Source organism: Pelmatolapia mariae, linkage group LG16_19 (genome assembly GCF_036321145.2).
Source record: "Pelmatolapia mariae isolate MD_Pm_ZW linkage group LG16_19, Pm_UMD_F_2, whole genome shotgun sequence".
In the NCBI taxonomy this organism is placed as follows: Eukaryota; Metazoa; Chordata; class Actinopteri; order Cichliformes; family Cichlidae; genus Pelmatolapia; species Pelmatolapia mariae.
The window spans coordinates 25603215-25742806 of NC_086241.1; the positions used below are offsets into that span (position 1 = coordinate 25603215).

Genomic DNA, 139592 nt, shown 5'->3' on the forward strand with positions numbered 1-139592 from the left:
GAGTAAACAACCACAGATATATTCAGATAGATGCTGCATTCCAACTTTTGAGACGTGTCTCTTTTCCTGCCATCTTGCTCTTGAGTTACGACTAGAGTTGGGACCTGTTCCTGTATGAAATGTCAAACTTCTGCGCTGTTTTTTGAAGTTCCAACTAAGTAAAAGCCCCAAATAAGCAACAACGAATAACGTTCCACAGATAATAAATCATTTTACTGCATTTTACTCTTAAAAACTGTATAATATGATAATAGCTGGTTGTTTATGAATTATTTAATTAATATTTAGACAACTTTACCAATACCACAGCTCATCATCTGTATATTAACAGGATATGGGCTTCTTTTTACTGTGGATGTGGTCTCATATAAACAATACGGGAAATCCCTTTGCCTTCAGAACTGCACTCATTCTTTGTGACACAGATTCAACAAGGTGCTGCAAACATTCCTCAGATGTTTTTGATCCATATCAAGATGATAGCATCACACAGTTGCAGATGCGACAGCTGCACAACCATGATTCAAAATCTTGGTCCACAGCATCCCAAAGGTGCTCTACTGGAATGAAATCTAGGAACAGCTGAACAGGTGTACCTAACAAAGTGACGGGTGAGAGCACACACACACACACACACACACACACACACACACACACACACACACACACACACACACACACACAGAGGTTTACTATAATACTTACCAGTCTGCAGTGTTGCTCTATGTTTAGTTACTTAGTACAGAAAGCAAGAGCAGAAACGGAGACAGTACACCTACATTTAAACCCCAGTAAGTGCAGTTCTTCATTTGTAAAACCAACCAAACAACCAGACCACTTTGTCCTGTACACAAAAACACATGTTATGCTGCTATGCTCATTTTTTTCCGTCTGATACTGATTCCTCTGTGTAATTTCTCACTTGCACTCAAATCTACAAAGACTTGCAATATGTATATTTATTCATAATGCTTTGTAGACAATATAACCCTCACATCTTTATACAAAGTAATGATTGTACACAGGCTTATCTGTGGGAAATCTTAAGCAGGATCTGGATCTTAGCTAAGAACATAATATATAATATAAAAATATAATATGTTTAATGTTGTCTTATAGCTCTGATTGTTTTTATTTTATTTATTATATTTATTTATTATTGACATGTCAATCCTGTATATGTACTGTATATATAACAGAAGTGACAATAAAGTTGGCTTTGGCCAATATGGGGATGTGCATCACTGCAATGAACAGCAACAACAGCTTTAACCACCAGAGAAGTGCAGACTTTATGAAACTTTTACCTCAATACAACATTTAGTCTCATTAAATGTGCCTGTGCAATAGCACACTTCTTATTATTCATTTCTGTTTCCCCACATCCTTTTCCTAAACTGATCCTTATATTTTTTTAAGTTCCTGCCCCCTCAAACATCTTCATCCACCTCCTCGGTTTAATCTCCATTCTCATCACCACCCTACGTCCTTTCCTTATCCGTACTTCTATTTCGCCCCGTATTGTTTTTCAAAATGCAAAGCTGAAACTCTTGTACAAGCCAACACAAAGTTACATAATGCATGAACTAAGCTGCTCTTCCTCCTCGTCTTCCTCCTTCACACCTAATCAAACACAAAACGGAAACTGTCGAACAAGCAACATTGTTAGCTTTCAAAGTTGTACGCTCGTTTGGTTACATATTACATGAAAGCGCCTCCTCCCAAAATGTTTGAATATGGAAACAACAGCTTTGTGTTGTCTTTGGAGTAATGAGCTCCCCGTGTGCCACCGCCACATCTGGGCCATTAATAAAGAATGGGGGAGAAGGAGGAGGAGGAGGTTGGAAGAGGAAGGAGGGTGGAAAAATAGAGGACACATGAAACACAAAGCAATAGAGCCGACAGCGATGCCACGCTTTGAAGCATCTCCCACTGGGTGTGTGTATGAGTCTCCTGGTGTGCCAGTGTGTCGATAAGCTAAGGGAGAGCAAACACACACACAAGTACACACACACACGTAGACACACAAAAATGCAGAGTAAACAACAGTTTGTCACTGTCAGCTGCAAAATTCACAGAGGCAACTGGCTCCTTGCAAGTAAGAGTTCCCAAAAAAGATCACACACAAACACACACGCATATAAATGTTGCCATTTTGAAGGATTCGTGACTGGTTTGAACTTGTTTTTTTTTCGTAACCTTTTCAAAGTAACACTTATTTTCTTTTCAGAAAACTGCTTGTTTGGCATCTTCTCCATGCAGCCAAAATGGTTTGTCCAAACAGTTGTTAAATCCGGCGCCAGATTGATCAACGGCTTGTCGACATCAGCCAGCAGTGGCCTGAGAGTTTCCAACTAGAGCTGGCTTTAGCCCAAATTAGTGCAATTGTGTATCTCCCAGGCCAGTTTGGCAGTCGTTTGACAGCCATATCACAACCCCCACGCAACACCCACAGTGGACTCTGATCTGGTTCCGCCTTCAGCCTTAGTTCTATTTGATTGAGACTTTTTGACTGAAAGAAACAAGCACGAAAGTGGTGCACAAACGATTTATCAGTCTTTATTCAGAGATAAAGTGAAATCATGCTGTAGTTCAGCCTTTTTCCTGGTTTCAGGTCAGTTTTACAATTGATTTTAGAGTTTTACTGATCACCCAGGCTCAAAGGTGTATTACTGACCTGCTGCTGCTCCAGGTGAATAGGCAGTCCTGTGACGCTGCTTTAATACTCGAGTAAATAGGTTTTCACAGTCAGGGTGCCTTAACCAAGTAGCTCTGGCTGAAGAATATATGTTTACATTGTTCTCGAATGCTATCTCTTGTTGAGCGAGTCCACTTGAGTTTCCTTCTTAAGAGCATAATGTCGTTCTTTAACTCGCCTGGCAACTGTGTTAAACAGTGAACTTTTATCAGCTTTGAGCAGATAAGGAGTCTCTGCAGCACACAATGTGGGCATTCCACAATTAAAGTTGGAATTTCACAGCTGTTGGACACGGATGAATGGAATCACTTATGTAGCCTCCAACCCTTACCCTCGCCCAACCACATCTAACAGCTGTGGAATACCCACTTTGGCCAAGAGATGCCTGCTAGTACTCTACTGAGAGTTCAGCTGCGGTCAAATGGTCAAAAAAAGCTTCTTTTTTTCTTATCATTTTTCCTCAGCAGTCATGAAAAACATTCACACGCAAGTAAAGGTGTGAAGGGAAATTCAAGAGAATCTGAACTTAAACTTAGCAACATAATCACATAGTGCAGCAGTGGCTGCTGCTGACTTTGTTCTTCGAGGAGGGGCATAAACCAGTGTACTCCCAGCGCTCGTCCCAAGGCTGAATTAATGTGGAGGTCTACATCAGGAAGAGCATCCAGCTTAAAATAGCTTCCAATGGAAACATGCAGAACATCAAGAATGACATTTCCATAACGAATTGGTATAGGGCCGGGTTAGCAATGGCGCCAGTTGAAACTATGCTGCTCTTGACCAAAGACAAAGGAAGAAGAGAGAGGGAAGTCGTGTTTGGAAGCAGCAAAGGTGAAGGAATTCTGAACAAAGGATGCTGAAGATGTAGCTGCCAGGCAGGAGTAAAAGACCACAGAGAAGATTTATAGATGTAGTGAAGCTGGGCGTGTAGAGGGTTGGTGTGACAAAAACAACGCTGAGGACGGGGTGAGATTTTTATTTTTATTTTTTTCCACAACACTTTAATTCAGTTTTACTTATATAGTGCCAAAGAGTTTCCCCAAGTCTTTGTGAGTTTTTTCCTGGTACTCCAGCTTCCTTCCACAGTCCAAAGACATGCAGGTACATGAAAGTACCTGTTTTTAGTTTGAAATACAAGACAGCTGACAATAAATGAATGATGAACAGATCCAACCAATAGCCATCATTCCAACTAGCACACCATGAAATCAAAGTTGTTGTTTTTTTTGCTATTTCTACTTACAGAAGATCAACTGAAACTACTTTATTTTTTAATGCAGTTTGACCATTCTTTGAGAATCTCCAGGCAGTGCACTGTTTCTGGAAGAACTCAACTCAGCTTACACTGAAGCATCAGTACCAACTCACTTAGCTTGGCAGAGCCGCACTTGTCCAGGCCTATTCTGTCAATATCCTTCAGCTCAACCTTTCACTGTGAGACAGCAGGTGTGTGTGTGTGTGTGTGTGTGTGTGTGTGTGCGTGTGTGCGTGTGTGTGTGTGTGTGTGTGTGTGTGTGTGTGTGTGTGTGTGCGTGTGTGTGTGTGTGTGTGTGTGTGTGTGTGTGTGTGTGTGTGGGTCCTTCCCAGCATGTACAGTGTCCAATTAAAGCCCAGAACCCAATTTACATTCTGCTGCTGCCTTGGCCAGGTGGCTGAGGGGAACAGAGCGAGGGAGAGAAGGGCTGAGAGGGAGATAAAGTTCTCCCCTCTAATTAAAAGTGAAACATGGTTTCAGTCTGAAGGTGCAGGCCACTATTTCTCCAAGGCTTTATCTAGGTCAGCATGGTTGTAAAGTGGCATTCAGCAATACAACTAATGAGCATGTAAGGGAGTATTTGATCTCCATTTTAAATTAAAGGTTTCTTGATGAGTATAGTGCTCATCAGTAGTCAGAGCCAAAACTCTAGTTTAGGCACAAGCATGACTGCCATAACTTCAGATCCATACAGCCATTAGTTCTGCATTTGACAGAATAGCTTCTTTACAAAAGCAGTGAATCCAGCCTGTTCTCATTTCCAGGTTACACAAGGTGTCCTTTGGCTCCGGAGCTGTGACGCTGCTTTGTGACAGCACCTAGGCATGGATCAGTACCAACTTTTCGCCCACTGTATGAGCACTGTGTATCATATTTACTGTATATGTACTGTACCCTGAAGCATCAGCATTGTGCAAGGGGTATTACAACCCAAACAGTAGACTGTTCTTACATTTAAGTGATAAACATCTAATCAGCGAGATCAAAGCGGATTAAAAGAAAACCAATCAGCGACTAAAAACAAAGGAAAACAAAGTGGAAAACATAAAGCTTCCAAACAACACATGCATCATGTTCTTGGCATTCAAATATTGTCGAGGGCAGGGCGCGAAGGCACTGACACGAAAGGACAGCTCGTGCATATTTTCTTCAAGCCAACAGCTTCTCACATGGCGCCACTATATGACACCCTGGAAGAAAGTGTCATATGTGATGGTGAAGCTTTTTTCTGGCAGGAAACAAAGAAGCAGCTGATATTGCATGTTGGTTAAACACATGCCAAGAAGCCAACAGAAGTGTGAGCCACTGGATTGCTGACTATATTTTCTTTGCTATTTGCCAGGAACTGCGATTTACTTTGTTTGGGTTGAACTTGTCTGTTGACATCATGGTTAATTTTATTCTGTTGTCTTCCTGTGGGAAAGGTATTCATTCCTGGCTAGAGAACTTGCCCCAGTACTTTTGTCCACATACTCTAGTGTAATGACGCTGTCATAAACTATTTGGTCCCATACCAACAAATAAACAGTGTTATAGCGATACTTGCTGTTCTTACTCCTCAGCTTTGTCTTTAGAAGGAATAGCCTCATCTTGGCCAGATTGATACTTGGTATTTGTGACGTGAACCAACAAACATGGCAGGTTTTGGCCGTACTTCATCCACAAACACAAATTACCCATGGCTACCTTGTGCAAAAATCCTTGGATCGAGAGCTGTGGTTGGACCTGAGATGGCCATGAATAAACCCCCTCTGTCTGACACCAGCCAGGTTCACAAGTATAAAAAATACCATTAGAAACGGACCATTTAGAGCAGGATGAAGACTTAGCTTTTAGTTTACATGGCTAAACATGATGAGCATACATCATTGCCACAATATAACAATAAATAAGCAGAACAGACCAAAGATATATATGTGTAATTTTGACCGGATGCTGGCTCTAAATGAGGATCACTATTCATCTTCCACATCCCGTGGAAGATGTTAGCCTCACTCCCGAGGCTAACATCCTGACGATTTGTCACGTCCCTGCTTTCCTGAGGAACGTGAAAGGCGACCTTCGCCGTTGTTATGGTACGCGTCGGGTTATGGGTGAAATAAAGTGGAATGACAGTACCACGGTAAAACACATTCCAGCCATGTATTCCAGTCCTAACTCTAACCTTATCCTTAATCTTAACCAGCACTTTAATGACGTTAAATAGTGCTTTCCAAAGCAATTTGAGGAAGTGTAACATGTTGACGATTTGTCACCTGGCATAAAATATTACACCTCGGGAGTGAGAACGTGTTGTCGACATTCAGCAGAAGTTTAATGTTAGAAATGAGGGATCAGAAAAATGACCAAAGCTGACTCATCCTCTTAGAACTGTCTGTCTTAATGTACATGCAGTGTACAGTCCACTAGTAGAGTAGAGTATGTAGAGATACTATACAAACTGGGGCCGAACACCAAAATGTGTGAAATCTGTCTTGGAGACCAAACCAAAGAAAGCCAGGTTTGACTTGATGACAGAAAGTCATCACTGATGGCCATTGAAAATATTTCATTCTGAACGGCTGATTCTTTAATTCAAAACTTGTAATCTTAGATCCAACTTTTCCATTGTCTATGATTTAAAAAACAATATAAGAGAGGTATAAACTATTTATCTAAGTAATTTAGGACTGTTGTGTTGTGCAGCCGAACATTTCTTCAACCTCTACATAGTTACTTACAAACTAATTGTATAACCTGAAGGATGTTATTCCTTAAATAATGAAAACGTATTTAATTTTTACTTGAGATATATGAAGAGAATCGCGTCTGACGATCCATGTCAATCTGAAACAAAAACATCACTTCCTTCAGTACTGTTGAAACATTTGAGAGCATGGCAGGATTCTTCTGGCTGTGTACCTTCCCTTTAAATGATCACACAGCGGTGATTAAACTTTTCCATGTCTGTCAAGTTGCGTGGCGTGAATCAACACGCAGCGCAGTCTCCCATCAGAAAGCCTGCTGTTAGCGAACGTTGTGTTTTGAGGCTGACTTCCTGTGTCATCACTGTTTTAACATAATGAACAAATATCTGTCAGGAGCTCAGCTGGCTTTCAACCTGTGATCAAGTCTGTTTTGCTCTGTGTGTGTGTGCGTGTCAGAGCTGCAATGCAGTCTATTTAAAAAGCCACTGTGCTGTATTATTTATCAGCCTGGGGAGAGGTGCTGTTCACGTCTCATCTCTCACTCCTCATGTGTTCTGATTGTCTCTGCTAATTCCTGTTTGTTTGGGCAGGTGACATGCAAATTCGCTTGCTGATTTGCATGTTCGCTAAAAAAAAAGGCGGGGGGAGGTGAATAAAATTCATTATGTGTCAGCTGTGGTAATGCAGGTTGCATATCCTCTTTTGCTGATGCTCTTTGTTTTAACATATCTTACATTGTCTTGGCAGTGGTCCATAACAAATTGCAGCAACAGCCAGGTCTTCCACTGGAATTTCAGCTAATCACATGTAATCAATTCTAAGCATAATTTCAGCCTCGCTCTTTGTCTTCCACAATATGAGCTGATATGTGATTGTTTCGCACTGATTGTGAGGATATTTAGCATATCTTAAGACACCCATTATTTCCAGTCAGGGATATGTGTGTTATAGAGAGTAGGCTAATTCTGATTTGATTAGAAATACGCCAATTAACTGTTTGTGTCTCGGAGAAAAAGTAAACACACAACTAAGAGCACGGATCGATTTGAGGCTCATCTATAAAATAGTGTAACAGGCAACAATACGGCGCCAGTTATGAGAAGTTTACTGCAAAGGATATGTCTCCCGACTGTACTTTAACACCACGTGATGTGAGCAAGTGTGAAAGGAAGTAAAGCTGATATTTATAAAGGTAAAGGACAACAGAAGGAGTAGCTTCTGCCACTCCGACTGACCGTTTATTGTGAGACTTGCTGCTTTCACAGCCTGACAGTTAAAAGATACAAAGAGGCTAAACAGTGGGAGGAAAAACAGGGACTTTTTGAGGAGGACAAATCAGAGGGAAGTCACTGAGTATATTGAACCTGCCAGAGCATTTCTTAGCAGCTGAATTGTCCTTGATGCCCTCGGGATGTTGCAGCTCTTAAGCTGCCTATAAAACTGACAGCTATTCTAACCCGATTGTCCTGCCTGCTGTGCACCTTCTCAACCTGACCGTCCTTTTAGATTATGTATCTTTTTAGTTTTTTACAGGTTACTTAAAATTAACTTACTTTTAAATGTATTTATCAGTGTATCACCAGAATATGTGCTTCTTTCTAATTCACAGAGTATATACCCTCATCAGCCACTTTGCTAGTCAGGGGATGGACCACGTTTTGCCTTCAGAATAATCTTAATTGTTTGTGGCACAGGTTCAACAAGGTGCTGGAAACATTCCTCAGAGATTACGTTCCACAGTTGCTGCAGGTTTGTCAGCTGTACATCCACGATGTGAATCTTCTTGAACATGACAATGTTCAAGAAATCAGAGATGATAATGAGCTTTGTCACATGGCGTGTTACCCTGTTGGAAGCAGCCATTAGAAGATCCAGTAAGTACACTGTGGTCATAAAGGGATGGACATGGTCAGCAACAATACTCAGACAGGCTGCTCAGCTGGTACTAAGAGGCCCAGCATGTGCCAAGGAAATATCCCCCACACTATTACACTACCAGCAGCCTGAAGCACTCATATGAAGAATAATGAAGCCATTTTATGTTGTGCACATCAAATCGTGACCTTACCATCTGAACGTAACAGCAGAAAAGGAGACTTGTGAGACCAGGCAGTATTTTTCTAATCTTAAACTGTCTAATTTTGGTGAGGTTAAGTGAACTGTTGCCTCAGTTTCCTGAGACAGGAACGGAGCCATGTGGTCTTCTGCTGGTGTAGCCCATCTACTTCAATGTTTGAGCTTCAAAGATGCTCTTCTGTGTACTTTGGTTGGAACTAGGGGTTATTTAAGTTATTGTTGCCTTCTTACTGACTCAAAGCAGGCAAGACATCACCCGTCTGATACCAACAACCATGCAAAGTCACTTAAATCAGCAGGTTGCTTTGAGCATGTCTCCATGCCTAAATGCATTGAGATGCTCCTGTATGATTGGCTGAAAACTGTTTGTGTTATTAGCCACTTGAACAGGTGTACCTAATAAAGTGGACAGTAAGTGTGGCAAGCTGGTGCATTGTCCTTATATGGTATCAATATAATATATATAAATATATATATATATATATATATATATATATATATATATATATATATATATATATATATATATATATATGTGGTTGCAGTATGTCTTTCTGTTTATGTTTTAAACGTGTCTGTTAAAGCGAGCACATCCTGGTCGGATTAGGTGTATTCAAGCTCATTTGAATGAGCAGTGGGGGAACAGGGATAAGCAATCATGTGTGCTAGAGGGCTAACAGGCAAACACCGCAGCTGGTGATTTCACTCCTGTGTCCCTGCCCTTTACGTGAAGGAGCGCTAATCAGAGAAATCAGCTGCCTTCTAGACTTCTTGCCTTCTAGCCAGCCGCTCCCCATAGGCAAGCTGATCTGCACCAGCACACACTGTTCTCCGAGAGGAAACTAATCAGCAGAACGCCCAAAAAGTTGAAAATAAGAAAACGTTCACTTTTAGAAGGGAGGTTTTTAGGTTTTAGTTTCTATGAAAATGACTTAAATTATTATTGTTAACTGTTCCTGATTCATTTTCTTTCACCCAGTTAAAGTCTGTGCAAGTTTGTAGCAGCTAATCTGTATTTATGCATTTTTAAATTTTCTGTTTTAATACGATTTTTTTTTTTTAAATCAAAGCAATTATAGTTAAAATGACAGTTATGTCATTTATAAATCTTTTTGCCACAATGCTGGACATGTGGTTTAACACACTTCGTGTTTACAAGGGGCAGGAGATTTTATGTCCATTATCAAAGATGGGAAACCTTTCTTCACTATTTACAACAGTTTTACAGATCTGTTACTAGCATGAACTAAGTCTACGCATTGTGTGTGTGTGTGTTTATGTTCATATGTGTTTGCAGATTGACAACATGCTACCAAATCAAATGTTTTTACAACACACACTGGTCACCACTTTAAAATCTCTTTATGCGTCGATACACGCTGATGTATTTTCACCAGGTTCTCACATCTCACTTTTTCTCTCACTGGCTGAGTTATGATCACACCTATAACCTGTGAACACAACTACACACAGACACCCGTAGACACACCTCAGCCTTGGTCAAAATGCCCCAGATGGCTGTAAATCGTTTTTTATGAGCAGGACTTGATGAAAGCGTTTCCCTGGACACTTTTTTTTGTTGTTTTTTGTTTTTTTCTTGGCCTTCTGGCAGGATGTTGGTTTATTTCTGCACACACCATCTCCTTTATTTACTATAGCTATCAGTCTGTGCTGACAAGGACCAGATACAAGCAACGGTAAACATCAAAAAAGGAATTTTTCAGATTTATTAAAGAGCAGGTGCAAAGCCTAATGCAAAATTTAAACATTTTGGCATTTGAAACCATCACAGAATACAAATACAACCATCTGTTACACTGATCTTCATAAGACTGCAAAAGAAAATGATGAAGGGATATCATATGTGCCCTTGGTGATAATGCTGGGCACTTCTGTGAACAAACAGAAGAAGAAGAAGAATGACTTCGTCCTCCTGCCAAGTTTTGTGTCTTCAAGTCTCAAAGATTGCACTCCGTTGTGCCTAAATATTACCAAAACGCATCAGTGAGCCTCCATTGCTCATGTTTTTCAGTGTAATGAACAAATAATTTAATCAGCAACATTAGGCAATTGTGCAATGTACTATCATTGCAAATCTAATACTAATACATTTTTTCCCCATTAACTCTCAGTTTATTACATTTTTTTTCAACCTGAACAACAAATCTGAAAAGCAATTTGTGGATTAATCAGCTCCAGTTGAAGTAAAATAATTACCGTATTTTCAAGTCTTTGCACAGTCCTTGTGTTTGAACCCGTTCAAACAAATTGAATTTCTGCCCAAGCTAAAGTTTGGAAGTGCTATGCGAGGAAAGTCTTTGGTCGCAAGGAGTGTTGCTGTGACAGTTTTTTGTTTACACTGGTGTGGGCATGTGACTTTGAGAAGAAAGACAGGAACGGGCACTTTGCAGAGGAATCGTCCCCATTTTCAGCTGCTGCTCTCAGACGAGCGATCAGAGGTCTTGTGGTATTTTTATTAGGCTCATTCTTTAAGATGGGTACTCTCCAGCACAAAGGAAACCTTAAGTGACCCATGTGAATATAAGCTAAATATAAGCATTCATAAATTCATGCAGCATCACCAACAGGAGGAAATATGAGCTGAATTTGACTTGTCAAAGCAAAATCTAAAAATCTTCCCTAGCTCTTCCTCTCGGATACCCGGGGCTTCCACACACAGCAAAGCAAGTAGAGAAACAAAGAATGAAGCAAAAAAAATACGGCTGCAAAGGGAGTCAAAGATCACAAAAACCCAAACAGGCCTCAGACGGTAGGGATTTCTCAGTGTCCTCATCGGTGGATGCAGTCTGCGAGTGGTTAGTTACAGATTTAACTATAACAACTTATATCTGCACTTCACTTGTTGCTTTACTTGTAGCCAAGTTGGGACTACGACAAGCGGCAGCATGCTAATCCATCATGTTAGCGTGCAAATCGGCAGTGCAAATGTAAATAACAACAACAACAAAAAAGACGGAAAACTTCTAAAGGAACTTGTGGAATCTCCTGGATCTGTGACCAGTAGGTGGATTATTATTTTTGCTAGATCAAACTGATGATGGTTTGACACAATCTAGGTCTTTGGATACTAGTTTTCTAGTTGTCAAAACAACACATCAAATAAGAGTTTATGTCCCGTCTTCTGTTTTTGCTGCTTTTGTGATTTGTGACATCAAAACTTGGTAAAATTAGTCCGAATCTTCAAAAGGAAACTGTTGTTAGGGTGAAACTTTAAGCAATCCTCCACATGACAAAATTGAGGATTTCTTTTTACAGTATTGATATCTCTGCAACATGCAGCAGTCTTGGATGACTAAGATGACTGGAGTAAACTTAATCTCTTGAGGTTTTAACAACAAAATAAACTGGATCAGTGTTACGAGGATTAGCCAATCACACGTGTGATCGTTCCACTGTTAATCGACAGGGACAACGGTCCCCTAAACTCTTTAATCTGAAAATGCCTGACGAGGAGAACGCAGGAAGCAAGAGGCTGTTGGAAACAGAGAAGTCTGTAGTCTTCTGAGACTTATCTGTGCTTCAGACAAGCTTTCAGAGCAGAGAAAGAGATTAGGAGGAGGGAGAAAGATCGAGATAAACGGAGAGTTTGAGGGTACGAGGAGAGGAGTTGATTAAAAGAGAAGGAAACAAAGTAGTGGGAAAGAGATAAATTTAGGGGAAAGGAAAGAAAAGCGCCTCTAAAACACTTTAAGGACGCTCCTCTTTCTTCTCCTTTAATATGCCAGCAGTTCTCTTTGACATTGACCCAGGGGTGTAAAATAATTGTGCTTTGTCTCTTTCTCTCCCTTCTCTGCTGCTCTTAACAGACAGCTGAACAGACTTTGACTCTCAGTGTAATAGATGGCCAGCAATGCTGTTATTGACAGATAACAGAGAATTAAATAAAGGAACACTACACCTTAAAAAAAATAATGTAATATGCACATTTTAGATAAACAGTGTACTTTTTTTCAATTAACATCAAACCAAGTGCAATCAGAGGAAACACACATAAATCACAGTTGCGTGGAAACAATTTGCTCTTAAACAACTCCAGCATGGAGAACATAGATGTAATCTATATCTTATGAGGTCTGTTATAGAACTGCTCTTTCTTGGTGCAGCTGAAAGTAATTGTCTCTTGGATAGTTGGGCTCTCTGTCTAGCCAATCAAACACCCCCTTAATGATATTTCATGATAGATGGGAATCTAAACATTTAGTCTTTCACGCCTGCACAGAGTACTTATCATCAGATGATGAAAAAAGGGTCTGATCTTTTGTGATATCTTATATCAGTGTCTTTGAATAATGTGTGTTGAACACTGCACTGCATGAAGTTTAACACATTCATCCATTATCCTGTAAATATATCTGCTTGAAGCAGTTTCCTTTATTTTGTCATTTGAGTCAGAGTGAATGAAGCAATTTCAAATTTTCCTTTTTTTTCTTCTTTTTTTTAAATGATTCAAACAGGCTGGGTACTAATTAGATTACATGTTGATGGATTTGGTCAGTTTCGTACTCCATCCAGCATACAGCATGCAAAAATGCTGTATGCTGCTGTATGCTACATGAAAAGCAGCTATATTTGTGTTTTCTGCAGTGAGAGCAGTCCGCTGGAGAAATGAAATGTCCATTCAGCGCTTCAGTGCAAGATTAAAAATGTTACATTGTTATAACTCTGGATGAGGTATCTTAAAAAATATATGAGCGCATCCCGACATGTGGACGGTTTTTGCAAAAAAACATAAAACGCTCCTTAAAATGAACTCTATGGCAACAAAAATGGCATTGGTTACAACATAGAAGTAATTATTAGACTTTCATGTGTCAACGGAAAAAATGGCAGCACCAGGCAAGGTCTGTCTGGACCCCTGTTTGGTGTCTTCATGTGTTTTTATGTGCACAAGGCATCCACGCTAGAGCAGAGCTATTAATTTCCTGTGATGCGCACCCTGTCAGAGTATGAGGCAAACAGAAAAGCCTTGGGCTAAAGTTGCAATCCATCTCTTTTTCTCCCATTCTCTGCCCCCTCTAGTCTTTAATTTCAGCAAAATGAGTTCATGATGCTTATAAATTCTATATGTAATAACTTTGAGGTGAAAGCAGGGCCTTTCAGCATTATCCAGAGACACTGAGGGGAGACCTGGTGCTCACTGTGCCCTCTGGCTCCTGTTATTTACATCCTGTTGTGGCTGTGTTTTCTATGACTCAGTTCTTATATGTTTAGAAGGACATGACACCAAACAGAAACACCTGGAAAATACAGTGTAGTTATAGAAAAGGGCGTTTGTGACATAAGGCGGAAGTTGAGCAGTATTTTGGAGAACTTTTATAGAAGTTATGGAAGTGTATCTTTAAAGCAAATCTTAAACATGGACAGAATTATGAAAGGTATCGATGTCATTGTTATCGGTTACACACCTGTACATCTGTACCATTATTAATTAAAAACACTGTCATAATTTATGTTGTCATTTTTACTGGAATACAAAATGTTTCATTACTTTCTTCATTTTATTCTTTGCTTCTTTATGTGTTTGTGCGTTTTTACCAAATTGAATTTTCCAGTGGAACCTGCATAAAACAGAAATCACGACCATTAAAAGATTTGTTGATGCTGACACTCACAGCAAGCCAGCTGTACATGCGCACACTTACACACTCGTACACAAAACCCCATATTAGCTTTCCAAGCAGTGTCTCCTTCTGGGCTAAAAGCATAGACCGAGCTAACAAACATAAATAAAATAATAAAATAAACTCCACCCTATGACAAAGTGCACTAATGACATCAGTTTGAAAGCTATGTGCATACAGTACACATGCTGCTGAAACACACTGAACAGCTTAAAATGTGACTGAAAATGTCTGGAAAGATTAAAAGCTGAATCTGTCTTTGACAAAAACCTTTCATTTATATTGTCTCCCTACCCCATACTGGAGAGGCTGTCAGAAAAAGACAATTATGACACAGCCTGGAAGTCCAGCTCTCATGTATTTCAGTTCAGAATTGAACGTGATTTATTGACACAGAGAAATTAATGTATTTGGCGATTAAACTCGAATTACCCATTCATGGCAGAGTGGAATCCCAGCGGTGACGGGATTTAGGACAGGACCCCCCGGAGTCTAGATGCTGGGGGTGGCGAACATGAAGACTGGGGCTTGGATGGAGCTCTGACTGAGGTGTCTGTGAGGTGGAGATGGGGAGGAGGTGGGTTGCATGAATGAAAGGGAGAATGACAGATTTAAACCACGTTGGTTGACTGGAGGCTGGTTGGTTGGCTTAAAGAAGGTGGGCAAGAAGGTGATTGGATTACAGTGATGATGACAGTATTGATTTTGACAGCATGGGAAACAGGTAGACATGTGAAGAATAGACTAGCAACCAAACACCCGGGAGGTGTTGGTCCAGCTCATTTCCTAAATTGAGACTTTACTGTGGGTGAGTTTATGACTCTATTTCAATACTTGGTTTAGTTTCAGGCACAAGTGAGGTGCTGGGTTTGACGACAGAGAGGGTTAAAAAATAATGTGTTTGTCTGGGTGAAAACAGAAGGAATTTTCTGTAATCCAGCAAAACACAATATATTTTAAAGTCAAATCTCAATGTAAATTAATTTGATTGCGTTGCTCGAAGAATTGTGTGTGTTAGTCGAATGGCTCTGAAATTAATGAAACCTCTTGTCAGGGAAATGAGGGAAATGAAAGAATGGAAAACAAGCACAGTATCAGCTTACACGAACCATCAACCAGTGAACAAAGCCTCGATTTGTTCATGGGCTGCCTCTGCCACCCATCTCTTTAAAGACATGCAAAGCACAATATAGTAATTAAGTTCATCATTTAAAAAATACATTGATTCATGAATGGATAATGTAATTTCATAATGTATTTGTAGTCTGAAAGCAAAGGGAAAAAACTGAATTATGCATATGGATTTTAATCAGGCATTTTTAAAGTTCTCTTTTGCATTAGCATCTATTTACCCACCACAATATTTCCATTTCCTTTTTAGCTCAGTTATTTAGCTTCTCCTTCGAGACTTTGCATTCAGCTGGTTAAACCATGTGAAACAATACAATTTAGGCATGCTATGTATCTCTGATTGGGTTTAACGTATACAGAAGCCCTGCCACCACAGTTTGTCTGACATATTTAAATGACAGATGGTTCTAACTTCACCTTAAAACACTGGAACCTCAGTGTCAGCATAGTAAAAAGAAATGATGGTATTTGCTGTGCTGTTTCACGTGTTGTTTTAAGGTATTTTCCCTTAGTGCACACACTGCATGTGCAAGAATCCAAGTTGTTGCTCTCTTTTGGCGTTCACACCACAAAGCACTATCCGTAGACTATAGCAGCTTTTTCTGTATAAATAAGTGTACAAACAGTTAGGATGCACTATAAAGCCATGAACTCTAAACACTGTGTATGTTTCAGTCAATCTGATATGGATGAAATAAAGTCTTTCATGGAGGAGAACAAATCACTGCAGGAGCATCCACTAGAAGACAGACAGAGGTGAGGCCAAAAGCAGAGCTTCACAAAACCATCACAGCAAAACAGAGGGCTGCCTGAGATGATTATTTTATTTCACCATAATGACTTTTCCATCCTAACAGTGTGTTTCAAAGAGTTTAGTAGAGCTGATTGAATAAGAATTTTTTTTCCTGCCGTGGTTCTTGTATTTCAAACAAGGTAGGAGCAGAAGATGGAGGAGGAAAGAACGACAGGACAAAAAATGCAGTGAAAGAGGTGCAAAGGAAGAGAAAAGATGGATGGAAATGAGGGAAAAGTATAGATGGAAAATGATGTTCCTCCTTCTAGCCTTTACCCTTTACCCACTACCTAATGCCCGCTACACCCTCATCCCTATCTATTTACACCCACACACTCAAATAAAAATATTCTTTACCCTCAAAAACATGAAGCGATAATCACTCAATCTATAAAATCTTTATTTATAACATATAAGTAACAAGTGTTAATACACATAAAACAAATAAATTCAAAATCACTGAAAGTCATCATATTCACATGGAAACAAAACTAAAACTGTTGAGCATTTTCTGTTGAAAACTGAGTAGGAGGAAACAAATGCTTAATAGTTTTGATTATACAATCCAAAATAGACCTATATTACTTATACAGACAAAAATATATGTATGATGTATGTGTGTGTGTGTGTGTGTGTGTGTGTGTGTGTGTGTGTGTGTGTGTGTGTGTGTGTGTATTTGGAAGAAAATCCAACTAAAATCCATAAAATCAATGGTGTATTTATCCAAACAACTAATGATTAAGAAAAGTGTGCTCAGTAAAAACTGAATGTATATCAATCAAGTAAATTTCATTTGATCAAATTTAACATTTGATCCTTCCTTAGTTATGCTGCAGTAGGTGGAGGCTGCCGGGGGATTCCCATGATGCTTTGAGTATTTCTTCTTCAGTCACCTTTCTCACTCACTATGTGTTAATAGACTCTGCACTGAATCATACTTGTTATTAACCTCTGTCTCTCTTCCACAGCATGTCTTTATCCTGTCTTCCTTCTCTCACCCCAACCGGTCGCAGCAGATGGCCGCCCCTCCCTGAGCCTGGTTCTGCCAGAGGTTTCTTCCTGTTAAAAGGGAGTTTTTCCTTCCCACTGTCGCCAAAGTGCTTGCTCATAGGAGGTCATATGATTGTTGGGTTTTTCTGTTTATGTATTATTATAGGGTCTACCTTACAATATAAAGCGCCTTGAGGTGACTGTAGTTGTGATTTGGTGCTGTATAAATAAAACTGAATTGAACTGAACATTTTTGCACTGTACAAAATAAGACTAGAAGCAGATTACATGTAAATTAGAAAATTTACATGTAATCAAATTGTTTGAAGTCAGCATAAACATTTTTGAGTGCACCCACATATTGTAAGAAGTTGTAAATAATTCAGGTCTTTTTTAAAAATAAACATACAAATTTGATTAAATGATCCTTATCAAGCTCTCAGTACGGCACATCTGGTTATTTGTGGAACATAAAAGCTGTAGCAAGATCCCATTTCCATCTTTAAGTGGTGCTTGTCTGTGATTTCAGTTGCACAACAGGAGTTAAGAAAGTGTGAATCTTAATCGGGATGACAATAAACCACAGTCACAGTTTCTTTCAGGTGTGTTTATCATTCACTCGGTTATTTTAATGAGTCTCAGCACCCCGTAGGCTGTTTGGTTTACTCTGAAAGCAGAGGATCCTTAATAAAAACCCCTTAATGAGGTATGAGGACTAAGAAAAACCTTCATGTGTGAGCCGTAGCTCTTCACTTAAAACAAAGGCAAGTCATTATGCTGAAGCATGCAATATAATTTAGACAATAATCACGGGCTGCTTCAAGTTAAGGGGAAAGACTGGAGAAACTTCTCAAGACAGCACGCCGAGTTCTCTCAAAGCCAGCCGTACAGCTCAGTCTTTCCACAGTTAGAAGTAGTCCTCAAAAAACTTCACTAATCTCAGCATTAATAATAATTTTTAAATATCTTATAGATCTGTTTTAGCTTCTTGTTTCTCTCTTTTTCCCATCTTCCTCCTCTGTGAAGCAACGGGTCAACAAATGTAATACAGTAAAGAAACCGTTCCTCTGTGTCTCCCTTTCGCCTCTCTTTGTTATTGTAAAGGCTAATTGGGCCTCTCATTAACAGTATAGCAACCTTCAGTCGTTAATGATGTGGAACTTTTTGATTAGGCTACAGGCTGAACAGAGAAGTTGGGATGTCGGGCACAAATTAGAGAGGTGTGGACGCATTGCTGTGGGGGAAATGGCTTTTCCCTCCTCATTTGTTGTGTCTGCTGTGTGTTCCCATTAAACCACGCATCATGAGATGCATTACGCAGGTTGTCCTTTAATAGAGAGGGTATTTTTTTACAATACTATACAACCTAAACTGCTTTTAAAAACGAAGCCTAAATAGGCCATATTTGAATGAAAACTAACTTTTATCATCAGTACAGGAGTGTATAGAAAGGTGCAGGGCAGCCTATTATGTGACCAGTTTGTTATATCTGGACTTTTGATGTCTACTCTGCTCTCACGTTATGATCTCTGTGTTAAGAACGCAGCAGTAATAATGAAAAATTCAGCCGTTCTCATTCCCGGAGCATGCGACACTACGTTTTCTTGTCAAAGCTGCTGACTTCTCACAGTTACGCACAAGATGGCTTTTGGCAGCGATGTGATGCACCAGCATATGACATTAATGAGACTGAGTTGTCTCGCTGAACTCCAACTTGTCATTTTTCAAATCAAACTGTGAAGGAGCCTATATTAACTGAAACCTCAATTCAGTTCAGTTTCATTTAGATGCGAAATCACAACAACAATCGTGGCAGGGCTCTTTACCAGATGCAACTCCAACAATCGGACGCAAGCAGCTGGTGACAGTGGAAAGGAAAAACTCCCTTTTAACAGGAAGAAACCTCCAGCAGGACCAGGCTCAGGGAGAGGCAGCCATCTGCTGTGACTGGCTGGGGGTGATGGGAGGGAGGCAAGACAAAAGACATCAATTTCCTCCTAAAACCTCATTTGAAGTCATTTTTAGTACCTATAAAACAAACCAGTGGCCAAAAGTGTGAATAAAATGCATGCTGTCCATTATTTATCAAAAACACATCAGCAAGTAGAAATACCCTCAGAACACAGAGTAGGACTCCTCTGGTGGCTAAAAAAAAACTTGGGTTTTATTTTTTTGTTGCATCAGACTTTGTAGATCTGTAGTTTAGAATATTTAGAACAACATGGTGTCACTGACTCGATGTTTTATGCCTCTGAAATTATTTCCTGCATGTAACTGTGAATAGGTGGGAGTCACGGACTGGACTAAACGCAGGGACAATTAATGCATTTTTAAATTCTCTCAAGAGCCATTCATGGACTCCAGGGTTCTTCTTTTTTGACTTTATAGTCACAGATGTGTGTGACTTTATCATTTCAGACAGAAATTTTAAACACTATCCTGGTGCTCAAAGAGTTAACTTGATTAATGCTTTGATAGTCAAAATAAAAAGAAAGAAAAAGAAAAAGGTTTTACTGCACGTGTCAGTGTTTAATGTATCGTAGTTGTCTTTAAAATTGTATTTCACTAATACTAACACGCACACTGATGGCGAAAACAAAAGGGATGTGTAAATTCAAGCTCGTGTGCAGCAGTTTAATTGATACTTAACAGCCCCTGAATTCTCCAGAACTGCTTTGGGTGCAGCTACCCTGCATTATCATGATTACTCTGATCAACTCCAGCTGCTCTGTATTTGCCACAAGCCATTTTCACAGCAGACATTTTGGCTTTTCCTCGGAAGATAAGCCCCAGTGCTGCTACTAACGCTGTTCTGTCGCAGTGTCAGTGCTAGTAATGCGGTGTGCAGTTAAATGGAAATCAGCAATTACTCTTTTTTTTGTTATTTACACTTCCGTATTGCCTGCTGTGACATCCCGAGAGATCTCCCATGGAAAAAAGTATATTTAAGGAAGTTTTTTTTTTTCCCTTGTGTTAATTGTTAAGTTCATTTGTCATTCTGGCTGACTGTTACTTTGTTTCTTCTCCCCATGTTATATGAAGTGATCTAGTTATCCATGTGCTGCCTGCTTGCCTATAAAGCCTGCCTCGTGTCTTTTTTCCAGCTTAACCTTTGTCTTCATGACCAGATTCAGTTGCAGTTAAGGTGGCAAATTGACCATTAAGGTTTTTAATAATGCTGTTGCTGTATAGCAACCCTGTGTTTGACCACATATGTTCTTTGTCTCACTGAAAAACACAAAACATTTCCCCTCACTCCTTCATAACATGAAAACCTAGAGTCCACTCAGGTTATGCTCATGTTATGCTCAGACTTCCATGTGCTCGAATAGCTGGACTGCGGGCGGTGTGAAGTCTGTTAACAGCCATCATGCACTTCACTGTGAGCACCCTTCAGTAAATGATTGGCTGCCCTTCTGCCCACTCAGACTGTCAGCTATATTGACATTTCACTATCCAGCTGAATTGGGCTGAAATCTCAGTGCGGGTATGTGTGCAGCACCGCATTGTGGGTTGGGTGTATGTTCAAATATTTATGCATCCCATGTAAGTCTATTCTGACATCTGGGAACATATATTAAGTGGGTTTTGACCTTTCAGTGCTGCTTTGAGAAGAAAGTCCATTCATGTCCCTTTTTGTTGTGTGAGGCATATTGTATCTTTTTCTCTTTATTGTTACTTGACATTTAGATGTTTTAGTCTTGAGAGGTCAGGTCATTCGTGCTCTCAGATGTTTAGTGTGAATGTCTGAGGGTTTTTATTCCTATTCAACACTTTAAAAAAAATCTAAGCTGATTCGGTTACACTAAAATAGAGTTAAAGCTCTTAGTATCTGCTGTAAAGAGGTCAGCCTGGACTATAGAACTGAAATTTGTGAAGAAACACACTGTTTAAGCTAATAAATCATATTTTCTTCTAATAGATAATTTTCTAATTTCATATGAATTCTTTTAGGTATTTCTCTTTGTCTTTCTACCACTGTCAGTGCTCTATAATAGTAAAATGTAATGCTTAACTTCAAATTTGTATTACTTTAAAACTAGTGTTGACAAACTGCAGGGGATGAATACTGACAGTTTTTACAGCTTAATGTAGTTAAAATTAACTAAACAACACAATTTCTTGAGAAATGCAGTGGTGGGATTGTAGCTACTGCTGGACTGTTTGGTGTAACAGTATAACAGAAAATTACAACAACAAGAAATATGTTTTAAGAAAACATATTGATTTTTCCATTAAGAATCCGAAAATGATAATTAAAAAATAATTAAACCAATAATGTCAGTCCATTTGGAGGGGGAACGTTGTCTCTAAGTCAAATACAACAAATAGTGCGGGACTATATATATATATATATAAGAAATAAAAATAATAATAATGAAGAAGAATTTGTCTGAGGATAACCTTTAATTGGATTTTTTTTTTTTTTTTTTGCTTTGTACCAGTCCCACAAATAAAGCAAGGACAAGGATTAAACAGTTCATGACTGAAGATGAGTGGTCAGGAGGGATTTGAGGATAAGTGAAGTGCACTTTTGCACTGGTTTTAAAGCGGTGTAGAATAAGGAATTCTACTTTTAAAAAAAATTAATTTTTAAAACTAATTGTCTTCACTTGCAAAGGGAGGCCGTAATCTCAAAATTCTTAATGCCTCCATGCCCAGATTCATTGTCTGTGCCCGACCTTTCACAGATCACACACTACAAGTTCTGAAGACACATCGATGATGATGGAGATTATTGAAGTAGCTCCGGATGAACACCTGCAGAGCAAGACTCCTTTATGACACTATTAACATAATGCTGGTCATTAATATGGAAGACCTGAGATGCATGTGCCAGGCGTGAATCAAAAAACAACCTTGAGTGTTGAGACATGGAGACTCTTTCCCTTGATGCACTTCACAGGCTCTGAGCTGCTACCTGCAGCTTTTTAAAGTTTTGGGATTTTATCCACATCTTGTTGTCCAACATCAAAAAGTTCCTCTCTGGGAACTGCTTTTCAATTAGTCCTTACTAATTATTTCTGCTGTGAAGCTTGATGTTTTCTGTTTGGTGGCTAGCAAAGGAAGTCTCGAAGTTTTTGAAAACGCAACAAATTCTTTGATTAGTGTCTCAGCTCAATAAACAGCTTTCTAAACACAAGATATTAAACTAAAGACCAAAGCAGGAGCTTTAATCTGTGATCTTTTAACAGCATCTGAAGATCAAACGATTTGGAAACTGTGGGATTTTACACACAGATCTTACAGAATTAGATTTAACTTAGTTACTCGCTTGCATGGATGTTCAGTAACCCCAATTTGTATTTGCTGTTCATTGAGTCAAATAGTTGGACTACATTCGCCTGCAAAACACATCATGACAGCAGGATCTGTCTCCTTTAACATACTGAAATTTGCTTAAGAAATTTCTGTATGCATCCACATGTTCTTTGAAATGACTCATTACCTTGGAAAATAGTTTAAGATCACACATCAAGGGCCAGCAGTAAAACAGGAGAGCTAAGTGATCTGTCATAAAAACATGTTTCCAAATTCAGGGTTTTATTTTTTTTTCTACCACTGCCATTTATAGTTTCTCATTCCCTGGAGGTTTGTAGCATTTTTGCCTGACCTTTACAAAATGACCAGCAAATGGGAAGTGCATTCATTTCCCTTCTTATTGTTGCAGCTTCCTCCAAATTATCATTTGACCTTCACCGCCGTCCGATATCCTCGCCACAGCTCAGTGAGGATGCTTGAGTGCAGTTGACACCCGGGAAGTTGTATTAAAGTCTTACTTTAAAAAAAACAAAAACAAAACATATATAAATATATATAGGAAGTTGGAAAACTGATCAAATCAAATAATTTCAGGTGATTTGCTACAAATGCAGGTAACAAATGTGAAAACACATGCAAGTTTGGCAGTTACTTTATCTATATTTGCAAAGTCACATTTGTTGGACTTGCTTCACATGCACAGCAAACAAGATAATCTGTGACATCAAGTTCAACCAGTATGATGTACATACAGTAAAATTAGCTGTGCTACCGTTGGGGCAGTTATCAAAAAAAAAAAAAGACACATTAAGCAGATGACAGTTGCACTCTGTTCCTGTGGGACTGTGTGAACATAAGCTGACCTTTGTTGTCCTTGCCTCAAATGAGAACTCCCACACATGGGTGTGGTTAGGTGTGGTCACTTTACTTAGAACCACATTAATCTGTAATGCTACTACCAGCGCTTTGGTGGGAAGGTACGTTCTATAGTGTACAGGGTGTGGACTGAGCAAGCAGAAACTAAAAACTTGCAGACCAAGCAGGGTTACCAGCCTGGGTGTGCTCACTGTTCAAATCCTCAACAATCAACACAACAATGAAGTTTTTGATTTATTTCATTTAGTTTTTTCAGCATATTTTATGACACTGTGCTGTAATCTAAATGGTGACATGCACGTTTGGCTCACGTTGTCTCTCTGAACAAAAGAGCAGTCTGAGGCTGGAGCTGATTAAAGCGGTGGTTAGTGGGCCAAACAGACACTTTAGGGAGGGGTTCAGTTTGATCTCATTTGGTTAGCTCAGTTTGTTAAGTTCCTCCTTTGTTAAGCAGTATTTTTGAATGGAGGTCCTTTTCATTTGTCTTCTTTTCAGGGCACAATTTTTGCCTTTTGGGGGCGGGGGATAAACAGCAATGGCAATTATATTTATATAGCATATTTCATCACATGCAAACTCGATGAGCATAGTGTCCAAGGCGATAACAAAACAGCATAATATAAATAAAGTAAAGCAAGACATAATAGAAAAAGCACCTGAGTGTAGGTCTGTGGAAACAAAAAGATTTTAGTCTGTTTTTAACTGTAAGCTCAGAAGTAACTGATCTCAGGTCAGCAGGTAGCTTGTTCCAAAGACTGGGACCACAATAACCACCATCAGCACACTTCTAGGAACAGTTAAAAGATCTCCATCTGATGACCTGAGAGACTGTACAATAAACACCAAAGTAAAATAAAGGCCACTGTTTGAACTGTACACCTGTACCTGTGTGTCCTTTGCTTTATATTTATTTGTTTTACAAATACAGAGACTATTACATGCATTGCTTGCAACTGCTGGTGCATCTGAAAATGTTCTTTTAAATTGCATTATTTTAATTGAATTCAAAAAGGTAAACTTTTATTTCAACTTTTTTTTTCATTTCATTTTCTTTTCATTTTGAACTTATGAAAATTAAAAATCCAGCATCTCAAGGTTTATTTGAATAATAGTGGATTGAACACTAAAGATTTACAATACTAAATTAACCAAATTCTGAAAAAAATCTTCATTTATAAACTCAGTACTTGACTTGGACTCTTTCTGTGGTGGGTGTGGCTTCAGGAGACCTGTATGTTTGGACTTACCTGTCCAACTCCTCATTTCTCTTAGGAAACCATCTGGAGTGCCTGCTGGAGTGTGTTCGCTGCAGCCTGACTAACCCATGCTCGCCCTGCCTGCCTTCAACGCTCAGCAGCTGAAAATCCTGGAACACTCAGTTTCTGTTTTTCAAATGAAACGGGAAGAAAAAGACTGCTCCAGTCACAGAACTAAATAAGACTAAGAAAGAGATCCTTCATAGTCACTCACCTGTGTTTGAGACCAGCCTGTGGACAGTCTCCTGCCTTTTCTAAAGTTGTCTGTGTGCGATGGCTCTTGATGCACTGGCACTGGCCTCAGTCCACTCCTTGTCAAGTTTTCCCAAGCTCGTCAGTTAATTTATTTAAATTTCTGTTTTGTTTTTTGTTTTTTGACAATTCTCGACACTGCATCATCCCTGTTGTTTGTGCAACTTCCAGTCAACTTTTCATTAATAAGTTTCATTGTAGGGCTGAATAGTCATTTATTATTATTTATTATTATTCATCCAAACTCAAAATGAAATCCTTTAATCTTCTAATAATTTGAGAGACTGGATTTCTTGGATATACTGGAGTTTCTTGAGTTATTTGAGATGCACTAGTATAAACCTTTATCGAAGAAGGTAGTCAGGTTGCACAATTTGGTGGAAAAAAATTCAATTTTTGTAGTTTTCTCTCTGTAACAACATGCTGGGAATTACAGCCGTGTTTATTCTTAATACCCCATTTTCAGAGGATTGAAATTAATTGGACAGGATTACAGAATTTTGAAGCATTGTTTTTAATAATTAGAGTAAATTGTTATGTATCCTCCCCTGAGATGCCCTGCTAAGCCTTCACTGCAGCCACCTTGAGTTACTGCTTGTTTGTGTGTCTCTACATTGCGTTTTGTCTTCAGAAACTTAAACCTATCCTCTGCTGAGCTGAGATCAGGTGACTGACTTGGTCATTGAAGAATATCCCATTTCTCCCAGCTGGGTTGCTTGAGGCAAAGAAATTGGATATTGGGTTGCTTTTGCAGTATGCTTTGGGTCATTATCCATTTGCACTGTGAAGGAGTATCTGATCATTTTTGCAGCATTTGGCTGAATCTGAACAGAGAGTGAAGCCCTGTACTTTTCATCAGGAGTCGCATCATCATTAAACACTCGTGGCCCAGGTCCACCGTGTGTTGCCTCCACCATGTTAGGCAGATAATGTGGTGTGCTTAGGCTCATGAGCTCTTTCTCCATTGTTTTCTCTTCCCATCGTGCTGGTACGAGTTAATCTTGGTTTCATCTTTCCAAAGAATTTATTCCAGAGCTGTGCATGCTCTTTTAGATGCTTTCTGGCAAAGTCTAATCTGGCCTTCCTGAGCTTGAATGTTATCAGGGGCGTACACCTTGTTGTAAACCCTTTTGTATTTCCATGAAGGCATCTCTTGATTGTAGATGTTGATGATGATACGAGTAGCTTCTCAAGAGCGTTCTTGACTCGGTGAAATGTTGTGAAGTTGTAACCATGGAAATAATTCTATCATCAGGCACACCAAAGTGCCTGATGATAGATGATGATTCTATTATCAGGCATTTTGGTGTTGCTGAGCTGGCTGACCTGATTAGTCTATTCCTTCTTTTACTAATGCAGCAGATTGTTGATTCTACCACTCCTAAAAATTTTTGCTGTTTCTCTGATAAGTTTATTTTGGTTCTCCAGTCTAATGATAGCCTATCAGGGGTAGGCAACTCCAGGCCTCGAGTGCCGGTGTCCTGCAGGTTTTAGATGAGTCCATGATCCAATACAGCTGATTCAAATTGCTAAATGACCTCCTCAACATGTCTTGGAAGTTTGCCAGAGGCCTGGTAATGAACTAATCATTTGATTCAGGTGTGTTGACCCAGGGTGAGATCTAAAACCTGCAGGAAATTGCAAGGCACGGGCTTCACAAGGCCATAAAACTACCTCTAAAAGTGGTGGACTATGCATGAAAATGTCTCTAAACAGTTAATGCAAAATTTGGTAATAAACCCTTCAAATTAAAGCTGTCTTTTAAAGTCCACAGGGCTGGATAACAGAGTCAAAACTATGAAAATTGTGTCTTTGTCCAACAACTGGATTTAACTGTATGATCATGGTCAGTGAAGTCTTTTGCTTGTGGCTGCATAAAAATTGCATTGCTGTGCATGCCTTCACAGTGGTTAGAAAAAGGAGTTAGGGCTTGTCAAAGAAGGTTCGACTATGAGAGAAGATTCTGAAAGGATAATTGCAAATTACTTATTTATTTATAAGTTCATTTCTGTGGTTAATGTCAAAAGGGTAATTAAACTCCCATAGCCGAATATGTATACAGTTAAAACATGCAAGCCACTGCAAAATGTAGCTAAACATATTAAACATAAGCTCACTGCTCTCCAACATCAACAACACACAGTCTGAGAGTCATGGTGGCCTGCTGCTTTTTCCTCAGTTGTGATCAGGGTTTACTTCCTTGAATGCTTTGTTGCCCTCTTTGACCAACCCCATCATAATCAGTATGACCCGGCACATCTCAGATTCTAAGCCCAAAACACAAACACCACCCAAGGCATTATTATATTCCTCTGTGAATACACACACACACACACACACACACACACACACACACACACACACACACACAAGCACCCTCAAATCGATGCACGCGGCAAATGTGCACACATTTCCCCAGCAACTGTCAAGGGCTACTCTCTTCTCTCTTGTTCTGCCTCCTCTAATATCTTTTCAGCCTGTTGTATCTGCACCCACTGGAATCACGTAATAACAGCTTGTCAAGGCTTTTTGTGCTGAGGAACATTTGCATATTCAAATGCGTTGAGGAGTGAAGCTTGCCATGGCTGATTCGCTAATGTGCATATTCACACAGTGGATTTGTGTACATGCTCTGCACTGCTAATGGTCACATCAGACTCATTGTTTCTTGCTTTGTGTTCCTTGGATTTTCACAATAAAATGAAATGCAGAGCACTTGCTTGCATTTGTGTGCCCCCACCTGCATATTTATTGTGTTTGTGCATGCGTGAATTCCCTCATAGCCATGCACAAACACATTTCTGATTTACAGCATGTTTACTCCCTACCAAGAGACACTATCGGCCTACAAATAAAAGATAATGGAGGCCAAGTAAACACTGAGTGCTCTGAGACCATTCCAGCTCTGCAACTTTATCACATCCACACACACAGATGTAGAGATTTCCTTTAAGGGCGTCTCGAATCACAGCAGTCTTGCAGACTTAAACTGCAAATAAAACTGGAAGTTTTATTTGCAGTTTAAGGTTTTCAGATAATCGTCTCTGAGTTTCTGCTGCTTTTCGACACAGCGGCGCTAAGTGGAATTTCATTTGCAGCAATAGAATTATTCAAAAATCACATTTAAAAACTCATCAGTAACAATGCTCAAAACAGCTCAGTCATCACTAGACAATTTTCTCTAAAAGTGCCATTTTGGTCCAGAATGACAAGCTGCTGTTGAGTTTTATAAATTTATCTGATATGTAAATATAACATTGCTCAAACATTCCTTTTATTTCTTTTCATTGTGGGGAAACAGAAACTTTCTACATGCCTACTAGGTAATTAGGAATGTTGCCAATATATGTGTCTGAAATAACAGATACGCCTATTCAAAATAAAACATTCAACATTGTTTTTTTAGTTTGGACTTGAGGTCATCCAAGAGGGGAAATTTGGTGATTTACAAGGCAAAATCTACTGTTCCAGGCTATAGAATCATTATAACTTGCTTATGGTTATGTTGGTTGTCTCATGCAGCAAATGTGACATCACCACAGCCTCACCACTTTTTATAACTAGTGCTTGAGGGTACACCAGACCTGCCACAGTAACTTCCTGGTGAACAGCAAAGCAAAACTTACCATTGTGTTGTTACAGTCAAGTTAAAGGAAACCTATATTGTGAGAGACCTGTTACCAGTGGCCAGTTGTAATAAACATAACATGTATCGCACCTAACAGGCTGACTCATATGGCTTACTGGAAAAAGAACTCACACTTAGCATTTCTGCCGACTTCATAACAAAGTGTAGCCTGTAGAGTTTCTTTCCAAAAGGTGAAACGGGTTATTTAAAAAAAAAAACAAAGGAAAAAAGTGCATGACCCGGCAGCTTGTGTGGTTGTTTTGGCCTGCTCTCTATGTATCTGTGCAATTTTGACATTGTTTGACAGGGTCATATTTATCTAGTGAAGGAAAAAGGAAAATCTTGTGACTCTTGCATATGGTCATATAGCATGAAATCCATAACACGTAGTTGTAATCTTTGCCTCTTTATATATTCCTGGCATAAATCTCCATATTCTTTGGCCCTGTAGTGTATAAAAGGCGTGTGATTCAAACTGGACTATTGTGTTGCAAAAGTCCAGTGTGTTGCTGTAACCCTCACGGTCCAGCAGCTAGCGTATTAGTAATGGTCTGTCATGTCTTTGGAAGCTGCTTTAAATGGACTTGTCAATGTGAAAACACATAAACATCTATATTGCTTAGGGCTGAGCTATGGAAAGCAATGAGCCTTTCATAAACCCAATTGCTCTCCTAGCGTTGGGTCGTCTCACACACACACACACGTTAATGACAATTTCAATACCTTCATTAGCAAGGCCACACATATACGCACACAGAGTCATGTCTCCTCACTGTATTAACCGTTAATTTCTGAGATACTAACTAACCCAAAACTGAACTTCAACATGTCTACTTGAAAATATAATGATTTATATCATATGTACACAGGACCCTGCTTTTTGTCCTGGGAATGGAGGCAAGTCCCCACAAAGCACCTGCTGTTAATCATGTCCCCACAACGTGGTGAATACAAGCAGAAACACACACACACATTGAGAGTGTGTACAATAGAACCTGTTCTAATATTTCCACCCTAATTGTAATGGGTGGTGTGACTTGTGGCTGTTTAGAGCTATTGACTTGAGCTAAAGACACACTGTTTGTTTAAGTCATCATTAACACAGCCTTCAATAAGAGTCACTGGCAGCAAGCGTAACACTGATTAGTGTGTGGGTGTGTGTAGAGAGTGTTTAAGTAACAGGATGAAAGAGAACACAATGACCATGTTCCTGTATGCACTTAAAGCACACATGGGCATGTCTGTCTGTGGATGTATCTAAGAGCTGCAAAATGTAAAAAATGCAACAACAAAAAAAAATGAAACGTAATTTTATGTCATTTTATGTCAAACAAGTTTCTGAATTTCCTTTTCAATCTAAGATAACAGAGAGCAGGAAAAGGTTAAACTCAGATTCTGCTTCCTTTATCCTTTGTGCACAAGTGTGCATTAGTGCCAATTTCTGATAAAAGGGAGGATAAAAGATAAAGAGGGGGTATTTAAAAAACACATCTTCAAGAATAAAAGAGCCCCTTCGACAGCAGCCCACCCAGACGCTGTTGCTAGACAGACTGTAGAATTGCAAGGTCAATGTCAGTGCCGCATACTTGTCTTATGATTAGAACAGTACATGCATTTCACATATGTACACTGAATTTAAAATGAGATAATACCATTTTGGTGCATTTGGTGGATGGGAAGTGGTGTATTGGATTACATGAACAAGCTCCTCCGAAACTGATCAATATCAAAGTGGTTTTACAAGGAAGACCTTGACCTACATTGATCCAGTGACATTTTTATCAGGTTCCACTAACAATGGATTAATGTTTTAGCATTATTAAATTCTCTGTGTAAAGTACCAAGCCAACACTTGACACTATCTGTGTGTAATGATGTTCATCATAAAAAGATCAACAACCCCATTAAAATACAAATAATGCCCATTACTTTGTAGCTTTACACACAATGACTCATTCACAAGTCTCAAGCTGTCCAGCTAGCGAGATGCAGATAGCAAATCAGCCACAACTTCTCCTCCCTTCTATCTAGTTAGCTAGAACATTTGATTGGTGCTGACTGATATTGCTAACACCACTGATATTGATTGTAATGTACACTGCTTTGAACAAATCTGGAGCCACATCTCATTTCTTTATACTTCACAAGGAGCATGAGCAATAGGTGGAGCAACTTTTTGAAATGTGTGAACATTCGTGGAAATTCAATAGAGGAGAGAATAGCAGAGTTTGTGCTATTCTACTGAGCTTGAAAGTTGGTACGACCGCCTTTATTCTTCAACACAAGCCGAACTCTCAGTCTGTGAAGCTGGATTTAAGACCATGTTTTTTTTGTGATGTACTGATGTATGTCAGGATTCCTGATTTTGCTTTGGTAAGAAACTTAGTTATGTATGTGATGTGATGCACATGTAGTAACCTGTTATGTTGGAAACTGGTTGGATGAGCTTGGAGGAAAAAATTGCATAAAATAGAGCTGATTGCATCTTAGGGACATCTGCTTTGCCAGCTGATTGCACTGCTTGTTCTTTACACCTGGAAGGAAAAATCGCCATGTCAACACAGACTTTAGCTTGTGCAGCTAGCAAACAATGAAGAACCACTTACTGCATAAGAGAGACAGTAAAAGTAAAAAGTTTCCTTCTTTTCCACCGAGTTTGTTGTTGTTTCTGTCACTAGCTAGCTAACATAACTTGATCTAAGACTATTATCAGCACCCAACAACCAACCAAATGACGTCACATTCTGTAGTGGAACAAAATAGTTTTTAGAGCATGTTTAGCGCTGACTTTAAAGACTTATTTTTTAACTTTTGTAGTATTTATTACACACTGTATTTTAACTGCATTGATCTGAGTGTTGCATTTGATATGGTGGATCATGGTGTTCTAGTGTCAAGACTGGAGACCTGTGTGGGTATTAAAGGAACTGTCCTTGAATGGTTTAGATCTTATTTAACTGACAGAAGTTTTTCTGTCATGTTCAGTGGCTCTTCATCCACATCCACGCCCCTTACATGTGGGGTCCCTCAGGGATCTATCCTTGGCCCAGTAATTTTTTCCCTTTACATGCTCCCATTATGCTTTTCAGAAAAAATGGAATCTCATGTCACTGTTATGCCGATGATTCTCAAATTTACTTTCCTCTTAAAAAGAATTCTACAGAGTCTCTAAAAGTTTTGCTAGACTGCCTTGATGAAATGAAATCATCGTTTGCACTAAATTATTTGAATGTAAATGATCAAAAACTGAGATTGTACTATTTGGACCTTCTGACCCTGGTTTTTCTCTTAAGTGTGACCTCGTCCCTCTGGAAAGTCCAGAACACCTGTTGCAAAAAATCTGAGCTGGTGCAAGAGAGCAGTTTTTCATTAGAGAAACAAATAAATTTTGTTGTAAAACCCAGCTTCTTCCAGCTCTGTGCCCTTGCAAAAACTAAGATCATTTTGTCATCTGCTGACTTTGTGATTCATGCATTCATTTCATCCAGGCTTGATTACTGTAATAGTCTTTATTTTGGTATGAGCCAGGCTCTGTTCTCTCATCTTAGGCTTGTTCAGAATGCTGCAGTCCGACTCTAGACAGGCACACGTAGACACGACCATATTTCCCCAGTCTTGGCTCATTTACACTGGCTTCCAGTACGTTCTAGAACTGATTTTAAGATTTCATTGATTGTTTTTAAGTCTCTAAATGGATTAGCTCCATCATACCTCTCTGATATTTTAATTAAAAATACTCCAATTGGAACTCTCAGGTCAGCTGATAAGTTGTTTCTGACTCTCCCTAGAAGCAGACTTAAATGCAGAGTAGACCGGGCCTTTGTGATTGCTGCGCCCGAACTTTGGAACAGTCTGCCTCTTCATATTAGTATCTCTCCAACGCTTGAGATCTTTAAAACCCATCTGAAAACTCATCTTTACCCAATAGCTTTTAATGGTAAATGAGTTTTTGTTTTGTTCTTTGTGTGTGTTTGTTCTACTTTTCACTTTTTTTGGTCAACCTGTGTCATTTGTAAATGTGCTTATAAATAAATTGATTGATTGATTAACAGTTTTTAATATACATCAACACTTAGGTGGCTCAATTGATGGGCCAGATGCATCTTTGAGGTCCTGTGTCAGGTCTTTGCAGGATTTTTCCTATTTCCTAAGATCATACACAGAACACAAGACTTTCTGACATTTCATTCACTGTAGATAGTTGCAGGGATGTGCCAGGTGTTCAGATAATAACTTGTCTTGTTAGTGCAAAAATACTATTTTATGACTGTGAAACTGTAATATCTTTGGTATTTTTGCAGATTCAGCTGGAGAAATGGGAACAAATGATGTACTTTTGTTTTCTGTTATGTACACACACAACACTGGTTCATCACTAGAGTTTGGTGCCTTTTTAATGCCTATATGATTTGTATGTCAATGCAAGCTGGCAAAACTACATTTCAAAGCCATTCAAGTCTGTTTTGTAGCAGTGTTGTTGTACAAAAACCTTTTGTAATTTAAAAAAATTGGTGTAAAACTGGTATTAGTTACTGTGTAATCCAGCATCCACCCAAAATTTTAAATTGTCAAGTCAATTAAATTTGTATAAATTTGGATCAAGGTAAATAGCAAACAACAAAAACAATCCCATCTCACATTTGATGGAGCAGAAATGCAAAGAAACCTCTGGAAAAGCAACACAGGGAGGGTCCTGTCCTAGCACACGCAATGCAACAGATGATTTCAAATTTATAATAAAAAAATAGTTCTGACTATATCCATGCGATATGCTCATACCTTTGACTGTAAAACCAAATGACCAGACCTACCTATCACCTAATTTTTTTTCCAACATTTCTTACTTCTGGATCTCTCATAGCCTGAAATAACTTCTACCATCCCAGCCTACGTTGCATCATCTCCAATGCTTTCCTGTTCTCTGTGTCCTCGCTGGCTGTTTTCTGCCCCACGAAACTCCAACACCCTGATCTTTCTTTCAGCCTCTTTGCTTCCTCCATAATTATTCTTTTCCCTCTCCATGTCCCAGTTCCTTCTCCATTGCTCTGCTTTCCTTTCCCTCCATCGCTCTCCCTCCCTCTCTCTCTACCCCCCTCTCTGTCGCCTCAGGAAGAATTCAGCACCAACTGACAGTCTGATTTAGTTCCAATACCAACCTCCCATCTCTCTTTCTCTCTCTGTCTCTCCCTCTCTATTTCTCTCTAGAGAGAGGGTGCTGCACATAAATCTCTGCTGTATCCATCTATTACCTTCTACAGTCGAGCCCTGACCTAATTCCTCCCCATCTCCAATGTGTCAGTAGGTCCACAATATAGTGGCCGTACGATAGTCTCTCGCTCTCCCTGCCTAATCCAGGCTAGGTCTCTTCTGTGTTTTATGGTTAATAATTTTACTAACACTATCTCATATTACCTCATACCACTAATGTAATAAGACAAATTGCCCATATATATTTCACTTTATTCCCTAATCACCATTTCTTTCTCTGGTGGTATTCAAAAGCACTGTGTGTGTGAATGTGTGTGTGTGTGTCTAAGATGATGGCTGTTTCAAGAATCTATCTCTGTCATCCTTACTGAAAATTATTACATCAGTGCTATAGTCTAGCAGCATGATAAAAGGGACAACTTCAGCCATTTTTAAAAGGCTATTATCATTCCTAGCAAGATCGAGATTTATTAAACTTGCCTGCCGTCCTTCGGGTCTAAAGCCAAATTTACCTCCAGCGTTAGCCACCGGTACAAATCTATTTCCACCACAGAATCACCAGCACAGTCATATTTTATTATATTGAGACAGGGGGCATTGTTGGAACCTTGAGTCCCCCCAAAACAGCTCACTCTCTGCCCCAGCATAGTAAATATTGTCTGCCCTGGAGGTCCAGTGCTGGAGTCAGGCCTTTTACTTGCCCATTTTCCCCTTCTGTATAAAGGTGCTGATGAAGTGCAACTGATGATAGCTGTGCTCTCTTGTGAGGACTTTTATTGTACTTTTGAGACCTGCAGATTCATGTCTAGTTAATTGGACTACTTAGTTAATTAACAAGTAGCCAACAATTAATAAAAGGAGCCTGGTGGCTTGTTAGCAATGTTTCAATAACAGGATAAACACACGCAGGTCAGGTGAAGATTGTTCAGTTGTCTGCAGGATATCACTGACAAAAGGGCTGAAAAGGGGCCTCTCGCTGACGACGCTTACAAGGCCATGCAACCTTAAAATCACAGCTTCCTATTTTTATGCACAGAAGAGCTAACATGTTCATTATTGAGCTTTATTGCTGCTGTTATTTTTGTACAGAGCTGTTTCGTGTCTTGTGTTACAATTCATGCTAAGCTAACTGGCTACTGCGTCTAATGGACAGATATAACACTGGATACAATATGCTCAGCTAGCACAGCAAGACTATGAAGAAATTTGTTTCTCTGAATTTTGACTGTCTTTTCATTTTGATTCCTAGAAAACTGTCTGCATGCTGCATGTCATCAAAAAAAAGGAAACGAAAAAGATACTCCACGCTGAGATACAATTTGACAGCTAAAATGTCAGACTTACATTTACACACTTTTGTCTTCAGGCTTTTGTGTGTGCTTCTAGGTGGAGGAAACAGGCGTGGTGAAAATGGAAGCGGAGGCAAGCTCAACATCATGCTTTAGCATATGATAGCAATCTCTTATATTTTATAATGCTAATATAGCAAAGACAAATGGAGGAAGAAGATCTAAAGTATCTAACTGTCTTGGTTTGCTGATACAGTCTGTAACATTAAGTCCTTCCAGTGTGTCCATCGTCTGTATATAAAGTTTGGTTAAACCCACGTTTATCCAGCCAGTCTGATACCCACCTTCAGAGGTGGGCAGGACTCCATTTATCATCTCCTTTCAGATGGGTTCATACTTCCAAAGTGCCCCTTAAAAAATACTCCATCAGAAGCAAAAGCCAGAAGGGAATAGAAAGAAATGAAACGATCTGTCTCGAGCTGCAGTCACACTATGGATGTGGCAAATGGCAGATTGGGCTTTCAGTCCGGTCAGCAATAAAAGGTTGCCCACCAGGTGATTTGAAACATGTAGGCCAATAAAGTTGACTGAAGAGATCGCGCCACTGCTGTGAAAGGTTTTTCTTGAATTCCAACGACGCCCGAGAATGAAAGTTTAGAAACGCGCGTCTTGAAATTTAAACGCAAACCTTTTCTGGTGTTACTCTAAGGTAGTAAGGGGAGTCTCAGCGGTGAGAGGTGATATTTCAGGGTATTTTTGGACTTTGGAGGAAGGTGTAGAGGTGGCTTCAAGGTTGGCTGGATTAGAGGAGAAGGAAAAAGGTTGATGGGGACAGAAAGACAGCTGGATGGGGAAAGAGGAAGGGCAAAGAAGAAAAATGTAGTTTAGGGTGAGAAACGCAGATGGAACCGTGAGTAGTGGAGGATTTGAGATGAAATGGGCAGGAGAATCAGCTCAGCATGGAAGGTAATGAAGAGAAGGGCAAAAAGCTGATATGTACCTTTTGTCTCCTTATTTTATATTCCTGTGTGAGTGCATGCGTGTCTGCATGTGACCACTTCTAGCCCTCAGCTGGAAGGATGTTGATGTTGACTTTATAACTTCTTTATAAAAAGCCTCTGATTGCTTTTTGTTTAAAAAAAATCATAAAGTGCTGGGTATTTTATTAATGTGAAGCTTGTTTATCATTCAAACAAACTGTGCACCCTGTCAGTGCACCAGGAGGGCTGCAGAAAGGCATTAAGGTAATATGGGACTATTTTCAGTTGGAGTTACCTCCAGTGGCACTTTCTCCACTCCTCTCTGCTCCTCTTGTTTCCTGTCTGCACTTCTCTCTTTCCTCTTTGCTTCCCCTCTCCTATTAGTTCTTCCTCCCCCGTTCCCCTTTCTTCTCGCTTTCCTATTTCCACTTGATATTTCCCCGTTTCCTCTCTCCTCTCAGCAGGATTATTGATGGCCTCGTATTCTCAGTGGCCAGGCGGACACGAAACAGAGACCCCTGCAAAGAGTGAAACAGCATCACAACCCCTCGGGCAGGTGACCAGGTGAGTGACTCGTTGTGTATGTGTGTGTGTGCATATGTGTGTGCGTGCATGTTTGTGTGTGAGAGATGGGATTTGTGTTCAGGTTGAAGTTATGGTAGTTGCGCTGACAGAGGCAAAAAGGTAAAGGGGGGGAAAAGAGGAAAAAGAGGAAGAGAATTCATTTTCTCCAGAGGGATGAGAGGTTTTGTGTGTGCGCGTGTGTGTGTGCATGCGTTGTGCAGTAACAGTGGACTCCTGCTACCTCCAGCCCTGCAGGCCTCTCAGAATAAATGGATTTTCTTTTTCTATTCTAGGACACACTGGACCTTATTTCCTTCTCATTCCCCTCTCTCTTTCAATCTCTGTCTCCATCTCTGTTCTCCCCGAGCAACAAGAACATGCTCACAGATGTTTCAGCCCACACTCCCAGCTCTATTATCTCATAGAGTGCCATTAATAGATTATAATTTAATTTAATAGTACTTTATTACAGTAGACTCTAATAAGGCACTGAACCAGTAAAAAAAAAAAAATCTAAGCAAATATCACCACTCGTGTGATCTAATATAAGAAGAATATGAAGGATAGTCAAAATGATTGTAATGATAGTGATGCACTGTTGCTAGGGTTACCGGGCGTTTGATATCATGTGCACTGATTCTGAAGAGTAGTGAAGAGTAAGTGTTAACTGCATATCCTGTAACTTAAGATGTGTTAGGACATACATAGGAACTAATGAGAAACAAATATTTTGTGTCAAGTTAAGTAATAGTTTGTTCTAGAATTGAAGAAACACTTGTTTTGTTTCAGTTTCAAAGGTAGGCAGATCCTTAACACTTCAGTTATAAGTGATATATAATGAATGGCCTGTGCATGCACAGATAGATCAAGGATTTATCAGGGTAAAGCCAGGGTTAGGAAAAATAGCTGTGTGCTTTTGTGCTTTTGCATTTCTTGCATCAAACATTAAACAGACATCTACTCCTTTTCTTCCAATGGGATAGGCTCCACACACACACACACACACACACACACACACACACACACACACACACACACACACACACACACACACACACACACACACCTTCCGCACACAACCCTGAAAAAACAAAACAAATTAAAATGAAAAGGTGAAGTCAGTTAGCGCAGTGACCTCACAGCAAGGTGGTCTCGGGTTCAAATCCACCAGCTGGTGGAGGTCTTTCTCTGTGGAGTATGTTCTCCCGGTGCTTGTGTAGGTTCTCTCCAGGTACTCCAGCTTCCCCACACAATTCAAAGACATGTGCGTTAGCTTAACCGGTGTTTCTAAATTGCCCAGAGACGTGAGTGTGAGCATGGATGCTTGTCTCTCTCTCTCTGTAGCCCTGTGGGGCAACCTTTCTAGGGTGCACTCAGCTGGGATAGGCAATAGTCAATAAATATTCTGATCTATAAGCAGAACCAAAACTGGCACTGTTATTAATTAAATCTCATCCATCCATTACCAAATATATAATATTGTGCTGTCGGTGCAGTAAATGCATTCCAATGCTAAGCTTTGGAGCCCAGTCCACAGACTGCACTGTCTACTTTTCTTTCTACTGTAAACAAACATTTTACACTGGTTACACCACCGGACATGGAAATTATACCAGTCCCCTGTTTGAAGTAAGGTATTCATATCCATAAAGACCCCATGTGGCCTTCTGCATGATGAAATGTATTTTTGACTATTATCTTTTAACTGCTTTGAATTTACTGTCATTATCACTTAAACACAATTTTAAATAGTTTCAATAATCTTCCTTTACATGGGCGGCCATGGCACCTGACACATTTGGGGTTTTGATACCAAAATATGGAAAAATGTATATAATCTGAACGCACCTAAAAATTAATTAAACTAGTTGTTTTATAGGTTAAATCCCCAGGTGTCATGTTTTAAATACTAACAAAAGGATGCATATCGATGACCAGTCTGCCAGGTACCATGTCCATCCTGTCAGCCATTATTACTCATGTGATCCACAACAGGCTAGCATAGAGACCACATGGTAAAGAGGGGTTAATAGTGTTAAGTACAAAATACACTCGTCTCTGTAACGGGGACTCAAATGGCCCTGAAAACTAGGACTGACACAACTGCCTCATGAATTTGTGGAGTCTTGATACACACTGTAGGTTAGAACAACTGAAACAGGATGATGCAAGCTAGCTACATGTCTGCCACTTTTTTCAGATATCAACTTGATTTTAATGGTAATTGTTTGTTATTTAATGTTGAAAAAAAGTCTTAAATAGTCTGAATTAACCCACTAAATGGCATGTCCAGTTTGTCCAAAGACATCCCAAAGGGACTGAAAAGATAAATATGCTGTATCTTGGAAATATCTCTGAAGCACACGATTTCATCATGTATGCATTTGTGGCAGTCAAAGTTCAGGGGAACTCGTCACAAAATGTGGGGAACAGTGTAAGGTTCAACACATCTGATGCTTTTGAAATGAAATAAAACACTTGTGTAGTCGCAACACCGGTGTAATATTATAAGGCTAGTGACATTTTTAATCTGTGCAACACAAAGTACCAAACAAAGATGTTAAAAACCAAAAAACCCTGTTTCAGCTGTGTCAACTGTTGCCATGGGTTTGATAATGTTAGCTGTCCTGCAGGTGCATGTTTTGTCCTCCTAGAAGCAAGGCTTGCAACTCAGCAGCAATTTTGGCAACACAACACAATGCATCAAAATTCAATGAAATATAGGCAGTGGAGTTAGAGACAGAGCAGCAGGGACCTCTTCAGCCAACCCCAGATCTCAGCTTAGCTCAACAATTTGTCATCTCATAAAAGTGCCACTGCTGAATATGACAGCTTAGTATCAAGCAATGCTCCTTTTTATTTAAGTCACCAAAGCAGAATAAAAAGCTGCTCTTGACTTTTTTTTTTCAGTTCTAGTGTAGGTGTTTAAGACATGTCCTTGTTTTTTTTATTCTAAGCAGCCCTCAAGCTTCGATTGCACTCCACAGTGAGAGCATCTCAGATTCTTGACATTGTCCAGAGAGGGTCAATCTCTAAGCAGTCTCCATGGTGATAACAGCATTACGTTAAATTTTACAACAGCAAATGGAGGAGGCAGGGCGTAGGAAGGCAGAGGGAGAGATTCAAGTTTCATCACAGTCTGCGCATTAAGAGATGCAACTACTCCCACTGGTGAAAAGCTCTAATAAATGTTCCATGCAAATAAAACCATTATAGACACAGTGACAAGTCCATTCTGCAACCTTTAGAGCTGTTTGTGTTTGGTCGGCAGGTGCTGTTAAAGTATCATGCATCTTAAACTGGTTCTGGTCCATAGTTCATTTGAAGTGCTGAATAAGTCAGAGATATTACTCAACAATACCCGGTATACATCCATAAAACAGAAGCGCTGCCTACAGTGATACATTATTAATAGATTTGCCAACACTGACTTCTTATTCCCAAAAAAGAAATTTACTTTCAGCAAAGTAAAGGCAAAAATACCTTTACTTTGTCTCGGGTGATTCTTATCCCCCCATGCCATCAATTATGGTAAAAGTCTATAAGTGCAAAAGACCTAAAGTCATTACATCAGCTCTCTGATGGCCTTTTTCCAGAAAAGTCTTTAACACAGTGCAGTAGCTCATTGACCAGGATCTGAAACATCAAGCATTACCTTTAACAATCAGCTCATAGTCCAATACTCATTATGTATGGCGCTATGTGTAGGTCAAATGCTGAGTGGTTGGAAAATTGGGTCTAAACAGCTAAAGAAAGTGACGGGGAAGTTTAGCACCTAGATGGAAAAATGCAAAAAGACATCAAATACAATATTTTTAAAAAGTATCAGGAAAAAATGGGCTGGTTTTGTTTTTTATATACTTTGTTTCACTTCACTTGTTTGGTTGTTGTAACTTTAGTCTTCTCCACAGCTCCAGCAGAAGCAAGGGGAGCCCACAGGCCTGTTGTTCCACATATTTTTGACAGTATCCCCTACTGACAGTAAACAGCTACAACATGTAGACAAAGGTCTGCAAAGTAGCTCTGCATTGCACCAATGCACAGCTATGTTGGTCCGTAGATGGGCTTAATTTAGCCTGAGGTTACAGCGCTGGTGTTTTTGTGACTTTGTTTGCCCTGCAGACAACTCTAATGACTCCTGAAGTTGACTTAATTTTTTCAGCCCTCAAAATTGCCACTTGGATTTTCATTTAAAACAATGAAAGATGAAAGAGTTTTTAAAAATGTAAGGATGTCAGTATATTAGACATTTAAGCACCTAGCCTTGTACTAACCTTTGTATCACATTTAGAAATGATGCAAAAAAGTGTTTAGGGGAATGAATATTTTTTCATTTGTTCCCTGTACTCAGGAAAAAATGTGATATAAACCAAAATTAAAAATCTGATTAAATATCTAATTGTGCAGGGTTGGTTTTAGGGTTGCTGTCATGACTAATGATGACTCAAATCGTGTTAAACTTGCCATTTGACCTGTTAAATGTAGCATAACATAAGTCAGTGGTCCCCAACCCCTGGGCCGGTCCGTGAGTCGTTTGGTGCCGGGCCGCGAGAGTTGAGGATCAGGTGTGAAATTTATGGTTTTCAGGGTTTTTTATCGTTAACTCGGTTTCCTTGGGTCTTTTCCCGTGTTGTAGTTGTGTGTCTTATTTTGAAAGAAATATTTATGCATTACCATAGCGACCAGAGAGCATTAAGGGGCAGAGAGGAGGATGTTACTCTCAATGTTGTTGGCGCATTTCAGGAGGACGCTGCTAATAAAGTTGCATAATTACACAGTGAATTCAGGTTTTTGCTATTATTTTAAAGCCTAATACATATTTTATTATTATATTTACAAAATACCACAGTTTTTGTCTTAGTCGTATCATTTTACTTTGTTGTATTTATCCGCGACACTTTAAAGGCCGGTCCATGAAAATATTGTCTGACATTAAAGCGGTCTGGGGGGCAAAAAAGGTTGGGGACCGTTGCTATAAGTATCATGCTCGTTATATAGAATCCATTGACATGACACTGACTGACACACGTGACAATTTAGGAGCACAAAAACATCAATGTGATATCTTACAATTTTCTATATATCAAAAATCACTTCAAAAGCATTTTTATTGACATGTCATCAAAAAAACTTTTCCGTGTGCCATTTTAAGGCTTTACAAATGGTCAGCATTGTAGTTAAGATGCTCATAACAAGAAAAGCAGGGTAGCATGTAGCTCTCCATGGCTCATGATTTCCCAGGATTCACGAACAATCAGTGTGTTTATTTTAAGCCAGACAGGTGTACCAGATGAGCGGGGTTTTTTCATAAAGTGATTGAGCTTTCATGTAGTCTCGGAAATTATAAGAAAAGCAGTCTAGAAAATGAGCAACTGAATGAAACACTCCAATGCATGATATCATCCTTTTTTAAGAAACAGACACACGCAGACAATGTCAGAAATGAGACAGACGGAAGCCACATATGCTGGAAGAAAGATCCTGCAGAACACTGACGTTACACTTGCTTTAGGTGATTGATCAGATGTTTTAGTCATGCTTTTGTCAGGGTTAGTGAAAAAGAGTTGGAGTAAGGGCCCATATGTGCACATGACAAGACAAGTAGAAACACTTGAGGTGGTTTAATTTCAAGACAGAAAATCAGCATCAGCCGTAAATACACGGGGGATACGTGAGGCAGGTGAGGTCGACCTTCTGGTCAAGTGACTCAGACCAGAGGGAAAGCTGAGTGTATCTGCTGTGTGGATTGGGTGGGGCAGAAGTGAAACAATCGAAGCAAAACAGGGTTGGGATAGGTAATGCAACAGTCTCACAATCACGCTGTTTCTGAAATAATGTCATCATTCAGCCACTTACTAACCATGAACCAACTGCAGAGTCGCATTACACTGTGGCACTGAGATCATGAACACTACTTTTCTGTTAGTAGTGTAAGGTCTGTGTGTAGTAGATAATTCCAGGCAGTCAGAATTGAGATACTCAAATACAACGATGAGTACTAAACACAGTGCACTGTGTATATGTATATCTTTGTAGCTCAACCACTTAAAGAGTTCGGAATATATACATTAGCTAAACTACTTATGATCAGATATACAGGCTTATTTGACTCCTCAAACATGCATGCAGCTGTAACGATACATTAAACCAAAATGGTAAATTATTGTCAGCCTTTCTCTCACAGGAGAACTTACTGAATAAAGTAAAGAGGGCAAAGGACATCAACAGTACTAACAGGCTGGGGAGCTCTTTGTTTTTCTGCTTAATTACGCATCTTTCCACAAATCAGTCAAGTGGAAAGTTTTCTAATTGCTGGCAAAAGGAAAGTCAGGTCATCTCTCAGTGTGAACACTAAACTGTTTTTGTATTTGTGAGTGCAGTTATGTATTTGTTGTGTTTAGGCATCCTAGCATTAGTAGAAGCCCAGCCAGCCTTCTGCATAAATATGCTGCAGGTTCCTTCTGTGTCAGCTTTGTCAATATTTCCTGGGCAAATTACAAAGAAAGAAAACATTTACTTCCCCGGGGAGTGGAAGGATGATCATCGCCTGCTGCCATGTTTTAGCAACCAACAAACAAGATGGATCTTATGGTCTTAAAAACTTTAATTCTTATCGAGTTCACTGTATTTCTCTAAGAAAAAATATCTTCTTACTTTTTCAGCACTTCTTGGCATAAACACCTTCTGTATGCTTGTGTGTAATGTATTTGTCTGTATTCTGGATGAGTTGTGCGATAAATGCTAATTAAATTAATGCGCAGCAGTTAACTGTATACTGCTAAGTTGTGCCCATCTGAGAGTGCTTTGTGTTCACTAGCGTGCACACACACAGACACACACACACACACAGAAATGTCATGTTAACAGAAACATAAGGAACCAAAATATTAACTATAAAAAGTATCGTTAAATTGATTTTGAATGTATAATTAAGTATAAATGATTATAAATATGCACATAAGGACAGTATTATTTAAAATCTAGGAGTGGAGAACTAAGTTCATCAGCTAATGCTAGCTGTCTTAGCTGTCCAGGTAGCCAACCTGCTAATTAGCGCAGGTTGGCTTTTCCTTTTAAAATCATCAACGTTTCAGCAACAAAGCAACACTTACGGACGTGTCGAGTTACACGTGTAATACTGCCCAGCAGAAACAGCTCGAACAAAGCTAACAGTGCGGCCAGTCCAGAGATGTTGGGCTAACTAGCTAGCTAGTTGCAAAGCTTTTTTTTTTTTCTTTTTCTTTTTTTTTTTAAATCTGATAACATTGACTTTATCAATAAAATAAAGTAAAATAATTTCACATAATTAAAATTTCTCTAAAATGACATTTTCCTCAAGGAACTTACCTTTGGTCAGAGGCAACTATTTCCCATCTTGCTCACCCTATCAAAATGAGACTTTCTCATACAACTATGAATCTTTAATTCATAGTACAAACTTTACTTTCTATATATTGTGCAGGGGTCTTTTTCTCAAAAGTCAGCCTTCCTTGCAGAAAATGTAGCGCTATTTGCCACATAATCAGCTAACGCTAGCAAGGTTTGCTGGTGAGTATTTACTAACACAGAAAAAAATGCCCATGCATGCACTTCTTTCATGGTCTGTCAGTGCAATTAACAACTCAACAGCTCATATTATTTCTCAGACAGTACCATTAACAATAATTTACAAACGCAGTTAAAAGATCAACCGAGTTAGCCACAATCGCTAATATGAAGCCTAGCATACAGGTAATGGCTGTAGCTACCTGTGTCAGCATGCCTGCAATTTAAGCTGCCATACTCATAATAATATCCCTGTGCAAATTTCCTCACTGCTTCTTAGTTACCCGCTGTGGTGACCCCCAGTGAATAAGTGAGCAGCCAAAAAGAGCTACATGAAGGGGAAACTAAAATGGTTTCTTCTTTTTTTCTTTGGCTCTAAAGTTAAGCATTTAAAATTGGAGTCTATTGGGACAGGCTTTATTTTGGAGCCCACTTAGACTTACATTAGCTTATGTGACTAATTTGTGTCTATGACAGCTTCTTCTCCCAGAGAAGCAGGAAACATCTGACTATTTTCCCCCCAGACATACATTTAAAATAAAAGTAACAACAACAGGTTTTCTACTTTCTACTAAGGCTTCACCTTACTACAGTAAAGAGTGGATGGCTATAAGAAATGCATATATTAGTGCCTGCAATATTACAGTAAGATTAAAGTCAAATGACCTCAGATCATTTCCTTCACTGATTTACAAACCTAATTCATTGGAACCAAGTCGATTCATCCTCTGGCAATTAAGCAAATAGATGACAGGAATGACTTCACACTTCCTCGTGGCGCTGTCTCGATAAAAGCAAAAAATGTTCTTCATTAATACAGGACCTTAACCTGCCAAGGGTCAGTGACCACAAGATGCGAGTGTGTCTGAATATCTGATAGAGTTGTTAGTTGCTCATTAAAATACCATTTAGGTAAGACTTAATTTTGAATGCGCTGAACTGTATCAGTGTGAGGAGGAGCTCAGCCGTATGGTTTTAATTAAATACCATCACCACCACACATACATACACACCTGGACACACGCATAGCTGTAAGCTGAAGGGTCAAGGGTAATGCTGCCACTGCTGTCTGCTGTGTGTGTGTCTGTGTGTCAGTGGAACCTGCTGTCACCTCATTACAGGACACCGCCAGCCACAACTCACGCTGACATCCAGGGGCTGAATTCACCAAGTATTTTATTTGACCACCAGGAGTTTTTCTAAATGGCACCAAAAAGTTCTGAGCCAAGACTTTTTACTCTTTAAGAGCCTTTCACAAAGCTGCTGGGAGCAACTTTTACTGAGGAATGGAGAGAACTGTGAGGACAGCGTAATAAAAGAATACCTTTCCTTCTGTAAGTCCTCATCCTGTCAACTCTTGTGCTACCGTACTCTTTCGCACTTTCAAGGTGAACTATATGTTTCTCTCTCTCATGGGGTGGCTGTGGCTCAGGCGGTAGAGCACATCATCTGCCAATCAGAAGCTTGGTGGTTTGATCCCTGGCTGCTCCAGTCCGCATGCCACAAGAATGGGTTGCTCCTGGTGGGTTACATCAGAGTGTGAATGTGTGTGGGAATATGAGATAGAGAGTTGTTAGATGTGGAAAAGCGTGTTTGGGTGAATGTGCAAGGGCTGAAGCAGAGTAGACAAGCGCTACATAAGAACCAGTCCTTACCATCTGACAGCTTTAGTTGCATTACAGTTACTACAAAGGATGTGTAGCGATTACAAAGTAAAGGCAAGCATTTTATGTATAATCCCAATTTCACGATTTCTACTTTCCGAATGTTTAACTTCTGAAATAGTATTTGGACTTAAACAGTTTGAGTTAAAAAAAAATTGGAAAAGATGTCAACTCAAATCCAGAATTGTGGAGAACTTCTGTATGTGTTTGTGCCATTGTTTGTCTTTTTGGAAATAAGGTATCTGAATTTCAAGACCACGCCTCCAAACACGCTCCTTCCGGTTCTCATCTATATATGTTCCCCCAGTTCTACAAGCTGTTCGTTCTCGTTTACGTGCCCCACCCTCCCTCTCCTTTTTAATTCTTTAACTTCTTCACTTCTGTTTAGTACATGGGGATCTGCCAAGCCCAGGAGCCGCCGCCAGTCCCCTTCGAAGCTTTCCCCAAAACCCTGCTCAATTCATGTCCAAGCCATTCACCTTTATCTACCAAAACGCTGTCAAGCCTCACATGAGGACCCCAGCGAGTGAATAAACATACAAAATGGAATGAAACTATGTTTCTTCCCTTCATACTGAACTCTATTGTAGTCGTTAACCCTTTTCTTTGTTAGACCAAACCTTTTAAGTAATTTCACCAGTGCATAGCATCGTTTCCCAGAAGTAACAAACTGTTGACTCATAAGGCAACAACAGAGAAGGACATTTCTGCAGATTCCGTTTGGAGTGAATTAACCATGATCTGTGGTCCTGCATAGACGGACAGCAGTCCATACCAACATCTATGCCACACCATCTATGAACTTTATACGACAGTCACACTAAAGTGGTTGGAGACCGTGGCACAACTGAAATCGTTGTGGTTCTGTGCAATAACTTGCAATCTTGTTGCTTTTAAACGGTTACTTCAAAGGTAGACACCGTGTCTGCGACCACTGAGTACATCTAGACAGCTAAGGAATAGCAATATAAGGAGTCTGTCTGCTGTCAGGTAGGAATTAAACGGGATCTAACTGACAATGCAATCTGTTTGTGATAATACGTCAATTAACTGAGATAAATCAGCAAAAACTGCAAATCTGTGGGAGTCTACATACGCAGAAATTCAAAATAAGTACTTTCAGTCGGAGTCCAGTCAGAATCTCAGCGATTTGAAAGATAAATTCAGAAACTCCTAAACAAATAGTGACGTAGTTGCTGCAGGACCATCATTTGTGAGTGATTCCTCCCTCGGTGTGACCTGTGGCCTTGAATCAACGGGCAACAACCGATTTTTCCTGGTTGCAAGTAGGTTTTCATCTTATTTCACTCTGCTGTGACTGAACCATTCATGAGATCCCCGTCATATTATGCAGTCCTCGTCATGTGCATATGTACACCCCACCTGTAGTGTGTATATAAGCTGATGCAAGTCTAAAGTTGGGAGAAAGCCATTATCCTATGAACCTGGATGTGGACACTGACTGGTCCAGTAGCTGATGAAAATATCTGTGGCTGCTGAGATGTAACTAGACAAGGAACATGGCATAAAGTGTAAACTATGAAAAAGGCTAAAAAAAATATCTCTGCCCTCATCATTGTTAATGACACCCTCAAATTGCAGTCATTTGATGAATTAGTTTTGATTAAAAAAAAAAAAAAAAAAAAAAAGCTTAATTAGCATAACTTTAAACATTATAATTTATCTCCCAATCCCCTGGGTTTGTTTGCAGCACAGTGGCTTTGGGTGGCTGATCTGCTCTGTAACATCAGGTTTATTGTTCTGATGACTGCACGTGCACGTTACAACATGCAGACGTGTACGTGTGCGACCCAAGTGTAGGTTAGCATGTTAATGAGGCAGAGGCCTGTGTTGCTAGGCAGGATACACCGTCATTCCATTATCACTGATTAGGTGACAGAGCGTGTGTGCCAAATGTATGTTAGTATGACACACGCTGTAAAAGGATTAAAAATATGGGAGCCAAGAGTCGTGTGTGTGTGTGTGTGGCTGCAGAACGTTACTCAGTGTGCTTGTCGCATCAGACTGCACTCACCGTGGGGGTCAATGGAACGATGAGTCTGTCTGTGGTCGAGACAGAATAAGTGCCTCGCTGTCATCTTTGCAATTCACAGAGGCATTTACTCACATTAAAGAGCGAGCACTAATATGTCTCACTCGAGTAAGATCTACTGACAGCTGGAACAAGTTAAAACAACACTGACGCACCAAAGCTCCACATTTCTCTTTTTTGATAGTGCTCATTACTTAAAGTCATTATTTTAAAAAACACGAGTGTATCATGATGATTTGAGCTGTTGCCAACAGCAAATCAGCCCAAAAAGAAAAATAGATATATTCACTGAGAGCATGCCAGAGTATATTAGAGTATTTATGAGCCTTTTTCCTCATGTAGTCAGATTCACTCAACAGTGTTTCGCCTAATGCAGAGTAACGTGTGTAATATCAATAGACATAAAAGATGAATGTAGCCCCTGGGTCTGAGAAGTAAAACCAATTTAGAAGTGCCTTATATCTGCACTGTTTCTAAAGAACAACAGGGGGCGACATGGATTGTACATAAACCTTAAAGTAGCTATCACCCGAGTAACCGCCGTTCCAATGATTTTATCTCTCAATCATTAGTTTTGTGTCTTCTTCAACATGGTGTGATATTCATTTTGTAAATTATGGCCTCAGTTTTATGTAAAATAGACGGCAGTGGAGGCAATGCTTTCATGTAGTTTATTGAGCTTAGATAGAGTATGGCAGATAAGCACATATACTGGCCGTACAATGGAAAATAGAGCAAGGAAGTGAAAAACAGGCTGGAAAACTGAAGGCCGGGATGCTTGGCTGAACAACCAATGACAATCTGGCAAAATGTGGCCTTTGTTGGCCTATTTTTGTTCTCTCTTTCTCCCACATCGTTTCTCTTCTCCTCCCCTTTATCATTGTACAATGACTTCACTAATGTGTCACTTTGATATTTTCTATTATTCAACAAAAACTTGCATTACATGATTTCATCAGTCATTACAATAAATATGATGATTGAATGTGCTTTTATTGTTTTATTGACCCACTCCACAAAAATTATGAAATCCTAAAATGTCTGTGCGCACACACACCTACCTACAGATATCCAGTGCTCACTGAGATTCACTGCTATGGTCGGCTCAGCACCTACCCACTGCTAACCAGCTACCTCATGCTGAGAGCATTCATACACACACAGACACACACAGAGAGAGAGAGAGAGAGAGAGAGAGAGAGAGAGCTTGCAGCTCTGGACCTTCAGCTGAAGCCACATTGCCCCCTGCAGGTCGGTCGAGGTTTCATATAAAAGAGAAGGGAGATATTTCTCTTTTGAGATACAGCAATCACTGGAGTGATAAGGCTCAGGATACTATTGTCAAAATGTATCCAGTAGCATTAAATGGTTATAGGATACAGATGGACGGAAGAGTCGGAATGGCTGAGTCATATTAGCTCCACAGGCTCCATCTTGACTGGCATTGATTCATTTCTCAGGGACTGTGCATGTGTGGAAGACTGAAACCAAAGAAGGAAGAAAGGAGCCAGAAAGTCTCTTCATAGAGTTTTCTCCTGGCTTAGATGCAGTAACATATTACATGATGACATCGAGCAATGAAAGAAACATTTAACAAAATGTAGTGTTTGTAACATTTTGTGCCATTTGGTATGAACAGTGTATGAAATTGAACACCCTCAACCAGTCGGGGCAGACGGCTGCCCTTCCTTGAGCTTGGTTCTGCTGGAGATTTCTTCCTGTTAAAAGAGAGTTTTTCCTTCCCACTGTCGCCAAGTACTGCTCATAAGGGGTTGTGTAATTTGGGGGGTTTTCTCTGTATTATTTTAGTGTCTTTACCTTACAAACTAGAACACTTTGAGGTGAATGCTGTAATTAGTTAGTGGTTCATAAATATAATTGAATTGAACTGAAAATTGAAAATGTATTTTAGCAAGCTAAAATGCTAATTTCTGTTGGTTGTCAAGGCCTAGGTAACCAGTTCTTTGATCAACTAGGTCTTAATTTTGGTAGCTAGGTAAAACTGATTAATAGAGTTAAAGAATGTGCTAAAGTAATGAATTCTGCACAGTTGCTGTTGATTTTGGTCCCCGGGAACGTAGTTTTCTATCCTAAACGATCTGATAGAGCAAAATCAAACAATCTGGATGGAGACATTTCCAAAACAAAACCCCAAAAAACAGGCATTGATAGGTTGGAGATGTACAACAGATGTCAAAGTATTCCTCAGTTTTGCATTAGCCTTCTTTACATGCAAACATGTGACCAGTAGAGCCTGTAGTTCAGGTGTCCCTTCAGCTTATATTAGCATGCTAACATATTTGGCAGGAACAGCGTTTCACCATTAGCCTTCTATCCAATAGCATGCTAACATTTGCTAATTCAGCTAATGGGCGTGCGGATGATTTTACTGGTGTTTGGTTACTGAAGGCAACAACATCTAAAGAAGTTAGACGTGAAAAAATATCACATCTATAGTTACCATAATTTATCCTGAAGGGAATGTGAGAGATTTCATGGCAATCGTTTCAACACTTGTTGAGATATTCCGCTCAAAACCAAAAAAGATCAACTTCATGATGGCACTAGACGAAAAGCTAGCGGGGGCTTCATAAAAATCACTATCATGTGATCAGTTAATCATACCTATCTGTGTCAGATCTGATAGCATACAGTTTAACTTTGTCTCTCATTTTCCAACAGTGCTTTCCCACCAAGCTCCAGCAAGAGAATCGCAGATGCAAAGCTTAATAAAGATAATTCTGCTCTGTGGCTCGTTTATCACTGAGGGGAGATTTATGGGAAAGGGGAGAGCGCGTGCTTCAGTTTTCGACACAGGAAGCAAAACACTTCTGTGAGTCTGACTGTAAGAGATAGAGTGTGTATTGCTGGTCCCAGAGGGTGAAGTAGAAATGGCTTTGTCTTTGACAGAAAAGAGCTGTTGAAGCGCCCGAGGCTCCTTCCTTTTCCTGTCTCCCTCTACTGCTCTGCTCTCACTTTCATTCATCTTCTGTCTGTTCAGTGATGTTTCAAGGAAGGAAACAATACTGCTGCAATATGATTATGGAAATTATCAAAACAATAAATGCTTTTCCCCCCACTCCTCCTTGTTTAAAAGTTTTAATCACAATGAAAAGCCTATTGTGTGGCTTTAACTGCACAAATGGTAGAGTGAAAACTAAGAACAAAGTACGTTTGTTGTTTAGGGATGTAGTTCTAGTTTTAAGGAGGTTTTCTGTTGAGATATTGCAAACTAAACAATTCAAAGCAATATCAGAAAAATACAACAGTTTCGGTGTGTGTCTGTGTGTGTTTATTCTACTTGTTTGACTTCAGGTCTCTGAAGACAGACTCTTGAAAGGCGTGGGTTTAAGTGGCTTCTTCTTCTTCCTCTGCTCACACTAACTCTCTCCTTTCATCAAACTCCATTTCCTGTCCTTTCTTGGGCTGTGGGCTTTCTCTACGCCAATGGTGGCGGTAGATTAAAGTGGACAGACTGTATTACACTGAAACTGGTTTACTGATGCAAAGTAGTTAGGAAAAGGGAATAAAAACAACAGGTTGTGATTTGGGAAACACAGCCAGCCAAGGGAGAGAGGAATGGAGAGTTAGTTCAGGTGGGTTTAATGTGGAGGGATGGTACAGATCTGATCAAGAGAATAATTTGACTATGAATGGTTTGACCTACTTGGCAAACAGCAATGGATTTTACTGGGAAGTGTCACTGGTTATGAGGGCTATTTTCCAGCAGGAAGGACCAACTCAACTGGAACAGGTGAGCAAATTCTACTTGAAATGTTGCCTTTCAACTTTGGGAGACAACAGATCCTAAACTTAAGCACAAGGGAGAACACAATAAGCACGCAGCTGGCACACTAAGTATGTTGACTATATGGCAGAGGCCTTATGAGGATGTTGGGAAGTGGTTGTGGTGGCTGAAGAGCAAGGAAACCAAAGACTCTTGTCTAAAGTGGAGACACGGCCTGCCCAACCCAAGCTGGGCCTAGTCACTGAGTTCAGTAACTATAGGTTAGACACAGTATGCTTTATATAAAGTAGCAACTGTTAGCTCGTCATGAAATTCCAGGCACAGCATAGTCACAAAGTCAAACCACAGTCTTCTTTGTCAATGCACCTGCACAGATTTTGCAAAAGATTGCAAAAGAACTTAAATGGTAAAGATATTTCATACACTCAAGCATATAACCCTGATCAACAGTACAGGGACATACTACTCAGTCACTTGGACTGAAGCTGAATAACATTTTACATGCTATGTTAGTAAATTTGAAGACAGCAGATCATTTCTACTACTGTCTGCAATCTCATCTTCAGATGTTCACAGAGGTGCGTTGTGGGGGCACTGCATGCACCTTGTGATTGAAAAACTCAGTTACGTCGCACATAAAGCAACTGCTGAGTGTAATATTTGCAGATGTTTGTGTCATATTTGAGAACAGGTGTGGGCTCCAATATGTTGGAGAAGTTGCCATTAAGAAGGTTTATAGTTTCCTTTCCACATTAGCAAGAAGATGAGGTGGCGTTCTTCTTCTATTACCCTGGAATGCTTATGTGGCATTTTTGGCAATGCTTTTTCATTCATTTGCGTTAGCGTTCGGCTACACAAGTAGTTATTAATGGTATGCAACCTAGACCGACATCGACATGGTTACATGCAGTTTTCTGTAGCCTGTGTGTAAGCCAAGTGCTATCTGGTTGAAAAGTAGGTCCGAACAGGAAACAGAGTGACAAAAGGGTTCGCCACAGTGCACAAAAAATGTACCGAAGAAAAAAACATTCCAGATAAAACAGGAAAAAGCTGAAGAAGTGGCTGCTGTGGATGCTTTAACGCATAGTTTAGGGTGGAGATTCAGTGGTTTTCACCATCACCTCATAGCAAGAAAGTCCAGAGTTTTAATCCACCTGCAGACTGAGTTTGCATGGACACTCTCTGGGTACTGCGACTTCCTCCAACAGTCCAAGACGTCCATGTTAGATTAACTCACAACTCTAAATTGGCATGAATGTGAGAGTGATTTGTCTTCGGTCTCTCCTACAACAGACATCATCCAGCAGATTTCTGATGGAGGTAATGTTCACCCACATAAAAATACCTCCCTCTCGGTTTTAGATTTGGATATTTAGGTAAGTACTTGAGTCATACAGTGAGTAATTACACATATTCAGGTGAATTTTATTGTATTTTTCCTGTTGTTTTGGAGGGTTTCTCATTTGGTAACATGAAAACTAAATATTTTCTTCTTACAACAGAACTGCATTAGTCACTTATGTGTAGTCTCTTTTATATCATCTTTTAATGTATTGTTGTTGGTATAATAATCTAGTGCTTTTGTTGATTCATTACACGGGAACACTGGAAGACGGGGGGAAAAAAAGTCTTCAAGCCTTTTAAAGATTTAAAGAAAACCTGCTGTATAAAAGAAACATTACCAAAACCCAGTGAGAGCGTCAGAAGAACATTCTGGAAGACAGAATCTGCTCGCCAGGCTTCCTCTTCACACCACAAACTCTCTGTATCTCTCACTAATTACTCCAACCCGTCAGCCTCTCCTGGCTGTCGTCATGGCAACCCCAGTGGTTTGGCTCGCTGGTTGAGGGAAGGGGGGGTGCTGTTATCAGGCAAGAAGGTGAGATAAGAGAGTTTATTTCCCATTGAAGCAGATAAAGGAGTGGATGATCTTTGCAAACATTTAAACCACAGGGAGGCTCTAAAGATGTTTAAGGGCTGAGCTGCTCTTTGAACATCAGTGTAGTTGTCTGATTTATTTTTTTTTTTTAATTCATCATTTATATTTGTGTCAAAGATTTAACACTAAGATCTTGATTTTTGTCACTTTAAATCAAATACACCTAATTAAAAGCAAAATGGTTCTTAAAATCTGCTTTTCGTTAAACAAAACTTGAAATTGTAACTTCAAAACAAAATCAGCAAACTTAACTCACTTTTAGGTCTTGGACTCAGAAAATGGTGTTGGATCGATACCGCCCAGTATTGCAAGCGATGTGTAACAGACCACTTAAGCCATTGTTAAAACTGAAAAACACTAATTTCCTAATTTTATTTCATTAGACTTCAAACAAAAGACAAACAAAAGCTTTCAATAAGAACAAATAGGTTAAATTCTTTAAAAATTACTGTCTGCAAACATATTCCATTACATATTGAAAAACAATCGTTTTAACAAATTGCAGTAACAACAATTCTAGACTCGCATCACTGGACAAAGCAACTGAATGAATCAGAGGATAATATCTGGTGACTGGAGGCCAATCAGAAGTGTCCAGCATCTTCAGCGACACCCGCATTCATCCACCACCATGTCCTGGTAATGCTGAAGCACCACATTGTCATTGTTGTCGTAGTAGAGCATGGAGATCGAGGAGAGACGGATGGGGACGCAGCAGGGCTGTGGCGTGTTCTCTGGATCCAAGGAATGCACCAGGGTCTGCAGGATGGCATGGTTGGTGCCGTTCAGGCTCTCACTGAGCGGGAACGGACACTCCCCGTGGCAGTAGTTGGCCATGAAGCCCTGCGGGGCGATGACCCAGTCCTGCCAGCCGACATCTTTAAAATTGATGTAGAGGCGGCGAGCTTTACACACATTGCTGGGTGTCACGGGGATGTGGATGGTGCTTCTCCTCTGTCTGGACCGACACTGATTTGGGTTGAGGGACACAGCCACTAGTGAGGCCTGAACCAACGGGAAGGTGAAGGTTTGTTCCAGCGGGAGGGAGTTACCAGGATAAAACGGAAAGAACTGTTCCGGGTCTGGTCCGAGAGGGAGCAACTCTAAAATTAAGCCGTAGTTAGACCCCGGTTTGCGCCAGCTCTCTGCCACTGCTGTGAGATCCATGGTGATGGAGGTGGATTCGGGCTGCAGCTGGACCGACTGGGACAGCAGGAGTCTGCGGTTCGCCTTAGGATTAGTTCCCTTCAAAGTCGATCGGATCACTTTATAAAGAGAAGCACTGATGGCCTGGGACCCTTGCAGCAGCTGCAAGGGACTGAGGGGCTTCCAGTGGAGCTTGATTTCCAGCTGAGCCAGAGATAGCATCTCCACAGGCTGCAGGATGGACATGTTGAAGAAAAGATGCTTCTCCAGGCAAGCCTGACAGCTGCTGCTCCAGCCAGACACCATCCTGCCTGCAAAACATCCGCCAAGACAGCAAGATTAACAAGGAACTTACAGTTTTTCCAGGAGTCAAGAGAAGAGTATAAGTCAGAGCAAAGAATGTGCATTTTGTTTATGCAACGGAGCTCAGTCTTCGCATCAATAAATTACAGCTTTTGTCTCTTACCAGCATGAAATGCTCGTAATTATTTCACCTTTTGTATCTGAATCAGCTTTAATGAATAAATATGTGCCTAGCTTTGCAGAGACATGGAATATAGCTTGGCTATTGGCTATTAAAAGGCCAGATATGCTTTTTTTAAGGCTTTAATTTAGGGGGGGGGGAGTAAGTTGTAACATTATAAGAATCTGCCATTTTTCCCCCCCTGGACGCCAGAAATTTCTGAAAGCTATTGGCAAACCTGGAAGGAATGTTAGTAAATTACATCAGAGCTAATCAATATTTCCATCTGTTTTTTCATCATTTTTCTTTCAAAATGTATATCTAAATAACGAGTTCGTGCCACCACTGAGTCTTTGGGGTAAACATAACTATCCCTGACACTCACACAAACACTCACTGTTGTGATCTCAGCCATCAGCAGCATTGCATCCTCCTCTGGCTGCATACTGCACACTAACAGGCTGACAGCCATGGACGGTGTTCGATATTAAATCTCGTAATAGGCTTTAAATCAAATACACGTGACAGTCAACACAAAGGTTTCAGACATTTTTCGTAGTGTCAGTGGGCTACATAATAAACTTAAAGGATAGAAACAAAGTATCGATCAACCAATACCAGCGTTCGTATCGATAGGTCTAGTGCTTCAGCATCCTATGTTTTGACTAACATCAGCTTCTCCAAGTAGCTACCTTGGTCTTGGACGTATCTGACGATGTTGCCGCGGACTCCGTACTCGGACACCGTGCATGGCTGGCTCTCCAGGGCCTGGAGCTTCTCGGCCCTCCGAAACATCCTCCAGAGAGCGGACGGGACATGGCGCCGGGGCTGGAGGCTCCCTGCAGGCCTCGGCCTCTCGGAGAGCCCCAGGGACCTCAGGAGGAGCTGCTCCTGTCTGTTGGTGTCCTCCACGGGTGAAAGGGCACACGCTCCGAGAAAACACACCGCCAGCAGCAACACAGGAGTCATGCTCGGACTTTGGGTTGATTTTGGACTCAGCAGCTCCAGAGCCTCTTCACCTGTAACTTTTAGTTTAACCTCACAGAGATCCCGGCGCGCACCTGCGTAATCATGTTAATGAGAAGATAAGCGGGCGAATATAAGCCGGGAGGAGGGCTGAGCTCAGGACAGGTCCCCTGAAATAACAATGAGATTCCTGAATGAAGTCACCAAGCAGTCTGGAAACATCGCACTGTTAACACTGTAAAATCAGCGTTTATTATATCCTCCATCCTGTTTATAGGCTCAGACTCACATTCTCCATGAGTCAAATTCACCAGGTAATTTGACTTACAGGTGATTGTTTTTTAAACACCAATACATGTCGAAGGCAGAAGCTTCCAGAAACATGATCATCTCAAGCGCCTCAAGTCCCCTCTTCTGTCATTGTTGGTCTCTTTTAAAAACCGAGTTTTAAAAATGGAAACGATCTGTGTTTGTTGCTCATTGGTGCTTATTTCATTATTTTTAATGTATACACCTTGGAGAAAAGTCCTGATGTGTGTTTCTTGTTTTATATGATCTGTAAGTCGAACCTCACTGTAAAACGGAGGTCAATATAAGCTCAACAATGAATTCTGGGCCCCCGGGGGACTCTCTTGGAGGATGACCCGGCCACCCTGTGAGAGGTCTTTTACTGCGCCAGTGCGGTGATGTCAAACAGAGGCTTTATCTCAGTGAAAACACTGGTAACACCGGGATGTGTCTGCCAGATAAGAAGGCACAGCAGTAACATGCCAGTTTATTCAACAGCGTTTAAGCTAAAGCACAGTGTGCTCAAAGGGTGGGACTATCGCGCCATCTAGCGCCCGTTGAGGGTATGAACTTCCTATGATCTCTCATGATAATGCGACTTTGACTTCTCGAACTGCTTCATATAAAGACTTCTTACAGACCTGAAGTGATAAAATTGTTCATGAGAAGAAAACATTATATTCCATTTCTCATTTTAAATATATTATGTTCCCTCTGTGAACCCTCAGAGTGGTTCTTCTTATTAATCTGCTATGAAAATAGGAAACAGATGCAGTGATTTTATTGAAATGTACACATACATGAATGGAAATACAGAAATGGAGTTTGTGCATTATAAGGAGCTTGAACATCAATATTTGGTATGATCACCTTTATTCTTAGACTTCCTGTGGTCTCATAGGCCAGTTTTTTTTTAATATTTCTTTAAGCATCTTCAGGAATAGTTCTCCAGGCTTCTTGATGGACATTCAAAGCTTTACTTTAAATGTTGGCTGCCTTTTGTCATATTCTCTGTCAAGATGATTCCACACTGCTTCGGTAATGTTGCAGCTCAGGGATCAGTGACATGCTGAAAACTGAAGCCATTGCCAGTCAGATGGTATTGCATGGTGGATCCAAACCTAATGGTAACTTTGTATTTCTGCATTTGTAATTTCATAAATTTTGACAAGATTTCCAACACCACTGGTGGAAATGCAGCCCCAAACCATGACTGAGCCTCCACCGTGTTTTACATATGGCTGCAGACACTCACAGTTGCACCTCTCTCCTGAACTCCTCTGTACCTATTGTCACTGATTTTCACTCCAGTTCTTGTGTAATTTGGGATACCCCAGCTTTTTCTCCTGTTTCCTAATTCCTAAGGATGTGGCTTTCAGGTCCTATTAATCTGCTGTAGATAGTTTTTTAGGTCTGCCACTCCTTTTGTCCTCCACTTGTCCAATTCCTCATTGACATCAGCTTGTAATAAAAACAGAAAATCCCTTTGGCATTCAAGTGATCAGTGTATTCTCTGTAAACCTTTGGCTCACAATCAGTACTTTTAATATATTTACATTATTAATTGAAAATTTGTCCGGTGTCATGGTGGCGAGAGTAGCAGCATAAACAGGAGCTCCTGCATCGATAGCTAAAATAATCCGCAATTCAAGAATATAATCCATTAAAAGTGACTTTCCCCTCAAGAATAATGAGCGGAGATAAACGTAAGAAGGGACGAACCCCAGGCCGAAGCTTAGAAACGCGACTTGAGAGCAAGACATACGAAACACGCTCCGAGCAGGAGGGCGAGAAGATGGCGGAGGAGGCCTCAACATCAGCGCTAGGCTCCCTCAGACAGGTGGTGAGTGAAGTAGTGGCGGAGGGCATGCAAGACCTTAAGGCAGAGATGAAGAAGGAGCTATCGCTCGTGAGAATAAGTTTGAAAGAGGACATGAAAGCCCAAATGAGCGAGTTAACACACGAGATAAACCAACAGGTTACCGCCGCAGGATCGAGGAGGTGGGGAAACGTCTGGAAGAAATGGAAAGAAACATGGTAGGGAAGGAGAAATGGGACATTGGAGTGAGGGATGCCATTGTTCAGCTGCTGGATAACCAGAGGCAGCTCCAAGAGAAGGTTACGGATTTGGAGGGGCGCTCACGCCGTAATAACATACGGATATATGGCATCCCTGAGAATATAGAAGGCACCTCCATGCTAAGGTATGTGGAAAGCATGATGATATCGGAGTTTGGGGACGGTGTGGACTTGGGCAGCGAGAAGAACCTAGGGATAGAGAGAGCTCACCGGGCGCTGGGAGCGCAGCCGCCGCCGGGGGCACCCCCCCCCCCCCCCCGATCAAAGGTGGTGCGCTTCTTAAAGTTCAATATTAAAGAACAAATCCTACGCGCTGCATGGAAGAAGCCTGTATATATAAAAGAGAAGCGGATTTTCTTTGATCACGACTATGCCGAAAACATACAAATGAAGAGAAAAGAGTATGGCTCGGTTAAAAAAGTACTTAAAGAAAATGCCATCCGGTTCCAGACCCCGCTTGCCAAAATGCGGGTTCATTTTGACTCGGGAATGGTCCTATACAATAGCGCGGAGGAAGCTGCGGCGGATCTAAGAAGACGCGGATACACGGTGGGACCGGTGGCCACAAGAAAACCCAAAGGCATTACGGCGGAGATGATCAGCAGTATGCTACCGACGAGCGTGGTTGGGCCGCGACGTGCCGGGAATACAGCTAATCTACGCGGGAGCGCACGGGAAAAGCTGAAGGTTTTCCAGCGCACGGAGGACGTCGGTATGGAGGAGTAACACCCGCTGTCCGCCCACCCCGTTTCGCTGTTAAGATGAACATGGAACGACAGGTGCACCGGGCTGCTGATATAGGGGTATATGGTTGGATGGCCTCCTCCCCTGGCCGTGATGGAACTTGGGACGTCGATCCCCCTTTGATCATGGAGTGGTGAGGGTCCGATGCAGGTGACTCACATGGTTTTTGTTTTTTAGTTTCCCTTTTTCTTTTAAAATAGGAAACGAGAGGGGCCCCACACTGTGGCATTTCCCCCCAGACTGAGAGGAGAGAAAAAACCTCTCTCATGGAAGACCTGGTTTGTTTGGTTAAGACAAGTTCTGTCTTTGTTCATGTATGTTTATTATATGTTCTGAGGGCTGGGAGTATTGCTATGTTGGTGCAGGAAAATAAGTTGGAAATATATAGAATGTATGCGGTATTATAAGGTACTGTCTTTGAATGTAAATGGTATAAAGAATCCCATTAAGAGGAGTAAGATAGTTTCAAAGCTAAAAAGGGAACAAATTGATATTGCGTTTCTGCAAGAAACACATCTATCAAAGGAGGAACATGAGAAGTGGAAGAGAATGGGATTCAAAAATATTTATTATGCCTCACATAGATCTGGGAAAAAACGAGGAGTGGCCATTCTGATACCGAACAAGGTTGGTTTTGAGTTTACGGGAGAACATAAAGATAACGAGGGAAGATTTGTGTTGGTGAAAGGGAAAATGGAACAGGAAGATGTCACGCTGTGTAATATATATGCACCCCCTGGTAGTAGTACAGGGTTCTTTAAAGAGATATTCAGTCTTATTGCCGCAGAAAGTGTTGGAACATGTATATGTGCGGGAGATTTCAATTTACTTCTCCATCCAAAATGGGATACAACTAGCCGAGACCGGAGGGGAACTAAATTAGAGAAACAAGTAAAAACAATGTTATCTGAGTTGGGGCTTATAGATATATGGAGATATTTACACAAAAATGAACGCAAATTTACATTTTATTCAGCGAGACATGATATGCACTCGAGGATTGATTATTTTTTTACTTTTAGTAAAGATCTCCACAGAGTGAAGGATTGTATAATAGGACAGAGAGATTTATCTGATCATTCAGGATTAACTATGAAGATTGGGTTTAAAGCTAGCCCCAAAAACACCTTATGGAGGCTTAACACAGGTCTGTTAAATTATGACTCGTTTAAAAGAGAAATGGGACAGGAGTTAAAAACATATTTAGAACTGAATGACAATGGAACAGTTAATCCTACAATTTTATGGGATGCGGCTAAGGCATACCTTAGGGGTAAAATTATTGCAAAATGTGCAGTCCTAAAGAAGGTGAGAGCAAAAAAGTTGTCAGATTTGCAGGAAAATTTGGGAAAATTGGAACAACTGCACGCCGTTACAAGGTGCCCCCAGGTATTGGAGCAGATGAGGCCGGTTAAACAGGAGATCCACAAAATTTTAAGTGAGGAAATTGAAAGAAAATTAAAATATAATAGATAACGGTGTTATGAGGCAGGACCCAAAGCCGCTAGGCTATTATCATGGAGACTCAGGAGGCAACAACAGGAGAACACTGTTCATAAAGTTCGAAATTTAAAAACAAATAAGATAACTAATAAACTCGAAGAAATTCAGAGAGCATTTGAAGAATATTACGCTGAGCTATACACACAACCGGATAAAGCAGATGAGCATAAGATTCAGAATTTCTTATCCAGCTTAGATCTACCATTTATAGGTAAGCAGCAGAATGAAAAACTCGTCAGAGAAATATCAGCAGAAGAAATTAACATTGGGATCTCAAAACTCAAGACTTTCAAAGCTCCAGGTTGTGATGGATTCCCACCAGAGTGGTATAGGCAGATGAGGGAACCCTTAATCCCACTATTAAAGGCCTCTTTCAATTACACTCTGAGTGGGGGGCGCTCCCACCATCGTGGCGGGAGGCGTATATCTCTGTCATACCAAAAGCAGGGAAGGATAAAACTGACCCCAGAGGTTATAGACCTATTAGCGTGTTAAATATAGACTATAAATTATTTGCCGCGATTTTGGCTAAGAGGTTAAGTACATTGATGCCCACGCTGATTGAGGAGGATCAAACAGGCTTCATTGGTAACAGACAAACACACGATAATATCAGAAGGGCCATTCATATTATTGACCAGATACTTAAAGGGAAAACTGGAACAGTTCTCATTGGGCTTGATGCAGAAAAGGCATACGATACGGTCGGGTGGGAATTTCTGTTTCATGTGTTGAAGAGATTTGGGCTATGTGACAGGTTTATTCAATGTATAAGAATGATTTATATGTCTCCAACAGCGAGGATCAAAGTTAACGGCAGCCTCTCAAATCGGATAATACTACAACGTGACTGTAGGCAGGGCTGCCCGTTGAGCCCGCTGCTCTTTAACCTTTTCATTGAGCCGTTGGCTCAATGCATCAGGGAAGAGACTCGATTGGAGGGGGTCACAACGGGGAACGTGGAAAATAAAATTTGCTTGTATGCAGACGACGTGCTGGTAGCGCTAGGAAACCCGGAAGAGGGAATCCCTCTGCTTATGGAGATGCTGGAAGAATATGGCCTACTGTCTGGTTATAGACTAAACATTCAAAAAACTCAAATCTTGACATTCTTCTTTAACCCCTCAAGACAATTGGTAGCTAATTATAGATTCGGATGGCATCAATCTCAAATGGAGTACTTGGGGATCCTGCTGACAAAAGACCTTGCATTGTTATATAAAGTTAATTATAATCGGGTGAACAAGAAGATATATGAAGATCTGGAGAGGTGGGGTCTGCTCCACCTCGATCTGGGCAGCAGAGTTAGAGCGATAAAGATAAATATCCTCCCAAAGCTGCTATATTTGTTTGCAGCACTTCCAGTGGAGGTTCCAGCAAAACAATTTAGGGAGTGGGATATGCGTTGCTCAAGATTCATATGGGGAAATAAAAGACCGAGAGTGAGATATGCAACATTGCAGCTGCCTGGTGAGCGGGGGGGCATGGCCCTACCGTGCTTTGAGGATTACTATCTGGCAGCCCAGATCAGACCTCTAGTGTGCTGGTGTAACTCTAAGTATGAGGCAAAATGGAAGGACATTGAGCTTTCCTTGATGGATTTCCCAATACAGTCTGTTCTGGGGTCTCTTGAGAGTTTGCCACAGGCGTATCAGATGCAAAATTTCTGTGTAAGCTTTTCCCTGAAAAAATGGGCAGATGTGATTAAAATTTTTGGTCTTAATAGGGAAATAGGGTTGCTGGGATGGCCAGCGTATCTCCCACGCTTTCTTCCAGCATTGTTAGACCATAAATTTAGGGAGTGGTCCAGGCATGGAATCACTGCAATCTGTAAGATAGTTAAGCATGGGGAGGTGATAAATTTTGAGGACATGTGTCAGATTTACGAGATCGGCAGGGAAGATTTTTATCGTTACCTACAGGTTCGGAGCTTCTTCCGGAAGGAAGTTAGAATGCCTGACGCAGATGCTAGTGGGGTGATCCAAATATTTATGGATGCTTATGGTGAGAACAGTATAAGAGGCACTATAGGCAAAGTGTATAGAAGTTTTATAGCTATGAAAAAGACCTCAACAAGATATGTCAGTCATCGATGGGAAAAAGAAGCAGGTATAACTATCTCAGAGGAAGATTGGTCACAGATGTGGAAGAATGTGTTATCTACCACAAATTCTTTAACATGGCGAGATTTTGGATGGAAGAATTTAATTAGATTCTTCATCACACCAAAGCAGAAATCCAAAATAAGTGGTTCAGGCGCTTCATGCTGGAGGGAGTGCGGGGAGGTCGCTGCAGGTTGCTTCCATGTCTTCTGGTCGTGCCCTAAACTGAAGACCTTTTGGGAGGAGATTAAACAATTGGTGTTGGATGTGCTGGAAGTAACACTGGACTTCTCCTTTAGTACCATGTACCTTGGGAATATCCCTGAGGATATAAATAAAAGAGACTCATACTTACTGAAAATAATTATGGTTGCATGCAAAAAGGCAATTACTAAATGTTGGTTACAGACAAGCCCCCCCACACGGAAGTTGGTCGTAGACATTATTAACACAATTCATCATATGGAACTGATTACCTTCTCACTGCGGCTGCAGAAGGAGAAAGGAGAGAGACTTTGGGAAAGATGGGATCGTTATACGTCTAGAGACTAGAATCTGATACCTCTGTGATGCAGAGGGACAACTGCAAATTTGTTTGAATGGAACATGCACCTGTGTAATATGTAATATATGAAAGTAAAACGAGGCGATGTATATTTCGGACTATGTGAACATATGTGAATGTGTTGGTTTCCCTTGCCCTCTTTAGTTCTGTATGTAAAATAAGATGAAAATCAATAAAGTATTAAAAAATATATATATATTAATTGAAAATTTGGCCATGTTTAAAGTATCCGGCTCAGTGTTTGCAGGCCAGCATTGCGTTGCCCTTAAATAAATGGTTCTCAAACTGCAGAGCAGGACTCAAAGCAGAGGCACGGCTGGTGGGGCATGATTCACCTTCTTACAGCATCTCCTTTTAGAGGTTACACAGCTGATCACCTGTCACTTGAACCCCAGCAACCTCTTCTGTCGCAGAAACCATCTGCATGTCCTCATTTACCCTCTACATCAGGGGTCCCCAACCTTTTTTGCGCCTCGGACTGATTTATTTCCGACAATACTTTCACAGACCGGTCTTTAAGCTGTTGTGGATAAATTCAACAAATAAAACCAGTACCAAAAACAAAGAATAATTATTTATAACACAAGGGAAAAGACCCAGGGAAACAGAGTTAACGCTAAAAACCGATAAAAACCCTGAAAACCATAAATTTCACATCGTAGCCTCAACTCTTGCCAACCGTTACCGGTCCGTGGCCCGGGGACCGCTGGTCTACATCCCCCCCGGTAAATCTGCTATCCAACTTGCCTCTAACTTTGTCTCCAATCTGCTCAATCAGAGCCGTCTCCTCTGATATACTCTTTCTTAATCTTGCCCATTTTGGTCACAAATGACGAAAATCTGAACATCTTCAACTCAGCCACCTCCATCTTCACTGTCTCCACCGTCCCCCTCCACCCTGCCTGGACTCTCTTGATTGTCCATTGCTTCCGATAGTTGACCTGGGGTATATAAACTCATCCACTTTCACTGCCTCTGCTCCTTACAGCTTCACTGTTACACCTCCCTCCATTCCATTCTTACTTTTACTTTACTAAAACTAATTTTGCATCTTTTTATACTTTCAATAAATTCTTAGTAAGAAACCAAAAACTAACTTTTTTCCCTTCCACCAAAATCACTTGATTAATAACAACAGTCAACATGGAACATTTGGGAAAAGCATATTTTTGACTTGTAAACTAATACATTGTGAATCATTTATTCTTACACCGAGGTCAGCAAGTGAGGATTCCCTGTTCATACCAGGTCATAAAAAACCCTGTTGTGTTTTTCATGCTGCACAAATATCAACACAAGTCAATCAGCTGCCTCGTCAATCTTTCAACCCATTTTCTTGCTAACATGATATTATAGAAAACAGACATCCAGGGAGATCCCAATGATTTTTTTTAATATAGTTGGCAATCAAAGATGATTTTCATTTGAATCATTATTTACACATAAGTATGTACAGTGGTCAAAAGAGGAGCAGGCGGCCGTAGTCGCGCTGTGTGCGCGTGCACCACAGAGGAGGACAAGGGTGGAGGAGGGCGGGGGTAGAAGTAGCTAGAGTTCATCCTTTCAAACAAATGTATGAATAAATCTAACAGCGGCTTATTTCACTCATCCATTCGACATCACCGGTATGTGTGCATAGCTCGGACATGGATTTGGCACGCACACACACACACGCACACACACAATAAATATACACACCCAGTATATAAACAATGCACTGACAGACAATGTGCACTGGCTGATCCTCGTGTAAAAGTCTCATCTGATCACATCCATGGACACAGAGCTACAGCGGAACAGAAATGCAACACACACGCACGCACATACACACAAACCACTACAATCGGAGCCTTTCGTGTCATTGCCGGGTTTATATTTGAGAGTTTCATTCTTATGTTTTCGTTTGAGTCAGAAAACATAAGGCTTTGTCTTTGTTAAAAATAAATAGAAGTTCTTTAGCACATCTATGTGCATTTTTGGAGACGTGAACATTTTAAAGATCTTTATACCCTGCGAGTAGAAACACTAAAGCCTGTACTTATAATCCTGTGCAGCACATTTAATCTATACTATGGAAAGAAGAGCAACACGTTCAGACATTTGAACAGGTAACCTGGGTCATTTTAGATTCGATTTTTTTTTTTACTACTTCTTTGCATCAGCACAGATGGTGCATTGGTCATTTTCAATAATAGCTCTACACTTTCATTTTTGGTGCCTCATATGCGCTGGACTGACTTTTCTCATGCTGAAATCATGTAGTAAACTTGGGAGATTATTATTATTATTATTATTTACCTCAGTACTAGGACAAAGGAGTCTGTTGGGATTATAAAATACGTCTCCAAAGACACATCAGAGTTCAATGACTCAAAAACAAGCAAAAATCTCAAATATAAAAAAAAATGATGACTACTGAAGAGGCACGCAACAGCTGGACACACTCAGTTGTTACAGTACTTGAGTAGATGGTCAAGGCGTACACACATCTAGGGCTTTGGTGCATCACGGGACAATCAGGAGTGTTTTTTTCTTTCTTCAGTTTGAAATAGTACGACAGGCACCGATCTCACTGATCAGTCCGTATATATATATATTTATTTATTTATATATATATTTATACCTATAAATCCATTCAATGAGCTATGTACAAAGTATGGCAAAGAAAAATCTTTATTTAAATTTAATCAGCAGATGTCATTGGCTCTTCACTGGCTAGTCCGTAATGTCTGCAGTGGGTTTCATGCTTAGGAGTGAGTCCATACCGACAACCTGCAGCCGTCTCAGAAATGGACTCATGGACCCGAGTCGTCCCAGATTTAAAACAATCTCAGTAGAGTCCATCCAGGCCACAGGTTCAGTCCTACATGAAGGTTGTTGGTGACGCTGTCACCAGGGTCATGTGGCATTGACCTCCATGATGTGGTCGTCAGTAGCTGGCAGCACCAGGACCTGGCATGCGTGGCTGTGGTTGAACACCTGTCCAGGGCTGAAAGGCTCGAGTCGTGGCATGGCCACGCCTTTCTGCTGCTGGTCGCCGCTGCCCACAGAGTGGACGCTACCCCGGCTGCGGATGCTCGCCGTGTCTCCCTGATCATCCAGCGTCTTGTCCAGCAGGGATAGACTGTCGTTCTCCACGCAACTGTCTGAAAGCGCCAAGGAATAAACAAATTACTGATTGTCCAAATGACAAAGAAGAAGAAGAAGAAAAGCATTTTGTACCAGAACGTTATTTTTAAGATCTGGGGATGAACTGCTAACAGGCCAGCAGATCAAATAGAGTGTGAAAAACACAAATCTATTCAAAAAAATACAAAATAAAAATGAAAAAATAAATAATCTCCTTTTCAGTTTGAATGAAAACACGGTTCCACTCCAACCATTTGCTACATTTTAATGTGATGCTGCTTTTATGTTAAAATGATGAAACTATGCTAATGATACTGGTGCGAGTGGTGACACACCTAACGGTGTTCAAATACAAGGCGGCATGGACTGTCATATTCAAAATTAGGAGCACCCACAGGAATCATCACAGGGCGTCACCAATCCACACAATGTGCTGCATTGTGGTGTCACACAACACAAAGGTAATTTTAAGGTAAATAAAGCACAACCTGAGCAACTGCATGGAACAAACAAAGCAACTCATAACTAGTGAGGCTGAGTAACTAATAAGCTGTGCTGCTGCACACTCTGAACTTGCCCTGGTGTTACAATAAAAACTCTGAGTGAATAAAATGACTCATTAATTCACTTCTGGTTTATATTTTAGGAAACACAATGTGTTATGTATGTTGAGACATTTTTGAACAACTGATTGCTTCAGCCATCTCTCTATCCCTTCCCTTATGAATAAACATCTACAAAGGCTTGAAGGTTTAGCAGGTCTCACCGGGGTCTGGCTGAATGGCCACTGCTGCAGTGTGAGGCAGGTACTTCAGCACTTTGATCTTGGGGAAGGGAAGGTGTCCAGCAAACAGAGGCATCACCTCGATCTGGACTTTGTGGGTGGCGTTGGCCGTCATTGGCATGAGCACCATCCCTGAACTCTTCCCACACACCGCCCAGTTACTGCTGCTGTCAGCCACTGTGGACATGCATGCAAACACAACTATTAAAATTGTTTCACATTATCAAAATCAAACAGACTATTTGTTGCCTTAAATTATTTAGCCTTGTTTGTGTCTGGCCATATGCAAAAAGGAGTCTGAAGAATAGTTTGAAGAGATGGTTTTGCTTGAAGTGCCTGGCTCTTATACATATGCACATCTGAACAAAAACAAGTCGATCTATAAAGTGATAAATCCACCGCTTCAGCTAATATCTTGGTATTTGTGAAAAGTGATATTAACTCTTACAGAACTACAGTTTTTGGCAAGCAGCTGATTTTAGGTTAGATTAAATTAATGCCATTTTTATATCGGTTCTTCAGCCAAATATTCCTCTCAAATAACTGACCGGTCTACTAAAAATCTGATTTAATTAAAAGAAAAGAAAAAAAAGACAGAAAGGGGAGCTGATAGCATACCTTCATACATGAGCTTGGTGGTTTTGGGGCCATCGGTCTCAGTCTTGCTGTCCTCTGCAATCTCTCCCTCTGCTGGTTCAGTCAGTCGTGTTATACACACCTCAAGTCCACAGAGGACGCCAGAGCGGCAGTGCTGCTCACCAGCAGGAGGGAAGATTTCTGCTTTCACGCTGTACAATGTCTGATGACATGAATTAGAGGTTATCAGTGGGTGGGAGAGTCAATGATAATGGCTAAGTTAACTGCAACTAAACTCCTACAATGAGCTATCCATTAAAAGTAGCCACTTGCAAACAGAATTTGCTCAGATGTTTTAAAAAAGTCTTGATATTTAACGTTCTGACAACACAATCACTGCTTCACTTACGCATTTAGATGAAAAGGACCTAAATCTGGAGTTTAAGTGGACTTACAGTGACTCTCTCAAGCTGGAACTGGTAGTGGAAAGGTTTGTAGGCAGAAATGTCTTGGCTGAGCGGAGAAAAGTTGGCAGAGAAAACACACTGGAGACAGGAGGGCAGGTCATCCTTCCACCTCACCTCCCACAAGCAGAACACACTGTGCTTACAGCACAGAAGCTAGACACACAAAATACACACCAGACATCAGTGTGAGTCCATGGATGATGTAGCTCTGATCTTTCAAATCAACATCTAAGATAGAAAATGTATTATGACATTGTCTATCCTGATGTAAAGGAATCTGAAAACACTCTGGGGCTCCATCCACAATGACAAGAGGTTTCCAGACAAATTAACACCAAAATGCAAAATCAAGGATAAAATAAGCAAAACAGTGCACATAGCCTATAAAGCCATCTTTAACCCAAAATATTATAGAAGGCATTCACCATATTTTAAAACTGGTGTCATTATTTAAAATAAAGGAAGATGTTTGTTAGGCTTTTTTCCCCCTTTCTGCTCACCTGTTGTGTTTTAGTGTTAAGAGACTGGAGCTCCAGCGATGCGTGCTGCTTCTCTGTCAGCTTTACTTCTGCCAGCGTAAAATTAACATCTGACACATTCTGCACACACACCTGGATGTACTTCCTGTGGGATCACGTCCAACAGGTCACAGGTCAGACAGGTTTGGAAAGGTAGTGGTAAAGAATGTCATGTTAATAAGTTAAATCTAAACTTTCATCTTTCCCAACAATAAAAACTAATTTAAAAAAAGGAAGAGACTTGCCTGTTACCAGCAGAAAGCAAAGAGTGTTTGGTCTTGAAAGGGATGTAGAAGGTAAGGGCAAGCAGTGTGGAGTAGATCGACCACGGACAGTCGATAGACATCTGTGTACACACACAAGTTTAAGTTTCTCTACCAGCTATCTGGCAAATATGTATTTGGTTGATGACTAACAATCGTATTCTTTACAATTTATGTCAGCTAACTATTTGAAATAGTCAATTGTTTATCTTAAAAAAAGAAAGAAAAAACAAAACTGCAATATCTTTGGGCCCAAAGTGAGGTCATCAAATATCAAGTATAAAACCTTCACCACACAAAAACATCAATTCTTCTATAATGTGAAAGCATTAAAGTAGCAAACAGTCACGATAACTTCAAACATTTATTAGAATATTAGTGATTAATCATCTTATGAACAACTGATCGACTGATCACTAGAAAATGTAATCCACACTATACACAGGTACCACCCACAGCTAGACTACCAGTGATATGTAGCATGCTTCATCACTCGCATCTCCCCCACAAAAAGTTCCATGTCTTGTGTCTCACCCTCTGGTCGATGGCGGTCATCGGTGTGTCAGGATGACTGTAGCTCCGTGGTCGATGGCGGACCTCCCCATTAGTCAGCCTCTCATTGGCGGGCCGGTCAGCCCCGGACGGGATTATGCACAAAACCTCCAGCTGAAACTCCAGAGTGTGGTAGGGAGGGGCCGGAGGAAGGCTGATGCTCGTCACCTTTTCAGACGACTGAATGGACAAAGTGCTTTCACCCACCAACTCTGAACACAAGAGGGGGCCAGAAAAGATGGCCGCGTGAAGTTTAGAGCTCTGTATCTATGAGTTTGTTTATGGGCACAACTCAGTTCTGAACCGATACATGAACACCAAGATTCTGTGCAAACCCCACCCACACACACAGCAGCACAGTGGAGATCCATATAGTTCAGACAACATTACTCAAATAACAGGTGAGATAATCTAAGCAGTTTGGCATGGAAAGAATGACAGCAGGAAAGTGGACTGTCAGGAAAGATCACTACTCCAAATGATCTTAAAAGAATCATTTCTTATATTCAGTGTAGTTACTGACCAGAAGTAGGGCTACTGATTCGGGCGGTGCAGCTGGTGGAGGGCAGGATGGGCATTGTTTCTGTGTTGCTGAGCTGCAGGGCATCTCCTTTCTTCACAGTGTAGTGACCCGTCAGCAGAGTAAACTTCACCTTCTGAGGCAGACCAGCTAACAGTGGCTCTGAAAACAAAGACAACTACAGTGACGCACACATGCTGCACTGGCTTATGGGTAAGTGGAATATTTATAGTCTGATCAGGTCAAACAAGCTGGTAAAACTTATTTAACTTTTTTTAAGCTATTGACCTGTTAAAATTAAAAGTTATTTTTATGAACTAATCATTTATTAGAATTTATCAACCTCAAACTCTTTATGCTTATATGGTCATAATTACAGAAAACTATTAGAGAATTTAAGCTAATAAAGCTGCAAATAAACTCCAAGTGTAACAAATACAACAGCCCCAGATATGAAGAATCTGATTTTAATCAAATAAAAATATTCAGACCTGAGAGAGGCTCCACGGTGAGCTGGGGCTCCTGAGAATATACTTCATACTGGGCCGATGGGTAGATATGAGGCAGGATAAACTGCACCTCACCGACTGTGGCACACAGCTGGCGAAGTGTGTAAGTACCTGGCTGTCCACTCTACAATGTAAACCAGAGGCACAAATGAGAGTGTGAGGGGGGAAAAAATAAAGGGACATTTTATGACCGAAGGAAGGTCGCATCTTACTGGTGCAGTGAACGTGATGCTGTTGTTCCCAGGCTCTAATGTTACATCCTGCACCTTCAGCATTTGGGCTCCTTCCTTAATTCCAACAGTAGGGGGGCTGATACAGTTAGGCGTGTCTGGGGGTGAGTTGCTGTCATGACGACGCATGAGCAGGTGAGTGTTTTTACATATCACTCCTGTAGAGTTGAGAGAATTGTCCGAAGGACTCCTGTCCTGAATCTCATCCAGCTCTAATGAAGGCCCGGCGCCTGCGGAGGATGGAGGACCCGCTGATGAGTTACTCTGTCTAAACACTACTGTCCCTGGGTGCGTTTGTCTCTGAGCTCCCTTTGACCTCCCATGAGTCCCTCCATGATCCACCTCAAAGTGAATGCTGGCGACTAGTTGCTGGATGCGCACCGACACGGGCATCAAACACCGCAGAGTGAGCTCCACCTGCAGGACAGCTCCAGAGTGCACCGAGGCTGTTGCTGGATGGAACTTTAACTGCGTGAGCTGTGCAAACACGCCCATGCTGAGGGTAACTTTGTGAGCTGAGAGCAAGAAGTAGAAAAAAAACATGTTAATGATGTGCACATTTTTGTAAATTATAAATACAAAGTGTATTCCAACTGAATAGGAGTTAAACAGAAGTGCTTACACTGGTCTCCAGACTTGCCAGTAAAGCTCAGAATTTCCTGACAAAAGTGTTTCCTCTCGTCCGTCGTCAGATTTACATCACCAGCCAACAAAGCACTGGTTTGTAAGTAGCTGTGGTGGGTTGTAAAGGAAACCAAATAATTCATTTCACTACTTCAAAAACAACTTTTGGAAGAACAAAACAGGAACCCCTACTTTACCTTCAAGGCCAAACCGAACCAGACAAGGTTTCACATCATCAGCAGCTCAACCTATTTTAAACCTGACTGATAATAATACTAGACTAACTTATAGAAGGTCATGTAAATATTTTGATGCCATAACAACCGACTTTATATTATAAAGAAACTAAAGGACATATTTTTAAAATACTAACTTTGACCAGTGCAACCATTTTTATGAATAGTAAAGTAGGAAATTAATAAATGTGCTTCAGTGTTTAGTGCTGTGACGTAATGTTAAATCTTGGCATCACTGTGATGTTTTAATATTTGCCCATTAATTAGTCTCATGGCTCTGAAGGATACTCTTCAGTTTTGCTCAGCAGCTTCTGACACTCAGCAACCTGTCTCCTGGTGTGAGTCACAGGGAGGCTCCACCCCTCTGACACGTATGACTTCAGAGCTTCCTGTAAGAAGGTTTCCGCCCGCTCGGGATCTCCCTTCCTCCTGTGTTACATAAAAAAGACATATATAAACAAATCATCTTGTTCCTCTTCATTATAGAAAATGATAGAGATCATCATCATTATTATTATTATCATTATCATCATGGATTTTTATATATTTGTGAAGAAATTCTTTTCTTTTTTTCCTTTTCTACACTGATCAAGATAAAGTTATTTTGCAGGTTATAATATGTGAAATTGCATGCAAATACTGCCCACTCACTCACTCTCTATTGGCTGGCATGACATCAAATATGAGCCAGTAGCAGATGGACAGCCTATTTCTTGCATCATAAGTATTTGGTTTTTGACTATTAAGTTGGACCTCATATATATAGTCATGCTCAATATAATGAATGTCACTTAATTCCTCTCAAATAGGTTTCCACTTATTTCAGAAAACTTCATTTATCTTCAGTCCTGTGTGGGTATTTATAGGCTCTAATTGTGAAACAGTTCTATAGTAGAAGCCTAACCAACTTAAAAAACTCAAATAGACCTGCCTATACCCTAATTAAACCAACAGCTTAACTCGTCCTTACATGTAGAACTCAGCCAGACTTTTTCCCACCAGTCTGGCAGACCGAAGCCGGCCGATGGCCTGGTACATTTCCATAGCAGCATGAGAAAGTTCCTGATGCAAGAAGCAGCCAACAAGGTGGTAGAAGAAGAGAAAGAAGAGGAGAAAGATCATCAAATGAGCTGTTGCTGCTGAAGCTTTCAGGACATTACATCATTAAAAAAAATGATGATTAAAAAAAAAAATTGGATAACAGTTGAAAGAATGTGTCTTAACTTCCTTCTTAGTAAACCAATGAAATAAAATATCAAACTGTGGCAATATGTGTGGCTTACAAGATAGTGCCTTTCAAAAGCTTCGACAGACGACAAAGCTTCTTTCAGCTTTTTGTACGGGCTCTGCAAACTGTTGACTGTGGAGGAAGACAAAGGAGATTTTAAAAACACATGCGGTTATTTATTCCCTTTCAAATAAGAGAGGCAGTGAAGAGTAAAGTCTAACCCTGAGGGTGCAGGCACACCATGGTGACTTAAGAGAGCTGCCATAGATCAAAGAGGCACTGCGCCTGTGTGTGCTGCACTGCAGAGACTACAACTAATAGCCATATTTTCAGGAACAGCCTGTACTTTTAATCTAAAACAAAGTGACAAACTGAAAAACATAAATAAATTAGGTGGTCATTACTGCCCAGCAAAGGTAGAATGTGAAAACTTACCAGTCTCAGGCCTCTCGTCCCCAAGCCCAGCCAGCAGATCTACAGTCCTGTTCAGGTCCTCAGAATTGGGTCCCTTTTTGGACACTAAGCCACAGAGTTCCCCCAGAGACTTCAGCTGCAGAACGCGGAGAGAACACTCATTGAAAAAAGGCCATTTTATGTTCATAATACCTACTTCTTGGTGTTTAAATTATTACATAAAAGGATAAGCAAATTTCTTCATTCTACAGAAATGGACTGCAAAGCATTGGCACAGATGTTTTGGAAAAATGCAGACAAGTAACCTTTTTAGTGCTCTTGTATGTAGAAACTTATTAAAGTATTGGCAGGGGGCGATGGCCTTCTACCCCTCAGCCTCCTAGCAGATACACCTATGGTATCAATTTGAAGCATTTGTGAGCTACTGCATTTAAAAACCTGCTGCCCCGTAGGCTGGCGACCTTACCCCTTCAGCCTTTTTTAGGGCTGAGGGGTAAAAACCGGGAAAGACTTGTGTTTTTAGGGTGATGCTGAACAGTGGAAAATTGCATGTGCGTGATACATTATTAAGCGTTCTTACAAGTTTGATAACAGACGAAGAACCAAACAACAGTAAAAAGCTACAGTGTTAGTTTGTCAGTATCAGTGTCAATGTTTATGGAGCTTTTCAACTTAAGAGCCCTAACAGATCTGTTGGAAGCTTAAAGGTGCTGCTAATGGGTTTCTTAAGTTAGTAAAGTCAAAGCTTAAAAAAGCAAGACTTTTTTTTTATTATTATTATTTGTTTATTTTGTGTGTGGTACCTTGTCTGTAGCATACGCCCAGAGACCAACAGTATGGGAGCAGTTTGCAGCTAACTGGGCTGGATCACAGCAGCCCTCGATCCTGTGCAGAACCTCCAAGCAGCTGAGAAACACCCAACAGTCCAGGGCTCCCTCAAGGACCTGCACCTGAGTAACATAAGAAAGCATTTTAATATTAGTAATGAAGTACAATGTGTAGAAAGAGAGGATGAAAATCCACTCATACCATTAGAAATGGTACGATCTGTGTTTATTACCTCCAGCAGGCGGAGCTCCTGTACACAGTTGTGGAGCAGCTCCAGCGCTCTCTGCGTGACCTCCCAGGGTCTTTGGAGGAAGATTAGTAAAGTGCACTGGCGAGAGAACAGGTAGCTTCTCAGGTCTAAGAGACTGGCCTCTCCACGCTGGATGCTGTCCCTCTTCTCCATGTCAATGGGTCGCCGAAGCAACAAGCCGCTCCAGTTACGCACTGGGGCGCAGAAGGAGCCGAGCCAGTTAGCAGTATCTGTGAAAGAAGCGGATTAGCATGACCAAAAACAAAACTAGCGCGTACCTTCGAAAATGGAAACAAAAATGCAAACAGTGTTTCTTTTAATTAACAGAGACAAACTGAAACAAAGCATAATAATGAGGTGATTACGTACCTCCCGCTCCAAAGTTAAGGACATACTGGGTAAAAAGAGCATCCAGCTCATCATACTGGACCAAGGCGTCCTCAAACTGCTGCAGCATTTCAAAAACAAAGGCCAGCTCCTCCTGCACAGACACACACATAAGACAAAACTGGAAATCAACACTTGGCTCCTGTAACCTTCTAGGACAGAGTTCGAGGACAGGATAACACACAGGCCTACATTCCAGCGCTTCTTTCCATGTACCTGGACCATGAAGTATTCACAGAAGCTCCAGCCCGGCTGGGTGCGCTTCTCTCGTAGTGTGCGCATTTCATCTTCGAAGCGGCCCAGGTTCTTGGTGAAGGACATGAGGAGGAGAGTTCGCAGCTTTAGCAGCAAGGAATTCCAGGATTCCTGAGATCGAGATGAGTCCTTCAGAGGATCAGACAGAACTACACACCTGGATGAAAAGACAAAAGTCTTTACTTACATAAGGAAGATTCAATCCACAAGGCAGCTTAGATTTAGCAAGCACTGATTACAGAAACTGCTTTGAGACAACATGTGAAAGAAAGCAATGAATTACTATTATTTCACGTTTTAAATCAAATTGAAAATGTTTTTGAATTAAGTGAATAAAATAAGTAAAATATAAAGGAGTCTGTGGGTTTCTAATTGTGAAATTCAACCTAATATTTCAGTTAAAATTGGCATTTGTAAATGTTACATTTTAACTCAGACTCTTCATGTCATTCATTTGGAAGTGGAAATCAGTAAACTGTAGCATCTAGAGATAACCTATACGATAGACTTTCAGAGAATGTCTCTAAATTCTAACATCGAGCACATTTACATCTGTTTTGTACATTGCAAGTGTAGAAATAACTTATAATACACTTTCTCTCCCTAGACTGCATCACAATCTGCATTCATCACTACCCACCGCTAGAGATTCACAAACTCTGTGTGTGTGTGTTTTGGGATAAAAAGAAAGGCTCTCATGACGTTTTTCAGAAACATAACATCAAACAATCGTTACAAAAATCAAATAATCATTTCAGACTTACACATCATATTTCAAATTACTCTGTAGAACAATTACCTTTGACAGTTACTCCAGAAAAAGAAGAAACTTGGGACTAATAAAGCATTTTAAAGGGAGTCAGTGTGTTACACATCATCACATCTTTCTAATTTCATCCAAATGAGTTTGTTTAAACTGGAGGAGCCTGCTAACCTATCACTCTGCTTGTTGCAGAAGTCACTGCGGATCTTGTCCACAATGGATGAGCGAGGCAGGATGTTTGTCTTGTTCTTCTTCTTGGTATCATTGGTCTCCACCACAATGATGACCCAGTCTGATGAGCCGTGGGTCCTCAGGCTGTTCTGCCAGCGCATCATGTCCTCCTTCACGGAGCTCTTATACATTTCTGTATCCTACAATAAAGCACATCATTTTGCTTAGTCAGGTTTTTTATGAAGACTTAGTACTGGGGAAAATTTGAGATACTTTTGCATTTGGCCTGCCAAAATATCAAGGAAAGCTGGTGCTGGTTTAAAAACAAGTAGTCATCAACCCAGACATTGATGTGATTTAGTTCAACTTATTTCATTTTTACCATGCAATTAATTACCTTTTTGCATAGTGGTATATATGCACATACGCCTGTTCAACTGCTCGTTAATGGAAATAACCACTCAGCCAATCGTATGGCAGCAACTCAATACATTTAGACACGGTTAAGACAACCTGCTGAAGCATCACAATAGGGAAGAAAGGTGACTTCAGTGATGTTGAATGAGGCATGGTAGTGAACCTAGTGAAAGTGGGCTCTCTGGTTGATGCTATAGGGCAGAATAGAATAGCCACAGAGTAACTCAAATAACCACTTATTAAAATCATGGTATGGAAAGCAGTTTGCTTAGAGAGACTAGAAAATAGAAGACTGGAAAAATGCTGCCTAGTCTGCTGAGTCTCGATTGTTGCTAAGATTCAGATACTAGTTGGTGGCAACAACACAAAAACACAGATCCGTCCTGCTTTGTATCAACAGTTTAGGCTGGTAATGGTATAACGGTGTGGGGGATGTCTTCTGAAACACTTTGGGCCCCTAATCATTGTTTAAATGCCACAGGCTGCCTGAGTATTGTTGCCAACCATCTCTATCCCTATGTAAGCACACTGTACAGTCTTCTGATGCTTCCAACAGGATAGCACACCATGTCACAAAACTTAAACTGGTTTTGGAACTTCACAATTTGTTCACTGGCCTCCACAGTCACCAGATCTCAATCCAATAGAGCACCTTTGGGATGTGGATGGAACGGGAGATTCACATCATGGCAGCCAACAAATCTGCAACAACTGTGTGACGCTATCATGCCAATATTCCAGAGTATTAGCAAGGTGTACCTGGGAAATATACAACATCCACACAATTGCAAATAGCTTATTTCTTTGCACATGTTTTTGGCTTGAGTATCATCACAGTGCACTATATACCTGTGGTTTATTCCATCCTAGATGTTGGCCAATTTTTTGCATTTTTTTTACATCATTGCCAAAACCACACCACAGCAGTACAAACCTATTAATTTTATTAGAGCTGTACTTTACATAATCAGGATCAATAAAATTTTAACTCATCAGATTGTAACTAAAGAGCAAATGAAGAAAAACATGCTTCCTCTTTAAGAGCATTTTGTACCCAGTGAGAATATTTCAACATCAAAGCATATCAGGAAACTGAAACTACAAAAAGAATGCTGGCCAGCAAGTTTATATTGACAATAACTAAGCCTCCGTATCTGTGGGGTACTGATGTGGATGTTGTGACTGGGATTTGCCGAGTGGCTTGCTCTAAATGAATCCTGCTCGAGGGTGGTGTTTGTTTTAAATTGGCTGGAAATGAGAAGAGGTGGGCTATAATATGATTAGTCAGTTATTATATAACAGTCACCCGCCAGAAAGAAAAAACTGAAGCCCTGGTATTACACAATGTTTTGGAAGTTAACTTTTAGTCAGTCAGGATCTATTTGTCCTAAAGTGACACAAGTTGACAGAAAATAACTCCACTAGCCTTTATGATATTTTATTCATTTATAAATAAAAAAAGGTTTTCTTTCTTTTAAAATGTAGCTATGGGATTCCCATATATTCACTTTTCAATTATAGTGGCAGATTACTTCTGCCTGACAGTCCTGTGACTGAAGAGGCTGACCTCACTAGACAAGAATGGCACTGCCTCCAACAGTCGGCTAATTGGTTGGCAGTTTTGTCATCCCAGAAGCTGAGTGTGCAGCTTAAATAAAATTGTTCAAAGTAAAGCCTGCCTTTTACATTACTCGCTTACAAAATGCAGATGTCTAATGTGCAGGAGGACACGCAGTACTTAGCCAGCATCCTCATTACCTCCATATTCAGCTTTGTTTCACTTGTTAGAACTTAGTTCTTCTTTCAAAAAAACAAACAAACAAGCAAGCAAACAAAATAAGCTTTTGAAAGTGTACTGCTTCTGTGTTTGGTTTCTGTACTAATAGTGACAAAGGACTGCTCAAGGAAACTGCAAAAGAAGTGCCTTGGGGTTTAAAATGCCTTTGTTTCTTTAGTTAAACAAATTAAGCAATTCCATTCATGTAGCGTGTGTGTGTGCTTGGACAGCAGCAAGTTGAATATCACATACATTATTCAACTTTTCATTAAGAGCTGAGCACCTTTGCAAGCATGACGCTTTGAGGAAAACCACTACAGTTCTGGAACACGAAATTAAGAAATGCTCTCAAATCAAAAGACCTTGCTCTTGAATAAAGATGGGACTAAACTCACACACACTTTGCAAAGCTGTTTGTCAAGGAGGCATTGGTTTGCTTGTTTTTACAAATAAGAAAGCATTCAAGTTTTACAAAGGCAGTCTTTAACGCAGGTACACTACACCCACAGTCCTTAGGAAATGTCATGAGTCATGAGCTGATGACTGCACTTCCTTAAACTAACCAACTGCTCAGTCAGCACCAGCAGCAGGTTCCTGCTTCTCTTGTTTTTCTCCAATCTGCTTTTGCTTCGCCGTTTATGTCAAGTTCAGTTTAGCCTGTTGGCTGCGGATGAGCGAAAGCCATCCGTGTAATAACAGATAATTGCTGAGAAAGGCTCTGCAAACGAGATTGATGATGGGTTTTTTAAAGCTTTGTGTTTATATGGAAAACAACATAAATGTGCCTGTCAGCCTGATGGATGTCACATTTCCACATCTTGCACACAGCCACCTTTCACCTCTTTTAAAAGGCCCACCTTTGAAAGTGTACCCACTGCATTGGTTTCTTCACAAACTGCTGGTAACATGATCACATAGCCACTTCTATTTTAACTCGCAGTTAAGACCCAGAGCTGCAATATTCACCTGAACGATAGGTGTGCAATACCGCCACATCAGCACTGACATACGAAGACAATAAGTGAAAACCAGAAGCAAAGACATAAGACCAAGTGTCATGTCGGTATAACGTCTGTACTGATACATAACTGTATGCTCATGTCTTCAACACAACTCAAGTGCAGTAGCACAGTGCGCTACGTTATAAAAATAGTGATGTGCGTGACCGGCAGAAGCAACACAAAAGCGGCAGCTTATGCCAGCGGATGCAACATCAGTTTCGTTGCACAGCATCATGCGAAAGGGGGTGAACAGTGAGCATAAAAGTGCCATTACCCAAAAGTATAAACACAACACTCATCCAGGCAGTCACATCCATCTTTAAACTCGCATGGATTAAACAAACTGTGCTTTATTACGACTCAACTACTCTCACTTCCTGTACAAAATGTGCCAACACCTTTCCAAATTTCGCTTGAACAGCAGCAACATAAGTCTTTATCTCTCTGTCAGACAGCTATTTGATAAAGGCGAGTTTACGGAGCTTTGAATCAACCTAAGGACCCCCAAAGACAGGCTAGAGAATACATGCTCAACCTGATCTGACAAGCAGAGCGTAATAAGATTGTGTATCTGTGTGTGCTTTGTACTCACACAGCAGTCAGTCCAGTAGATGTGGAGGAAGGGGAAGGTGAGAAGAGCCTTGTTGCCCTCCTTTGGGAGCAACTCCTCTTTAAACTGGACAAAATTAGCTTCAAGGAGGATCATTTTTGGTGCACGGCCATAAGTCCTGCACAAAAATGAAAGCAGAGCATCAGTATACAAACACAAGTTTACAATGACTACAGTTTATAGCACAAAATGTCATCTTTCTATCCAATGGATTCTTTTGCCATAAACCCAACCTAATAAACTCTAAAATATCCATGAAGACAGAGCATCATATCTTTAACTGTATCACCAGTAGAATCTGTCTTACTGATGTAATATGTACCTCACACTGTCTTTTCAAATATATCAGGAGGAAACAGAAGCAATATCTTAGAAATGGTATTACTACATGCAAGTTTCCATTTTGTCCTCAGAATTGTCGATGTGTCCGTATGTTTTCTGTTGGATGAAGATAAATGCTGCTTTGTTAACTTCCTGTTATAACAAAATGGGAAAATTAGATCAAGGATGTAAAAAGCCCCGCATCTTCACTCAATGTGGTTACCGTCACCACAAACAGATGGATAAACTGATTCTGGCCGAAGTCATAACGATAACAAAACCCTGAAGTGTTATATCCACGCAGTGCAGATAACAGCTCAGAAAAGACCATCAGAAGCTCTGCTTGCTATGCCAGCTCATAATATTTTTAATACACAATAATATTCACACTTTGCTTTCAAATGAAACATCACGTCTCAGAGAGAATTACATTATCACAGTTTGGTATTCCAGTCATTAAGGCAACTCTGGCAATTAATAATAAACCATCCAATATTACTAAGTACACCTCTGAGATCAGGTTAATGATGTCTAACCTCATCGTGTTTTTCTGTTGCTACACTTCATGCTCAGCCAAATCAACCAGTTTTTGTCTCTACTGCAGTTTAGCTGCACCTGTAAATGTCATTTATGGTTTATGATGAGCAGACCTCCTACTTCCTCTTTTAATTCTTTACCGAGTACACCTTTGCTTCCTCTAGAATGTCTCTCATTGTGCTCTGCTCCTGAGGTTTTTCTGTGTGATCAATAAATGTAATACAAATGTATTGTGTTGACTGTAATGTGCTGCTGGTGAAACACTGACCTGTGAAATTTGAAAGGAAAGAAGAAGAAGAAAAACAAACTCACCTCCTCCACTCCATTGGCTCTCTGGGAAGCTGTTGAGCCAATGAGGTATAAAGAGAAGTAAACAAGGCCTGATCTCCAGCACCTGAGACAAAAACAGGAAGACAAGGTGGGTTAAAAATTAGGTCATAGCAAAAAAAAAAAAAAAAAATGCAATAGTTCAAGGGGTGGTAATGGAATATTGTTGTTAAAAAAAATTCTCATGTCTTCTTGACAATAACAGTTTTCCCCAATCAGCATAAAGGGATGTCACACCTGAGTTAAAACAGAGTGAGCAGAGGCCTTATCCAGGTAACTTCAGGGTTAACCTTTCATTTTCTATTCTACGAAGATGATTCACTTCTTATTAGGGTAAATGGCCAAGGTAACCTATGATGTGACCTAACCTGCTCTGGAGCAGGTTGGGTTCCAGATTAGAGATCAACAAGTATGAAATCAACCAACCAACTCCCCAGAAAATAGCGTCACTATTCCTGGATGCTCCCTGGGTGGGAACAGTACGAGGGTGTAATATCTTTATGTTTCCCTGATGAGTATCAATAATCAATAATATAGATGTTTAGATGCTTTATTCTATGATTCTTGTTTTCTGTTGGCAGCAAACAATTTTACAATAATCAGTGTACAACAAGCATTAATATCTGATCCTAAAACAGGACACCTACACTGTACTTGCCGCTCGTATCAAATGTGCTTGTATAAAGTCTGAATTCTGTCTCTGTCTTTAACCTTTACTCTCAAACCCTTAAACAGCACAGACTCTGCATCTGAGAATAAAAACTAAATGCAGTTACTAGAACAAGGAACACACATCAAGAACGCCTGCTCAATAAATCAAATTAATTTCACTTTGATCTCCGACAAACTGAAGTGATTTCCACGTCTCCTTTATCAGCCTGTAATCTTTAATGTTTAAGCTGATCCAGTTTAAAGTTTCAGCGCTCTAATATGCAGCCACCAACAGCAGCGCTGAGAGCGCACTTAAGGATAAACTTATTAACTGGAACTAAAATCTGTATTTCATCTTTTCTTGCCTTTTTTACAACAGTCTTGCACTGTCTTACAGTCTTACTGTTATATTTCTATGTTTTGAACAACTTGATAACATTTCTGTTGTACCTGTCATAGGGATCATTTTGGCATTTTGGGTGGAAGAAAAGTCACATGATTCATCAAACACCTCCTTGTCAGATGCTGCCAACACCACTTTGATGTGAACACACAACACTGGGTTAACTTAGCCAATTGATAACCAACTTCATATGACCATTTATCCTGCTTGCCAGTGTCAGACAAGTGAAGCCAGATAAGGGGAAGACACTCAGGGTATTTTTAACTGACTTCGTAACATAGAGCCCAGCAGTAACACCAATAATAAAAATAATGACTGACCGAAAAAAATAAGAATTGGGAACAAAATGCAAAGTGATTTTTTTTTTGTATGAAAATATCAGAAATGCAGTAAACAATCACTGCACAATGTGACAAATGTTTTTTAACTTCAAATACCTTCAGAATCTGCAATAAAACCTCACAAGATGCAAACACAGTCAAGCTGTGATGATACTTTAATTTAGGGAAAATGTTGTCAAAGTTTTCGTCGGGCTAGTCTGGCAGCTACAACCTCCTGCAATGCACTCTTCTTCTATATCTGCTGCCTCCTGTTTAACAGCACTCTGGGTCTAAATGATGTCAAGGTTTTCAGAATAAAGCCTCCTCTGCTTCCACAACATCATTCTTGGGATTTCTACTTCTTTTTTATGTTTAAAACTGTCCAGGAGGCAACTGAACACAGCTCCAGACTAGACTATTAAACTACATAATATTAGGAGCGCAAATAGATTTTTTTAAACCCCTACTTCTCTCTTTTCTGCACAGCAAACGCCTGCTTCCAAAAAGCAATAGAAATAGCAATCAGTTACAATACAAGGGTATGTCCTAGCACAAGTGCTACTGTTGTGACAGAGATTTCTAGCCATCTACAGCTTATCATTAAACAAAAAGTAAAAGAAAAAAAGAATTCATTACAAAGCACATTCACTTTTATTCTAAAGACAGAGCTACTCAAACTAAGATATTTACACAACCAAAGTTTAACACTGTCAATCCTTGCTTTCATCACGGTGTCATCTGTAAATACAGTGTGGACTAGCCTTCACAGTCGCAGTCATTTTAACCCACACATGGCTCAACATCCGTAAAAGATTCAACTGACAGAAAGCAGAAAAAACTACAGATCAATCATTGGTAGTAAAGAAAGTGAATACCTAAAGCCAGGGATTTGAGTTAAACAGTCTATTTTTCTATGCAGTGCCAGTTGCTATAATAGAGCACATGATCAGCAATGCAAAAATAAAAGTGCAAAAACACGCATGCATCAGCACCTGTTATCATAGTGCATTGCCCTACACAGAGCCAGAATCAGCCATTGCTATTGGAAAAACAAACATCTGATCTTTTTCGCTACATGACTTGTTGTTCACACCCCACCTGTGATTACAAAAAAAAAAAAGAATCCCTCTCAGTCCTGCTGATACTGCTTTGATACAGAGCAGAGTAGAAAACTACAAAGAGAGTTGTGACTGTGACTATGACATAATGGTTCAGACACGCAGCTTTTAATTTAAGGCTCCTCTTTTTAGTCTTCTCTTCCATATGCCTCCTACACTCCATGAATCCACTTTTACCAGCGCTGACTGGTAGAGTCACCACTCCTGCAGAACAATGGTGTCCAATTTTAGAAATTATCAAGCTGTCATTCAAGGTAGATGTGTGGGTTTTGATGAACAGTGACTAAAGCACTTGTTTAAAGCTACACTGCAAAGAGGCCACAGCCAGTGAACCAGTGTGAAACCATGTTTTCTTTGAATACACTTGAAAAGTAAAAGGAAACCACATGGTTTCCCCTTTATGAAACAAAATGTAACCAAATATCCCACAAGGTCAGCACTTCAACGTCAGGTCAATTTGACTCTTTTGTGGCAGTCCTCGATGTCGCCAGCAGTTGTCCAGCAGACTAGAGATGGGGATAATAGTTACTGTTTTTTCTGCGGGGTGTGAACAGGAGGACCAGTCTAACCACCACTGGCAGCAGGTGGGGAACTGGTTCATGTACCACCATACTAGTGCTGGGCGATATGACGATATATATCGTGTGGACGATAGAAAAGTGTCTATCGTGCCATTTGTCTTCTATCGTTTCTATCCCGAATTTTACAAATTATTACATAAAATATATCATTAACCCTTTACAACCGGTCGGAGCAGGCACACTCCGTTTTCCCTAACTATTTTTAAATCCCTGTAGAACTGGAACCACGTAAGGTAGCGCAATAATGGGGTTTTTTTGCATATGAATCCGTAGGAGTTGTACTTGCATCTTATTCCATTAGCTTGCCCTAGGTCACGGTTTCCTTCCACATATAGCTTTGCAAAAATTGCATAAAAAGCACTTCCAGCAACAAAAACATAATATTCCAGAAACAGGCTTTGCCGATCCGATCAGCTGTTCATAACACTTCCTACTTGGAATATAAATCAGCGCGAACTATCGCATGTCCGCCATTACCTTTCCGAAACCGGAAGTGACGTCATTTTCGCGGAAAATGTAGTTTTTTAAGCTTCAAAGTCTATGTTGGTGTTTTTAAAAGTCATGTTTGACTTTATGCTCTTCTGTATCGTTTCTGGGATGCTTAGAAGTCAAATTACACTGTTGGAAATAGTTTATTTTGATGCACATGCTGGTTTTTTGCAAATTTGCATTTATTTATTTTCATTTTTCCTGTAGTATATAAAAATTTCTGTATCTCAAAAATAAAACTATGAAGACACTCAAAATAAATAAATGTAAAGATAAGCTCTGGCGGACTTGGTTCTATGGTAGGTCTTAAAGGGTTAAATAGCCTGTGCAAATATATTAGTGTTGTCTTCTCACTATACATACTCTTAACTTTATGCAAGAGAAAATAAAGTATAAAAAAAATGATATTTTTCGCAAAGAAACTCTGTCTTGTGGTTTAGCAACATGGTGCTGCTTTACATGCACCCGGATTTGCGACATGCTTTACAGTAACTCAAAACAAAGACTGCACCCTCTCCACTCGCTGTTTAAAGACTGCATACTTTCCAGATGACCACAGGTCAGGTGGTATATCGTGATATATATCGTTATCATGATATAAAATAATTCATATCGTGATAAATATTTTTTCCATATCGCCCAGCACTACACCATACCCTCCACATTCTGACCACACCAGAACGTATGCATGTGGATCTTGTTCACCCCAACAGTGCCACAAATATCGTCCAATTCTGCCGTTTCCTTTGCATCAGTGCCTAATACACTGAGTGAGGTACATTTGCAAAAGCACTCCTTAAATCGCTTTTAAACACACTATTTAAACTTCACTTTTCCACATCCAGCGTTAATTTTTTTTTCTTTTAGAGCTTTTCCTAAGCTTTATCAAACAGTTTCAGTCATTAAAACTAACTAAAAAGGTTTTGTTGCCTCTGCCCAAATAAAACCAAAATAAATACCAAGTGGAAAACAAAATTCAAAGCACTGAGGACACAAAGAGGTTAACCTAACTATTGTATCAAATACTAATATCTGTACGACTTCAATAATGTGCCTGTACCATCATCACAGTGACAAAATATGAACTGGTCATTCTAACAGTTCATGTCTTCCTGTATACTCTGTAATTTGGTCAATTTAGCACAAACAAGTCAGATTTGTTGTTCTAATCTGAAACCGCCATATTTAACTGTTGAAGTTCAGCATTTTATCACCCACATTGGGATACTGCAGTTGTTTGTGTTAGCTCAACAGTTCTTGATATACCCAGTGCAATGCAAACAATAATGAACTTTGGATGTTCACAAAAGCTGCTATTGAAGCTGCAAAGCAAACACCGGTCTGATGATCCTTGCATTGAGTTAGCTGCTCTCACACACTTGGCACATTGCTGCTCATCTACTACATAGACATACTCTGATGTATCCCTCCTCATCCCTAAATGTTGCTGAGCGAATCAATGTTTCATCATATGTTAATTCTGCTATCATCAAGAACACAACCACACACTATTTGAGTGGCATAAGCTCTGTGTAAATCAATGATCACACGGCCAGAGTAAACCAGAGTGTAACCCGAGGTCTCCACTTATGCACAATTACAATCACACACATGACACACAAACTGCGTTTTCAGTATCCAACTTAAGACAGTAAGTAATTTACACAGAAACCCTGACAATAAATCCTGCAACAGTACGGTGTCATTTTCATTTCATATTACATTTACTGTTAAGAACATTACTATCTCTAAGGCCTTAACTTCATATTTTATATCTGTAAAAGGACCTATTACTACAGAATGCAACCGTCTAGTGTAGGACACACGATAACCCCTATGGAACGACAAGGGATCCCTATATCCACACGCTGAGATCTACCTGCGATTTCGTTTTTGAACCCCAATGTCTGAACGTCAAAGTGTGCCACCAATGATTTTCATTCATAGTCCCATTTCCTAGAGCCTCTATCTACTCTTATACTGGGTCACGACACTAAAAATGGAGTGGCCTGCGAAATCAGATGAAGCTGGCACCCACCACAATTGTCGCTCCCTAAAATAATAACCCCACCAATGAAGCTTCTACCACACTCCACGGGATTTATGAATGGCAAACTGAGCCCAGCTCTCACACTTCACTGTGGCAGCTACTTTTCGAGCTCCTGACTGGGAAAACTGTGGCTGTATAGCAAGGAACAATATGATACCCCACTAAAACTGCAGCACCTGTCCGTGACGTTCTATCGTTAGCTGGGCCTGTTAATCAGTGCAGCTAGCTAAGAGACATACCGTCTTTCCTGAGAACATTTAACACGAACACGGCGCAGTATGCACGTCTAAAAATATTACAGCCTAACAGTTTGGAAATAAGCCATCCCCAATTGCTATGCACATAAGCAGCGACTACAAATTGGTTATTGTAAGGGTGACAGCTAGCTTAGCCAAAATAAGCTAATGAATGCAGCTAGCAAGGCTAGCTGTCAAGACCATAAAAAATAAAAGAGTGAACGTCTCCGTTTAACAAACACTCACATGTTACAATCGGCTTGTTTTCCATGGTATAGATGATTGGCTTTTCCTCTTGACCCGCCATATGTGTTAGCGATAGCACTCCATGAAAATGACATACAAACAGTGCTTTATTATTAGTAAGTGCTTATGTATGCAGTTGTGTTGAATCGATGGGGCCTGTGTCCCCACTGCGCTTCCGGGAAGTACGTAAGCCGTGCGTAATTAAAGGGCGAGCAGGCGCTTTTCGCATGGAGGGATATAAATGACAGGTTTGTCAGGAAGCCGGCATTTTTCTGTGGTGTGCTGTGCACCAATTTAAAGATGTGCGTGTCTTATAATATTATGAGGATGAGGATTGGAAAACTCCAGGAAGCCGTTGCGGTTTCTGGTCCTCTTCTTTGTTTTTCATTCGGGCGTAGTTTAGAGCAAGGATCTCACCACGCTACACTACAGCTGCACTTTGATAGATGGTGTTAACAGACGCAATTTAATCATAGGGACAATACATTAAAGGGATGCAAGAAAACGTCTGTAATTGCTGGTTAAATGTTTTATTTAAAATATTGGAATCTGCTGTCAGTAACCAATACATATTAAAAGGATCAAAGTGAACACACCTTTGACAACATGTCATGTATATTGCAAATTAATGAATTAAAAAGAAACAAACAAAGAAACCAAACTAATAAGACTATTTTATTGAAAACTGTATAAATATACTAAAGGGAGGGGGGGTTAACACCTTGATTTTCTTGATGATGACTTAGAAGGGAGGAATGCAATGCTGCCATCTAGGGAAACAAATATCCACTGCAGCGTTTCCTGATAATTTAAGTTTTTTAAAAATATTTGTTAGTATAAAAAAGTCAAACGCATATGGGAAAAACACAGTTCACATTTCTTTTCATTTTTTTTCTTAGTTTTTTGTTCATTTCTTCTACCTTTCAGCTTTCTTCCCCTTATCCTTTTCCTCTCTATGTTCTTTCCCTTCCTCAGATTCTCTCTTTCCACTTTTCGCTTCTTTCCCATTTTCAGGTTCAATCTCAGCTCCATCTCCTTTCTCAGGTCTGTCATCTCCTTGGATCTTCTCTCCATCATCTTCACTTTTATCTCCTTGATTATCTGGGTTTTTCGGCCCACATTTATCTCCCTCTACCACCCTTTCAGCATCTTCCTTTGTACTTTTAGTGCTCTCACCATCTCCCTCTTTGGTGACATCATTACTATCATCTCCATGTCCCTGTTTTTCCCCCTTCATATATGAGCCTTCTTCTTCCTCCTCCTCTCCCTCTGCCTCCTCTCGCTCCCATTCAGCCTCCCTACCCACACCTTGCCCTCTTCCCGGTGTTCTGTCTCTCTCTCCATCATCTTCTGGCAGCTGAGTCTCCAATTCTGAAACTTCCAGCTCCAGCTGCACCACCCTGGCCTGCATTTTGCGGTTGCTCGATTCCAATTCCATCATTAGTCGAGCTAATTTAGTTTGCAGAACCTCCAAGTTGCTCTCTAGTCTTTTTATCTTGGTTTCCACTTTCTCTCCCTCCCCTTCCTCTTTCTCCCCACTCTCCTCCAACATGCCCATTTTAGTGAGGATCTGTCGGCCTTTCTCCTCCAGGTGACGTTTGGCTGCAGGGAACTCCGATAATACATCTGTCAGGTCTTCTTTGGACAAGCTGAAGAGATCAGAGTACCCAATGCTTCGGATGTTGGCAGTCCTGCGGTTGCCTGACTTGTTACCTGTAATAAAAGAGAATGATATTTCTGTAAAAAACCTGACACACCTAAAAATATTTAAGGATGTTACCGACATTTGTTGGTTTATTCAAGACTTTTAAAACCAGCCAATCATTCTTGTTTTGGTCTTAGGAAATAAGGTTAATTGAATATACACTATACACTATATACACTATATTGCAATCCATGCAAATCATTGAATTCAGATGTTCCAATCACTTCCACAGCCACAGGTGTATAATATCAAACATCTAGGCATGCAGAATGCTTCTACAAACATTTGTCAAAGAATTTGTTGCTCTCAGCAGCTCAGTGAATTCCAGCATGGTACCGTGATAGAATACCACCAGTGCAACAAGTCCAGTTGTGAAATTTCCTCAATGCAATGTAGATGTAGATGCAATGTGGAATGGGTTCTATGGCCGAGCTGCTGCATCCAAACCTTACATCATCATCAAGTCTTGGATGCAGTGGTGTAAAACATGCACCACTAGATCCTAGAGCAGTGAAGATGTGTTCTATAAAGTGGCGTATTATGCTTCTCCATCTGTTTTTGGCAGTTGCCAGGGGAACAGTACTTGTCTGAGTGCACTGTTCCAAGTGTAAAGTTTAGTGGAGTGGGGATTGTGGTGTTGAGTTGTTTCTCAGGAGTTGGACTCAGCACTTAGCTCGAGTGAAAGAAACTCTTAATGCTTCAGCATACAAAAATATTTTGGACAATTTCATGCTCCCAACTCTGTGGGAATATTTTGGGGATGGGTCCTTCCTGTTCCTACGTGACTGGACACCAGTCTTCAAAGCAAATTCCAAGGGACTGCAGTTAAAAAATAGCCACCTGATATACAGTTGTCTTCATCAGTGTGTAGTAGTATATAAAGGAAACAAATAAAGAAAAATAGTAAAAGAAAGTAGTGATAATCATCCAAGTCCATAATAAGTTTTGAATGTGAAAAAAAGAAAAATCCAACTGACAGCTTCAACTAAACCAATCATAGAGTAGGAATTATAGATGCTCCCAAAAATACCTTTGCACATACCAAAAAGTTTAAACTGTAAATAAAAAAACAGAATATAATAATTTGTAAATCTTATAAACCAATATTCTATTCACAATAGCGTTTCAAAATGATGTTAGCATAAAATTGTGGACCCTTTGAAAATCTTATCATCTATATCTGGTCTCCTCAGTTCCCAGATGTTTATAGACTGTCGTTAACAGAAGAGGGATGTTACAGAGTGTCAAACATGGCCCTGTCCCAACTTTATAGATGTATTGCTGCTATCAAATTCAAAATGAGCTAAAGTCTTTCTTAAAATGTTGCATTTTCTCAGGTTAAACAGGATACATTCTCTATATTCTATTCGATATACAATATGGGGATTTACATTGACTTTTACGCCATGTCCCAACTTTTTTGGACCTGGGGTTGTATGTATGTTATGGTGTTATGGACATTTCTACAGATTTTTGCAAATTTGTAAAAACTGTAATTCAGCACAACCACGTGAAATTAAACGTGTTTGCTTTCTTCATACACCAACATTCCAGAATCCAATTATACACTTTTAGATGCCTTCAGAAGCAATTTTCTTTCATCTGTGTCATCTTCTTGTGAAAACTCTGAACAGAATTATAGGTTCCACCTTAAATTTCAGCTGTACTACAATTAAAAAACTCTTAGTATAATTGGTATTTTAGTCGTAATTCTTCACTTTAAATGTGCAGAAATCATGTTTCCTCCTTTTATAGAGAATACCTGTCTGTTTCAAGCATCTCTAATAGTCTGGAAGAATACTTTTACCATTGTTGAGACTAAGTCTTGGTTTTATTTTTTAGACAACTGAAGAAAAAGAGCTGGCCTGCTTCTTGTCCGTGTGTCTCTTCACCAGCTAAACAAATTCACTTGTAAGAGCATGCCCAAATCACTTAACATACCTTTGATGTTAAGGATACTAATTTCCCCAAAGAAATTCCCATCACTCAGCACAGCAAATTCTGTAACCCCATCATCTGCCACAACTGCCAATTTTCCTTCTTTGATGATGTACATTTCATGGCCCACATCTCCTTTCCTGCAGACGTACTCTCCAGGACTGAACACCTACAAGATAAATAAAGAGCAGCTGAGACTTCATCAGCCTCAAAGTATTGTTTTATTCCAAAAGCATTGCCAAGGTAAAACAACAACAGCGTTAAATTCGGATCTGCAAGATAACAATAAGCTACTGAACCACATTCCACAGAGAGCAGGTGCCATTCAGTTTAGTTGTGTGCTCTATAAACAAATTAGTGACTATAAGTTACAAACACAAACACAGCTTTGTCAGCTTTCTGACCTGAGGTGTTAGTTTGAGAACCAGCTCCTCCAGCAGACTTCTGTCGCAGTTCTGGAAGATGGTGACTTTGGAGAGTGTGCGAAGATGAACGCTGACCGCAATCTCCGTCCTCATATGTAGAGGCAGCTGCTCCAGGATTTCATTTTCTCGCATGATCTTCTTGTTGATATAAAGATGCTGGTACCAGTTATTGATACGCTCTCGAAGCTCCTTGCTAATGTGATGACTACGCAGGTATGCCTTTACCTGAAAGAAGGAAAGAAAAACTTGATTTTCTATAAATGTTAGCTAAAGAAAGCTATCAGACACAATCTTCGTTATTAAAATTCCTTTTCAGTAAGCTTGGCTCTTCCATCAGCTTACCAGCTCATGGTTAGGGAAGAAGACGTTATCGCGATCTCTTAGGCTTGTGATGACATTACCGACATTGCCAACAATTGACGCAAACACCAACACAGCAATGAGCAAGTCTGCGATCATAAACAAGAACTCCTCTTCCCTTTCTGGCTGGGGGATGTCTCCCACCGTGGTTAAAATCTGTGAGGAAAACCAGAAGCAGTAAAAGTACTGACGTCGCATGGAGCCAAACTCTGTGTCGGTGATATTAGGGTAGACCCAAAGATCACTTCCAAAGCCGAGGTTGCTGGACAGCGCAAAGTACAGACAGGTATTCCAGTGGATAAGCACAAAGATGTAGATCATGAGCTTGGCGATGCGGAAGGTGTTGGGGTAGGAGGTTCTTGTCTCCATGCGATCCAAGGCCTCGTTGAGTCGTGGGATACGCAAAAGGCGGTTGATTCTGACCAGAGGAGTTTGGATGCCGAATGCAAAATACAGGAAGTCGAAAGGAAGAATGGAAGCCAGGTCCCAGAGGAAATGTTTAGAGCGCAGGTAGCGCTTCCTCAACTGAATCAGGTCTTTGACCAGGATGCCCTGATCCAAGTAACCTGAAGAGGCAAAAACAGTGTTTAATGAAGCCCAGAATACTCATCATATAGTGATATAATTTATCAATACACAGGTTGGCTCTAACTATTAGAAAGCATCCAAATGACTTTTCCTCATTATAGCCATAGCTATAGCTGCCACATGAATAGAAAGCAGCTAGGGAAAAAAGACTGTCACATTTAATATGATAAAGGGTTATGTAAAACTTGCACGTGACAAAAGTACGTTGGAATTTGAACTCCCACTGTAAACCGACAGAATTACCAGTGTGAAGAGTGATGATCATATCAATCATATACATGAGGTCTGACACATAGTCCAGAGTAAGCCACACAGGGAGGTAGCTCAGTGCTATCATAGTGAAACAAGTCCTGAAAAACACAAGCATTGCTTCAGAAAATGTCCTATCATGCACTGTTGTTATATGCTTAGGAATGATTACCATTTGCAAACATACCACACTGCACTAATTTACCTCAAAATGATGATTACCCAGTTGTAAACGATGGGTAGTGTCATGACCTGTATCCAGACATAATAAAACTGCTCAGCTGGATCAACAATGAACTCGTTCCAGCTGAGAAATGTTGAAGAAGTGAAAGAAGAGAAGAACAGAGTCACATAAATATTATGATTCGAGACTTGTCATAGTCATATTTTATCCAAAGCATTACTTGTGACAGGAAAATTTATTAGGATTTTTCACTGTGAAATATTTGCCAAAACAGGAGCCCAAACAAACAATGAAAGACTCTTGTCATGAATAAATGATATTATATCTGATCTAATTTGTGTTTATTATCTCAAACAGGTCAAATGTTTTAAATCTTAATAATTAGAAACATGTTGTCATTCTACATCTCTAGCTGCCTAACTGAATAACAGCCTTGTTGTTGTTGTTGTATCACAGCTGCACTTTTCTTTTTGCAAAAAGATTCAGCTTAATCAATGATACTTACTTAAATTTCAAAATTATGCCCAGGAAAGTGTTATGTTTTCCCTTATCCTTGACACCATCTTGTCCTTCCACACTGGCTTTCTGCCCCTGTTGCCGCCTAAACAGCCTCTGCCATCGGTTCCCTCTGATACTAACATCACCTGTTATATCCATTTTCCAAACATCGGCCTTAAATTAACGTATTTTTTAGCCAAGTACTGCTCATGATGAAGAGGAACACACAGGCACCACTGTGGAGTCCACCTAACAACAACCCAGGTCTACCTGATCACTGCCTGGTGATGCTGGTCTCTATGGAGGGAAACCATAACAGATGTCATGTGTCTTCTGGGAATTCTTAACTCTCTTGGAAAACCAGAGCAGGCTTTCTCTTTAAAATTCAGACACAGCAAACACTGACAAGATTATAGAGCCCAAACTACAGAGAAGATGTCACTGTCTGTCAATAAATGAATACCACATTTTGCACATACAAGACAGACACAATAAGGTATGGATTTTTTTAATATCCCCTTCTTTAATATTTAAATGTTTCAGCGTGACAATTTTAGCTCAGGATGTGAAATTGAAAAACATGAATTGAAAACACTGACGAGTGAAATAATTTACATCTCAGGAGGTTAATTGAACGTTACATGAAAACATCTCAGCTCTTCTGACCAAATGTTAAATGTACTATTTGATAACCAGTGTATTTTCCTGATTTTAACTGCTTTGCTGATGAATCTGATGTCTGAGCACTCCGCAGCTACAAATGCAGAAACCAAACCAAAACAAACAATTGTAGGACAGAATATGAAGCGGTATATCGGCAGCTGCTTGTTGTGAAAATACATTTTTCACCACCCACAAGTCAGAATTCTGGTTTATTATCTTAAATTTGACGTGATTATTGAGATTGTTTAATTTTTGGCATCTTCTTCTAATATTGTAAAGTCTTTAGCCTACAATATAATTGGAGTGAAATAAATTTTGAAATACTCAACTTAAAATGTTGACATAATAATACAAAATTAACACTTATGAATGGTTTTTCTTTTTCCCCAGTGGTAAAAACTTCCATACATTTCTGTATTTGCTATGTGGATTTGCTTTCCATGTTTCCATGTTTAAGCTACGCTGTTTTATTTGACTGCTGCGGGTCTTTACGTTTAGATAAGCTCTCCTTATTTGCCTGTGCTTAGTTTATTTGCATGGCTTTTCTGAAGGTGCATTAACTGGAGCTTTCAGGTCCACTGATAAAAACAGTTATCCGACTTAGAGGTGAGGACTGCAAACTAACTCCAAGGTCAAAAATGGTGCCAAGCAATTTTTCACAAGTTTCAGCTTTGTGCATTGTGTTTAGCACGCAGTGTGTATAATCTGGGCACTTTAAAGCCCTCATACAGCTGTGCGAGGCAGCGTCGCTGTGAGTCAGAGAAGACGTGTGGGCGGAGTTAAAGTAAGATGGCTGCGGGAAAGCGAAGAGTGTTTGAGAAACCGTCAAATGGGATGTTTATCTGTTGCTAACAGGATGCACAGCAGCCTCAGTGAAGGAGTGGTTAATTTCTTAGCGTCCCCGACTCACTGTGGTCTGTCTTGCCGGTTGTCTTTTGGTCGCCTCCTATCTTGTAATCGCTTACTGCTCTGACATTGTGGAATTCATCAGCAGCTAGTCGCTAGCAGCATACCAGCGCTAACTTACTAGCAGCCAGCTAGCAGGTAGCTGCCCAAGGAAAACACCACCTCGCAGCAACTGTTGAGACTCACACAAGGTAGGCAGATTCTCGATGACCTCATAGTGAAGTTCAACAGCACGACAAATAGATAAATTAACTATATGCGTTGCTGGCATTTCTAAGGTAGCTGATTATATTTGCAGTGTCAATTAGCTTGGTCCTCCGTCTTGCATTTGAAATACATTGTTGTTTTCTGTCGAACCACAGCGTAAGGAGCCTCGGCTGGCTGGAGTGAGATGTAGTGCAGAAAAGCTCAAGTGCTGCTAAGTCATGACAAACTAACCGGTTTAGGGGAAAGGGCGTAGTATTTGATGTGTGCACTGTATATGCTCTAGCAGTCTGTCAGATTGAACGGGACACATGACCCCCCAATACTGCAGTGATTGATGATTTATGTTGTGATCTTACCTGTGAACTTTGAATTAGATCTGTGGACTGTGTTGGACTTTGGAATTATAACTACACAACTCTAATAACCTGTCACTTCTGTGCCCAGAATAACTAGTAGATCACCGATCTCGAATAAGCCACATAAATGCATATCACATCAACAGATTAAATCATGGTTGAATATAAAAGCCTTGTTCATTAATCACTTAAATTTGTCTGTTTGAAAAGGTACACTCTTGTTTATCTTTATTCACTGGGTTTAGATAATAATTTCACCATCTTAACAGAAAGTTAACTTGTAACTCTTTTCAGACACATCTTTCAGCCTTCCAAGAGTAAGAATAAAATTGCGGTTTTCAGATAAAGAGAAGAGCATCGGTAACGACTTCAGTTTTTAGCTTTTTGGGTTATTTTCAAGCAAAATGTACCAGATTCTGCTCGATTTAGCGTCCCAGACGTGAACATTTACTGGTGCTATAGCTTCAGTGTTGGATGATTACTTAAATTTGATCTAGAGAGGAGTTAATATAAGTGTGCAACCTTGGGGCAGGAAATATGTGATTTAAAAAAAACAGATGAATCAGTATTAGAAAATAAGTATACGCTCCTCCAGGTGTCTTATTAGTTAGTCTGCACTGTTAGAATAGCTTTGGATTATTCACAGGAAAACCACGTTCATATATTATTTCATATATTATTATACAGAAAAAAACGATGGTGGTTGCAGACTGAAAATATTCTTTTGTTTCTACAGCCTGATTCATGTATTGATTTAATGATATTTGCCTGTCATAGTTAAAGATATGGGACTATATGTTTTTCTGATATGCGCTGATGCTTTTTGCAGAAAAAGCAGTGGCAGAGGCACGAGTGTGCATCATAGCTGAGCCGCTGATGAGGAAGAGTCAAGCGGTTGTTTAATTATAAGTTGTTAACTAGTTAGTACATTGCAGGAAAGTTGATAAACAATGACTAATCGTTTTCTTTTTTGTTCCATAAAACCCTGTTCCAGCTGTCCTGTAACCCAAGCTTATTACAACCTTATCATGTAATCAACAAGTCGATCGTCACAGCTACTACAACATAACCTCAGTGTTTGTTTTAAAGATTCAAGATGAGTGTTTCTGCCATTGCCACCTTGGTTGCAAAATGACAAAAAAAACAAACAAAACCCCAGATGATGAGGAAGGGCTGGTCTGACTGTGAAATTGTGTGGCTAACAACTTGTCAGTCACAAGTCATTATCTAGTGAGTGTGCAGTTTTGTGGCATGGACAGGCCTCCATCTTTGAAATACGGTATGAACAGGACTTTATTTTAACCTAAATGTATAACTGACCCCATAAACTTATCAGCAAACTGTTTACACTGTTGAGACAGAAAGCCGTTTTTGTGTAGTCTTCTACGGGACTGGAAGTCTTTTTTCAACCACAGCTATCGCCATCTGGTGGCCTTCAGATAGAATGCATTTTTAAGGCCTCCCATATTGGCTTAATTTTGGCCACATGGAAGCTACATCCATCTTTTATATTGTTTATGACTCTTTGACATCCTTCCTCTTCTTCTTCAGCATGTAAGGATAGAGAAAAAACACTTGTAGGTGTATGCCGCCCTTTTCAGTTCCAGATGAATTGCTGTCTTGGCACATACACCACCTACAGAACCACTGGTACTTAAACCAACAAAAAGTACTGTTGTGTTGCCGCTGACATCCTTAAGTCATCGTGTCTTGACTATGATTGCTCACTGCTTGTGTCACAGATGTTATCAGTAACTATCATCAGTCCTCGTGGATATGAGTAGACATGGAGAATTTCTGGTTAAGGCAGGGGTGGCTCTAAGTTTTTCACATAAATACTTTTAGTCAGTCTAAAATAGGTCTTGACCTTTAGACTTTGCATTATGAGACTGTAGCAGTCAAGACTGCTTTGGTGTTCTTCATGACTAAGCTTTGACAAATACTTCTCTTTATGAAGGCAGCCTCCCTCCAGTGGAATGTCTAGTTGAACTTTGAAACATTTTATGATTCTGTGTGACCTGAAATAAAACTAAAGCTGAATGGCCATATACTGTATTTTCTACTTCCTGCACATCGGGGTCAGAAAGTTTTGAAATGCTGGTGCGTAAGATAATCATCTTATTTTTATTCTCGTCATGAATTTATGCATTTGAAGCAGTTTTCAAGCAGTGTCATTAAGTTTGAATCAGATGTTAAGGAACAGTGAATCATTAAAAAAGTATGGACTATAGTAACCCATCTTTTCCATTGTTGTTTGTGTGTAAATACTTTGTATCAGCGGAGCGAAGGGAAAAAAAAGAGAAGCATTTGAGCCTTATTGATTTAGGGAAGTTGAGCATGACGTTGGTAGACCTCTTACTTGCGTGTGATCCAAGTCCAGTTCATGTGATGTTGGTCCACATCATGTGGCCACAATAACAAATGTTTGAAATCTACTTTAACATTTATGTATCTCAGTTAAAGTGAACTTACTAATTTATCAAGCCTAAGGGAAGTATCCATAGGAAATACATACAGTACTGTGCAAAAGTCTTGAGCCAGGATTCATTTCTTTACATTTTGCTTCCAAGGAGTCAGACTTTCTTAAGATCTTTTGAAGTTTTTCTTTGGACTTTGGCTGCTTTTTCACCTTTTTTCAGTCCAGACCATTCAAGGATTAAACAAAGCACTTAACTCAAAGGATAAACTAGTGTTACACACCAAAAACAATGGGGGGGGGGGGGGGGGGGGGGAATAAAATTGTTACTTTATTACTAGCAGCTTGTCACATAAACACATAATCTGTTCCAATTTCCAGAGCTGAATCTATGAAAAGTGCCAATGATAACACAGTTCAACAGGTATAGCATTTTTTGCACCAACAAGGAGATTTCAGAAGAGCTATTGGTTGAAAACTTAGCATATGTTGGCTTGGTAAATGTGTCAAATGCACTGGACATCTGGAGGAACAGCTTAACTATCTGCAGAAAATGAACAGTAAGTCATTATAAATGGTGGTGGAGGGGGTGGGGGTATCCAAAGACCTAACACAGGACCTGAGTGATGCATCTGGCGCTTCAGTTGATACATCTACTGTTTGCTGAAGCCTCATCAGAAATGGTCTCAGTGGAAAGGTGGCTGTCAAGAAGTTATTCCTAAGGAAGGGAAAGGGGGAGAGAACACTAAGGTATATCAATTACACAAGAACAGGACTGAAAATGTATGGCAACAGATCTGATGGAGCGATGAATCCAAATTTGGAGTTTTGGTCAAATTGTTGTTAGGGGTGCTCAATGTAGTCTCAACATTATATAACAATTTTTCAAGGAAATTTGCAACAGCGATATTTTTGCTCACATATATAATAAAAACAAAACAAAACCCAGAACAATTTTTTTTAATGGTGATTGCAGTTCACAGTAGTGCTGGGCGATATGACGATATATATCGTGTGGACGATAGAAAAGTGTCTATCGTGCCATTTGTCTTCTATCGTTTCTAACCCGAATTTTACAAATTATTACATAAAATATATCAATAACCCTTTACAACTGGTCAGAGCAGGCTCACTCCGTTTTCCCTAACTATTTTTAAATCCCTGTAGAACTGTAACCACGTAAGGTAGTGCAATAATGTTTTTTTTTTTTGCATATGAAACCGTAGGGGTTGTACTTGCATCTTATTCCATTAGCTTGCCCTAGGTCACGGTTTTCTTCCACATATAGCTTTGCAAAAATTGCATAAAAAGCACTTCCAGCAACAAAAACATAATATTCCAGAAACAGGCTTTGCCGATCCCATCAGCTGTTCATAACACTTCCTAGTTGGAATATAAGTCAGCGCAACTATCGCATGTCCGCCATTACCTGTCCGAAACCGGAAGTGACGTCACTTTCGCGGAAAATGTAGTTTTTTAAGCTTCAAAGTCTATGTTGGTGTTTTTAAAAGTCATGTTTGACTTTATGCTCTTCTGTATCGTTTCTGGGATGCTTAGAAGTCAAATTACACTGTTGGAAATAGTTTATTTTGATGCACATGCTGTTTTTTTGCAAATTTGCATTTATTTATTTTCATTTATATATAAAAATTTGTGTATCTCAAAAATAAAACTATGAAGACACTCAAAATAAATAAATGTAAAGATAAGCTCTGGCGGACTTGGTTCTATGGTAGGTCTTAAAGGGTTAAATAGCCTGTGCAAATATATTAGTGTTGTCTTCTCACTATACATACTCTGAACTTTATGCAAGAGAAAATAAAGTATAAAAAAATGATATTTTTCGCAAAGAAACTGTCTTGTAGTTTAGCAACATGGTGCTGCTTTACATGCACCCGGATTTGCGACATACTTTACAGTAACTCAAAACAAAGACTGCACCCTCTCCACTCGCTGTTTACAGACTGCATACTTTTCAGATGACCACAGGTCAGGTGGTATATCGTGATATATATCGTTATCGTGATATAAAATAATTCATATCGTGATAAATATTTTTTCCATATCGCCCAGCACTAGTTCACAGTATGCTGACATTTGGGAGTCCTTATATTGATACTATCATAAGCATAAATATTAGCATGAATCCGTAGTAATGGTCTACAGACATCTGTAAAACACTGTGGAGGCTCTGGCATGGTTTGGGACTGTGTGTGATTGTCAGTAACTTTGTTTTTCAGCATAACAGTGATCCCGAACACAATGCTAATGCAGTAAAAGCATACCTGGATAGAAAAACGCACAATGGAAAACTATCAGTCATGGACTGACCCCTCCAGAGTCTGCCTCAACATCTCTCAAGCAATGCGGGATCATCTTGACAGAGATCTAATTAAAAGGCACTCAAAGAAAAGCTTGAATGCACTTCTAGAAGCCTGGAAGACTATTGCTGAAGATAACTTGAAGAAGATAACTTGAAGAAATCATGCAAGAGTTGCCCAGGAGGGTTCAGGCTATGTTGACGAATAAAGGTTGTAATGCCAAACACTGTCTTTCAAGCTTGTTACAATTCTGTAAACTCTTTTTGCTTTATATACTGTATTTCCATGTATGTTTAGATGTTTCAATAAATCGCTGCACCTATTTGTCATTTTCTTAGCAAAATGGAAAGAAATGAGGGGTGGGTCAAGACATTTGCACAGCGCTGTATATGCAAGAGTCAATAGTGTTGATATTTACACTTTAAGTCCGAGAGCCAAAAGTTCTGCACTGTAGGTTTGCTCAACAGTAAAAGAACAAACATCCTCCTCCCCCCTCCCTTCCAGCAGCAAAATCCATCATTAACCATCTGTTCAGTTATTTCTCACTAATCCTTACAATAAATCACTAAGTGCACTACTTCCTGGCAGATATTTTTGGAGCTATTCTGATGGCACTGAAGGAAAATATCGAATATCCCACTTACTGGCGGAGTGCATTTTATACCATTCAACCTCTTGTTCTTAACCAGTTGAGGAAACCGAATACAGCACAACCTGATTACTTGCATGCATGTAAAAGCACGGAAAGGGCTTCTTTCTATTGGATGACTTAAGACAGCAGAATGACATTTACAGGGTGGGCCATTTATATGGATAGACCGTAATAACATGGGAATGGTTGGTGATATTAAAGTCCTGTTTGTGGCACATTAGTATATGTGAGGGGGCAAACTCCTCAAGATGGGTGGTGACCATGGTGGCCATTTAGAAGTCGGCCATCTTGGATACAACTTTTGTTTTTTCAATAGGAAGAGGGCCATGTGACACATCAAACTTATTGGTAATGTCACAAGAAAAACAATGGTGTGCTTGGTTTCAACGTAACTTTATTCTTTCATGAGTTACTTACAAGTTTCTGACCACTTATAAAATGTGTTCAATGTGCTGCCCATTGTGCTGGATTGTCAATGCACCTTCTTCTCCCACTGATAGCAACACCGCAGGAGAAATGCCAGCACAGGCATCCAGTATCCGTAGTTTCAGGTGCTGCACATCTCGTATCTTCACACCATAGACAAATACCTTCAGATGACCCCAAAGATAAAAGTCTAAGGGGGTCAGATCGGGAGACCTTGGGGGCCATTCAACTGGCCTACGACGACCAATCCACTTTCCAGGAAACTGTTCATCTAGGAATGCTCGGACCTGGCACCCATAATGTGGTAGTGCACCATCTTGCTGGAAAAACTCAGGGAACGTGCCAGCTTCAGTGCATAAAGAGGGAAACACATCATCATGTAGCAATTTCAAATATCCAGTGGCCTTGAGGTTTCCATTGATGAAGAATGGACCCACTATCGTTGTACCCCATATACCACACCAAACCATCACTTTTGTTGTTCCAACAGTCTTGGAGGGATCCATCCAGTGTGGGTTAGTGTCAGACCAGTAGCGGTGGTTTTGTTTGTTAACTTCACCATTCACATAAAAGTTTGCCTCATCACTGAACAAAATCTTCTGCGTGAACTGAGGGTCCTGTTCCAATTTTTGTTTTGCCCATTCTGCAAATTCTGTGCGCCGATCTGGGTCATCCTCGTTGAGATGCTGCAGTAGCTGGAGTTTGTAAGGGTGCCATTTGTGAGTAGCTAATATCTGCCGAAGGGATGTTCGACTAATGCCACTCTCCAGTGAGATGCGGCGAGTGCTACGCTGTGGGCTCTTGCTGAATGAAGCTAGGACAGCCACTGATGTTTCTTCATTAGTGACAGTTTTCTTGCGTCCACATTTTGGCAAATCCAACACTGAACCAGTTTCACGAAACTTAGCAAGCAGTTTGCTAACTGTAGCATGGGAGATGGGTGGTCTCGTAGGGTGTCTTGCATTGAAATCTGCTGCAATGACCCGGTTACTGCGTTCACCAGATATCAACACAATTTCGATCCACTCCTCACGTGTTAACCTCTTCGACATGTCAATGGCTGTGAACAAAGAGAGACTTGTAAATAACTCATGAAAGAATAAAGTTACGTTGAAACCAAGCACACCATTGTTTTTCTTGTGACATTACCAATAAGTTTGATATGTCACATGGCCCTCTTCCTATTGAAAAAAACAAAAGTTGTATCCAAGATGGCCGACTTATAAATGGCCAACATGGTCACCACCCATCTTCAGGAGTTCGCCCCCTCACATATACTAATGTGCCACAAACAGGACTTTATTATCACCAACCATTCCCATGTTATTACGGTGTATCCATATAAATGGCCCACCCTGTAGATTAAGGATATTGATAAGGGATTTAACAAATTAAGCAGAATTGCTACCATAGAGAAAAGAAAATGGCGCCACGAATCACGCTTTTCCATCTGGCAGTCTAGTGGATGAGTGAGTTTGGTGGTTGCCAGGAAAAAGGTATCGTATTTTTCAGACCATAAGGTGCACCACATTTTAAGGCACACCGTCGATGAACGGGTCTGTTTTCATACATAAGGCGCACCGGATTATAAGGCGCATTAAGTGAAACAAAACAGTCAGATAAGTCAAACTTTATTCAACTCATTCTTCTTGCTTCCTCCAATTCTGTACTATTGATTCATTAATGTTGAATTCTCTCGCAGCGGCTCTATTCCCATGTTGTTGCAGTATATTAATGACTAACCTCGTATTGTGGATGGATTATCTCAGTTGTTCTCCTAACTGAAGTTTGGTCCGTTTACAGCATCCTGCCATGCGATTGCATTTGTCCCAAACTATCGGGAAACCTCACGTTAACTTTGATCGAGTGGAAAAAAGTTAGCATTCATCCTCCACTGTGTTTATGTTATGCTAACATAGCTGTGTCGCTAGCGATCACGTAACACGTCATTATATAACAGCTAGCCCAACTTCAGTAACCCTACAAACGTCACTGCTGTTTAGTTTTCAGTCTTCATTTATGTTGGAAGTGATAGCAGAGCTGTACATTTTCATTTTTTCACAAATCACTGTGGTTTTTTTTTTTTTTTTTTTAGAAAATGAAAGGATTTTAAGTGCGCCTTATAGCCCGAAAAATACGGTACTTGCCGTACTGCATTGTGCCAAATGTAAAGTGTGGCGGACGGGTGGAATTATGGCGTGGGGATGTTTTTCACCCCCTTTACTTCCAGTAAAAGGAAATCTTGATGTTTTGCATACCAAGACATTTTGGACAATTTCATGCTCCTAACTTTGTGGGAATATTTTGGGGATGGGTCCTTGCTGTTCCTACTTGACTGCGTCGCAGTGCACAAAGCAAGGTTGATAAAGAAATGGATGAGCGGTGTGGAAGTGTGAGTGTGGAAGAACTTGACTGATCTGCACAAAAACCTGAACTCAACCCAAAAGAACACCTTTGGGATGAATTAGAGCAGAGACTGTGAGCCAGGCCCTATTGTCCAACATCAGTGTCTGACCTCACAACTTTTATTCTGGAAGAATGGTCAAATAAGCACACTGTAGCATATGGATGGCAGACCTGACCACATATTCGCATTTTTCAGCGCACTTTATTACAGTTGTCGTTTTTACACTCGTTTCTAATAGAGACGCTGGCTTCTGGTGAAAATGAGGCGGGTCCAGGCCACATGCTGGCCTCTGGCCCCAGCTGAGCAGCTCTCTCCATGGCGCCAGCCTCCAGCTCTGGGTGAGCATGCTGTCTCCCTCACGCTGTCCATGCTCTCCATCGGCTCAGGCCGAGCAGGTGGTGTAAGTGGAGGTTACTCAGCCGCCCTCCTCCGTGGAACAGGAACAGGTGCAGGCACCCTGCCGGGCACTAGCCGCTCCCACCCAAGAAGTGGGTACGGGTGCGGAGGTAGGCACGAACTCGGCTGGCCCGGTCGCGGTTCCGCCATGCCCCAATCCTGGGTTTTGGCACCACTGTAACATATCAACAGCTTCAACAAGAGTTGAAGCTGTCATAGCTACAAATGGTGGGCAGATGACATATAAAAACCTGTCGATTAAGAATGGGATTTCACTCAAGTTCATATGGGTGTGAAGACAGATGACAAAATAGTTTTGGGAATATAGTATATTTATATAATCGCACTAGATGTTCTTAAGTGTAATGTTCAGCTGTTTAAAGAAGAACAATGCAAGGTTTCATAACATGGACATTTTTTTAAAGCATTTTGATGTAATAGAAAATGAAGGAAAGCAAAAACATCTCTTTTCCCCTCCTTCATGAGCTCAGTCCATGCAGGTGTTATGAGGTTTAGACTTGTGTGATAAAACATCAACATTTTCAGTATGATACTGCAGAAATGTTACTGATAGAAATGGTGTGTAGTTAAAACTTGTTTTCCGAAACTCTTAATTCATTTACCGTGGCTCTTTCTATTTTTAGCTTTTCTTCCATTGCAATAATTTTCTAAACTTATCCACAAAATGTTACAAGCTTCACATGCAACAGCTTGTCACCAACCATGAGCTACTCACCTTTTCAACCTCAGTGTAACTGGGCAAAATCATTAATGACATACATTTCAGATAATTGCTGTGCTTTTATTTATTCTTATTTAAGAGTAATATGTGTGGTCTGAATACTCAATGACATCGTGGCTGATATGATCCCATTGAAAGGTGATTTGTAGTTTTTGCCATATGCATAATGTCGTTTATAAATCTGTATTTTATCAACAATGTCCACCTGAAGTCATTCCTCTGAATGTATATTGGCTTTCTTGAAAGATCTGTGGGGTCCTGGGGTACCTTACTGCCATGGACCCTGCCTCCCGAGCCACAGCCTTCCCAGTGAATCTTGTATCCATGTTGCCTTACATACATACTTGCCACTCTAATCTAGTGGTTATTCTGTCATGTTTCAAGTCCACATTAAGAGAAATGCAATGAGATCTTTTAGTAATAGCAAGTTTGTGAATTAAGCTGTTATTATTCCAGGTTTATATGATGTTAATGTTGTTGTTTTTTTGTTCACACAGAGAGATTGCCAGTCCTGACCGGCTATGGAGTGGTGTTGGCTTCAGACTGGATGACAGGGTCTACGAGGAGGACAGGGTCACAAAGTTTCTGTAGCAGCAGCAGCAGCAGCAGGCTTTTCCTAGATGTACACTGAGCGGGATTGACAGCCTGCACAGCCGACCTCTTTCTCCTCTTCTCTGTTGTGATACACTTTCCCTTCCCTTTCTGCCCTTCTTTTTGCACTTCTCTTTTCCTCTCTCCCACTTCTTGTTTTCCTTTTGTTTTCCCATATAATTTCCTTAGCCTTCTGTTAGACTCAACGTCATTGAGTTTTAGTGACCTTTAGTCTGCTTTAAGCTGGTTTCACTATGAGCTGGCTGAGCAGATTAAACCCACGGGCTTCTGGGAGTCGGTCGAGCCGGAGTGCTGCCCCTTCCAGCCCCTGCACTGCAGACCCAGAGACCTGTCTCATGGTGTTTGAGAACCACTGGAGACAGGTGAGCTTAAGAGACACACACATACACACACAGACACACTTCTTTTGTTAAACAGTAGAACACTGATGTTTTCATGTGTGATTTTTATTTTTATTTTTTGCATCTGAAAATTTAAAAAAAATTGTTTAGTTTTTTCTATTTCTTTTCTTTCCAAAGCTCTTGTTTCTTGTCTTTCCTTTATAGTGGTATAGTGTTTTTACCCCTCCCTAAAAGCTTGAACCCATCTCTTGATCAACAATCCATCTTAAAAAAGTAAAAGGCACATGTAACCCATGGAAGAATTACTAAAAGTTGGCAAACGCTGTCTTTAGCTCTCTGCTGCTTGAGCTGTGGCTGCATTGCAGGTCCCCAAATGACCCTGGGGCTGTTTTTGCCCCTGTCTGCCTCTGGAGAGATACCAAAGTGGAGGCAATGCACCAGTTGCTCTTGCAAGATGGGCTTTGCAGTCAAAAATACCTCTGCTTAACGCTTTACCAGATGACCCTGTTTTACTCACCAATTTGTGTTTATTATGAATTGTATTTAAAGTCCAAATAAATATCCTTTAAAAGGACATTTTTTAAGTTAGCTAATAACCATGTTAAGTAATTGAGACGAAACTATATTGGGGATTGGGATGATGATTTTTGCTATATTTGAGCAGCCTTACTTAGTGCAGCTGTTTGTGCTTGTCACAGGAGACGTTGTGATCGACTTTTTGTGGCTTCAAAATAATAAATAATAAAAATTACTCGATGTTCCTGCCCTGCCCACAGTGGTCTACATTGGTACTGATGTTATTTTTTAAATTAAAAATCTTATCTTGATACTCAGAGATTACAGCATCAATGTTTGAACCAAAACATAAAAGTTAATTTTGCACAAAGATTGTCCCATTTTCACAATTTGCGGCAAATTATTTTCCTACCCAGAGTGAAAACTCAAGAAAAGCTGAACTCAAAATTGCCAGTCACAAAACAGAATCAAACTTAAAAACTGCTTTTTTAAATTTTCTTCAGCGCCTAAGTAACGTTCTCTCTCTCACAGGTGAGTTAATTATAATAAATCCAATTTATTGTGATAGTTCAAATTTTCTACTTTTAATCTACTTTCTTTTCTTTTTGGTGTGATTTGAAGGCTTTGTCTTTGTTCTAGTGAATGATTATGTGTTCACACAATGTGTGAAAGTTCACACCTTCACTGTGTCAGTGTCAGTGAGAGAGGTAAACTAGCTGGCTGATGTCCAGTTACCTACTGAACGTTTATAGGTTACAGAGGTCTGTCATTGCCTGACGGTTGAAATTAATCTGAGGCAACAAAAGATATCTGAGAAATGATCTATTTTCTGTTTTTCCCAGGGATTGCAGGGCGTGTGCACTTTGCAAACCCGCTCCTTCTTTGGCGAGACTTACTAAAGCTATATACAGGTCCGATCCTGTCAGTGAGTTTGTTTCTTTGAAACGATCGGTTGTCATAATGGAGAAATGCATTTATAATCCACTGTAAAAGAAGCAGACACCAGCCATAAGTGGATATGTTGCAAATGCATTGCAACAGAGTCACAGAAGTGCACCTAAATGTAGTTCGTGACTTGTTATCCAGTATCTTACATGCAGCTCTTATCTGTTCAACATGGGCCCAGATCTGCAAATTCATTCTTGCTGTAGTCATGCTGACTAATTAAACTTCTGCTTATCATTTTGCTCTCACACACGTTTGACCACATATTCTCACCATAAAGCGCTGTGCAAATACAGGCCATTTTATATCTTACAAAATAATTGAGTTGTGGTGCTGATAGTCACTTTAATTGCATTTGTATGTCATACACTGTTGTATTTTAACCTGTTTTTAGTATTATATGCCTGTATGCCTTGTTGCCAGTAATAGCCATGGCTGGAGATATTAAGTTTAAGGGTTTCCTGTCTGTTTGTGCTAATGGACTCGATATCTTGGGAGAGCCTTAAGGGAATTTCTTCCTCTTGGACTAAAGGATGAACCAGTTACATGGAAGCAGAATTGCATGACTTGAGGAAACATTGTAATGTGGAATAACATTCAGTCGTATGTATTGTGTTATATAAACAAATACCCACACATGCCATTACAGTTCTAGTGTTTGTGCTTGTTTGGTCCCGTTAGCATGGACCTCAAACACTTCATCACTTAAGCCCACTGGATAAAGCAATAAAACTACAACACACTCCTTACTTCGTTTTCTCAGATATCTTGGGTGTTGGAGCAGCATGAGACTTCATCCTCCAGCGATGACCTTACGGCAGTGAGAAACAACACCGACCAGATGTTATGTTTGCTGGCAGAGGAGCGTCCTGCTGAGAGCTCAGAGAGCGGCGCCAGCGTGCCACCTATGGGGCCCATACTGGAGCTTGTGGTCACAGAGAATATCCTGGAGAAGCTGGTTCAGTGGCACCTTCGCCGTGGCTTGGACCCAGACAGCCAGGGTGCACTGCTCAAACTGTTTGAGATGCTTATCGGTCAGTCCCAGCAGCCCCTGCTCCAGCACACAGCCATTCTCCACCCCCTCCTGAGGCTCCTGGGAGCTTGTGCTGACCCAGAACTCGGCTGTCCTTCAGCTCTGGAGAACAGCCTGGTATTGTTGCTTAACCAGGTACATACAAACCTACAGTCTTTTCCAGTGTGTGTATGCAGTCACTATAAACAAAATATATTTTACAGATAGTAGACATCCCACAAATGACAAACAAGTTTTGTTTTATTTTTTGTGTTAAAATTGAATGGATGTGAGATGACTGAGAATTGAAGGCTGTAAAAATTGGCTGTTCTATTTAAAAACCTTAGCTGAGCTGTGGCTCTTTATGAAATCTGACAATTTGAATTATAGTAATTTTTCATTTCCTGTTGCTTCTGCTGCATTTACTGTTTGCATGCTGTTTGCTGTTTGTTAGATTTTTTTTCTAATCTTAAAATGTAATTTGATTGAAATCTTTTTCATGAGAATGCCCGGCAGCAATTGATTGAGAAACCAACAAATGAGAGCACCACATGCTGTGGCGTTTTTCTCCCCCGAAACAATAAATTTAGCTGAATATAGTCCAGCTCAGGTTACTGATTGGTCAGAAGACGTACCATTTAATTGCAGGGGTTCCACTTCAAAAGCCAGGTGAATTTGGTCCATAAATAAATAGTAATATAATTGTTGGTGTTCCCAGAAATGTTTTTAACTCCCCAGAAAGGGGCACTGACCTGCTGTTTTCATTTAAAAGGAAACCTTTGTAGTGATTAGTAATTAGTGATTCATTTCTGTACTAAAGTTGGAATAATAACTAACCTCCAAAGTAGATTTTTCAATAGTGTTTCATGACTCTTTTTCTTTAATGGGAATCTTTTTTCCTCCATCAGATCTGTGTGTCAATGGCCCGACAGCCGGTGGTTCTAGAGATGTTGTTCCGGGCTGCACCAGCCCAGCAGGGCTCAACCAACCTGCTGATCTTTTCCCTGCTTGTGCCATTCATCCACCGAGATGGAGCCATTGGACAGCAGGCGCGAGATGCACTACTGCTTGTAATGGCGGCGTCAGCCAGTCACGAGGCTGTTGCACGATACATCGCTGAGAACTCCTACTTTTGTCCGGTGAGTGAGGAGCTTTTGAGTCACTCTTCATTCTCTCTTTTTTCAGACAGTTTTACCATAATAATGCTAATTTGGCTTGTGATTGATAGAAGTATAGTCAAAGCCAGACTCAAATTAAAACCTCTGAGTATAAAAACCATATACTATATGGTGAATATGACCTATTCTTTATTGATGTGATGGTTAAGGACAGATTATAAGAGTTGGATCTTGACTTAGTTTCCCTCACTGCTTCTAAGAAAGAGAGAAGTGTGTGTGCGTGAGTGAGTGCGTGCGTGCGTGCGTGCGTGCGTGCGTGCGTGCGTACGTGCGTGCGTGCAGGCTGTCTAATTCTGATGCGTTAGTGATGATGTGCGATAATGGAAGGAGAAGGAGATGACTATGCACTCTGACAGACCATTCATCCTTATCTACATCCTATCAAGTGTGTCTCAACTCGAGGCTTCCTATTTAAAACAAAAACAAAACAGAAACTCACCCAACATCACATGTTTGCAGTTTTTAGGAGAAACTTTATTGTTTAGTGAAATGCAATTTCCTTACTGATGCAGTTCTCTCCCAGTGAGTTTAGGAGCACCCTTTAGTAATAGCTGTTTGTTCTTTAAGCAGGAGACCTAAAAGAAAGATGAAAACAAAGGAAGGATATTTTATAATTTTTGAACTGTGATTTCTTTTTTCCTTTTTTTCTGTTTGGAAACACAATCATAACTTGAAGATGGAAAGTTTATTCCGTTTTGAAGTAAAACCTGTCTGCTTTGTTTTTGTAATTTCTTTTAGCTGCCACTAGATGTAATTAAAGAGCCATGTTATACTTAATGCAGTCTGAGATGCATATTTAAACCTATTAGTTTAATTTGCTTAACAGTTTTGTAATGGGAACATGTGTCTGCATACATTTGAATGTATGAACAAGAATTGGTCAGGATCCGGCTTTAACTGAATCTGGTCCCAGAGCAATGTTTAAGCTTTCATACTGCTTTATAAGAGCGAGTGTTGCGTGATGTGTGTGTCTGTATACAGCACTTAAATGCTGTGGTCAGTAGTCTACCCCCGCCCCCCTCCCTCTCAGGTCTCTATACTCTGGTGCTAACTCAGCTATTTTCTGCTCATCTTCCTTCCAGCAGCTTCAGTCTGACCTAGTTACAGCTGAAAGATCCAGTGGAGGTGGCGTTAATGACCAATTGCTCCTCTCTGCCCGAGTCTGGCTATTTCCTGTCTGTGCATACTCACACACATCATAATCAGCTGCTTGACAGTTTTGGATCTAGTTCAACATTCTTAGACAACAGGAACAATTGTAGTCTTTCTCACTTTGTAAGCAGAGTACAGAGAACATCCCGTCTTTGCTCCCTCTCCCTTGGTGTCAGTGCACAGCTCTTTTTGAGGAAGTTTGCTTAACAAACTGTCTGCATCTGTTTTGTCAGCCTAACAGGTTCAGGTTTCTCCATCCTATATGTGCACGGCAGCAGCAATAAATATTGGATTTTCATAAAAGTCGTCAGCTGTTATTAAAAGGCTAAGATACATGAGGGGCTTTTAGCTAGACTGTGAATCCACTGTGTCTGCATGTGCTGGGAAGGCGCTCATTTAAACCTTTTTTTGGTAACAGTAGGACTCAGGGTACGAACCATCATGCTGCAATTATTTGAATTATGATGAAAATATTTTAAAACTGTTCATTTTAGCAGTTGAGATTTGCAGCAGACAGTAATAATAGCCGTTAGTCAGCACAGTCTTAATGGAAGGGGTTGGATGTATATCATTTACTTTAGGGCTGTGACTTGGTGATATTTGTATGAAAATGCTGCTTATTTTCTTGATCATTAATTTGGTGTAGTTTGTAGCGCTTGTTTGTTACTTCCAAAAGTCAGAACTTTAGAAATAGACTCCTATTTGAGAGGTGCCACCTGCTGACTTCCTGGAGGTGACTCAGTCAGCAACGTCTGTGACCTCTCTGCCTCTCCTCAGGTGTTGGCGACAGGCCTCAGCGCTCTTTATTCCTCTCTGCCGAGGAAGATAGAAGTTCGAGGAGATGACTGGCATGCCCTTCGGCGGGAGGACTGGATGGGCGTGTCGTCGCTCGTGCTCTTCATGAACTCGCTCGAGTTCTGCAACGCTGTGGTGCAGGTCGCCCATCCCCTGGTCCGCTCACAGCTTTTGGATTACCTTCACAACGGCTTCCTTGTACCTGTCATCGGCCCCGCCCTGCATAAGGTAGCAAAGGGGACTGTTTTTGTTAGAAAGGCTGCAGTTTCTTTAACAGCCGAGTCGGGGAGGGGGGGTGAACAAATTCCCTTAATGTTGCTTTTAACTGTACACACATAACTATTATCATATTGCATATTTTTAGCAGTTTTGAGACACCTTAATTGTGTGTGTTTGCAGTCATCGGTGGATGAGATGATCGCCAGCACAGCCTACCTTGATCTTTTCCTGCGCAGTATAACAGAGACTTCCCTCCTCAAAACTTTCCTGCGCTTCATCCTGCTGCATCGCCATGACAATGACACCATCCTGGACACGCTGCTCACGCGCATAAGCAGCAATTCAAGGGTCCGTATATAAGTGTGTGTGTGTGCGTGCATATTAGTGAAGGAGCCCTGAGGCCCTCATTTGAACTCGACTGAGTGGGTGGTGAGTGGGTTGAAAGCAAAAACGGAGTAGGATACAGAATAAACATGGAAACTGAATCTCTTCATGTCTGCTGCAACAATTGAGGATTGTGTTACCGGTTATTTATAAGTGGTTAAATAAGCCTCAGCAAAATGTTTCAACATTATCTTAAATTCCTTCCAAATGCATAAATTTCAGTCTTTTTGGAACAGCAGTGGTGTTAGGAAAAAAAATCTATTAATTCACCTGAAGTATGACGGAAACCATTCAGTTGAGAAAAGGGAAACGATGGTTGCCCCGAATAGGAGTTAAAAAGGAATAGCGTTAAAACATCAGCACCGCTGACTAAAATTGCTGGTGTTCACTGCTAAGAAAATAGTAAATTTTGCTGTTATAGAATTTTATTGGAGTCTAACCAATATTAGCTACCAACATATGGTATCAAAATGTAAATTTCAACCACGTTATGAGTGTTGATGTTGCGTAGTTTGTCTACCAAAGGGACACAAATACCAACTTGGAGCAAAAAAGCATAGAAAAGTAATACAAAAAACAGAAAGCAAACAATATCAACCGATATATCACATTTTTAAATTGCCAAAAATTGGCATTGAGCTTAAAAATCCTATATCGTTTGGGTTCTGAAATTTATTCTGAGGCTTTTTTTGGAGGGGGGGAATTCAAAAAAATATTTTTTATAAATCATCACAGTGTCCTACATATGTGTATTTTCTCCTCAGAAAATGGTTGTTTTCTAACCAGTTTCTTTCTGCGTGTTTTGCAGCTCTGCATGGTATCGTTAAGCCTCTTCAGGACTCTCCTGTCCTTGAATTGTGAAGACGTCATGCTGCAGCTTGTACTCAGGTTTGTGTGTGCTTCGGAGCATTTTACCAAATGTTATACTTCCAAAGTGCCTGTTTCTCCCATTTCCCATACTACTGTCAGAAGTTGCCCCCCCCCCCCCAACACATTACCTGCAGGCTGTGATTAGGGCATACTGTCTGTGTTTTAAGGTGGTTTGTCACAGCAAGATAAATATGGCAAATATTAAGAATGGAAATGTAGAATTAAAAATGACAACACAGTTTGTTAAGCTTCCTAAATAGTAACCTATATCCTGTGCATGTGGATTAACTTATCTAAAATTACTGAAGTTGCTTCTGTGTGTTCTCTCGCTCTCAGGTATCTCCTGCCATGTACTCACGTAATGCTGAGTCAGCGTCGTGCTATCAGGGAGACTGACTTATACGGAAAGTCAGCGGACAAGTTCCTGTCATTAATCCCAGAGTGCTGCCGGTTCAACGCAGCTGCCTCCTCTGAGAGAGATGAGGATAATCCATTTTGGGGCAAAGGTGAGCTACACACTTGTGGAAAGTGAGCAGTTGACACTAATAGTTGTGGTTGTAAATGATATGAACTGCACTTGAAATATAATCTTTTACTGAGTGGAATATACTGTACACAATAGTTGTGCAGCTACTCTAGTCACTTACCTTACTTAAGACCTTTAGTTGTAGAGCCAGAGTAAATTTGCATGGAAAACTCTTGGTGTTAGGAATGTTATTGTATGTAAATTGATTGTTTGCATACAGTGTCTGTATTAATTGGGATAGCAGATCCTGGCTCTACTCATGGTTTTCCTGTTTGCCCGTATATTGTCATCCTGCAGTACTGAATAGTCCCAGCACAGAGTCTCCTGCCCCACCCAGACCCAGCACTCCATCCCGCTTGTCCTTCTTCATGAGACAGCAGAGCAGTGGAGGTGGATCAGGAGGTGGAGGTGCTCCTACCTCCTCTAGCATGGATCCAATGCAGTCCAGTTCTTCGAGCTCCCACCAGATGTCTCCTGACAGCCCAATGCACCATCAGCAGACCCACACAGATTGTCTGGACTGGGATTCAGGTTATCTGGAGTATCTTAAGGACGCTCGGAGGAGCATTGAGCTTTGCTCTTGGGCTTGTCGTGACTGGTCGGCACCATATGATGGCGAAAACCCATCCCCAAACACAGCCCCGCCACCCCCACTTCCCCCTACCTCCAATGTCCCAATGACTATGTTCCCTGAGCACTTCTCTTTCCAGCAGGGAGGAAGTCATAACTCTTCTCCCGGTCAGCAAAGGGCAGCCATTGTGGCAGCAGCGCGGTCTGAATGGAGTAGCTCTGAGCGGGACAGCGGAGAGTGGGATGTTACGATTGGCAAAAACAGCTGCATCAGCCTAACGCCTCGCTCCAAGAAACGCAGCCTTCAGAGAGAGGAGCTGCCTCCCAAGCCTGTACCTCCTCTCGTACCTTCTTCGTCTTCAGCAACCGCTTTATCCACTTCTCATCCCATCTCCTCCCCAGCTCCTCACATCCCCTCATCTGCCATCACTGTTAGCTACCAGGCTATGTTCAATGGAACAATGGTGCAGGGAGACGGGTGCTCAGACAGTCGTGATAGAGGACTGGAGGTGAAGAAAGTGAAGAGGGACTTGGGTGATCAGCAGTATTTGGATGAAAACGCCAACCAAAATGGTTCCCTTGTTAACTGCCCCTCGCAAAGCTGCACTGCTCTCCCAAAGTCTATTTTCAGCAACAGTGACATCAGTGATGCACAATCTCTTTGTCCTAGCAAGATTTTTACTCAGACCTCCATTAACCAGTCAGCATCTGATACCAAACTGCTGTCAAGTGAAACCTTAAACCCACATGATGCATCCTCAGATCTTCCAGAAGCCAGTCAGCAGTCTGTAGAGAGTCTTATTGAGGAGCTGCTGGAGCAGGCGCCGGGAGACCCACAGCTGCCTGGCGATGCCAACGGTCAGGGCATTAGCATTGAGGCGTTCACACAGGAGCTGAGAGAACTGGAGGACCGGGTGAAAGAGCGCTGCAAAGCAGCCTGTCAGCTGGAGGAAATCGCCAGAGAGAGTCTGTCCACTGAGCGCCAGGAAGAAGAACAGCAGCTGTCATCAGCACTGGAGGGGAAGCTGACAGGTGACGTGAAGGCAGACGGGTCTGCGGTGGGCATCTGTAGTCCTGCCAGACCACTTAACCAACCTGTCTCCCAGCCATACACAGGTGAGACTCACGGATTTCTTTCATTGTTGCATCAGTTTGTGGATACGTCTATTGCTTTCATCATATTTTCATGCTCGCACTGCTGTATCAAATAAGTGGTTGGATGTGTATCAGTAATTGTATCACTGAGCTCTTGCTTTTGATAATTGCTAACAGCGTAGCTGTTGAAGTTATGTGGTTGATGGTGTAATTACCACCTTTTTAATCAGCAACATTTCTATCTGCAGTATCAATTCCTCAAACTTAGGAACTCTTCTTGACTATATTTAAAGGATGGTGGAAGGATTTGTAACCATATAATCACAAGCAGTTAAAACCTACTTCTGAGAACTCTTTCCCCTGCTGACAAGAGTTGAGCATTATATCTTTCTATTCAATGATCCACCGGTCTTCCTCCGTGCAGGTCCATTCATGACAGTTCTGTTTGCCAAGCTGGAGAACATGCTCCAAAACTCGTTATACGTCAACATCCTGCTCACTGGCATTGTGGCCCAGCTGGCCTGCTATCCTCAGCCCCTCCTACGCTCCTTCCTGCTCAACACCAACATGGTCTTCCAGCCCAGTGTCAAGTCACTAATCCAGGTACGCTGCACTATGCAGAAGTTGTTTATAATGGTTTTTCGGTGCCCTCTTTACCCTTGTTCTGAAAATAGTAGAGAAAGTGAATAGTTTCTTTGTTTGTCTTTGAAAGGATTACAGTTTTTGGGTGTCTGCCTTTAGGCATAGTTGTCCACTTCCAGCCCACCTTACTTCTGTGCACGCTCTGGTTCCAAAAGCATCAGGCCCACAGTGATATTTGCATCCAGTTTCTTTCCACATTCATTTTCTTTATTTTCAGATACTTGAATTCACTGCTGCAGTGGACATAAAAAATAAAATAAATGAATAAATATAACTGCAGTTTCAGTCGAGTGATCCATCCACACCCAGCGAACACATTCACAGAAAGTTCAACGGTTTCAGTCTTAGTGACTCCGTGGATTTTTCTCAAACTTCACACTCAAAGTTTCGCTTTTATGGAAGGCAATAGACTCTGTTCCTTTTATAAAATTTAAATTGTTAAGTTCACGTGCATTTTAGTCTTGAGGGATGACATCAGCCTGAGAGAGGGGTTAACAACATCAAGCAAAGGTGATCAAAAAGTTTAAGAGTTTGTTTCCAAAACTCTCCTCAGGTTTTAGGTTCTGTGAAGAACCGCATCGAGGCATTTGCCGCATCTCACGAGGACTTTCCTGCCATGCTGAGGAAAGCCCAGCAGTACTTGGTGGCCCGAAGCAAAGTGGACTGGAGCGACTCGCCGGCAGCAGTTCCTACTTTGCGCCGCTCTGATTCCCTTGGTGAGTATAGAAATAGGAAGAGCTACATTTATACATACAGGCGTGGCTTTGATGACGTTGATTATAAATTTAGTGAGAAGTGTTAATCACAGATAATTTACCAAAAACCAATTAACAAAGATGTTTAAAAATATTTAAAACACACTACGAAATTCCAATAAAAGCACATTTGAATTGGAAAAATATTTAGGATAAATTAAAAAAAAAGACAAAACTGTTAGAAAGCAGAAGAAGCAATTTATTGGTGCCGTAACATCTTACCATTAGTAAAACACATACCCTAACAGATTTGCTTCAGGTTTAGAGGTTTTTGAGGGTTTTTGTTTTTTTGCTGTGCAGTGATTTGTTACCAAACTCCACATTGAGGGAGATAATCAGAACTATAGGCCCACTTGGTGACTTCTTTTCTACCTTTGAAAACGCCGGGAAATCACAGAGATTTCAGAGTAGTCTCGCGTCACAGTTTTATTTCCCTGTTGTGAAACCCTGGCCTTCTCTTCCAGTGAAGAGTCGAAAGCCATCTCTCGGAGACCTGATTCTTCGTCACACAAACAGTCCAACACGGGCTCGGCACGCCGCTCAGCTCGCCCTCGCACACGTACGGGATGGCGGCCAATCACTGCACAGCGCTCTGTTCCGGGGCAGCGGAGGTGCGTCTGGCCTTGAGAAGCAAGCTGAAGCGCTGCGAGTAAAGAACGCCGTCTACTGCGCCGTTATCTTCTGCGAGTTCCTCAAGGAGCTGGCTGCCCTCACGCAGGAGCACGCCGTCTCTTTGCCCTTCCCTCACAGCCAGGAAGCAGAGGAATAGAAGGTAAACTCAGACTCCTCAAACTTAGCCTCACGTCTGTTGATTTAGGCTGTACACAAAGAAGAAATTTAAATAGGATTCTCCCATCACCACAGGACACACTTGAGACTTTTCTGTCACTGAAATGGATCGTCTGCAACAGAGCAGACAAAAGAGGAAAACTGGGATTTTTGTACCAAAATGATTATAGGATACCTATAGGACTGGAATCATTTTCCTCATCTGTACACTTATGATATTGTGCATATCGTGTATTATATTCACATCCTGTACACAGAAAATCTCGGTAAATACTTGAGATTCGGGAGCTTGTATATACACATACCATTTCATGGTATAATACGACACAGTAAAGCCACAGATTAAAGAAGTAGGTGCACATATTGGTGCTAGTCAATACTTGTTATCTTTTGTTTTGAAAGGGTGCTTTCAGGCTGGCACAAAGAAGGTTTCCTCTTCAACAACAACAGAAAAAACCACCAAAAATTGTTTGGCAGGAAAAGATTGAAAGCGTGTGCGAGTCAGCCACTTACAAAGTAATCCCATCAGTTTGGTCATCTCCGTGCAGCTGGCTCATGTTTGCTTTCATCAGAGCTTTTGTCAAGGACGGGCTAAGAGAAAAAGTTCACTTTAAAAAACAGAAGCGTTCCCAAAAAACATGGGAGCTTTTTAGGTTTATTTTAAAAGGCTGCACTAAATGCTAGTCATCACTGAATGAGATGAAAACTGGAAAAACCTCCATGTGGGGGAGTGCCACTTTGTCTCCTGTGAATCAGCACGACTACCATAATTGTAGTGAGAAACTTGGGGTAATTATTGCCTTTTTCTTTTAACGTTTTAAACATTTGTCTTCTGAATTTGCACCATTTTATAGACATATCAGCAACATGTGGGAGCAGATGTGTCTGCCATTGTGTATGAGAGTTTATTTGAATGAATCACTCCTTTCCAAAAAGGTGACGCCAACTGTTCAGACCATTAGCTAACCATTCACTGGTTGTCATTTAAAAAAAAAAAAAAAAAATTAGGCGGAGGAATCACGAAGACGGCACTCTTGTATACGGAAGAGGATTAGGGCCACTGGGGAAAAAAGTGGGCACGTCTCTTTTTTCTTATTTTCCAGAATTCTGAGAAAAAAGTCAAAATTCAGAAAAAAAAGTTAGAATCCTGAGATTAAAGTCAAATAATTTTTTTTCTCAGAATTCTGAGATTAAAATCAGAATTCTGACTTTAATCTCAGAATTCTGACTTTATTTCTCAGAATTCTGGAAAAGAAGCAAAAAAAGGACGTGCCCACTTTTTTTTTCCCCACTGGCCCTAATGCTCTTCCATACTTGTACGTGTTGCATCCTTTGTGTGTCATTTAGTGTTTTTGAAAGACCCGAAATTCTGCAAGATTTTTTTATTTTTTTTAACTCCACCTGTGCGTTGGCATTATTTCCATTTATTTTGAATTTGATGAAACAGAATCTCATGAGGCGTTCATTGACTTTTCTTGAAAAATATTTTTTTTCTCGGTGAGACAGGCCAAACCGAACACACAGGACATCTGGGAAAATAATATGCTGCTACTTTTTTTTTTTTTAACACTAACACCCATTTTAATGGTGAAATAGCTACTCTATCTTTTTATTTCATTGGGTACCAAGTATAAATGTGCACGTGGAGGTGCTGATGCAAGTTGTGATCAGCTTTTCTTTAATTTATTGTGTTTTGAGGTTGAATGAAGTTGCAGCCACACAGTGTTAAAAGCTTTTGCCAAGACTTGATATTCACTGTTTTCCTTTGTAATGTGTTGCTAATTTGTTTTTTGGGTTTGTTTCTTTTTGTTTTTTTATAAAATGGTAAGTAGTCATTTTACAGCTCTGTAATATCTGTAGCAGTTTTCTGTAATGTTGCCAGAAACTGTAAAAACTGTAAAAATGTGCATTATTCTTAGGAGTGCTTTGTTAAATCATCTACCTGTGACCCAGCTTTCCAAGTAACATATTTGCACATACTAGCCATTCTCTCTCAACTCTTAGCAGTAGAGAAACTGCCTGCCACCCTGCAAAACGTCTAACATTTCTTTCCCATTACACCACTTTCACTTTCTGCAACAAGCTGAGACGTCCTCAGCTCGTCGAAGCCATAGCCGTGTTCGTCATGCTCGTACGTGTGGGATTTCGTCCCGGCTGTGAGTCACTTTTCTACAGAATTTCTTAGATGCATTTCGTAATGACCCATAGTTTGTTTCTGTTTTTTTATTAATAGGTAAATAGATTCTGCATGTCAGATAAGGCGAGGTTTTATGATAAACTAACAGTTAAGTAGTGTTTGGTTTGTGCAATAGTACTGAGCTTAAATTAGCTTCCATGCAGTAGGGTTTAGTGGTTAGTGAGCCGTGCAGTCACCTGCAGAGCTCGGCGATGACAGCGAAAACAGGTTTCACGCTAAATGTTTGCTCTGGGTAGAGAAATCTCTCTTGTACTTTACACACTGCCATCCGTCCATCCGCGTATCACCCAGTCTGCTGTACATGTGTGATCTGAAGAGCGAGGGAGAGGAAACAAAAAACCAAGAACAGAGGGCCTCATTCCTCATCAGGTTCCATGTCTTTTACACTCAAGATTGTGTTTTCTAACAAAACTATTTTTTACAAACAGCTCTGATAACGATTGATGGTACTTGCTCTGTTTCTTAGTGTCACTTCCAGTCACAGTTACAGTCATTTGTGTTCATGGACACCAAAGACAATCGCTGATACCTGAAACTCACAATGTCTGTTTAAGCAATCGTAGACAGTTTGATGGTACACGGTCTGAACACTGTAATGAACCTTATCCACGAATCGCGCTTCTTTAGTCAACGTTTCAAGCCCACAAAACGGTGCCAGTTAGAGTTTTTGTTTTTTAATGATTTAAAATTTTTAAGGCTCAGCCTAATTAACGAAAAGGGAGCTTCTCAGTAAGAACGTGGCATTAATAAATTTGTCTAATTAGGGATTGCAGTCTGTACTCGCGGTTAATTTTTAAATTTTATTTGATCTTTTTTAGTTCATTTGTAAGTATACAAAAACCAATGTGATGAAGTTTGTAATGTGGTGTTTTTATAAGGGGATTATTTCCTACCAGGGCCTTTGACGTCTTCCTTGAAAGACTGTAAGCAGAAGTTAATTTAGAGCAATGATTATATGAAAAAACACATGTTGCACACAGATAAATGAAAGGGAGTCTGGCAAATATAATCAAGGCTTCATGGTGACTGTGATGGATTTACTTAGCTTTATGGAAGTTGCTTTTCATACTCTGCTGGTTTTTAAAGAAAAAAATATATATATATATATATACATATATACATGAGCACTCCAATCGTTCACATAACAGGGGTCATGGACGGGGGCACAGGCCTTTTTTTTTTTCTCATTCTTTTTGATTTTGACGCTTTCTGCTTTCAGCAGCTACCACGGCTAGATGCACAACATGTTTTTGTTCCTCTAGTGGCCACGGAGTAATCATGCTTTAACAAATCTGAAAAAAAAAGTTCATGCTTAATTTGTTTAGCACAATGAACGATGGCCTTCCAAAACGTGTGAGCTCTTTATGAACTAGCATCTCAGCCAGTGTGAGCTGCAGCGTCTCATCTCAGCTCTGCTCAGACTCCAAACCTGCTTCCTTGGCCGGGTATTGTTGTTTTCAGACTCTGTTAACTGACAAATAAAAAAAGGAGGAGTTGTAAACCCAAAGCTAAGCTCCGTAAGATTATGTTTGGCAGTTTTTGTTTGTTTTTACTTTTTTTTTCTGCTGTGTTTTAAACATTTTCTTGAACACTAAAATTGATCTGACAATTAAGTAAAAAAAAACCTTTTAAAATAAATTTCACTAAAATTGTTCTTTGAAAATTTTTCCGTGTTTTTGCTTAATTTTGAGCGTGTAATGTCTTTTGGGGTTTTTTGTTTTTTGTTTTTTTGTGAATGCAAACAGCAATCCAAAATGTTGAACTGCCACTCCTGTTTTTACATTGCGAGCTGCAGCGCCACCTGGAGAAAGTGGAGGGGTGGGACAGTAAACATCTCAAGGACTCATTTGCCGCTTCGAAATGTCCAATCTGTGCCATGTTTGATATTGATATTTTTTGTTATGATCTTGTTTTTTTTCTTCAAAGGCTTTGACCTTTCACCTCTGACATTTTTCCCTCTGTGATCTATGCAAAACATGCTCTGGTGTCTGTGGGTTGAAGCTGAGTGATGGTATGGATTGATTTTGATGTGTAAATACTGTTTATATATATACATATATAAACAAACAAAAAAAAAAACAATAAGCAAGTGGGAGACGTATGTGAAATGATTAATGCAACAGAATGAAAATCATCTGAAAATCATGTCATGATGAATGTTGTCAGAAATATTTTTCTATATTTTGAAATCATTAGAGAAAAAGAGGACACAACTTGCAAAGTGGGAGAAGCTGTCAGAAGAACACTACAAAGGGAATGTTTTTATTAATTTATAAATTTTTTTTGCCTAGCAATACAACACTTGTCCTGGTGTCTTTTCTTTGGGTTTCTTTGAACGTCTTGGAAAAGGGACTCCACCAGAGGAGATTTTCAGTTTAAAAATATCCTCGTTTTCTCATACTGCCTGTTGAATCATACAAGATGTTGGCTCGTGCTCCAGAAGAGGCAGCACCCAGTACTCGTGAGCACCAGCTCATCTTTCTGCTTGAGTAATGAGTTTAGAAACTATAAACATACAAAGTAACATCATTTCCTGTCCTTTTAAAATCCATCTGTACTTGTGGAAACATGCAGATGAATTCATGGGCATACTGTGCCTGAGACACAGCCCCTTAAAATAAAAATTGTGTGAGATGAGACATTCATGTCATAAAAGTAGAATGAAATATCGGAACGGAGTGTTAAATCTGATGCCTTGGTATGGCACTCTACTCTGCAAAAGTCTCAAGCCACCCCTCTTTTCTTTATCTTTTGTAAGGGAAATGGGGGCAACGATTTATTGAAACGTACATATAGTAGATGAGGAAAAACCCATTTGTACAATTCTTTCTCTTTTTTTTTTCTTCTCAGGTATGTTTTTACTGCACTGGCAGTGTGTTTGGGATCATGCTGAAAATGATGCTATTTGGAAAGCTGTTAACATTGGATCAAAATCAGTACTTTTCTGTGTTTATAATTCATCTATTCTGACAAGATCTCCAACACCACTGGCTGAAATGGAGCCCCAAACCAATGACAGAGCCTCCAGTGTGTTTTAGAGAGCTGTTGAAACTCACTGTCTGCCGACCTCCTGGCCTCCTCTGTACATATTGATGACGATTTAAACGAAAGATTTGACATTTAGATTCATCGCTCCACCAAACCCGTTGAATGCTTAGTAAGTGGATCAACTAAAGGGCCAGATGTAGCTCTTAGGTCCTGTGTTAGGTTTTTACCATTTTTTTATGTGCCCCCCCCCCCCCAATTTACTGTTCATCTGCAGAAAGTTTCCAGGCTTGACACTTCTTCTTTTGACCCCCACATGCTCTGTTTTCTTACATTTTTTTTAAGGACACACTGCACACTATGGCACGATTTCACCAATTTTTAATCTAGTAGCTCTTTAGAAAGGACCATGTTGATTCAAAATACTAATTAATGGCTGTCAAACTGTGTTTCTGGCTTTTTTTTTTTTTTTTTTTTTGTAAAAATGGGAACAAATGATGTTTTGTGACAAGCTGCCAGGAAAAAATTGCCTAAAGATACAATTTTAAAATTGGTTCATTGTCTGTTATGAGAAGACACAACAGTGGTTCATCCCTTGAGTTAAGCGTGAATAAATCATAGGTCAGTGACTTTATAATAAAAACAACAAACACAAAGAAAAAAAATGCGCTCCTCTGAAAATTGTCAGGTACGAGGGCTGGTCTGAACATAAAAACTGCAACAAACGCTGACTTCTTTGGAAGCACAATATAAAGAACTGAAGGGTGACTCAAGACTTTTGCACAGTATTGTAATTTGGTGAAAGGAGGAGGCAGCTACTAGAAGCCTCATGCAGCTTTCCAAAAAATGTGATGGAAACTTTTGTTTTTGAGGCTGACTCAGACAGTAATTAGTTGCCTAAAACGGCCATTTTACTCACTGCATTTCCTGTTCATCTGTGTGAATGTTTTTAGAACATTGGTTCTAATTGTCCTTTTTTTGCTCATCCAGTGTTCCTGTGGTGTTTCAACCAGTAACACCAACAGTCATTTTTTCATGAGGAAAAACTACAAAAGTTAAAAAATTAGCTAAAGTAAGTAACTATTTGGCATTTCCTTAAAATTCTGTCGGGATACATTGAGACCGAGCCATCTAATGACTAGCAGGCATTTTCACACTGCAAAAATACTGTTTATTTTTTAACTCTATGTTTTAAGATTGGATATCGCTGTGTCAAAGTCATACCTGCACTATTGGTAGTGTTTAGAGCTCTACTAGTTGAGTTATTATAAATTATTTGCGATAGACTAAGTTCTGACAATAATGTTTTTATTACACAATTATAAAATATGGGATAGAAATGAAGAAAAGCATTCTGTGTTCCTGCTTTAATCTAAGGATCATCTGCTTTTCTCTTTCTGTAAAATTTAGATATATTTGATTTGCCCTTCTGGTCAGACAAAATGAGCATTCTGCAGTCGTCACTATGTAAATGTACCACGCAGCCCTAAGTTTGAAGAATTTATATCTGAATTTCTTGAATAACTAAAGTAAAAATGTGAATTTCAGGAATGTGAGTTGAATTTGAATAAACTTGAATAACACTGTTACCTCACAGTAAGGTGGTTTCTGGTTTGAACCTCCTGGTCATGTTCTTCCTGTGCCCATGTGGACCATCTCCAGGTAATCGGGCTTCGTCCCACAGTCCAAAGACATGACTGTTGGGTTAACTGGTGTGCGTGTAGAGATGTGTTTCACTGTGTTGTCCCTGTGCTAGGTTAGCCTTCGTCCACTGGTCAGAAAAGACATTTGGAGACATTACAACACAGTGTTTGAACTGGATTGATCAACTAATAATAATATTTGTCCCCAATCACCATAGAGAATATAAATGGCTTGTGTTTCGGGGGGTGGGGACTTACTGACCCTAGACATCAATGTTTCATGTAGATAGCTAAGTAAATCTCTAGAATTAATGATAGCTTGAAGACTTCCATGGGTTTTCATCATAAAGCTACATGACATAAATATGTGGTGGTCCCTCAAGCAAAGTACTGTATGGTTTGAGTTAATAGATTTTCTCTCTGCATTTTCTAAAACACACATCTTTGGTTCAAGTAAAGAATAAAGTACACAGTTAGAACACCAAGACAAATGTCAAATGTGGATCCACAAAATTTGAAGTCTGCACAAAGAGAGAACTGGAGTTGGCTTGGCTGTGTCCTAGCAACAGCAAACAAGAGGGAAAATGGCACAGAGGGAGGGCTGGAGGCTGATTGTATGAGGAAAGGAGTACAGGGATGTAGTAGAGAAGAGTGGAGCAGTGGAGCAGAGCCGGTACCTGACTACAGGTAAGACATGGTTGCAGGGTTTGATGTTTTGTTTTGTTTTCTTCCCCTACAAATATATTTCATATTCCTATTTTGTAGTACAATTTCAATGTTTTGTTAGTTTATTTTATTTGAAAGTGTGGGTGTTAATTTTCATTATTCATTTACTTTTTTGACATATCATGAATCCTTTGATTGCATCTAAAGTTCAGTTTTAAATTTTGTTTTTATGTTTTTGTTATTTTAATAGTACTACAAGGTTTCCTATTGACTTTTCCTTATATGGCCTGACATTCAAAAGATGAGCAACTGGACTCCCTCATCTATAATTTACTTTGGTAATGTGAGCACAACCTTTGGCGACTTGTGCCAGTCCAACCAGAGATGGGACTACCACAGTTCCTCAGATATATACCTGTCACTTATCCCCAACATAGATAATGTTACTGGCAATGATGGTGGAAACATTCATTGCTTGTTTTTGAAGGACTATGTCCACGTAAAAGTTTGGGTTCAGTGATTCATTTTGCTGATAACAATGTTTTGAAGTATTAAAGTAACAAACTGTAAGTGCTGTGGATTTCATTATTTTTAATTGTTAATATTAAAAAATTTAAACTGCAGACAGCAGACTTGCATTGCTACTTAAATACTTAACACAATTCGTACAGCTGACACAAATGCCACAGGCTAATACAAAAAGTAAAATAAATGCAGTCAGCAACAAATATATTTCTCGACTGTTTTTTTATGGACCTGTGTTGGTTGAATACCCCAAATCCTTTTCTCTACATCTTCAGTTTAGGTAAAAGGAAGCTATAGGACATTAGATTGCCCATAACTAGTGAAGACGAGCTTCATTCACTCCTATGACCTTTGCTATGGTAATTAATTTTTCCCACCAATGTTAAACTACTACCTGTCCCCAAATGAAGCATTTGGTTACTAGAGTAACCGTAGTTCTCTGGAAATATCACCTGGTACTCGATCACTCTCGCCAAGAGGCACTTCCCATAGTGAGATATGGAGTGAGGTTTGAAATAAAGCTGCATATAACTCACATTAAGTTAGGGTATTACGGTACTCGTATCAAGCTAGAGCTAGTTTCCTAGTTGTAGCTAAAAACACTTTGTATTTATTTTGTACTGAATAGAATTTAGGCGACTTCTGAAGTTTTGTCATAATTCAACATTTGACATTTTGTGGGTAATGCAATAAACTAATTTAAATTCTTTTCCTTATTTTCAATAATATATATGATCTCACTGAACAGAACATGCAGTATAGCACATTAATTAACTTTTACCGTAACATCAAATAAGCCTAAAAACAACAGTCACTGTCTCTTTTATGCTTCATAAGCTTAAAGTCAAAAGTACACTTCAAAAAATTTTGAGGAGAAAGTTTAAAGTAGAATATCTTGTTGAAGCTACTTGTTGAATTGTGACTGTTGTTAAGTATCTCAAGTTGTTTCCACATCTGACGGAAAGGTGGGATATAAATTTCTTTATGTTTACCCTGCATAAGTGCTTCTGTTGATTATGTGATGGCTCCCCGTGGTTATCACAATACAGCACACAGAGGATCGACATCTTTCACTGCTGCTTCTCTACATCGCTTTGTACAGCTCATGAATAAAATATCAAAGCAGGATCAATTCGCAGGGACTGGGGAGTTGAGAAGTACTGTTGTGTTGACACACTGGCTGTCTCCTTACCTCCCACTCTCGCCCTCACTCTGGATGCTTCTGGCTGTCTGCTGCTATTTGAAATGCTAATAGATTTCTCGACACTGAACTCAAAACTTTTCTTCCTTGCCTTAGCTAGTTCTTTCTACCCACAGCCTCGGTTCTCTTATGGCCTCTCTTCATATCTGTATCACCTTTCCATAAGCAGCTGTTTACTCAGAAGCACTTGACAAGCAAGCGTGCACGGAGCGAAAGTCACCTCTGCCAGACTAAATTGGTGTGTGACTGATTCATGATTTCTGTCTGTCACACACTTACGCATTACGGAAATCATGCCTAATGACAGATAATTTCATGGGAGTGAGGTGTTTTGTAACTGGATGCCATTATCCCAATTTTAGTACAGATGGATGACTGAATATGCTGCATGTTGCTGCTCCAATACAACAAAACTAGTTAAAACACAAGAGTTTCAAATCTCATTTGAGATTATATTTAGCTATTCTTAGCATGGCAGTTTATTAGATTGCAATCATACTTGTTACAGGTATTATTTAAGTCACAGGAGTTAGAAAGACTAATATTTTAAGCTACTTTTAAAAGAGTGTTAAATTGTGCATAAACTCAATGCAGTAGATGACCAGAGCTTAATTTTAGACTGCATAGGTTCAAAATACAATCCCAACATTGAAAAGAAAACTTTGAAGTATGTACAAAACTTATGACTCACTCCTAAAGTCATGCTGAAGTAAATCTGTTGGTTTTCATAAATGCTCAGGAAGTATATGCACCAAAACTTTTCAATGGTGTTGTGCCTCGAGTGAAGTTTAGATTTAGATACATTCATAATCTTCAGGATCCTGAATCAATAAGCTTGAATTCAAAAATTGTCTAATCGGATGTTCAAGATGGGCTTTACGTCTACCAACAACTGCTCACACTGCCAAACCAATTCACTGGACAATTATATCCACGCTCTTTGGTTCTGTCCACCAGTTCAGAGGTTTTGGCGTGAGATATGTGAAGACTTATCGAAGTGTCTGAAATGTAACATTCCAACTTCTCCTTTAGTGTGTTTGTTGGGCAGCTTAGATAATGTCACTTCAGAAAAGAATATAGCCCACATGGTTTTCACTGCCCTATGCATAGCCAAGAAAACAGTCCTCATGAACTGGAAAAATAAAAATAATCTTAATTCTAACCAGTATAGAAATTATCTATTAGATTACATTAGTCTTGATACAGCCTCTGCCACCACATCAGATCAATTGCTCTGGGCTCCTTTGATCAGCTCCATCACCTAGTGGGGGTGGGGGGTCATAGTTTGGTCCCACCTTTACTGTTGTGATTGGTGTGGGGGTAGGGACAGGCTTAGGGCGTCGGGGGGTTCCCCAGGAGCACCTTCCTTGGGGGGCTCAACCCGGGGTAGCGGTCATGGCCAATTAAGGGCTCTGTTGGCTCTTAGGTGACGGTTTCCTCGTGGCTGCGTGCAGCGGGGCTAGGGGAGGGTCTGTGCTGACGGACGTGGGTTACTGACCTGGTAGCCTGGCTGCCCCTGGGTGGGTCCGGGACGGGCGTGAGGTTCTGGGGGCGCTCCGTCTCTGGGCTGGGGCCCTGGCCGGGCCTCGGGGGCTCGGGTCCTGGTTGGTGTGTTGCTGGGGTTGTGGGCGGGTGGGTATATGGGGGCCCAGTCCTGGCGCAGGGCGCCGCCGGTGCATCGAGCCACCTGGGGGACTCTTCAACTGGTGGGGGAGGTTGTCACATCTTGCAGGAGCTTTCCTCTCCTCAGGAATTCTCTCTGCAGGAGGGGGAGATATAGGAGAGGTGGAGGAAGATCTCAGCCTGGGCGTCTATTGTCTTGTGTAGTCTGGAAGATGAGTGGATGATGGGGTGGGTGCAGTTTTCTCTGTAGTGGGGTCGGGTGGGCTGTCCCGGGCTCTGTGGGGCCGGGCGGCGCTGCTGCACTGGGCCCTGGTCCGGATGGGCCTGGGCCCCCTTTCCCTGGCGGGTTGCAGAGCATGGGGGTGCCTACTGGGGTCAGCGGGGGAGCTGGCCCCAGGGAGGGGTCACTTGCCCCTCCCTTTCTTCCCTCCCCATCTCCAGCTGCCTCCCTCTTCCCGCTCCACCACAATCACCCACACATGCAGGGCCTTGGGGTAGGGGTGTGTCACCAGGGTGCAGAGGAGGCATCCCCCCCCTCTGTCCCCTTCTGGCTGCCTCTGCCTCAATTTTATCTCACAACTTAGACATTCACATTACTCACACTCTCATAACACATACATATAGGATCTTGGGGGTGGGCTCACAACACGGACTCCAAATTACCATCAGGGTGTACACCGCACCCCTGGCGTCGTTGCCCACCTCTCAATTTTAAATACACGTAGACATTGAGGGCTATCAGGAGGGGCTATGCGTTTACCTGCTGCTCTCTGGCAGGTAGCTCCATGCCCTCCTGGGTTTTAATTGCACCTTAGAACACATATACATCAACACTACATATGAGCGGGTAGAGGGAGGTTTGGAGTCTTCTCACACCCCCGGTCTCTGCGGCCTGCTGGAGCGGGGGGGCTAGGAGGAGGAGTCGGCCGTCCGACTGGGGTCTGGGGTGTGGGGCCTCCCTGCTGCTGCGGAGTCGGGGCAGTCTGCTTCTCCCCACTGCAGGGAAAAGGGTAACACCACCTGGGTCTGGGTGCAGTTTCCCCCTCCAGGGGCAAGGGTACCTAGACCCGGTTCTTAGAGTACGCTTGGGGAGTGTGATTGTGTGTACAGCGTCTCTTTATGTCTGTCTCCACGTTGGTTGAGTGTGGAGTAATTGCCTATGAGAGCATGAGGGTGGGAATGGATGTTTGTATTTGAGTGTGCCTGTATGTCTGTGTCTATATGTCAGGTTGGGTATCAGACGCCACCTCTCTGGGGACATCTCAGGCCCTCCAAGGTTTGGAGGCCTATCTCCCCCCACCACTTCCCCTGCCGGTGGCAGACGCCCTCAGACATCGATGCGTTGGTGATTCTTTGTGTCCGGGGGTGGGCGTCCGGGTACACACCGGCTCACTCCTTGGTGGCTGCTTATCGGGGCCTGGAACCTGGGGCTCGCTCGGGCCACTTCGGGGGTGGGGTGCCCTCGGCCTCTCGGCCTGGGGCTCGGTCACTCAGGCACAGCTGGCTGCCGGCGGAGCTCACGGGCACGTCACTGCAACCCCCCCTGGCTTCTGCTCCGCGGCTGCTGAGTGATCCCTCATCTGGGACTCTCCTCAGCTCTTTCTGGGACAGTGGCGCGGCTGCCCCTCTGTTGGTCTTCCTTGGTCTCTTGTGTTCTGGGGGCCTCTGGATGTCTGGAGTTTTGATCTCCTCCATACCTGCTTCATGCCCTGGAGGATGGGACTGTGGCCCCCCACACCCTCTAGCAGATCATTACATTAAGGAACCTTTTAAATACAATGCGCTCATGCTCACAGGTGTACACACAGGTGATCACACACACAAACTACACCCTTTTTGGCTCCTACCTCAAAGCACACTGTGCGCTGTCGATCTTACGTGCTGCACAATAATGTTTAATATTAAGTATGTAGTGTTATATTCCCATATATCATTGTGATGTTGTTTATTCTATTACTCTCGTTTTCTTCTGCTTGTTTTCTTTTTTCTTTCTCAACAGGTGATCAGGGGATCGATATATGTATTTTTTGTCTGCTTATTTTGTTGGTTTTTGTTTTTTGCCCTTTATCCCCGTCCCTCTTCTCCGCTGTTTTTTTTTTTTGTTTGTTTTGTTTTTTCCCCCCTCTTTCTTTCTCCCTTTTCTTTTCCCCTGTCCCGTATCTAGCAAGTAAAAAAAAAAATAAAATAAAATAAACAATAAAAGGTAAATCAAATGGACCATTACGGCAAGGCTGGGATGGTCCATTTGGTAAAGTAAATCCGTTGGGCATCTTTCTTCGCCTTTAGACAATAATTCTGATGGCAAAAGAACCAAACGGGACAGGTTTAAAAAAAAAAAAAAAAATTGTCTAAGAAGGAATAAATGGTTCTGCTCTTTCTTGTGAAGTAACAATAAAATTTCAGTTACAGAATTATTTTAGTGACAGTGTCTAAGATTCATTTTGATTTAGTATTTCCAAAATAATTTTACTTTAATAATCCTAAACAGCAGGAAAAAAAATTCTGTAAATACCCTACTGGTCACAGCAGATGGTTTCCCCTCCCTGAGCCTGGTTCTGCCGGATGTTTCTTCCTGGTAAAAGGGAGTTTTTCCTTTCCACTGTTGCCAATTGGTTGTCTGACTGCTGGTGTTGTCTCTTATTATTGTTGGGTCTTTACCTTACAATATAAAGTGCCTTGAGGTGATTGTTGTTGTGATTTAATGCTATGTAAATAAATTGAATTCATTGAAATATTACGGCTCCTTATTATCTGAATATAATTTTTCAGTTTTTCACGCTCATCTTTTTTTTCTTTTCTTTTTTTGTTTTTTTGTGTATTTATCTCTCCCTGTCATTCTGAAGGAACTAAATACTGGAAAAGTACAAATCCATCATTCCATAATGTTGGGAACATCTATGGGCAGCACTCCCACCTCTCCTATCCCAGGCCACTGTCCAAGCCCTGATTGCCAGTCAGATGGTCCTTCTTCTGTTGTTCTCCTGCATCAGTACCCTCCATGCTGGGTAACCCAGGCACAGTGTGACCTTGCCCAGGCAGAGGCAGAGCTGCGCAGGCTGCAGGAGCATCATGAAACTGAGACTGAATCTGTAAAGCGTGGTGTAGAGCGAGCTATCCTGGGAGCGCGCAGAGAAGAGCAGCGCCTGCTGGAGAGGGTGGAGCAGGACCATCGGGACACTCAGCAGCGTCTAGACCAGATCCAGCGGGAGAACGTGGCAGCAGCCCGGGTCAGCCAGTCCCTGTTGGACCAGCGGCTTTGTAAACTGGCAGAACTGAAAAAGCAGATTCAGGAATTGGGTCAATCAGTTGTAAAGGACAATGGGCCAAGCCAGAACCCACTGCTGAAGGAGATTTCAGAGTTCCTACAACCATGGGAAATCTCAGTTTCTCTAAAGAAAGTGAACTTCAAACCCAGCTCACAACCGAATGCTGTCACCTTTGGAGATATTCGTGTTCAAGAACAAAGCCTTTGCCTGCATGCTGGAGGTTGTGGGCCACAAGGACAGCCATGTGCTCTTCATTCACAAGAGATGCTCTGTGAAGACACAAACTATCAAGGTTCTGGAAAAGAGAAGAGCACCCAAGGACAGGGATTTATTTCACCAACCGGCAGGGTTGTTAGAAAGATCAGCCTTTCTAACCGGGGTGACCTAGAATCAGATGAGGAAAAAAAGCACTCTTCTGCAAAGATATATCACTGCGAACAGGTTGACTGGGAATCATCTCAGGAAGATGAGGTAGAATCAGTTTCCTTCCAGCCACAAGGTGAGGACGTATTTTTGGCTGTACCTACAGTTCTTAAAAAATTGGACATGGAAGATGAGGACAAGATGTACAAGATAAACAAGAATGGGAAACCTTACTCACCAAGGAATAAAAGGAAATGGCTAACTGTGGCCTCCAGTAGGAAGCCAAACCTTTTACCTGAACAAAAACAGCAGCATATAAAGCTTAGTCAGTGCTTAAGTTTAGACGGTCAAAATGGAGATAAGGGAAGAGTTGGTCAAGATTCCAGTTATAGACTTTTAAGATACTGCAACAGTTCCCTAACATCTCAAAGAGAACCTTCAGCCAGCCAAAGCTGCCTAGACCTCACCTCCAGGGGTCGACCCCCCTCTTGCCTCAGCCAGTCTTCTGATGAACACTCTCTAGGGACGCTCGGTGACTCTGGCCGAGCACCATCCCCAACAGACAGCCTTGATTCTAGCTATACTTTCATTGTTAGCCCATCTCATGACTACAGTATGAACAGAGGCTCTTTGAATTACAGTTGCCGCTTATCAAAGTCTGCAGTGGACTTGACTCACAAGACGCGCCCATTGATTACTAATGGGCCAATTGAGCAAGGAGTGTGGGGGATTAGGAGCAGCAACTTCAAGACGAGCTTCACCTCAACCTCGCCGACTCTAAGAAGGAAATTGAAAGCCTCTGACATGGGGCATACTTTCTCGTCGCCTTCCTATAGAGGTCAAAATATTTTATACCAGCCACAGAAACAGGCCACAGCTGCTGGATCAAAACAACCTCCTGTGGCTAGGTCTTTATCCCTGTCTGTTATAGATGGTTCCTGTACAACAGAACTGGAGGCAAAAAAGTGGGGCAGAGGACAAAGAAGGCAGCAAGCCCTGGTGGAGTTAGAAGAGGAGTGTGACTTGTCTTCCACAGAATTTAAACCCAAAGGTGTCCATCTCATTGAACAATTTGGAAAGCAAGGTTCAGGTCGAGCTGATCTTACCCTGCCAAGTGGTATCCATGCCACACCACAGGGTCAGCTCTTTATAGTGGACTGTGGAAATGCACGAATTCAGGTAGGTGTTATACAACTCAAACATGTACAGAAAATTGTTTTCAGTGTGGGAAATGAAATTGTCAATGAGGTTATAATTGAATTTCAACTTTGAAACAGGTGACTGACGCTCGTGGAAATGTCCTCCAACAAGTGACCTCTCCAACTGCTGGTGGCTCTGACAGACGGTGTAGGAACTACTTTGACATTGCGGTTAATGCTAAGGGTCTGATTGCAGTAAGCTGTGCAGCAGAAAGAGCTCTTCTTGTGTTCAGCAGGCACGGCCGACTGCTCCAGACCTTTGGAGGGTCTGGGTTCGGCTCTGCAAAAGATGAACTGGAAGCTCCCAGGGGTGTGACTGTAACCAGGCTGGATGAATTCCTGGTAGCTGATATCCGAAAAGGTACCCTCATTGCCCTAAAGCTTGACCCTAAGACAGGCTCCCGTCTTGAACGCACAGTGGTAACTGGATTCCACCGACCCTACTTAGTGGCAGCTTGCTTGAGCTCAGGCATGGTGGCTGTATCCGAGAGGGGCAATGAAACTGGTCGTGTACCTTGCGTCAAAGTTCTGGAGCCAGGCTGGAACACAGTTAGAGTTTTGGGTGTATGTGCGGGAATGGGAGCTGTCCTGACCTGTCCCTGGGGTATCTGTATAGATACAGATGGTAATGTTTTGGTAGCAGATTGGGGGGAGCAGCACAGAATCCTTTTATACCCAGCACAGGGAGTAGGTTGGCCCATAATAAACCAGGGTTTGAGTAGTCCACGTGGCCTATCCTTGCTACCTGATGGCCAACTTGCAGTGTCAGATAGCATGCATCATTGCATCAAGATATACCAGTACAAAGCATCCCAGGACTAGGAAAAGTGTGCTGATATTAAGAAAAAAAAACCCTAAAGTACAGCACTGTAAGCTTCTGATAAATGATGCATTAGTGTTCGGCCCAGCTGCACCTATAAGAGTCACATGTCTGCCTGGATTTGTAGGCCAAAGGCTACATCCATGATAAAAGCAAGGACTATGAAGCTAAGCTACAAAGAGAAAGGAAAGAAAAGCTATCTGGTGTTGCACTAGGCAGTGAGTGTTCCTCGTGTCATTTTTAGCTTGTTGTTGTTTAGCTGCTTTGAAGTGTTCAGGGTCAAGTAGAATTGCTGTTTGTTTGCTGTCTGTTGTTTGTAGATTAGAGTTCAGTCACAGTCTGCACAATGTCTGTGTTGATCTGTGTGCTGCTCAGTTTTCTACCAAAGCTGCTAACCCGCAGGCATGAGCACAGGCTAGTATTTACTCATGCATAAATTTAATAAAGCTATCTAATCCTGCACAAATATGAATGGACTCGCATTCATTAACATAATATTATTGCAATTTTTAAAAAGTAGAGAATTTGTACTTTCTCCAATGTGGCATTTTTATTTTCAAGTGATACAAAGAGAAGGGTGTCTGTGTTTCAAATACATCTCGTCACAATTGGATTCGGTGATTCCTGCAAATTCTACAATTTTTCATGCTGTCACTGATTTTTACTGACAACGAGTTAAGCTCTGTGGCTCTTTTTCAGTCCACCCACTCTCTTCTTGCACAGCAGCATCTGTCAGCAGTGGAACCCGACTGTCAGCCAAGTTTTCTTTTGTGAGATGTGGCTGTTTGTAGCAGATGTTTCATTCGGCAGACGATTGTCCGTTTGGGATAGGGTAAAAGCGTGAAATTATTAAGAACATTTGCATTTGCTTTTTAGAGCTGAGAGATTTTCTTTTGCAGCACCCTGTGGACATACGTATGACATATACAGGTTAGGCATAACATTATGACTTCGGACTTGTTTGTCCAGCACATCACGCAGATGGGAAGATTGGATTGAGATCTGGGGAATTTAGAGGCCAAGTCAACACCTTAAACCAACTGTTGTGCTTCTTAAACAGTTCCTGAAACATTTTACGGGGGTTACATAGTCTGCAACATTGACACATACCACCCACCTAAGCAAAATAACATCCACATGGATGGGAGCACCCAAGGTTTCCCAGCAGAACATTGCCCAAAGCATCACACTGCTTCTGTCAGCTCACCTTCTTCCCATAGCACCTGCTGGTGCCAGGTGTTCCCCTGATAAGTGACACACAGGCATCCGGTCATCCACGTGATGTAAAAGAAAACATGATTCATCAGATCAGGCCACCATCTTCCATTGCTCTGTGTTCAAGTTCTGCTCACATGCCCATTGTGTTATTTTCAGTAGTGGACATGGATCAGCGTGGCCATCCTGACTGGTCTGCGGCTATGCACTGCCACACACAACAAACTGCAATGCTCTGTGAATTCTGACACCTTTCTATCAGAACCAGAATTCACTTTTTCGGCAATTTGAGCTACAGTAACTTGTCTTTGGGTTCAGACCACATGGGCCAGCCTTCCCTCCTCACATGTGACCCTTTCACTGATTCGCTATTTCCTTTCCTGGACCATTTTTGACATATACTTACCACTGCAGACCAGGAACACCCCAAAGAGCTGCAGTTTTGGAGATGCTCTGACTCAGTTGTCTAGCCATCACAGTTTGGCCCTGGTCAATCGAAGACCCATATCGATTGGAACTGATAGCTTTAACCTAAATATTGTCCAAAGGCTGAGCTTGCTGGATAGATGTATCTGCAAAGGAGGCAATCTTCTGCCATTTAGAACCTTACAAGTTAAAGGAAAGAAAAATGGGTGGAGAAATAGTGTGAATCATTGCACCAAAACTTAAAAAATTTAAACTAAGTTCTGTAAAAATTGTCTCAAACAGCATTTATTTAAAAATGTCAAACAAAAGCCGCTTAGCTTTACGATTTTTTTTTTTTTTTTACCCCGTGATGGCAACAATATGACATTCTGCTGGTTTTAACATTACTGGGATTTATATACATCCTAAATTCAACACTAAGGCTAATACCATTTTCACCATCACTGTTCTTATTTCAGTGCATGTTTACATCATTTTTATATTTGCTCTTAATAATTGTTAATAAATCAACACTCGTTTTATTGTTGAGTTGCTGTTTTTACTGAAGTTACCTGGAAATTTTTTCTTCCTCTTGAACATGTCTAAAATGTTCCAAGCCTTTCTGTCATGATACAGTCACTAGGGAACAGAGAGGTTGGAGAACATGGCATGACCAAATTACTGCAACTCTGTGCACTAGACCTGCAATCTGCCTTTGAAGACGGGGACCAGAGTTGCCATCTTCACAATGACTTTGTTGTGCTGATAAAATGGCAATAAGCCTGAGTCAGCCTGCTCAGTACTATTGCCTCAGAGTTTGTGATTGAATGGGCCTATGAACTAAATAAGTAAAAGTGCTGTTTGTTGCTGTCTACATGCATAACTAGTTCGATTCAGACTCCAGCTAGAGGCTCCACAAATACTGATGTACTTGCTGCCTTATGGCAAAATAACATAGATGCTCAGAAACCTTGAGAGCATCTTGAGACACGTGCAGACGAGTTGCATGGAACAGCACAGACTGCCTGAGATTGATGGTAATATGTTGTGTGCTTTAATCAACTAGACTGCTATATTTGGAAAACTTGGTCAACTTGTATGCTCTTTGCAAGTCAGACCAGTGCAGTCACCATGTGATTGAAAGCAGTTGCCCAGAGGTTGAGAGTTTTGAACACTAAACCTCTGAGCAACCAGAACTTGGAGGAAGCAATGGACAGAAAATAATTTCACTGCAATCACTGATTTTCTTTTCTTTTTTTTCCTTTCCTAATCACAAGGTTTTAAATCCCGTTTTTCTCTCTAGTGCGTCTGAGCATTTAGATTAAGCCATGAAATGTCAAGACAGATTTAATACATTAAAAGGTACAAAAAGGTTTTATCTGTCATCTTTTTTTAACTTCATGTCTTTGGATCTCTCTAGTTTTGATGATTTTCCATGTTAATGATATTAAAATGTAAGGAGGAAAAGTTGTGTGATCTTCATTGGGCTTCAGTCGTCTATTGAATCCTGCTAATATCTTGTATTAACTTCAGGTTGCCTACAATATTAAAAGTTGACATAAACACAGTGTTCGGTTCACAATAGCGTAAACTAGATCTTCCACACCATGAATAAATATGGGGTTTGTGTCTTTTTGTGAATTTAAAAACCAATATAGACTATGGATTTTACACGAAGAGCTCAGTAAAATTCAGCTGTAAACCCACTACAATTATGATTTTATTTGTGGTGAAAATGAATAGAATGAACTTGCACACAGAAAGAAGTGAAGGAGGACCCTCTCGCGTCTAACGCCCACTTATTTGTATCCGTTGCCAAGTGAAGAATAACATGAGGGCTCTGTTTGCATTTTAAGTCAATTTCCTGCACATCTGAGATACTCATGCCAACCTCTCCACAGATCAAACTCCCCCTCACTCCTCCCCAGCTGTTTATCAGTACTCGTCTCTCAATGCAGGCTTCACATCTCGACAATGTCGTGATTGCTTCGCAGAGAATGACACATGCTCTCTGCACACATTCTGTACATTTCGTACGGAGTGAAAATCACTTTCAGGGGTGTCTGTTAGACAACCAGCGGTGCAGTGTGGTCATCGTGTCATACAAGGGGGAAAAAATGGCACAATGATGTCAAGCATTTGTTGAAAGGTTGATTCCACAGTAATTGCTCATACACAGTAAATGTAGGGTGTGTAGTTCTTTCAGAAACTCAGTGTCAAATGAAGTTTGTATTTGTGTGACACCATCCTCCAGCACCGGTTTTTATGTCCTGTTAGACTGCTTCTTTCTTACAGCCACTAAGTAACCTTTTTTTTTCTTTGGTAGTGTTTCCTGAATTTTGGTCCTTTACCCACCTCATCAAAGAAAAGAGCATTTCAGTTTCTAAATGGCAAAATACAACACTTTTGTAAAGCTCCACAAATTAAAGCTGAAACTTCAACTCCACTGTGATAGCGTAGCGACGCAAAATTAATCTCTCAAAGATAGCAGCCAAATCCAACATTCAAATTAAATACACATTTGCATGGAAGTCAGTGGCCTTTACCTGCCACTAGATGTTACTAAAGGGACTTGACAGATTAATAGAGTAACTTTAAAGACATGCCATGGATTTTATCTGCAGACATACCATTTCCTCTCCTCTCTGTTAACTGCAACTCGAGCTCTTCAGAACGAATCTTCCTGTTTCCGTCTCTGTAGCTCCACCTGTTTCCCACGAGCTGTTTCCTAGCCAATCAACTATCCTGTTCATCCATTGTTCTTCACTCAGCGAGCTTCCTTGTTTCCTAGCCAGCTGGCTATCCTGTCATCCAGCTTTCCTGTTCCTCATTTGATGCACCCCATTTCCCAGTTCACTTGCCCCAGTATTTTGCCAGTTACATTTTTTTACAATGCGTTAATGAAACTCCATGACCTGCCAAACCTGCAACACTCTTAGTGAGCTTGTTAAATTATAAAATCAAGGAAGTAAATAAACTTTAAACCTGTAAGTTCAAACAGTGTTTTAAATGCACATCAATTCATTTATATGAGAGTATGGTAACCTTGTGCTCGCTGTATAGTCTGCAAGGATGTTGTTATGCAGCTGTGGAGGAATTATGGAAATGAGCCAGTTCCTACACACAAAATAGCATAAAACAATAGAAGATTAACAGATTAGTGAGAGCATTTGTAAAATATAAAAAGTGCACAGTGTCTCTTTCTTATAGTCTTGGAGAAATTCTCAGTATTAGTGTGTTATTCAAGCTTCTGTTCATAATTTACATTTTGCCCTCAAGTAGCTTTAAGGTTCTGGAAATCATTATTCCATGTGCCTCACAGTTTCATTAAAATACTTCACTCAACAAGGTTCACATGCAGAGCACAAGTTTTTAGTGACCCACAATGCTTTTAATTCTGTATATGCATTTGATCCTTTTCTTAAATGTTACACCCTGGGAAAAAAATCACATTAAGTTTGCTTTTGTGCTGACTTCATATGAAAGTGTGTGCGGTGATTTTTATTTTCCTTTGTTGGAAAAGCAGCGTGCTAACTGTTCCAGCTTGTCTGTAAAGCAGCAGGAGTAGTATGGCTTCTCTATGGAAACGCGCAATGTTTTCAAGCTGTTCCATTTTCTTCGTCAGCCAGCTTGTAGATAGTGTCGACTCTTGCATTAAAATAACCGTTTTGCTCGTAGCGCTTTTTAAGGCTGACACTTCACACCAAGAAATAACTTTTCAAAATCCTCTTGAGAATGGAAACAAATGCAGATGAGGGGAAAATAATTAGCCCTGCAAAAACTGCTCTCAGTGTATCGGTTGTTTTCGACATAGTTAAGAATTCAGACAGTGTGACATTTTGTTCTTGGCTTTAGAAAGCCAGGAATAAGTTTTGTTCCAAACAACATGTAGCTCTTCCCTCCAATCTTCATAAAACAATCAGATGGGAACACGAAATAGGCGTCTAATAAAAGTAGTGAACACAAGCTTCTTATCATAAAGGAGCTAACATGAGGCGATTGTTAGGACTCACGCCTGAATTGTGCTTCTGTATTCTGTATTGAATCTATGTAGAACCTCTGATGTAGTACACAGCTAGCAGCACCAGCATTTATACTTCTAAAGAGGTGCATGTCAGGTTACAAAGGGGTTAATACACAGAAATACAGATCAACTGTGATGATGAATGTTAATTAGAGCCTGCTGGGAAAACTTGGCTCCCGGCATTTAAGTGGATCTTACTTTTTCATGTACCACCTACCTAAACACTGTAGCTAACCAAGCACACTGATACATAGCAGCAGCTCGACGCACCCTACCACACATCAATAAGTGCTCAGGGAACCAACCAAAGAGCCCAAGGCATCGACTTGGCCTCCAAACTCCAAAACATTTGATAGCGATATTGCAGTTGCTACAGATTTCAGATGCTACGCCTCAAAAAAACATAGTCGAGAATCGCCATGAGCTGCGTCTGGTCCCTT

The 139592-nt window shown here is 40.7% G+C and overlaps 4 protein-coding genes across 6 annotated transcripts; 1 reads left to right on the forward strand and 3 right to left on the reverse strand.

Moving 5' to 3' along the window:
• Nucleotides 1-54139: 54139 nt before the first annotated feature.
• On the reverse strand, nucleotides 54140-56114 carry gdf3 (growth differentiation factor 3). Its single transcript, XM_063500148.1, has 2 exons — nucleotides 55838-56114; nucleotides 54140-54993 (listed from the first exon to the last, which is right to left on the reverse strand). The coding sequence occupies exons 1-2, from the start codon at nucleotides 56112-56114 to the stop codon at nucleotides 54140-54142; spliced, it is 1131 nt and encodes a 376-aa protein (XP_063356218.1).
• An 8654-nt stretch (nucleotides 56115-64768) lies between these two features.
• On the reverse strand, nucleotides 64769-87341 carry trappc10 (trafficking protein particle complex subunit 10). Its single transcript, XM_063496614.1, has 23 exons — nucleotides 87181-87341; nucleotides 81072-81153; nucleotides 79884-80019; nucleotides 76097-76296; nucleotides 75124-75319; nucleotides 74890-75001; nucleotides 74503-74750; nucleotides 74246-74392; nucleotides 73464-73578; nucleotides 73084-73160; nucleotides 72771-72862; nucleotides 72089-72229; nucleotides 71563-71672; nucleotides 70923-71455; nucleotides 70693-70834; nucleotides 70205-70363; nucleotides 69664-69893; nucleotides 69112-69212; nucleotides 68849-68972; nucleotides 68337-68501; nucleotides 67924-68104; nucleotides 67288-67482; nucleotides 64769-66538 (listed from the first exon to the last, which is right to left on the reverse strand). Exons 1-23 carry the CDS (start codon nucleotides 87239-87241, stop codon nucleotides 66291-66293), a joined length of 3795 nt encoding a protein of 1264 aa, XP_063352684.1. The 5' UTR covers nucleotides 87242-87341; the 3' UTR covers nucleotides 64769-66290.
• A 361-nt stretch (nucleotides 87342-87702) lies between these two features.
• cnga4 (cyclic nucleotide gated channel subunit alpha 4) lies at nucleotides 87703-107871 on the reverse strand. 2 transcript variants are annotated; one of them, XM_063496619.1, is made up of 7 exons: nucleotides 107784-107871; nucleotides 92651-92752; nucleotides 92440-92546; nucleotides 91591-92174; nucleotides 91228-91473; nucleotides 90827-90992; nucleotides 87703-88893 (listed from the first exon to the last, which is right to left on the reverse strand). In XM_063496619.1, exons 1-7 carry the CDS (start codon nucleotides 107828-107830, stop codon nucleotides 88097-88099), a joined length of 2049 nt encoding a protein of 682 aa, XP_063352689.1. In that variant the 5' UTR covers nucleotides 107831-107871; the 3' UTR covers nucleotides 87703-88096. The 2 variants fall into 2 exon arrangements, with proteins under 2 accessions (XP_063352689.1, XP_063352688.1); XM_063496618.1 differs by lacking the exon at nucleotides 107784-107871 and adding an exon at nucleotides 93135-93286.
• Nucleotides 94776-120743, forward strand: fhip1b (FHF complex subunit HOOK interacting protein 1B). 2 transcript variants are annotated; one of them, XM_063496617.1, is made up of 12 exons: nucleotides 94776-94887; nucleotides 105117-105593; nucleotides 107797-108201; nucleotides 108954-109184; nucleotides 111153-111398; nucleotides 111570-111737; nucleotides 112582-112661; nucleotides 112980-113149; nucleotides 113467-114855; nucleotides 115259-115437; nucleotides 116030-116192; nucleotides 116696-120743. In XM_063496617.1, the coding sequence occupies exons 2-12, from the start codon at nucleotides 105465-105467 to the stop codon at nucleotides 116998-117000; spliced, it is 3465 nt and encodes a 1154-aa protein (XP_063352687.1). In that variant the 5' UTR covers nucleotides 94776-94887; nucleotides 105117-105464; the 3' UTR covers nucleotides 117001-120743. The 2 variants fall into 2 exon arrangements, with proteins under 2 accessions (XP_063352687.1, XP_063352685.1); XM_063496615.1 differs by lacking the exon at nucleotides 94776-94887 and having other exon boundaries at nucleotides 104137-105593.
• Nucleotides 120744-139592: the final 18849 nt, after the last annotated feature.

Excerpts from the sequence above, each read along its gene's own strand:
- fhip1b (XM_063496617.1), top strand. The coding sequence starts at position 105,465 with ATGAGCTGGCTGAGCAGATTAAACCCACGGGCTTCTGGGAGTCGGTCG. Across the intron at positions 108,202-108,953 it reads TGGTATTGTTGCTTAACCAG|ATCTGTGTGTCAATGGCCCG; the intron begins GTACATACAAAC and ends TTCCTCCATCAG. Across the intron at positions 109,185-111,152 it reads AGAACTCCTACTTTTGTCCG|GTGTTGGCGACAGGCCTCAG; the intron begins GTGAGTGAGGAG and ends GCCTCTCCTCAG.
- trappc10 (XM_063496614.1), bottom strand. The coding sequence starts at position 87,241 with ATGGCGGGTCAAGAGGAAAAGCCAATCATCTATACCATGGAAAACAAG. Across the intron at positions 70,364-70,692 it reads CACCGTGGAGCCTCTCTCAG|AGCCACTGTTAGCTGGTCTG; the intron begins GTCTGAATATTT and ends CTTTGTTTTCAG. Across the intron at positions 68,105-68,336 it reads TCCAGCTTGAGAGAGTCACT|ACATTGTACAGCGTGAAAGC; the intron begins GTAAGTCCACTT and ends TCATGTCATCAG.
- gdf3 (XM_063500148.1), bottom strand. The coding sequence starts at position 56,114 with ATGACTCCTGTGTTGCTGCTGGCGGTGTGTTTTCTCGGAGCGTGTGCC. Across the intron at positions 54,994-55,837 it reads CAGATACGTCCAAGACCAAG|GCAGGATGGTGTCTGGCTGG; the intron begins GTAGCTACTTGG and ends GATGTTTTGCAG.
- cnga4 (XM_063496618.1), bottom strand. The coding sequence starts at position 93,286 with ATGGATATAACAGGTGATGTTAGTATCAGAGGGAACCGATGGCAGAGG. Across the intron at positions 91,474-91,590 it reads TCTTCCCTAACCATGAGCTG|GTAAAGGCATACCTGCGTAG; the intron begins GTAAGCTGATGG and ends TCCTTCTTTCAG. Across the intron at positions 88,894-90,826 it reads TAGTATCCTTAACATCAAAG|GTAACAAGTCAGGCAACCGC; the intron begins GTATGTTAAGTG and ends CTTTTATTACAG.